This window comes from Agelaius phoeniceus, chromosome 3 (genome assembly GCF_051311805.1).
Source record: "Agelaius phoeniceus isolate bAgePho1 chromosome 3, bAgePho1.hap1, whole genome shotgun sequence".
Lineage (NCBI taxonomy): Eukaryota > Metazoa > Chordata > Aves > Passeriformes > Icteridae > Agelaius > Agelaius phoeniceus.
In genome coordinates, this window is record NC_135267.1 from 96,740,522 (window position 1) to 96,884,700 (window position 144,179).

Sequence of the window (144,179 nt, forward strand, 5' to 3'; positions counted from 1 at the left end):
TTTAAACTTTCAGAAAAAAAAAAAAGTTAACATATTTAAAATCTTAGGAAAAAAACCAGTTAGGACTGCAAATTCTTGCACCATTCTTTTTACACTTTTGGGTTGGATTTTTTCCTGATGTTGGCCGTGGTGCACACATAAATAAACGTTTTGTGCTCTGTTTCATTAGCCAAGGTTTAACTACAGACCCGTACACACAGAATGCCAGCTTGTGCCTCTGCTGCTCTTCAGCCACAGTTCCTCATGATAAAGTGGGATGTAACTGCTGCTTTGTCTGGTTTGGAAAGATTCTGTAGTCTGGTTACATCTCCAGCATTCCTCAGACCACAATTTCAACACAGAAAACATTCAGACCAGAGTGATGGGAGACAATGACAGTCATTTGAAATGAGGTTTGGCAACAGATTTTCTGACAAATGCTCTGGGATAATGCTTGCAGAGAGAATTGTGCTCCCGGAGATGTGACTTGTTAATTCAGTCTGAGGGAAGAAGATTCAGAGCCGTCATTTATTGGAACCTATTACAGGACTTAATCTGAAGATTTTGACATACTTCCAAGACAAATAGGCTACCAGGAGTGAGACATGTTCAATAAGGTGTGTATTGTAGGAAATGAGGGCTGTAATTGCCATGCTGAGAGAGCTTGTTGTCTATGCAGTTTAATGACCTTCCCCTGGCAGTGTCCCTTCCGACACAATGGGATTCAGAGATGAATCATGGAAAGGGTCTTTATCATCACACAGCAGACTGGACCGAGTGGTTACTGCTTATTACTGGTGGGCACCGTAGCATTTGAGCCCCACAGAGTAAAACATTAGGAATTACATCTCCTGTAATGCTTGGGCCTCTTCATTAAACATCATGGGGGTGTTTGTAGTTTCCTTGTTACTCTGCAGTGGCCCAAGATTTTCAGCACAAGTTTTCTCTGTGCTTGCAAGAGTGAGTTAGACTGAAATGTGTACCAGATAGCTCCACTCAGCAGCACAGATCATGACAGAAACAAGAAGTCCAATCCTGTTTGTCCTTAGCACTTAACCAAGACTTAACTCAGTCTTTTTAGTCTTTCCTTGTGCAACAGTTTCCCCAGTCATGTCAGAATATCTGTCACCATTTTTTGATCTCTCTCCAACTTCTAATTTTCCCACCTGATACTGAGGCAGAAAAAGAAATTTGCTATCTTAGCTGCAATCCACATTATTGAGGAAAAAAGGCAGAATGAGATGTGCAAAGACATAGGTCACTTAATGTGCAGGGCTGCAACAACAAAAGAAATACTTAAAAAAAATATAAGGTGTAGAAATTAAACAACATTTTTAAAACCTGAAAAATACTGAAGACTACCCTACATGTAACAATTTCCCCCTGTACTACCTATTTTCATAAATGTTCTTGTGGTTATTTCTATGGCACTACTTTGGGGCTTCAAGGAATGCTGGAGCTTCTATCCCCCAGCATATTTTATTGCTGCAAGAACAGCAGGTCTTGATAACTAATTTTCATTTCTTTAGTTTAGAGCGCTTTTATGTAAGAAGTTGCCTAAGATTTGCTTCTTTTACAGTTCTGACGTTCTAGGTGGTGCTGTTTTCAGGATGTGCTTCTTACAGATGCACCAAATTGAGTGATTGGATGGCTGGCAGAGTTACAATCTGGCCCTAAAATCTGAGTGGCCATTTAGTGCTTGTGAAGTGACAGAAAATTAGGGTTACTAAGATTTCTTTCACCTAACATGGAAGAAATTTTGTTTTCCTAGACGTGGCAGATGGTCTGCTTTTCCGACCAGCCAGTGCTAACAACAAATACCACCACTAGGAGAAAGCGATTTCAGTACATCAACCGGAGTTTGCCAGCATTTCCAGCCCCTCCTTTGGGGCCTCAAAGCAACGTTTGGAAGCGTGGCTAAGTTTTCACTGGTTTCTCTAAGTTTTTCTCGGTACACCAGCACTGCGGTAGTGCCTTCAAATTCCTCTTCGCACCAGGACACCTGTATGTGTATATATATATATAGACACACATATATATACATATATACACATATATAGAGCATTAATTTCGTTTTATCTTTGCCATGTCCCTCCACAGCAGCCCCCCAGGGAGGAAGCGAACAATGAGCCCGAGGTTTGCCGTGCTGGAGCGGTTCCCAGGGTACTTTCCATGCTCCAAGTGAGCGCAGCTTTCTCGGCGCAGGGAGCCCCGGGAGGGCCCGATCGGGGCCTGCCTGGGGCGGACCCCACAACCGGGGGCTCAGCGCAGGGCTGGCCGGAGCAGCGGGCAGGGCCTGGGGCGCAGGAGGGGCCCGGCCAGCCCCCTTCGCTCCATCCTCGGGCCCGTTTCTGCCCCCCCCGGCGCCCCCGGCCCGCCTCGCCCCGGCCCCGCCCCGGAAGCGCCTCTGGCCTGCCCGGAACCTCGGCAGCCGGAACGCAGCTTGGCGGCGCCGGGGCCGGGCCGGAGCGCGGCGCCAGCTGGGCCGTGAGGAAGATGGCGGCGGCCGTGGCGGGCCCACGTGGGCGCGGGGCCGCGGGCACGGAGATGGACACGGACAGCGGTAACGGCAGCAGGCACGGGGTTGGGGCCCTCTCTTCTTCTGAAGCATCGCCGGCCGCCGCTGTGGGCCGTTTCTGACCTTGGAGGCTTCTCCTCTCTGCCCCGTCCCAGCCCGCCGGTGGGTCCGTGCCCCTTCACCCCCCCGGCTCCGGACCCGGGCCGAGGCTGGTGCCGGTCGGCGTGGGGGGAACGGGAGCTCCGGCCCCGGCCCGGCCCCTGCTGAGGCCGCTTCTAGCGGCGTGGGCGGTGGCTGCCATTCGCGCGGGGCCTGCTGGCTGCTCCTGCGCTGGCCCTTGGGCTGTTCCCACTCAGCCCGGGAGTACCGCCCACAGCTCCTTAATTCCCTCGGCCCACCAAAACAGCTTTCGCTGCCCACTTTCCTGGGAGAGAGAGGAACGACTGCGGAGCTGCACGAGTTCCGTGTCTGTGCCAGCCGGGATCTGCTTCTCACCGAAGGAAAGCCCTGGGACCCTCTCGTTTCAGTGATTAACCCTTAGCGCACGGTTCTGCATCGTTCTCGACTCCTTGCGTGTTGTGAGAGTGTTGCTAACCAGTTGTGATCACTTCTTCGTTCTATCCTGTGACTGGACTTCTTTTTCTCTTTATTCTGGGAGGAGTCAGGGTTGTGGCCGTTTGGAGCTGTGGCTCCAGCATTGGCTCTGTTTGGTTTGAGCGCCAGAATTGAACCCAAAGGGAAGCGTTGTGTGGGAGCTTCTTTCAGAGCTCGTTGCTTAAAGTTCGCTGCGTTTTAATTGTGTCTACACCTTGATCACTGAGCGAGTCTGAAAGAGTGAGATAGAGAGATGTGTATGTGTATTTCACAGCAACACACACAGAAACAATTAAAACTTTTTATATTAAATCTATGCTAGATATCAGTCTTTCTTATTCAGAATAGGGCCCCAGGTCCTACTTCTGATTGAGTTAATCTGGTTTAAATTATTTTGAAATACCTCCTCTTTATCTCATGCTGTTGACTGATACTCTGATGTATTAAAGAATAAATTATGGCAGGTAGTGGAAACCTTGTTAATTTTTCTGTAATTGTTGAAAGCAAAATGTTGTTGGTATTCTCCAATTTTATTGGCAGAAGATGTTATGTAAAGGAAATGATACATGTTTTTGCAAATTTCCTTTTTATAAGTCTGATCTGTTTTTTATGGCTAACTGCAAAAGTTCACCCTAAGCAGTGTGGGGGAGTCAGATTTGGACTTTCTGTAGGTGTTTGCTTTTGTGTGTGTAAAAAAAGTCACAAACAGGGCTGATTCCTTGTTTAAAAGCTAAAGAGCAGCATGGACAAGGCCCAGGGGTGAAAACTTGGCGTTGTTTTATGTGTAGGAACCAGGATGTGGCTCCTACGTGTAAAACGTCATGTGGTGCTGCAATTACTTCTTTTCAGGCGATGGTTTGAATTTATTTTTTATTGGAAACTCAGAATATGGATGCAAATATCTAGAAGGATATTAAAGGATAAAAAGGATGCCTTTAAATAGTTACTGAATGTGTTGAGAAAATTTGCCACTTCTAAATTTCCAATTTAGTAGTAAGGACTGTTGGAAAACACTCCCATAATTTATTTTGAGTGGAGCATGATATACCACTTGGTAGTAGTAAAAGTCATACTGACAACGACCAAGTATTCAGTCATAATTTCTCTTCCACACTTGTTCTGTAACCACAGACTCTCACTTCTTTCCATCAGGATAACCAAATGCTCCCCAAACCTCTAAACATGCCTGGGCAGTAGAGGTTTTGTTTTAAATTCGTCAGTGCTACTGTTTTACTGCTATGTTGTTTGTTAGGTTTTTTCTGGTTGAAACAGGCACATGGAGAAGGCAGAATAATGAATTAGTGTGGCAGCAGAGAGTATGTTTATGGTTGATTAATAATTAAATAGACAGTTGATTAATGGGGAATATCATTAATAGCTGCCTGCATGGTTTCATGGAGAACAGATCTTGTGAAGCACTCCTGGCTTCATTCTCTTAATGGTTTGGTTGATAAAGGTACTTTATGGGATATAGTAGTGCTTACAAAGTAAAGCACTTGGCTCAGTAGTACTGTGGTTTAAAATTTAAATTTTCTTTTTTAAAGAGTTTGAGAGTGGTAAATGGATGAAAGTGAGTCACATGAGGAATCTGGGACTGGGTGGGATCAGAAACCAGCTTCCTTCTGTTCAGCATTTGGTTTTGCAGTCTTGAAAGTTGTATGTAAGATAATTAATTTAAAATTTAATGTGGCACAAATATTACTGGAATAGTAGTTAATGGTGGCAGGACTTGGTGTATGCTCTCCTCTTGATTACATGGTGAAGTGAAATAACTCAGCATATTTCAGCACACCCTAAACTTGCAGCCCATTTCATTCTAGTTAATCACCTGCAGGTGATTGAAGACTTCTATTTTTGCAGTTTGACCTACTGAACAGAGTAATGAGGACTAGCTCTTCATGTATTTCTTGTGCTATCAATTTGGCTGTTTTCAGCTGTCTTAATTCCAAACTTTGGTATTGTAACTTCAGTTCCTTCTTTTATTTTGAAGGGCTCATAGGGGTAAGGATTTTGACTTTGGGGGTGTTATATATGTGTAACTTGAGCAGTTACTTACCCAGAAAAGCACAGTGCCTCTGGTTTCTTTTGAGCTGCCTGTCTTGATGCTGTATTCCACAGAGCAGTCTCCCCTGGGTTCATTATGCTTAGGTAATTGTATTTTTGCTGGCAGCGTTGTCTCTGAGCAGGTTTTGCTGTCACATAAGAAATGCCCCCCAGCTTCAGTTTAATTCCTGTGGCTGTTTGCAGCCAAACACCAGATGTCACTGTTGCAGTTTCTCTGGGAGTGTGTACAGGCATATGTGCACATATTTGTGTGGATAGGCATTTATAAGTTACACTTTTAAAACTGGAAAATAGACAGGTTTTCCCACCACAATTACCAGCCTTAAATATAAAAATTTTCAATAATCTAATAATAAATGTCTATGGCTGCCCTCTCCCTTTTGCGCAGCCTCTTTCAATCACTTTTAATCATCACTGAGGTGAGCAAGTATTGCACTGGATAGTTTCTAATAAATTCAGTATAATGGTGTGTGTTTGCTTGAGGAATTAATTGTAACAGCACATTTACAGTAATACCTCGCTCTGAACTTGGATAACATTTACATGTGGAGCAAATGGCACTAGTGAAGGATTCTTGTTATAAACAATTCCTGATACTTTTTTTTGCTTAATTTGTTTCCTTTTTTTTTTTTTTTTTTATCCCTAGGTTCTGAGTTAAGCTCAGAACTTCCAGAAGACAGCTACTCTTCGGGAGATGAAGCCCTGGATGGTGATGATGAAGATGAAGCAGCACCCCCTGGCAATGTGGCTGAAGAGGCAACAAGCTCCAAAGATGGCCCAAGTTCAGGATGGGCAGATGCCATGGCAAAAGTGCTCAACAAAAAGATTCCGCAGAATAAGTCCACCATCTTGGCCAAGAATAAAAGCCTGGAGAAGGAAAGAGAGAAAAAAAAGCAAGAGAGGCAAGAAAAGAAGATGAGGGTGAGAAAAAGATGCAGTATTCCATGTGCAGTGACTGTGAGATGGGCTACATGCAAGATAGTCTCAGAGCACTGTCCCAAATCTCTGCTGAGTCTGTCTCAGCTTTGGAGTCTCTCCTTCACAGTGATCTTGAGCAGATTAATTTTTTTTTATTTTCCAGTCATGCTGTGTAAGGTTTTTTCTCTTACTGCTTCTTCTGGGTCATCAGGCAGGCTGAACGTTGGCAGCAGGAGTGTTCCAGTCTGTCAGCTTAAGATGTTTTCTTTTTTGAGGGCCTGAAAGCAGCTACTTTAAGCTTGATTTTCTACTTGGCATTGTTAATTTGGGGTGAAATTCACTTTGTTGGTGTTTCAAATTGAAATAGTTGTCTACCATAGAAAGTGAGAGGGAGAAAGAGAAGAAGACTGCTTCTATTTAAATTGTACTGTGACTTCCAAAATCAAGGCCTCTAGGTTGAGACTGCAGTAATCAATGATGTGGTTGTGCATTGTTGTTTGCTCCCCTCAGTCATGAATAGAAAATAGTTTTCTCAATAGAAAACTTCTGATCGGAGCTTTCTATTACCATGTCTGTGCCCTAAATTGCTTCTGGTTCTGAAACTGGTATGAAGAAACCAAACCATGTTGGCAAGTCATTTGTTTGTGCCTTTAGTGGAACTTTTAATTCCAGGCTCTGATTGATTTCCCTTCAGGCTAGAAATACATTAATAGTTTTAATGTCTCATCCTACCAGTTCTGTTTCTGTGGGATAACCAGGTTATTCACCTGACAGTTTGGGACATGCTGCAGTTGGGCCGTGGCTTGCCTTTAAATTCAGAGAGCTTCACTACAGCATCTGCACAGTTATGGTTGTCCTAAATACCTGCTCTCATCCAGTAAATATGTGAGAATACTGCAAAACAGAGATGGGCCACAGGTCCCCAAAGTGACTTGTTTGCTTTAGAAAAACTTGAAAGCAATTTGCCTTTCATTGATTTCTTGCTGATGAAAGGTAGGATAGGGCAGTTCTTTTGATCAAAGGCCAAAGCATGGTCATAAACTCAGAAATTCATAGTAGTCTGCCTGTAATTATAAAGATAAGGACTCTGAAATTCCATTAGAGACTTCTTGCATAAAACAGATTTAATGGAACATCACCAGGCCTAAAACACTGTTAAATTGTTCAGAGGGGAAGAAAAACTTACTCCTAAAGCAGAGGTCATGAAATACAGTGGTCTCCTATTGCAGCAGAAACAAAGCTGATGGTTTTGTGTCTGCTGGTAGGGAAAGGGGACCAATTTGGTTTTGAAATGGAGAGCCTCCAAAAAATAGACAAAAACCAACACTGTACACATGACTTGTTGTCTGGTGGACACTTGGTGCTCTTCCTGTGTTAGAGTTCTGCCTGTTGTACTCTTTGCTGAGTGTTGCTTTGGTCACAACGCCATACTGGGACCAGTTCTGTAGGGGGAAGTCAAATTCTCTCTGTTCAAAATATGACATGCCAGTCTTGATGGACCCAGGATTTTACTATGTATAAATTTCTCTGTGATCAGCTTGTGAAGTCTGGGATTTGAAGGCTGTCTTTGAATAATTTCCTTGCTCAAGGCAGTCGTGTGAAAGCATCTTTTCCTAGGCTTTTGCTGCTGGATGTTGATGACTCTGAGATCTGAGTGTAGCCCCTGTTGTGTCAATGCAAGAGACTTGTCCAGCCCTATATTGGAGTTCCTTTTACTTTCAACCAGACTGAACTTTGTAGATACTTTTTTTCCTCCTGCTACATACTCTGTCAGGTCATGCTGCATTCTCAAATGTCCATGTTGTTTCACATAACAATATTTATAATGCAGCTTGATAAAAAGCGGGAATGGGAAATGATGTGCCGAGTGAAGCCAGATGTTGTCAAAGACCGAGAGAAGGAAAGAAATCTTCAGAGAATTGCCACAAGGTAAAAGTTTTTCTGAATGCTTTCCTTAAATGTATGTATATCAAAAAGAGGAGGAAAAGGCCTGTGCAGGTAATCTGTTTCCAATCAGATTGAACTCTTAAGAAGTGACTAGCAGGAGCTGTGAGATTTATAGACAGGTCTGCATTGTACAGTATCAAGTTCAACAAAAGATTTCAGAAGCTTTATGAAAGAGTAAAAATTTAGATGGGAATCTAATGTTTGCTTAGCAGAAGTGCTTTGGATCCCCTCATTTTGTTAATTTAATGCCTTAAAATGCAGAACAGTTGTTACTACTGTTCTGGTTTTTTGCTTCTCCACAGAGGATTCACCAGATCCACAGTTCAGCTGCCTGTTCACATTGTGGTAGTTTGATGTCACAGAACTAGTTGAACATTTTGATGTGCTGCCTGTATGTCCTTACTCATTCCTCTGCCCTATCCCCCAGCTTCAACTGCCATTAAGAAACTTGCTTGAGTAATTTAATAACTGATTTTAGGACAAATAACATGCTCCCAAGGATGAAACATGCTCAAGGATGAAACTGATCTCAGTGCCATGTTGTCAGGCTTACTTCAGAGTCTGAATAGTAGATTTGTTTGTTACTGGTTCCTAGCAATAAGTATGAAGGAGGAGTAAAAGTTGAAAGTCCTTTATATTCTAGTAAATGTTACTTCTTAACCAAATCGAGGTTCCAGGTAACCATTTTGGGGAGTTAAAAGCCATCCAGCATCTGCACTGATTGGCTTTAGTCAGGGGTTCATTTCTGTGGAAGGAACTTGAGTTAAAAGATTTGCTTTGTTGTCTTTTTCCCTGTCCCAGAGGTGTTGTACAATTATTCAATGCTGTCAGGACACACCAGAAGAAAATGGAAGAGGAGGTGAAGAAAGCAGGGAGCTCTGAGAGGAAGCGTGCTAAACTGATGTCTTCTGTTTCAAAGAGAGATTTCATTGATGTTCTAAGAAACATGGAGGGGGCTAAAGGAGCCAAGAATCCTGCTGGAAAGGCCACTAAAAGTAAACAGGTAGGCTTCATCTGTGAGAAAAAAAATCTTACAAAATACCTTCTCAATATAATGACTCTCTGTTAATATGCTTGCTCTTCATAAACCTCTGACCCCAATGGCTGGGATGTTTTGAGACTTGTGGAAGGGAACAAGTAGCCTATTTTCCCTGTCTTTTGACTATCAAAGTACAAAACACTGGAAGCTCTTCTGATAAGACATGGAGCCTTTTATGCACTTAACTTGGTTTAGTTATGTTTAAAAAAGATTATGAAACACTAGATTTTGTCTAGGATTTTACACCAGGCATGGAACAAACTGCTAGATTCTGGTGGGTTGTGACATTTGGAATTTGGCCAGTAATAGTTATCTCCTTGAAATTGTTAAAGATCTGGGGGCTGTTCATCATACACAGTGTGTTAGACAGTACTTGTGTGTCCCCAGAGTTTGGTCATGTCAAACTCGCTTCCTCTGGGTGATTGGTGTCTGAAACTGAAGGTTTGCCATACGAAATGAATACCACAACAGAAGAAACACAGGCGTATTAAACCTTATATGTAGACTTTTCTTTCCCCGATTCTGTGTGCGTTGGGCTGGTGTGGCTTCCTTGCTCTTGAGATGTTTTGGAAAGAAATACATTCCACTTTTCCCAAATGTGTTTGAGACACAGTGTAGTTGGACTCATCCAACTCTTCATCAGTTCTTTCAGCTCACCAAGTAGCTCAGGGTTGAAAACAAGTTGCCCAGACAACTCTTTCTCGTATTTCAGAAGCTGCACGTTTTTGAAGCGTATTTGTGTTCAGGATTGAACTCTGTGCTTGGTGGTGGGTGGAATACTGTAGTTGGCACAGACACACTGCAGTTAACTAAGTGCTTTTCCGTGCCAGCAAGAAATACTGGGAGACAACACTTTGTCATATGTTTTTTGTTTGTGTGCACTTGGGGAACATGCTGAAACACTGCCTGGCATGGAGTGCTCATACAATTTTCATGCAAGTGCAATATTAAAGTATTTTTTAAATTCTTTGGATAATGAGAACAATTTAGCTTGGTGCTGACACTTTATTTCTCCTTAAATAATTCCAGCTTGCTTGTTTGGGTGGGGGGACATGTGTATGTGTGTGGTTCTCTTTTTTTGGTTCATTTGTTTGTTTCTCCTCCCTTGGAGTAGCAAAATATTGGAAGAATGGCAGTGCCAACTACTATTGTAGTCAGCATTAAATCAATATCTGAGCAAGAACTAGGACCTTTGTTTTGTGCCACATTGTAGCAGGGCCATTTTTTAATTGCTAGGTCAGAAAACACAGATTGCAAATGTTTCTATGCTAAAGAAAAGTTTTATTTTGGCAGCATCAGTAATAGCATATTTCTATTCAAGACCTCTGGAGATGCTATAGCTGCTGGCTGGTTAGTCTTGGGTTTGAGTATTAATGTAGGTGCTGCTTTCACATTGCTTGTGCACAAAAGCTGGGGTGGGGATCGGGATTTTTGGTTGGGTTTTTTAATTGTATGTCTGCCTAGACAGACCACCCCCCTTCCTCTCTCCCTTGTTTCAGTGATTCTTCAGCCTTTGCTTCAGTGACTCTCCATTCAGTTTAATACTGAACCAAACTCTTCAATAACTCCTTTTCAAGCTGTTCCTAATCTGCCTTATTTTCTCTTGAGAACATACCTTACTCATTTAGCAAGCTCCCCTCCTGGTAGTTGTTGAGGGTTGAGGTTGAGGCCAAAATCTGCTCTTCATTCTCTTTCTCAGAATTACACAAATATTTAGCCACTGAACACTTCTGCTGGCCTCCACTGCCATATCTCTGCTTCTTGGTCTTTGAGAGTGTTTCAGAGGGTAGGAAGCCTGGATGAGGTTTTTCGGTAGTAAATTCCTTGCAGCAGGGTTTCAGCAGATTGCTTGTGCCATCTGAAAGCTTTTGTTTGTTTGTTTTGTGGGTTTGTTTTTAGCAGTCAAGAGTATAGAGTGTATTCCTTTTTTAAAAAGGGGGGGAGATACATTTATTTATCTCAGCAAAAACAATGGAAGAGATGCCAATCCCAAAATCCAGGCACTCTGCCATCAATTAAAAGGCAGTCCAGAACAATAAAAACATTACCCCACCCACATAAAACAAGCAGTCAGCAGGAAAAATAGCAGAAAAAAGTTTTACCAGTGAAAGCAAACCTTTTTTGACTCAAGTCTTGTGCTGTGACAAGAGACTTGACTGTATTTTGAGAATGGGTGAAAGCATTTTCTTGCTCTGCAGGAGTTTTTAAATGCAAAATGTGCTTTGCATTTTTAAAAGTTTGGCAATTTCTTTCAAGTGTCAGGGGCTGTTGAAGAAACCCCTTATAAAGCTCTGTTGATTGACTGTTTAGCCAAGTATATTTATGTGTGAAAAAAAGAAATTAAATGCTCTGTAAAGGCCCATCTGCAGCAGTATAATTTCAAAGTAGCATGACCACTTTTTAAATTTTGTTCTCTGTTTCCATCAGCTTTATGCGTGCCTGGGAAGGGCAGGTAACGTGTGCCCCACTAGAACATTGTTCATAGTCTTGTTTACTTTTAGCCATTGGCCTAAATGTTACTTGGCATATACCTAACCAACTTAACTATGAAGGAAAGACTGTAAGGCTGTGTAAGTTTTCCTGTGCCCTTCATGTGAAATTGTAGCCCTTCTTGGAGTTCTGTGTGCCCAGCTGGGAGTAATTATTTTTCTGAGCTGGAGCCAAAAGCTTTGCCTTTCATATCATTTGCTGTTTATCAAAGTATTTCTTAATCCTTGCTGAGCCAGCTGACTTGTGTAATATTTTTTCCTGTTTTTTTTCCAAGTTACTATGCATGATGCTTGCCTCTGGGTAAGATCATCTAATTTCTCTCCCCTCACCACCTTGTCTGAAGCCTTGCAATGTGGGAGAAAAATGTAGTCATTAAAAAAAATAATAATAAAAATCCCATTTGTTTGTGTTCAGATGGGCTTTAAGTTTTGGGTTGGGCTTTTTCTATGAATCTTTTATTGGCAGATATGAGAGCTTTCAATTTGTTAAACAAAATCCTTACACACCAGCTTTTCATTTCATAATGTGTTGGTCATATCTTCTTGTAAGAGACTACAAGAAACTTTATGAAACTATAGGTTTAGAAAGGGTACGTGTCAAAAGCACTGTTTTTTCATGCCTGGAGACTGAAGTTATTTTATGTCTATAGAAAGAATACAGAAGTAGGTAGTGGCAGTAAAGGATTCCTTGTAGGAACCTTTTGTTTTCTTTAGGTCCTTAATACAGGGTGCTCTTAGGAAGTACCCTTGCTTCCAGGGTCGAGTGAAGTTTCTGTTCTCCTAGAGTTGCACAGATAGGTTGGCTAATGTACCAAACTACATGAAGTCTTGAAATCTTAATTGTAAGAAGACAAGCAAATTCAGAGGAAATTCAGAGTTATTCTCCACGCTTGCTGTGTATTAGTTACAATTTCATTGTGACTTTTGTAATTTGTGCTGGTCCCTGTTAAGCATTTTACTGTGTGGTAAAACATTTTTTAGTGACACATAAACAACTGGCATGAAAGTTACAGATGCTCTTTAAGACAAGCATAACCTGCGCTCATTGACCTTTCATTTTTTATTAGGACTTTGTAGAATGGTTTTGCTTCAACTTGTAAACTTTCTTAGACCAGATCTGTTGCAGAACATTTCAGTGGTGAAAGTAAGAGCAGGATTTCCTGGTCTACTTCAGTAACCATGATCCAAATTCTGCAAGGTAATCTTTCTGTAAGCTAGGCTCACTACATGACCCCAAGATACAATTTGCTTCCTGTGTTGGGATGACATCTGGAAAAAAATGGTGTGTTGGTCTCAAAATAGTACCTATTCTAAAATAATTTATTGATGGGAAGGAAGATGAGTGGAGAAGAATATAAGTGCTATTTCATAGCAGCGATTGCTCATATGGGACTTAAAGTGCTTTTCCAGAAAAGTTACTCCTACCTCAAGCAAATTTTATAAGTGCTCCAAGTATCTGGTAAGTAATTTGTAAGGATAGTGATTAGATTCAGACTTACTATAGATTTTTCTTCTGTTCATGAGACTTTATTTTAAGCCGTAGTGTGAAGATTATTCAAGGGCAGGAGGAATATTATGCTTCCAACTTTGACCACTGTTCTTGCTGGGGTACAAGGATTGTCATGGGGGCTTTCATTTTTTAAGCTAAATGGGGTATAAATTATGCTTTCCAGCTTAAAAGTCGCATCAGTTTAAAAACTGAGAGTGACTGCCTTCTTTTCCTTGCAGCTTCTTGAGTACTGGCCATCAACTTAAGTCTGTTTCTTTCCAATGCTTTTACAGTGTAGAAATGGGGAGGGTGAAAAAAAAACCAACTGCTTTCATTCATATACCTCTTTGGAGTGACAATAGTCTGAACAGTTACTTCAACCTGCATTGTGAAATTGTTTCTGAAGTGTGGATGAAGGCAGAGATGACTTCTGGAAATTTGGTAAGGTGTATCAACACCTCTTTCAATCTTATCAAGAAACTTCCTTAGGTGATAATGGCATTGCAGAGTAGCACAAGTTTATTGCTACAGCTGTTGTGTGCTGGTTTTACAGACCTAATTGAAGGAGTAACCAGGCATGCATGTATTCCAGCAGATTTGAGGGGGCAGCCAAGTATTAATTTAGTTCAGCTGTAGCCAGAGTAGATATATTCTCCCAGTTTTAATAAATGTCTTCCCATCACATGCACAAAAACTTTTAATTTGGATTCCTTTGGAATCCTGCATTTTTATCTGTTTTCCTAACTGTATGTACATTATCTTGAAGGTTACCCCATATATGTTTGGAGCTGATGCTTTTAATGAAGTTTTTTTGGTTTTGTACCAGAAAGTTGCTGACAACTAATTGTATGCTGTATTCTTAGGGATAAATGCAGTGCAACCTGCCACCAGTTTGCTATATCCTATATTCCTTATGTTCTTTAAGGTAAAGGGTTGTTGTGCAGTACTAAAGATTGTTTGATTATGACATTTTTCTTTTAAATTTGTTTAGAAGTTGTATTAACTTAGAGAGTTTGGGTCATCAACAGGATTGGGTTTTTAAGACGTGCAAGCTCAGTTCCCTGATTGTTGTCATAGCAGGTAATGAAAATCTGTGTTAACATGGGAATATAGACCCTTTTCAATCTTTAAATGTCAATTTAAATTTGTCAGTGTTTCAATATTTAAATGTGATTGATTCAGTGTCAATAAGTTGACACTGTAAATTCAACTCCACATAAGATAATTAAGGGTCATGTGAAGGGCAGTATTTTACTGGGTTTACCTTTTTTCCTGTGGTATTATACTCAGATATCCCTTTCTGTCCTATTTATCAGATATTTGATCAGAAATCAGGAACGGAAAAGGCTGTGATTTTGCACTTTGTTCCCATCTACCTCTTTTTTTATCTTCTTCCCATTCTGTGTTCCTGACAGGTTCTTTCCCCCTGCACCCGAGGGCCAAGCAAGTATCCTGTGCCTAATGCAGGAGCAGCCCTGACAGCTGTTTGCACAGAAAGGCCAGTCCCCTGTGTGTCATCATGAGTCACTCTCAGTTCAGTTGAATGCTGCCTGCTAAGATGCAGATAGTGTGTGATCAGTGAGGACAGATATCTTAAGAGAATTTGGATGCTAAATACTTATTGCATTTACTGAGGTGATGACCTGAGGTTTGGGGAGGGCAATCTTCCAGATGTTTATAACTTGTCCAGATCCAGGCAAATGTTCATGGAGATAGCAAAAGATATGTTGCCAGCTCCAAAACACATCCTTAACTGATTTTTAAGTTTAATAAGAATGAATGATGCAAGGTTCCTGTAGAAAATGTCTCTGTCTTCCTTACAGCTGAAGACAAAATACTTTAAGTTTGTCTTTCTGTGAAAAGGAATGAAGTGGTTATATTTGAAACATTGCAAAATCCTTCACCATGAAGCAGTTGAAGCTTGGCAAATTTTTAAGTGATTATAAACAGGGACTTGTGATTGAAATGTCAGGCAATGCTGAGACAGCTCCATCTGTCATATTTGAGAGTAACTTGCCTTGCTATTTGTTTATTAGTGCACAGGATAGTATGATGTGTTTTGTTTTCCCAGAAGATGTTGCAAGGCTTTTTTTTTTTTTTCAGTAAAACTATGTCAGAAACAACCACATTTGAAAAACTTGTGGCATATATCTTCTTTTGATCTTCCTGTGAGTATACAAAGCACAAAGAGTCAAATCCTATTAGACTTTTATCTGGTAAATCAAGTTGGAAGCCTTATAAAAGCAGCTCTCCACTCTTGGCTTTGTTCATAACTCTTATAGGCAGGGCAGTGTACTTAGAGAAAAATACATCTAAACATTTCATAAAGTTTTATAGAAAAATGTTCTCTGGAAGTAAGAAGGTTTGGGTGGAGCTTGTCTATCTGAATAAGTTTGTTTTCCCCATTTGAGCATTTGCTATTGGAAATTATCAAGGAAAGTGATTCCTTTACTTCGAAGTTTTATTAAGGTATAAAATGTTGTGATTTCCAGAGTGTGTGTGTTATAAATGACGTCTGTGAGTACCTGCTCATCTGTTTATCTTGGTCAATAGACTTCAGGAGTGGTGGATCATACTCCTTCCAGCCTGCAATTGTTAGAGGGTTGCTGAGTTCAGTAATTTTTTTTCAGTAGTGTGGGAAGTCCCAGCCAGTTTTTAATGAATGTTTCTGAAATTTACTGAAAGATTAGAAAATGTACTTTTTAAAACCTGGTTAGTATTAGAAATGATACTAAAACTACCTCTTGGAAAGGTCTGACCTCTTTTTGGTTTGCTGCTGAACTTTGGACAGTGGTCTGCAGGGGGTCTGTGTCATTTCTTCTCCACCTGCAGCTGTTGGGAAAGCCCATACAGAAACATAGAGATGCAAAGGTCAGAAATGCAGAGAAAGGGTAGCCTGATGTTTAAGATAAGGGATTGGGATCCTGGGCAGTTTACATCTTCCTTCATCAGGCTGCTTTTAGAAAGCAGCCTGGGAGTGTTGAGGGGTATGGTCTGTTCCTTAATGAGGTTGCCTCTCATACATGGCAATGTGAGGGGAAATTACAGAAATATAAGATCAGAGAAATTTGGATTTGGAGACCTCTAGGATGTGTCACATAACCATTGAAGTAAAACCAAGGGCAATGACTGTAGGGAGGTGAAAACAGACAAGCTGCTTAGCAGACAGGAAAACGTCATTGTTTCACATTTAATAATAAAATTGCATAAAGCTTAGTTCCTTGTAGACTCTGTTTTGGTGTTTTTTTATTCCTCACCCTCCTACCTCAAAGTTTTTTGGATCCTTACACTTCTTCTGGGATTCAAAAGTGGAAATCCTGAGTTAGGAAGAGGCTTTTTCCTTGCCCCACTTCCTTCTCATCAGCTGTTCTGTGAGATGATTTCTCAAGTGCTGGAAGGGACAGGCATGGTCATTACTGTAGCCCTTATTGTTTGCGACAGCCTTTTGGGACTCACTCCGTTATGCCTCTTGCTACATCATAATGAAAGACAGTGGATGATTTTAGCATCATTTGTTGGAAATAATTTGAGTGATATTCATATTATTTAAAAATTTGCAAACTGCTACTTTATTGTAAAGAAAAAAAAAAAATCAGAAGTACTCCAAACAGCTGCAGGTCTGCATGTTTCCTTACTGGGCCAGCAGGCAAGCTTTTATAACAACTTGCAGAAAATTTTAGGTACTCAGCTGAGATAATGTATAAGAGTCTTTCAGAAATGGGTGACATCTGAGAAAAATCTGTTGTGACTGGAAAATGTTTCTCTAAAGTAAACTGTTGAAAGGCATTAAGATGTGACTCCTGAGAGATAGCACAGTGGAGGCCTTAATCTTGACTGCATACTTTTTTACTAGGTACTCTTGCTATATCTGTGTATTTTCCAGGTAGAGCTTGGTCCAGGAACTGTGCAACTTGCTCCTGGTGTAGCATGCCCATGCTATACATCATGCTCATTAAAACATGGGGAGTCTTGATGCCAGTATGGCCAAACAGGTCATGCAGCAGCATGTGGTGGAATTCCTTGTGCAGCACAGGGGTTTCTGAGATGGCTGCTACGATGGCTGGAGTACAGCACAGGCTGAGGAGTTCCAGAGCGTCCTGTGTGCAGAAGGGGCCTGTGTTAAGCTTGAATTCTTAAACTATTTTTGCTTTTCCTGACAGAAATAATAATTTATGAGGTTTCTGGTGAACCAAGCCTGAGGAAATCTGTTCTTTCATAAGCTTTTTCTAAGATTCTTCTTTGCAACTGAGCATTTAATAACAACACTTCTGAATTTTCTTCGTTGCTTAGGCCCAGGTTTATGCTTGTTTTTAGAAATTCTGTAATTGAGTTCTGACCCCTCCAAAGCTGGGCCATGTTTAAGCCTCTGCGTGCCAACCCAAAGCATTCCTTCTCATTCACACATCCCCAGTTGTAGTAAACCCTAGAGGAGGATGTGAGGATGGGGAGATTCCTCATGCAGGTCGTTACGCTCTGGGTGGTCTTCTGGCTGTGCTCAAAAGGAAAACCACTATTTGTTGTGCTTGTAGTAATAATTCCAGTGTGTTACTTTCAGAGAAGTTTGAACAGGAACAGCAGGTCTCAAAACACACTGTAAAAAAATTTCATTCTTAGATTATTTACTAGAATTGCCAGAGCAGATCCTGGTGTATATGAGAAAGCTTGTGATGTGGGTAAATCCCCTGTCCCACTGTTGATACCCACAGTGCAGTGTCACTTCAAGTAAACCAGGGCAGTTTAGTTCAGTTGCTCTAATTTCTCATTCAGAGAGAGAATGCAGATGGGCATTGAATAACTCTCACCCTAAGGAATAAATGATTGTGCAGAATTAAACTGCAGCAGAATACATTTCTGTTGTGCAGCTCACATGTTCTGCAACCTGAAAATGCTTCCCAGAGTGAGTTGCTGTGAGAATTCAGCTCAGAAGTTCAAGATAATATCAGTGTAGGTTGTATTCTCAGTTTGCACATTTGTGGGGTTTTGGCTGTTTGGGATCAGGCTTACATAGGAGCCTTTCTTAGAGTCTTGCTGCAATTCAAATCAGATGAAGTTGCCTGCAGCACTAATGATCAAACCCAAGTATCATTTTCCTGTTAAAAATCATTACATTTTGTTTTCTGCTTACATTTCTGCTTTAGATACTTTGGCTGCAGTTTTTTTCATTTCTTCCCAGCCTGGAGGAAATTTATTTTCTTAGCCTGTGAGCTTGCATATTGCTGAAAACTAACTTAGGAGAAATTATTATGCTGGTGTTCTTTGCTTTTCATTCCCTCCCCCTCTTCTGCCAAGTGGGGATTTTATTATCATTATTATTGTTATTTTAAATTCAGATTTAACACAGCTCAGTTGTATGCCTGTGCTGCCTGATTGGGTTTTTTTGAGCTCAGTTTACATGGACTTGCTTGGGGATGAGAACCAGAATAGAAGCAGTCATTCAGAGCTAGATGCAGGCTGACAGGGAAGGTAATTGTCAGATGTATGTGAGAATGTGTTCTGGCAGTTACGCTTTTTAACTTCTTCCTCATGACAAAAGCTTCGCTGTGTCTCAAGGTCTTAAATGTTTGTACTGAGCAAAACAGGAACCTGGGGAGGCAGTTCAGATTAATTAGACACGTTAGAATTGTTTTCTCAGTGCTTAAATTTGTTGCTTGAGAGATATTTATGTTAGAAATTCCTTTCCTGACAGGTACAAATAAACATTTATTGTAGGTGATGGTAAAGAGAGATGCCCCTGCAAGCTCTGGCATTTCATCTTGTACACAGAGCAGAGGCGTGGGGTCCAGTGTGCTGATTGTAATCCCTAGGTCTGAAAAATGTTCCTTTTTGGAAAGCCTGGAATTCCTGTCTTCTTCTGGACACTGCTCTCGGGGAATCTCCACGGTGCTGTAGGTGTGTTTGTTGTGATGCAGAAGCTGGAGTTGCTCAAGTGACCCAAGCAGGTGGACAGTGGAGTGAAATGCTGTCTTTTGTCTGATTTCAAGGCATATCTTCTTTTAATGCCATTACTTACCAGTAAGCCCTGTGGACTTTGGTCTGCTTGAGTGTAAGGTTCTGAAGAGCTCAGGCAGGTATCGTCCTGCTTGAGACGGGGCAGAGAGGATTGATCCCACACCTTGGTGTCAGTGCTGTCTGCCACAGCTCCAGTGCTGAGTTTGGCAGGTCTCAGTTGAATATACTGTCTTGTCATTTACCAAGAGCAAATTTTGTAGCTCCAGTTTTTTGTGGTGGTAAACAAATGAACAAAAACATGGAGATTTCAAACTTGATCTTACAGCTGCTGTTGCTACCACAAGGCTTTCATAGACCAATTCCTTTAAAAGCATCCAGGAGGCAGTTCTAGCCTGGATCTTGGAAGGGTCAGCTGCTTGTTCTAAGTGACAGAACTAAGATTAGTTGGAGCTTAGTTTGGACGTCTGTTTGGTGGTTTTATTAGGACTTGGCCAAGAATTTCAGTTCCTCTTGTCCTGGTGCAGATTTTAGTAAGTGTGTCTTCAAAGCACAATTAGTTCAGGAAGTATGTCCCCACTACAGAGCCCTACTTGTGAGAGGCTTTAGCTAATGCTGTGATAGCCTAGCAAGTAGGCAAGCTTTTTTTGTTTTTTTTAAATTTATACTCTTTTTCAACTGGACTATGAGTCCATCAGAGCAAGTATCAGCACTAGTGTAACCACAGTGCATGCTTTGTTCTGCCTTATTTCAGCTCATGATAACAAGTTCATCACCAGCAATTAGTAAAACAACAGTGACTCTTGAGGTATTTTACTAATTGCTGCCTCTCAGAACTTTTGAAATAGGTTGCCAGACACTTCTGGCAAAGAAAACCCAGTTCCAATGTATAAAAGAGGAGAGGAAAGAAAGCAACACGAGAATTTTTCACTCCTTGCCTTACTGAAGGATTCACATTATGTAGCATTACACTCTGTTGTTTATATAGTCTGCTTTGTTTTCATTTGGGGATGTTCAAAGGGGACTTCAGTGTTGTAGTGAGATGTGCATGAACAGCTGACTGGGAGTTCAAAAGCATTTGTGTAGATTGAAAGTTGGTTTATTTTCCACGTGCCAAGAATCAGTTTTGTTTTATTTAGATGAAACTAGATTATGGCATTGAAAACCCAACTGTATTAACATTCTTACATAAAGCAAGTTGGGAAGTGATGTTACAGTTCAACTAATTGTTAATTATACAAATATTCTTGCTGCATATTTTCTTAAGACTTTGGGAATGTTTTGTGATGTAGTAGATTTGGAGAGTTTTTATTCTGAGGGGAAAAGAAGTAGTAAATGAGTTAGGAATGAAGATACTAAATAAGGCGTTTTCTTCACTTGGAGGCATGCTTAAAATTGATTAAATATTTGCTTTCAAGCATTTAATCTTCATCTTTGAGGCATGAACATGCTACCTCTGTCTTTCTCCTTTGGGCTTGTTGTAAAACTCTATTCAGGCCTTTGTGGTGCCTTACAGAATGGGTAATGCTATGGAGGATCAGCATCCCTCTTTTGTTCAAGTCCTGCTTTTGTCCTGTTGTTCACTTGACATAGCCAGAAAGAAGGGCTAATGGTTGCTGAATAGTAGCTTGGGATGAATTTGAGGATTGAGCTTTTCAAACCCTGAGCTTGCAACTGTCATTGCTGATAATAATCTACTCCTTCTGTGCTGTTAAAAACCAAAACAAAATAAGAAAAAAAAATTCCATGTTCTCCACATCTGGAAAAAAAAAAGAGTTCTGTTGGGTTAATTACTGAAAACAAAAAATGTAGATGTTTTGTAAGAAATGTGGGATATTTCCTTTTAAGTATTTCAGATTCAACTCTCCTAAATTTCACTGTTCAAATATTGATTTATCAAAGATCTGGGATTAAAAAAGAACTTGGTGATTTTTGTGATTTTTTTTTTTTAACTGGTCTTTACTCTGCAAAGGCAAACAGGTACAACTGCAATACAGTTTAAAAGGAGGAAAACAATAGTTATCCTCTCCTTGCATCCCAGAACAGACTACCTGTGTTTGCACTATCATAACAATACAGATGAATCTTGTGAAAAATTTAATGTCTGCCTAGGGACCTACCTTATCTGTAGCTCTTTAAATCCAGGTAATTGATTGCCCCTTCTGAGATGATGTTAGGTTTACTGGGTGTAACACTTGAAGTAAATTGCTGCAAGAGTGGTGAGTGGTTAGGAGGCACTACCCTTGGGAAAAGGGGAATTGTTGGATGGGAGAAGCCATTAATGAGAGCATCTGTGAAGGCACAAAAGCAAACCCTAAACTGAAACCCAGTGCAAACATCTCGATGAACAGCTGTAGAGTTTGTCTTTATTTGAGCTGGGCCCTGGGAAATTCCGTTTGGGAAGAAAAGGATAAGACTTCTTATCCTATTTTTGTGAGGGCAGTGTTTGATGAAGAACTGCAGAAGTCACATGTAGCATTTCTGCTTTGATTACCTATTAAAAACACATACCTTGTTTGGCAGGCATTTTGCACTCAGATAACTTCTGATGGGGTGATAGGACATGTTTTATTTACAGTAATGGACTTGCATTCTTCATTTCTCTTTTCTCCTGAAATCAAATTCTATATGCTGCTCTATCCCAAATCTTGATTCCCACAGGCTTCAGCTTAAATATGCAGTGGTATCACATTCCTAGATGCATGGCACAAAAGAGGCGTGGACAGATGTCTACAGTGATCATACATTTACTGCAGGTTTTGCATCCAGGAGGCAAATCTTGTCCGCTGAGGATGCTGAGGTCTCTTCTTTGGAGCAGGGGAGTGGGGAAAGCCTCCCTGGGGTGCCAGTGTTAAATCTATTTTCAAAGACCTTGCAGAATTAAATAAGTATTTTCAGTGTCCCTAATTCCACTTTGGTAGGACAGTTTTGTGCTTGCCTGCTGGACACTGAGCCATGTTTTTCCTCAGAAATGTTTTGCTGCTTAGGCATAAACACTGAAATAAATCCTTCCTCAGTACATCGAGCAGCTTTGAGTATTTTCCTCCGGAAAGGAGGCAGGCATAGCTTCCAGCTGTTGTGTGAAAGTGTTGCCACAGGATGGGGCTGTTGCACTGCCAAACGTCATCTGTCACCTCCGGGAACCGCGACCGAGCGCTGCTTCCAGCGCTAACCTGAAACTCCACTCCCGGCCCTTCTCTTTATTATTCACCAGCCCATGCAGTGGGCCTCGAGTTTATCCACTTCCAAGAGGTAGGAAATTTGAAGTAAGGTGTTGTTGGCTTGCTAAGAGTAGATCAACTTTGTTTCTTTTAGAGGCAGCTTTGTACCAATGACAAGCCCAGGTAGTGAGGTAATAATTCACATAAAGGGGATTTGGTTCACGTATCACCGAATATGTTAAATATTAAATTTGAGGGGGGTTAAGCCTTTATTAAATCCATATTTGTGTTTTAGAAATGTGCCAAGAAGTGTTCTAATGAAGCAGCACCTGGGGGTTAATAAATGATATCATGAATCCATTCTGATTGCCAAGAAAGATTTTAATAAAGGAAGCCATGCCCAGGGTTGACTGTTTCATCCGTGAGGAATAATTGTTGTGTTTCCATATTTCTTTTATTGGTTGGTTAAAACAAGTTTGCATTTTAGCATCAAGTAATTTTTCGTTGTTCTGCATGTTTCTGTACCATTTGCACCAAGACCTGGCCCCCGGTCTGCTGATTGTAGGAGGTGTTATTTTGATTGCATGGAGACCTTGCATCTTTTACTGCCTTTCATATTTATCTCGTTCCTCTGTTCTTTCTTCTCTTCCCCTCAACCATTCAGGGTGAAGTGAAGTCTGAAGAGGGGCCAGAATGGAATATATTGCGTGATGACTTCATGATGGGAGCATCTATGAAGGACTGGGACAAGGAAAGTGATGGAGAGGGCAACAGTGAAGAAGGAGGTGGTCTGAAACAAGAAGATGACAGTGACTGAATGAAAACAATTCAAGATAATGTTTTATCTTCTAAAGTTTGTTTGGATAAAAAGTCAGCATTCTATGAATGTACAACACTTGGAGGATACCTCTTTTAAAAGGAAAAAAAAAGACTTACACAACCTTGGAGTGTTTTCTCCTCCATGTCAAACTTTTATTTAATATAGCTCCGTTTGCTATACTGAAATCCTGAAATATTTTCCAAAACAAGTATAATTTTCAACATATTTCCAAAACATTTTGTACAGTCAAAATAGTGGCACTTGCCCAATGAAAGATAGATTTTGCCAAGGTCATTAAAAGTTTACACATTAGTCATGGCAATTGATGTATTAGTGTGCCTGCATTTCCAAATCACTGCTGCACTTTGAAAAGTTGTTGCAATTTGCAATAGAAATGGCTTACAATAAACACAGAAATGCTGTCACCTTGTAAAGTTATTGGACTCCTATACAGTCTTTACTACTTTGGCCAGAAAAGGTTCTGTAGATAATAAAGGAAAGTAACCATTCATGTGATAGTTCTGGTCTAGGAGCGTTAGTTTGATTGGAGACAACTCTGGAAACAGAATTGTAAAGACAGAGACTTGACCCTACTGATAGGGTTTAGTATTTATATGTGTATATATATGGTTTTTCCATTGCAAGTCTGAGATTGTATAAGCTAAGAGTCTGGTAGAAAAGGGCAGTCATTGCTATTTCACTGGGGAGGGAGAGCTTTTCTAACAATACCACAGAAAATGGTGTTCAGTGTTGCTTCATTTAGAGTTATGGTGTTCTGGCCTTTCTCAATGAGGAGCCAGAGCTCTGAGATTGATCCTGTGGGTTTAGTCAGCTCTAATGCTAATTCCTCAGGTGTGCAAAGGGTCAAACCAAAGCCCTTCCTCTTAGTGTGGGCCATAACAGTAACAAATTTAGAAGTCATCTGTCAGGATAACACAATTGCCTTTCTTTAAGCTACAGCATTTCTCTTCAGTAGTTGTTGGTTGCAGAGGTGCAGAAGTTAACACACATAAGAATATATTTTATGTAAGCATATGCAGAAGGAATTGTATGGTGCTAAGGGTGTTCTAAATGAGAGGCTGGGGTTGAATTCTGCTGCCTTTGCTGTTCCAGACTGACTGTCTGATGCTGTGTCATTTGTTTAACTTTGCTATCACATTTCCCCATTTGCTACATGAAGAGAAAGCCTTGGGGCCCATTACTTGATAGTTAAAATGCATGGTACTGTTCTGTCCATTTCAACAGATACCTTACAGACAAACCTTTCTTTGTACCTGCCTATAGGCAAGATATGATTAGGAGCAACTTTGAAATTTTCAGTCTTCAGTATGGAAATGTGCAGTAGGATTTAGATTTTCCTAACAAAGGCATTGTTTGAACTTTGTGTATACTGCAGGATAAAAACTATGGGTACAAAATGGCAGAGATCCCTATCCCAACAACTGGCAATCATTGTCTTGTCCCTAGCCTATTCATCTGGTATATATTGTAGCATAATTCTTCCAGGAGAACTCCAAGCTAACAGCAGAAATGTTTAGATTTTCAAGCTGTTTTGAGTGTTAAACATATTAGATATCTGAGGAGACATTAGTTTGTGGCCTGATATTTATTATCACAAATGAAGGCATACACCCAAAATACCAAGTGGCAAAACCACACAAGTTTTACATATGGTTATCCCAGCTTCTGAAGGCTTGACATCTGTACAGCTGTGCAGTGAGAGGCACCATCTCATGAGTGCAGTGCAGAAACTGCTGCAATGGGGCTTGAGTCCATGAAGCAGCATAACAGTCTAACCTGACACTGCTCTCTCTCTACAGAGTTCAGCTGCTTTCTGTGGAAAAATTACATCAGCACCCTGAAATCTACAGTTGCTCTCTAGTTTCATATCAGCAGTTTCTTTCCATAATCAAACTTCTGGAAAATAATCTTAAGTTTTCCTTAGGAACTGTGACATCCTGAGGTGATTATTAAAAATTTCAGAATGTTTTCCAAATACTTTTAGAATACTTGGGTGTTTATTTGTGTATTTTTGGAGTAATGTTTTGATTAAAGCACTGAAGTGAATCTTGTGTGTTTAAGAAAAATGTGGAATCTATCAATATTGCTGAAAGTATTTTGAGCTTCCATTTCATTTAGAGTGCATAGCCTATAAGAGGAGAGCATTTCTTGCCTTTTAAGAAGCATAGTAATTACATTTTTATGTACATTGAGTAGGTTTTTAAATTTTATACTGTACCTTGTCTTTGCCTTGTCCTTTTTTTGTGCCATATGCCGAGAAGCTCCGAGAGTTGCTAAAATTGCTAACTACATATTTTGATTTTGGACTGCTTTATTTCACAAGTTCTGTTTTTGTTGACTAGAAGTTCAAAAGATCTTCTTTGGCCCAGGCACCTTCCAGTCTCTTCTCTGGGCTGCCCTACCCCCTTTTTCAGTAATGTTCTTCCTCTTCAACAGCTACCAAGAACAACCTTCAGCAGCTTTTCCCAGCAGTCAGAGTGCTCACTCTGTTTTTTCTGCTCCCATGAATATCTCTGCTCAAGCAAAGTTGTGCTGCTGCCCTTCATTCCAGAGAGCATGAATCATCTCAACTTTGTATATTTCTGTACCTATCTATATAAAGCCAATAAGGATGGGGTGGTTCCAGTTTTGTTAGGCTTCAAGCCAGCTCCAGAGTATGTAAAGTTTAATATTCTATGGATTGCACGCAAAGTAGGAGTTTTGTTTAATAAGAGAAGGCACAGGGTCAGCTCTTCCCCATGTCTCTTGTCCCCTGGTCTAATTTCTCTTCACATTAATTGTGCTAACATTTTTTCAGCAAGGAAAGCATGAGTTGGCCTATGGAAAAAAATAACTGTCTTGTCCCTGCTTTTCTTCAGCCTCCTGTTAGGGAAACACTTTGGGAGTGGTGATGGAATATCCTTGTTGTGCCTGATGCCACTGTACCACAGCATCATCTCTGCTGAAACCTGGAGGGTAGAGCTCCCACTTCTGCAGCTGTGAGGCAGATTCTCCTGGGTTCACAAGCTGAGCAGGACAAAAGAGCTGGAAGCTGCTTCCTAGTGAGGATAGGGCTTTTTTGTCTGATTTGTTTTAAAGAGAGAAATTAATTGTTTGGAGGCCATACAAGTTTTTTGACTATCTGATGCTTCCAGAAGAAGGTGGTCTGTAGAGCTGCATCTGTTCAGAGCTGGCTCAGTAGCTGTCTCCAGGGAGGAAGGCAGAAGTCATCTGGCGCAAAACACTCTGCACAACTGAAAATGACAACCTTCTCATTCTTATGAAATGAGTCCTGGCACAGTTAATATACACACAGAGCAGTCATCAGTGTTGTTCACTTCCAATCCCTGCAAATTGCTCAATGATTTCTTCAAGACTTGCTGAGGTAAGGAGTGAGAGGGCCAGGAGAAGGCTTGAGGTAGTGGAGGCTTAGGATCATGTTACACAGATTGGGTCCTTGTGCTAAATAAGTTGTTAAACTCAGGAGTCTGAGACCTTAGGCACTGGAGACTGAAGAACTTCTTGATTAACAGATGGTGGAAGACTGTACTTCCAACCTCTTGCAGCGCGTAAACCTTCAATGTTTCACCTCTGTAAGTGATCTAGCAGATAAGGGTTTTTTCTTAACCATTCTTCTTCAGACTTTTAACAGTGGCTGATCCTTCTTAGACAAAGCATTTGTTTTCAAATGCATCTTTTTCAATTGCTTTTCTGTCTTAAGGGACATGTTAAAAATGAAACTCCAGTCAAACTGAATACCTTCAACACGAAAGGTCCTTGTGTTTGTGTAATACTCCATCCCTTGAAATTACTTACTTTTGCTTAAATCTGTGTGTTTAACCTGTTGGATACAAAATTGTTAAATTAATTAGGGTTCTTTCAAGCTTTTAGATGTGAACTCATGAGCACAAGCAGTTTCCAAGAGGCACTTTGGAGGGTTATTTTAGGAATACTCATAAAAAGCATTATTTCTTCACAATGCCATAGTTGGTTCAATAGCCCATTCTCTCATGCCAGTGCATGAACTTTTAGAGCATAATTTTACAACATTTTCCTTGTGTTTCTTCACTGTTTTCAGTAAATATGGTGGTCTTCATTGTGAACTGCTAACCAGGATCAGACTTGCACTGAGGTTTTCATACCACTAGGATTTCTTACTTAGATAGTGTTCTCAGAAGTAGCTGAATAAATTACTAGAAACTGTTCACCTACAAGATAAGCTAGTTACATTTCTTATCAGAAACTTCATGCCATAATTAAGAAATGGTTAAATATAAAACTTGCTGATGTTATGTTAATAGTTCTTTAAGTCATGTGTTGTAGGCATGTATGATCATAAGTAGAAGGTAACAGGGGGTTGTTTGCCATAATTTAAAAATCTGGAGTACTTAAAGATTCAACTAGCCACTTATGAGCCCATTATAAAGTGCATTAGGAACATAATCGTGGAGATTGTGACTTCAGGCTCATAGCTATTCAATCACTCTTATTTTGAACTTTGTTTTTCTATCCTGATAAAGGAGGACATTCTAATCTTGGTCAGAACAGAAAAGCTTAAAAGTTTTGCTTGATTCAAGCAACAAGATAGTGACAGGCTTTCCTGATTATGTAGATTTTGCATTGACTTTGAGGTTGAGTACAGTTTATCTCAAGAGGATTTTCTTTGGTTTTTAAGTGATCCATAAATTGCAAGTTTTGTGGGCAGTGAAGCAGCCTTAAACTTAGGGTAGCCTATGTCCAGGGACAAGAGCTGGCCTGTGTCCATTTCAGAAAGGGTGCCTGAGGTCAGGCAGCTGAATGAAAACTGTCACTGGAGAGCTGAGCCCCTGAGCTGTTGGGAATTGAGCCTCTGCCATACCTGCCCATGGCTCCTTCCCAGTCACACCTCACAGGGCTGCTTGGAGGAGAAGGGCAGTCAAACACACATTGTCAGTCTGCAGCACAGGCTACTCTGCATCCTCACTTACAACCCCAACGAGTTTCCAAAGAGGTTCACTTTGCACAGTAGTGCAATATTGCTGCGATGCTGTAGTTTTTTACAAAAGGTAACAACAGTGTGGTTTTGTATGTGGTGGATTTTTTAAAGGAGTGAAGTATTTGACGGTACCTACTGAAATTTGGTATATCCTTATGATTATCCTTAATTAAGAAAAGACTTCATAAAATTCTGAATTGTCTCTTCATGATTAATAGGAAAAGACTGGAGATTTTTCAGAACTTCAGACAAGATCCTCAATTTAAGGATGCATTACTCAGCCAAAACAATGTATTAGACCCAAGTACAAATATACTTCCAGTGTGAACATTGGCTGATTTGGGAGGATGATATATTGATACTCTTTCTTGTGGATTGTGTTAGAAAGGGTCTTGCAAGATGCTGAACATCTTTCTGATGTTGTAGCACTGCAACCAGCAGGTCAGACCAGGATTGCCAGTGCCACTGCTGTTCTCTCCATCTGCTATGTTTTGCCTTTTTTTTTTTTTTTAACTGCTGGACTTATTTTAAATTTTTGTGTCATTTCCTAGAATTAAAGAAGTGGAACATATCTTATGTGAAGAAGATAGACACACATTTCCCTTCTTACTTGAACTTTCTATGTCAATACTGTGCCTCCCAGACACAGGCTGTTGTCTTGATTTCTCATTCACTTCAGTTGTTGCTGAAGCACATTGCTGGACTATCTGTCTCATGGTGAATTAATTGCTTTTAATTTCACAGGACTTCAGGGATGAGCTTGTGGAGTCAGGTCCTTTATGTGAGACACTACTGGGTCTGATGCATATCTGCAGCCAGTTTGCAGGCATTTTTACATTCTGATTTAATTGTTGATAAGGTGGTTGTTCAAATGACACTGGAATTTGTGACAGGAGACATTTCAGCTGTCAGTCAATGTCCATGAGGGGGAGCTTAGAGTCTGGTCCTTAGAGCCCAGCTAAAACCAGGGGAGTAAGCTATTTAATTGCATTCCCATCTAAAAGATCGATTGAGGAGAAGAAAATATTGAACATCTTTGCCACTCCACAGAGGTGGCCTGTTCAAGATCCAGCTCTAAAATAATCTGGATATGGATCAAAAGAACTAATACAGAAATAGATCTTTCTGTTCTAATTCTAGATGGAGTCACCAAGCTCAAACCATCTGTCTGGGAGGATGTAGTTTGATCAGCCATTCAGGAATACTGCATTCATTGATTTCAGTAGCCAGGCATAGAAAATGGGTTTAAAAATTTGTAAGGCTGAGAGGCAAAGACCTCTGCACCAATCTGATGGGTGCAGCACAAAATCTTGGTACTGCATGAGGTCTGGTTTGGTTGTGGGTTTGGTTTTGTTTCATGAGGTACTAAGAAACAATGTATTGCTCTCTGTAAGCTTTCTAGGGTGTTCTTGAACACGTGTTGCTTAAAAACCATTAGGGAAAAAACATTTCTGAAGCTGTGTTAGCTTATTAGAGCTTTTCATCTGTGCAGACTGCATAGGCAGCTTGTGAAGAAGTCAGGATACCAGACCCAGAGCTATTTGATTTTGTAGCTGCAGAATATGATTTAAATATAGCATTACTACTGGCTGGCCCATTATTGAAGTTGCTGACAATTAATCTTGCTATACACATAACAACAGTGCAGTCTGGGTGCACATTCTAACTTGAGTTACATGGTTTTAATTTGTTAAATAAACTCCAGTGGATGCTCTGCTAGGAATCCAATATTTACAGATATCATTTGTGTGTTACTTAATGAGGTATAACCCAAATCATCACCATGCAGTTCAGAAATAGAACACAACAGCTGTAATTCTGAGAAGGAGATGCAGGTCACGAGTTCAAACCTTGAGATTAAAGGGATGACTTTTACCCTACTGTCTTTACTTTGTCATGTTTGCTATAAGTAGATGTCAAGGCCCTCTGGTTTATGAACCACTGAGCTTATATTTCTCTGTCTTATTTTAATTATTTTTATTTTTAGTTAGTGAATCTGATCATTTGCCTCTGCTGATATTTAAGTCTTACTGACTTAAGTGGAAACAGGATTTCCTGTGGTGATTAAAACCACAGGTGCTAGGATTAAGGAAGGCCTTTTCTTCAGTGGCATATGGACTAAAACTGGAATGATACATAGAAGATTAGTGTGGCATCCTCAAGGCTGACAAGCAGTTTTAGGAAAGCACGTGAGAGGATCAAGCTCTGGGAGGTGTAACCATGGGGAAATTTCTTTGGCAAAGTTTTTATGAAGACTTGAATCTGAACTTTTTCAACGCTGGAAATCAGCTGTTGGAAGCAGAAACCTCTTTGGATGCAGCAGTGATGTGTGCAGCCTTTATGGGAAATGTGTACGTTTTTAGGATATGAGGTTTAGGCTGTTGATGCTTCCCTAGACCCCTAATGTCTGGCTGTACTCTGTGGAGACAGGGCGCAACTTTTCTGGAGAGAAGCTATTTTAGGAGTTGAAAAATGTGAAGAATAACATAGCACTGAAATACAGACTAATGGTGATGTTCCTTTCTGTTCCCTTTTCTTCTTTTCCATAAGAATTTTTTCCCTTTTCCTTCAGATTTTAGTCATTCTGGCTTGAGGTCCCGTCTAAAGTTCCAGTGTTGTTGTTTTGGAGTTTTTTTGGTGGTCTTTGCTAACAAGTTTTTTTGGGGTTAATTGCATTCTAGATGTCTTTTATTAAGCTGCAGTTTTAAACACAGACTATTCACTGCTGTGTGGACATTACAGCTTTGTGTTCTTCCTTGATGGTGGAAGATGATGCCATTCCATAAGTTCTCAGAGATGACACCTGAATGGCTTTTTGGATCAGATCCTGTTGACTACTTGTGACTGTTTCCACTGAAATTATTAAATCTATTTGTAGGAATGAGAACTTCTTTTATGTATATAGATATTTATGTATGGATACATATATTTATAAATACACAAAAATGTATGTGTGTCTATAAATAAATATTAAAATAAAAGTTCTTATTCCTGTTTGATATTTGTTCTATATATATTTAAAAGGAGTTCTGGCTCACACAAATAAATTATCTCTTTATATATATATATATATCAGAAGCATACCTTTGATTTGCAAGTTGACAAGTAGTTGCATGTGTATATATGGGTAGCAGTCTTGCGTGCCAAACAGCATGTTCTATAAAATGGCCTTTATCTTCTGGAACATGAGTGCTGCAGGAATGGGCTGTGGTTGTGTGAAATGCAATCCTGGGCCAGTGGGGCTGCTTGTGTTAGTAAGGTCAGCAGGGTTTGCTCTCAAATTCATCCAGGCGTTACAGCGCACACTAATGAAATGTGCAGCACAGAGGTATGGACTTCTACTTCACTAAGGATAATAAACAGTAAAATCTAAGGTTTTATTATAGTATATATTACAATTTTCCATTATTTGTCATCTCCTCTTTGCCTCACCTTTATTAGGTGCCACCTTGGCTCTCCGAGTTGAACCTTTATACATATATTTTTATAAAAAGGAGAATTCAAAAGTTTTTTTCCCTAGCACCCTGCATCAGAATGACTGAGATTCTACACAACCACAGTTATGGCTGCAGATTTCTGTGCGTGCCACAAAGAATTAACTGTGCAATCATCCTACACTCGTCATCAGTGTGAGAATTTACAAAAGTCACCTCTTAACTTTTAAAAGTTATTCCTCTTCCAACAATGTTCTTTAGTTTATGAAATGTGACCAGCCACCTTACTTAATGGCCCGGTCGTCAGCAGTTTTAGAAAGATTATTGCCTTTGTATTTTGCACAGCGCATTTGCGTATAACCAAAACAATCTAAAAAGAAACCACAAATTGTAAAATCCCAACCACGTAATTTTTAACTTAATAGGAAACATGAAACCTTTACATTTAGTGAAGTAACTTTCCAGGTGTCCCTGTTTTTCTAATAAACAGTCAGTGTTTATTAAAAAAAATGAATATGTAAAAAAGACGGTATTGTATTGAATTAAAAGCACCAAAACAGATAAGTTCTGTTCTTTTCCCATAGGCACACTAAGGTCCCATTCCCACTTTCTGACTTACAAAGCTTCCACTGACAGCAGCCCCACAGGACAAGGCCATTTCATAGAGGCATAGGGAAGAGATAAATGTAAGCTGAGTTAACCTTCAGTGTTTGATAATCCCAGCAAGTTTTGAAACTAACAGGTAGTCATCAGTAAAAGCTGTTGTGGAATGAATAAAAACGAAAAAGCTTTGCAAGATAAAATACAAAGCCGTAATTGGGATAGTAGTCACGAAAATTAACAGTAGAATGTAGAAGCAGAATTACCTCTGTAAAAGGTCATGTTATAGTTGAATTCTGTGATATAAGACTTTATCCAGCTTTGTTGAGTGCCTGCAGTTTGGTTCTGCCATTTCTGACAATTTTTGATAGCCTCTTCCGTGTGTTCCTCATTTTAGCAAGGTAAGAAATGACACCTGTTTGAGTCTAGTTTGCAGGACTTCTGTGGCAAAAAAAGCCTCCTTAAATGTGCAAGGGGGAGGTTTTAGAACTAAGACCAGATCTATCATGATGTATATGTTCCAGGTATTTTCCATTTAGATTACATAATGGAAAGTCGATGTTTATGAATGTGGATGTGTATTTGAATGATTTGGCTAGCAGGTAGGTGTCCCTTCCTGAAGCAAACTGGAGCAGTTTAGGCATGTGTGGTGGGCTTCTGCAGCTGCTGGGGATTTAGCCCAAGTGGCCAAGGCCTTTGGAATGGAGTATGCATGCCCGGGAAGTTCTGCATGGCAAAAAACATCACCATGGTGACATTGGGAAGTTTTAGGGAATCCAGCTTTGCTGCAGTCGTAAGGCAAAATGGAGACATGCACCTGGGTAAGCCTGACGCCCTATGTCACACTAAAAGAAGAGAAGGAAAGAGTTTTTCTCAGATGAGAACAAACCCAAGATTTATCTTAATTATTTTATTTTTTTTCCCAGATGGTCTAAAAGACACTGAGGAATCATTGCTGAATCAGAAGGAATCCCAGCAACTTTTAAAATCTAGTCGGACTGGTTTGCTGTCAGCCTGGCTGGATCCCTGGCAGCTCACAAGGAGAGCTTCTCCGGAGCTGGGACCCCCTGCAGCTCTGTGGGCAGTGTGGCCAGCTGGGCACTGAATACATGGGGGTTGATGGCCTCCAGCAGGGCATCCCTGAGGCTTCAGGGTTTGTGAAAGACACTGCAAAGTTTGGGTTTGTTGGTTTTTTTTGTTTTTTTCCCTCAATAATAAACTTTCAAAGATCAAAACACTTTGTAATCTGGTGGGTTGTATCTGCAGAGGGATCCTGAGAGATGGGGTGAGTTCCCTCTCTGAGGAGGGTGTCCAGCACTGTCCCAATCACTGCTCTGAAGCCTTCAAGGTGAGTGGCACGCAAAGCCAAGTGTTACAGGGCTGCAGTTGCTGTATAAGGAATTCCTTCATGGTTTCAGCTGTAGCTTTTGGAGGAAATAATTTAATAACCCTTTTCTTTAGAAGTATTTGCGGTTGAGGTACCTCATGTAACAGAGCTGATTCCTCAGCTGGCTAGCAGTGGAGCTGTGAGATGTAACAGCTCGAGGAACTGTCCCCTTGGTTTTGTACAGGTGTGCTGCAGAAGTGAAACCAGCTGAGTCTACATGTTGAGCTTGCTTGTTTATTTGAGTAATTTTGGAAACGCTGCCATTCCTGACACTGCAGCTGTGTTTTTGAGGTCAGTAGGAGCAGGACATTGACATGTACGGCAGTAAAAGAGTGATGTTGTGGCAGAGAGGTTTAATCTGGCCTTGCAGGAATTCATGGATTTAAGCACTATTAACTCTTGCATCATGAGGATTGCAATCTTGGTTGCACGTAGGGCTGCACATACCCACGTGCTGGGAAAGAATGAAGTTTATTTTAGAGTCTCTTTGTGTACACATACCTGTCAAAAATATATTTTTGTAGCTCCTCCATCTCTCAGAGAATGCCATCGTCGCTGGTACCCACAGCAGTCCGAGGTTAGCTGGCCATGTTGGCACAAGATTCCCCTGCAGCAGAGCCCTGCCAAGGCAAATAGCATGTGGCAGCTCCGTGCTGCTGGGTGCCTCCATCACCCCAGCACACAGCCACAGCTGCTCACAGGAAGCACTTTTCCTCGCTGGGAAGGAAAAATTTGCATTTAATTTGGGGTCTGGCATTCTCCAGCTTTGGAAAACAGTTGAAAATTTTGCAGAAAGAAGATTGTTCCTGAGGTGTGGTCGGCTGGAGGAAGCCTTTGGTGGTGTTTGGCTGGTTTGTGTCTTGCATGATTCTCCGTGTGCTTCAGGTCCCAGTCATGCTACCTCCTTTCTCCTGTGTGTGTTCACTCGTAATACCAATGGGAATGGCTGAGCTGTTTTTGGAAACACCTATGGCTCTTTGAGTACCTTTTGTACATCTTTCTTCGTCTCTGAAAATAGAGGTTCTTCAAAAACAGCCTTGCCCCACTTAGGATGATGTTATTGGAAAGTTCTGGCAAAACCTGTGATAACTTAATTCAGAAGGGAATGTAAAGCTAAAATGGGTGAGAGCAAGGAGAAAGGCTACTTGATCACTTTTTAAAGTTAATGTACAGTGGTGATAAATGAACTGTAAAGGAAAAGCTTTATGGCATTAAGTTGAGGGATGCCTAGTAGACTGTGGAGTGATTTCCCTGGGGCAGAGTAGGGTATGGATGGAGGCTGTGATGTTTGTTGGCCAAAAGAGGCAGCGGAAAAATTGAATTACAGGCATAGCCAGAGCATTTGGGGCTTGAGAGTTTCTGTCAAGTGCAGATGAGGATGTATTTGCACACTTCTGACAGGAGAGGAGACCTCGGCGAAGAAGCAAATCCTCCTCATCTGTGGTCTCTCCCTCCTTGGCCGGTAGTACCGATTACCAAGTGATCCGGGGAACAGCGAGCATTGCCCAAAACACACTTGGAAGTGAAAGTGAGGGGCAGTGCCGAAGAGCGTTCTGTGACAGAGCAGCGGGCAGAGCTACCCCGCAACCTTGAACAGGAACGCGTCTGAGCGGTGTCCAAGAGGCGTGTTATTCTTCCTCTAACGCTAGAGTGCTATTTGGCCCAATTACTTTAATAATAGGTGCAAGAAGCACTAAAGCCCTTATTTTAAAAAGAAGTAAAATAAAAGCCTGGCAGGACTTGCTTTTTCTTCTCGGCTCCGGGCTGCCTCGCCTCTCCTTGCCCCAGGCTGAGGCACCTCGGCAGCGGCCGGGCTGCGGCGAGTCCCTCGCCGGTGGCGCGGAGGGGAATAAATAGCCGGGCGGCGGCGCGGAGCCCTCCGCTCCCGCAGCCCCTCCACGTCACTTCGCAGCGAGCCGAGCACGTGGGGCGGGGAGATCGTATAAATCTCCCTCTCCCTGCGCGGCCGTGATGTTATCTGCTGGCACCCGTCCCCTCCGCGCAGGGAGAGCCGAGGGGCCGGGGGCGGCAGGCGGGGGGCGCCGGGCGGAGCGCTAGAGCCGCCGGGGACGGGGCCAGCCCCAGCCCCGCGGGGGAGGCCGGCGGGCGGGGAGAGCGGCGCTGCGCTGCGGCCAGCCCCGGGCGGCCGGCTCCGCGCCTGCGACCCGCGGGAGGCTGCCGGGGCGCGGCGGCGCTGCCTCGCTGACTGCGGCGCGGGGTTGGCGTTTCGGAAGGAGGAGGAAGAGGAGGGAGCTGGGAAGAGCTGTGCGGCGCGCAGCGGCCCGGGCGGGGGTGGGTCGGTGCATGCGGCGCGGGGCGCACGCAGCAGCCTGCGGGACGCGGCCGGACCGGGGATCGCCGCTCGCCGCGGGCGCCGGGCGCCGCCGCGGGGCCGGAGCCGCCGCCTGCCGCTGCCGCTGCGCTGCGCGGGGGCCGGGGCTCGGCGCCGCCGGCCGGGCGCACACGTGCGCGGCTCTCGGTGCCCGCCCGCGCCGCCGCGGGGGCTGAGCGCCGCCGGGCGCGGGGCGGTGCCGCTGCCGCTGCCCTCCGGGAGCCGTCGGGCGCCGCGGGCGCACGGCGGGGCTCAGCGCCGCGCCGGCACCCTCTCTCTGCCGGCTGCGGCAGCGCCCTGTGATACCCATCACTGCGCCTTCTCGTCCTCCTTCTTTTTTTTTGGTTTTTTCCTCCCCCCTCTCTCCTCCCCCCCCCGCCCTTCAGATTTTTGTTTTACAGCGCGCTGAGAGCAGCCTCTCTGCCATTTACTTGTTTTGCAGGTTTGTTGTATCTGTTTGGGGACTTTTTTCCTCCTCCTTTTGTACTGTCCGGTTCATTCCGCTCCCGAATTTTTATCTAGTTGTAGCAACTTGCTTTTTCTTTTTCTCTTTTTTTTTTTTTTTCTTATTAGTGGTGTTTTTTTTCACTAGCGCCTCCCGTGCGTTTTCCGATTGCGAGCCGCTCTCGCAGCCGAGTTTTTAAGAGCATTTTGTCTGCAGATCTCCCCTTTGTTTGCACAGATCCCCTTTTTATTTTTTAAATTTTTTTTCTTGTTGTCGTTCGTTGTTAAAGTCACTTTTTTTTTTTTTTTTTGTTGGGGGGGGCGCTGTATTTAAACACTTAAAATGCACTGCTATCTCCTGAGCGTGCTCCTCACCGTGGATCTGGCCACCGTGGCTCTCAGCCTGTCTACCTGCAGCACCCTCGACATGGATCAGTTTATGCGCAAGAGGATCGAGGCAATCCGGGGGCAGATCTTGAGCAAACTGAAGCTCACCAGCCCCCCGGACGAGTACCCCGAGCCCGAGGAGGTGCCCCCGGAGGTCATCTCCATCTATAACAGCACCAGGGACCTGCTGCAGGAAAAAGCCAACCACAGAGCCGCCACTTGCGAGAGGGAGAGGAGCGACGAGGAGTATTATGCCAAAGAAGTTTACAAAATAGACATGCAGCCTTTTTACCCCGAAAGTAAGTCCTCTGTGTTTGTGCATGCGTGCGTAATTTCGCCCCCGAGGCTTAGCGGTGCTCAGCACCTTTAAATAGCACCCCCAAGCATCGTGCTCTGCCTTCTTTGCTCGGCTCGCTTGTCATCCTCAGCAGTCGCTTAGGTAGAGGCTTCTAGGGTTTAATTTAGGTGACGGGGTACCCATGACTGGGTGGGTATGTCGTGGGGGATCACCTGTTGCCCCAGACTCGCGAGGTTTCCTGACCCCTCTGAAGTCACCCAGGCATTCCTGAGGGTGCCTGTGCTGCCAGCCCCACGTACCTGAGCAGCGTTCCCCCTCCCGGGATCCCACTCCCTCCCCAGCGCCGGGTGTAGCTCCCCGGCAGCCCCGTGTACAGCCTCCAGAAAGAGCCAATATCTTTCCACTGCTCTTGTTTCCCTTGGAGTGTCTGGAACGGGCAGGTTTCCATCTCTCCATAACTGAAAAGAAAAGGAGGTCTTAAAAAAAAAAAAAAGTTGCCAGCTCGTCTTGTCTGTGTCCCTTTAGAACTCCGTCCCGCAGACTGCTGTTCGCATAGGTGCTCAGAGAGGACGGAGACGTCCTCCCTGCTCTTCCCACTTTAACTAACCTCCCCTTTCGGTTCGTGGGCACCTCTCATTTCAGGTACAGAAAAACTTTTCCCTTCTGGGTAGCTTCGGTTCTTGGAACCTGTCTCAGACGGTCTGCCTTTTGCTGTTTTTAACGACCTTCTGGTGATCCATGCCACGTTTTGCACAAAAAAAAAAAAAAAAAAAAAAAGAAAAAAATAAAGAAAAAAAAAAAGGAGTACAAATGCTCTGTGCTGACCAAATCCACTTAGAGTGATTAATAATCATAATGACGTGCCTTTTTGTTTTGGTAGTGAAGCTTAAGTGCATAGAAAAAAAAAAGAAAGAAAAAGCACCGTACTGCCTTAAAAGAATCTAAATCATCATCATACCGAGGAAAGTGAAATACCAGAAGCAGAAAATAACTTCACCGTTCACATAACCAAACCCTAGTCCCTAGTCATTTCATTTAGCTTGCTTCCCTCCCCCACCACTTGATGCCCTATATACTTGCTGTCTGATTCTCAAAAGCACATAGCTCTTGCTTAAATAGATAATTCAGCCATCTTGGTAACTTTATCCTAGAGTTTCTAATTGCATTTTCCCCTTATTTATTTTTAGTTTAGCAAGTTGTAGCTTTGGGGCTTGCTCTGTCTTGCATGGGATAGTCTAGGATGCCAGCCAAGGTATCTGAGCCCCACGCTCCGTGCAGCTGCCTCCCTTTCTTCCTTTAGTCTTAAATGACAACATCAGGTACAGGACATCCTGGCAGTCAGAGCCATTTTATTATTGTAATTATGGCACCATCCTTAATAGCCATGATAAATACACTCCACCCTTGTTTTACCCTTGGGGAAGAAATACTTTATTTTTTAAAAAAATCCCGCATGTTTGGAGCCAAGTGGGTATGAACAGAGCAGTTCAGTATAATTCATAGCCATAGCAAGAACACAGAAGTCATGCTTGTTTTCCACGTTGATGTACTGTGTTATTTTGCTGGTGGTTTTGGTAAAAGTCAGCACTTTGAGATCTATTAGATCATACCCAGGGCAGAGGAGCACCAATGGGCAAAGGTTGGGAAGACCTCTAGCAGTGCCTTGGTTTGGGGAGTTGGCCCTGTAGCAGAGAGTCTCTGAGAATTGTAAAGTGCATCTATCCTGACCACATCTGTCCTCCTTGCTTCAGCAGACTGCAGAGAACCAATAGTCCAAAATGCAGCTGCATACTTCCCAGAAAATTAAAATATCTGTGGTGTGTGACTTGGATGGTATTGGCAAAAGAGGATCTATTTTTAAAACGTTGTCAGGGGCCAGGTTTGGTCTGAAGTATCGATAGAGGCTTTGGAGGAGTGAAGGAGATTGCAGGTATCTACCAACAGAGTGCATCAGACGTTTGGGATCCGAGGGCCAGCTCGCAGCACATCCAGCACTACTGTGCGAGGCTGTCGCTAACATCAGAGTAAGTAGGTTAACTGTTTTTCCACTGCTCTCTAGTTATGCTGGATGGAGCGAACCTTTCCAAAAAAGACAGTAAGGAAGAAATCACTCCACCATATTTTAAAGGAAGAAATTGAAAGCGCAGCTCTGGCGGCCACAGGCACTTTCTCCTAGGCTTTTCAGAGTGGATTTTTTTAACTCTGCAGTGTCTGCTGTGTTGGAGAGTGGTAGGAGGGAAAAGGGGATCAGTGTGAATGCACTGGAGGTCAAAAGCTGCTGGAAGGCAGGCATGGGAAAGATCAGTGGTTCAGTTTTCACCACAAGTTGTTAATGTTCAGAAACTGACTACAACCCAAGTATTACAAATATGCTCTAATTATACTCATAGTCAGCAATATATCACTACAGATCACTGATAGGTCTTCATGGAGCATTCTGTAAAGTTCAGACTAAATATTTTTAGCAATGAGGAGATTTAAAAGGAAAACTATAAGAGATACTGTATATACCCTAAGGCATATTTTGTCTTAAATATTATCCTTGGCCAACTGTACTGTATAAATACAGTAAATATGAATAGAACTGGCAAGATGCCAATCTCCTGGGATGAATTTTAGTCAAGAAGGTATTTATGGGATATAAATAATACTGTGTCAACATTTAAAGAAGGGATCTGATTAGTTTTGAAATTATTCATATTAATCTTTTCACATGCTGTTAATTTAAGGCTCAAACTAAAGTTGTGCTAAGGTTTACTGATAGTGTGCACTGAGGAATTAAGGGGGCATCTGGCTTGAGAGTCCACTTGAGGTTAAGGACACATTGAGATATAGGTGAAATTCAGTGAGTCAGGGACTGCATGACCCAAAAGCAACAGATGCGAAAGAAGTGTCAGAAAAAATACTACAAAGACATTTGGAAGAAACAGAAAGCTTTTGTCTGTCAAACATGCCTTGTGCTCAGGACAGTATGCATCTGTGTGAGTCTGAATCTCTCCTAAGTCCAGAATCTGAGGTTTTTTAGAGGAATTTAAAGAGGAAGGCTGGTTATGGTGTTCTCTGAGCATGACATCACAGACTTCTTGGGAGTTTTGTGCCTAGACAAAGTTACCGGAGAAAATGCTTGAAACTGGTTACTGTGAATGCTGGATCACATTAGAAGCTTATTACTTACCAGTTGTTCCTTGGGCCTGGTATCTAGGGCCTGATACTTAAGCTAGATGATGACTGCCATTGCACTGAGACTAAACAGAAATTAAATGCCAACACAATTAAGGATTGTGAATTGTTATGCTAATGAACAACAGGCATACTTGAGAAAAACAGGCAACACTAGTATTTGGAGGCAGAGGCCCATTCTATCTATCTTCATTCAAAGCAATTTTTACTACAGTCAGTGAACTGGTTTCCAGTGATAGCTTAAGGCCAATGCAGGTAAATTTTTAAGTTTTCTGCGTTCTTGAAGATAGGTTTATAAGTACTCATTAGCCTAAGAAAACACAGTTCTGGGTTTGGGCCTGTTTTTTCATGAGTTTTAAGCTACCTTAGTGTGAAGGAGCCTCTATGGGTTCCATCCTGCCCTGGTGGTTAGGATTAGTCTTCTCAGGAGCTATGTCCCATGAATATTGCTTTACATAGGCCATCCTTCTGCTGAATATTTGCCCCATGAAAGACAACATTATAAGCTGACAGGGCACAATGACATGCTTCTGCTTTATCAACAAGGACTCAATTTACCAGCAGTTACACATATGTGGTTTCCTTGTCTTCAGGGTACCAGAACAGCTCCTGCAGACGGCTCCCAGCACCGACTGCATCATTACCACAATGTTAACAGCTCACCTGTGTTTGTGTTTAGCACAACACAGAGTCTAACCTGACAGGCTTTCCTGTGTTATTAATTATATTGAAACAGACTCAGAAGGAACAACTTATTTTAAAACTTTCTAGCTATGCTGGACCTATGGTTGTGCTCTGGAGCATCTCTTGGAGGAGGAGGTGTTTGCCAGGCAGAGTCTCTGCATTACAGACAGCACCTGAAGCAATGTGAAGGCTTTCCCAAGGAGGGACGTGAGGGGAAGAGTTCCTTATTCCATAAGGAATGACACTTAACGCAATCTTTGTAGGTGGAAAACCCCAGGAAATTGCAAATGGCTTTAGAAAGGCACGGGGTAATTTTCTAGACAGTAGTCCTCTACATACTGAGAGGGATAATAAAATAACATGCTCTGGTGCACTAATGAAGGGCAGCACCACATGTGCTTCCTGCCTGGCTTCTGAATCACCAGCCACTTTTACTGTAAGCAGGGTGCCAAGCTGGGAAGCAGGGGGGAAGGTCCAAGAGGCAGTCTGGAGTGATACATGGTCCTTGAGTTCCTTCCAGAGGATGAAGCCTACAGAAAAGCTGATAATATGAAATATAGTATATGAAAATACCCATGACCCTGCTCTTTAATACTGCATGGTCAGATGACCTACAAGACAGGGCTCTATTCCCAAGTCCTTTCCATAACCCTCCTGGCATTTGTCTCTTGTGTCTGTTTGAAAGAGGCATGCACGTTTCACTGTAGTTTGGTGAGCGAGAAGATTTGACAGAATCTTGGAATCATTTAGTTTGTAAAAGACATTTTATGTCATCTGAGTACAAGTGTTAACCTATCACTGTGAAGTTCACCACTCAGCTTTGTCCCTATGTGCCACAGCTATACTTTTAAATACCTCCAGGGATGGTGACTCAACCACTTTCTGGGCAGCCTGTTCCCATGCTTAAAAGCCCTTTTGGTGAATATGCAGCAGTGCCCCTGCTGCTCCCCACCCTCCAGCCATTGACAGCGTGAATGTTTTATAGTCCCAGAGACCTTTCTGGAAATGCACCCTTGCATCCTGGAAAAAGAGGTGCATTCTGGAAATGCACCTCTTCTTCTCATGGCTGGAGATGTGCAGGGAGTGCCCAGAGCTTGTGCTGCTCTTGCTGGCTGTATTTGCAGGACTAGTGTGAGTAGGTGATTGAGTGAGGAAAGCAGAGCATAATCTTCATTAGATACTGGTTTTAGCCTTGCTCCTCTTTTGTGCTCTGCATGAGATCTGTAGTGGCCATCGGGATGGCTGTGCTACTTTGAAGTTACTACTTCCAGCATTTTGCTGTCAGCTTGAGATTCCTGTCTGCACCAGCACTGAGGAAAAGGATGAATGTGAGAACTGGCTGTCATTCTCAGTGAGCTTCTTCAGCACAGCCCTGAAACACGCACGGAGCTTCACACACATGAACAGGCTCATTAGCATTAAGGCTCTGTGTATGCCTAATTAGCTCCTGAGTTGGGGCCCAATTTATGTTGCACTTGCAGGGATGAACAAAGCCAGACAGTTTAAATCCCTCTCACTGTGTTGAAATCTGCCATTGGGGCATGGGAGCCCTGTGAGAAGGAAATGCTTTACAGCATGTTTTAGAGAGGACAGAAGAAACTCTTCAGTGATCCTGAAGAAGGCTGGCCCTGTTGGGCAGCTGCTTCCTTTGCCTTTGCACTGATGTGCTAGACTGCTCCTGTATTATGGATAAAGAGAGGAACCCCAGGGTATGGTGACAAAACGAGTCATGAGTGAAGATACACAAACGTTTTTGTTCCTGTTGTGAAACCACATGCAGCAGGTTTTCAAGCAGGCAGCTTTTAGCTTGAGGACGATTCGCTCCCCAGGTATTATTTAATGTAATAATGTGTTACGGATGTTTCTGCTGGTTTGTTTAGATTAAAAGGATTGGCTTGGTCGTTTGTTTAGGGAAAGCTCGCACCCTGCCTTCCACCACAGGCTGTTGCTTGCTTTCCCTTCAGTCTGTGCTGTGGATAGTCAGTGCCTAGCTCCAGCATCACTCTCAGTTGGCTTCCTGTAGTAGTCAATCTGAAGCAGCAATGTTTCTTCTTAAAACATCTCCCCTGTGCTTGTCCTTGCTGTCTGTGCAGTGTTAAGTGATTGCAGCTGGGCACCCGACTGCACAGAACATACAGCTGCAAGGTATAGAGGAGAAACGGAAAAATTTGTCTGTAACAAGACAATAAAATGTTGGGGGAAAAAAGCCTTAGTGTCAAGAGTTGTATTTTATCTCCTTCCAGTGTGACCAGTGGTGTTTGGATTTATGAATTACTCATGAGGCTGTTCACTGCTGTGGTTCTCTTAGCTTGAATGGCACAGGACTGGCTTTGCAGAAATGAAGTGCTAGACCTGGCTTTGTTAGACCTGTCTGGTCTGAACAGTTTTTTACATGTTTTTGGTGCTATGCAAGTCGGTCCACAGTAGAAAAGTTGCTTCTTTGGATAAAAGAGCATTCTTTCAAACAACCAGGTTTTCCAAGGGGAACATGGCAGTTCATGCCACTGGGAAAGCTTCTGGCTCCTTGTGTTGGAGGTTCTGTTGAATAGGTTAAGGCAGCTGTGCAGAGAGACTTCTCACTCACTGTGAGCAGACAGGCTCTGCTGAAATTCATCTTGTGTTGTTTGGCCTCTCTGGCATCCATGTTTGGTTTCAGGAGATGCTGAACCTCACAGGCACCCCTGCAGCAGATTTGTGGCAGAGATTGTGGAGAGGATCTTCAGAACATCTCTCCCTTGTTCAGGCTTTAGTTTGGACAGTAACTGAGAAGTGCTTCTCATTTCAGGTGCAATGCTCATTGACATGTTCAGGTTCTTCATTGTAGAGCTGAGCTTTTCCCCTCTGAATCCCCCTTAGGGAGGGAGCCTCTTTTTGTTGTTATATAATACTTAGTACAGCGTGGTGCTGACTTCAGGTTATTAAAAATAACTGTATAAATTATAAAACATAAGTTGACCTCATAGCTGACCCTGCTTTGAGCTGGAGGTTGGACTTCCAACATGAATTAACCTGTAATCCTTGTAATACTACATTTTAATACAAGGAAAACAATATATTGTATTTCAGCTTCCACAGGGTGGTCTTGATTCAAGTGTCACCACATTTCTAAAGATATGCTGTTTTCTGCCAGTCTTGGATTTGTCCCTCTGCTGTAGCTTTCTCGCATCAAAATGTTCCTGTTCTTCTCTCCTTCTGAACACACTTTTATTTTGTTTTTCTTGCTTGAATGTTGCTTTTCAAATATGCATGGTAAATTGCATAAAAATAGACTACTGTATTGGACTTCAGCAAAAGCTGTGGCATAGTTTTAGGCAAACTGAGGAGGGGCGGGGAAGGAAAATGTTGTGATACTGACCTTTCACTTTGCTTGTTTGGCTCCTTCCCATCGTATCTAACCCACACTGCACTGACAAATACCGCATCTGTCTTGACAGGCAAGTTCACAAATAACCATTCATTCATAACTTGGAGCTGCTGTAAGACTCCTTATGGATTGCTTAATCTGACAGTTGTGCATTTGAGCAGAGACTTTGAAGCAGAGACTTTGCAGAATGCCCATGAGTTCAGTCTGACTTTGTGAGAGCTCGGAGGGAGGTCTCGCGTGAAAGAGGATACTGTGCTCGGGGTGCGTTGCGTGTGTGCATGCGTGCACACGCGCGCGTGCATACATTTTACAGTATTGAAACATCTGTTGTTGCCAAAGCCCAAATTGGAATGTTCTGGGAAAGATAATTTAATTTTTAGCTTCTGGATTCATTTCAGTGATGGTAATTTCAACACTTCCTGGGGAGAGTCTATCGGTGGTTATGTGCATCAAATGCAGCAGTAAATCTGTCATTCTTTCCATTTCAGTTTTTCAGGCTTACAACTTCGTTATTTTTCCCTGTTTGGCCGGTGTTAGTATCCAATGTTTTCCCTGGCTTCATCTCTTTTAAACCCCTGCTTTGAATTTTAAAAGGCAAGCTAAGCCTGTTGAAGTTCCTTCTCTTACTTGTTTTTGTTTACTTACAGCATTTGCAATTCAGCAGCTAACTCAGCTGAAACAGTGATGGTAATATATCTTTACCATAGTGATGATTGAAAGATAGGAATCAGAACATGTTGGTTTTCATTCCTTGGGGTGGAAAAAAAAAACAATCCACAAAATCCCCCAACCCTGTGGGTGAACTTCGTAATCACAAGGCTGAAAAACTAATAGGTGTAAGCAGCACCGACTCTTTTGAAGTGGTCAGAAAGCACCTCACAATCACTTATTTGATGAAGGCTTCTGCAAAATAATACTTATTAATCCTGAGCCCGCAGTTGTGTTTACAGCTGATCTCCAGTATCCCAGATTGAGAGAGCAGTCCTTGCTTATTTGTGTGGGCGTTGTCCAGTATGTATAAAATTATTTCTTTTGGGCTTTGGGCAAACAGTCATAAAGATCTCTAGGGCTGCCAAGATGCACACTTGAAAGAACACCTGCAAAACTTTACATCTTCCAAACAGCATTTAAAAACAATGCTGCAAATTCAGCCTCTTCTGATGCAGCAGTGGGTTGAAACAATGGCACAAGTGGTGATCAGAGCCTTGGGCAGGCTGGTGCTCCTTGTCCCGTCTCTGCTTGGTCTCATGGGTGGCCTGGACTAGCAAAGCTGAGAGACATCTCTGCTCCCCCTGACTATGGAAGGGCCGCTCTGCCCTTTGCATCATAGTTCCTGGCCTTTGTGCTTGGAGGCTTTGGTGCAGGAATTGATCCAGCTGACTGGAGAATAGTTAAGCAGAGCACTTAATGAATGCCTAGTAAGCAAGATTTATGGATGCCAAGGTTCAGGTCCACTGGCAGTTCATTTCTGCCTTCAAATGCCTGTAGGAGATATAACGGATATTTGCCTTCAGGGAAAGATAAATGATACATTGTACTCTCCAACATGATAGGACATTGTAAACAGTCTGGAGATGTGTTGGATCTATGCAGATCATTGATGTTCTCATTGTCGCCCAATCTCCAAGAGATCCAACCCAGTTTTCTTGGCTGTTGCAGTTGGCTCTGGGCCTCCCTGGCAAAGCGAGGGCTTGTATGTCTTGTGCCAATCACTGCTTTATGCTCAGATTTTTCTTGATGCACGTTTTGGAAGTGAAGTAGCCACATTTCAACACTGAGGTTTGCTGAAAGATGTCTGTAGGTTTTGCTTGTCGTGCTCATTGCGTGTTTATCCAGCCCACGATGGCAGGGTATTGCAGCAGACACACATCTCTAGGTCTGTGAGGGGGGAGCAAGTTCCAGCTTTCTTGAAAATCAATCTGCTGTTCTGATCTGGTGGTGTGATAGGAACTGAGAGCCTCCCTGCCAGGATATACAGTGTGCAAAGCAAGGGAGCTAAGTGAGCAGCTTTGGCCCAGTTTGGATGGGCTCAGAACAGATTGTTGGGGGCCTGACCTTTCTCTCCCTCTTTGAATCTGGATTCCCCCATTCCAGCTTGCATTTCTCCCTGATGCTAGGAGCCATGTATTTGGAACTTTAGCATTCCCCTTGCTAATCAGTGAAGAAAAGAGCCCCAAAAGAATCTAGTAAAAGAGGTACATATGAAGGTGGCCATAGTCTGAGTTACAACAATATCATGTGTCTGAAGGAACTTGCCGCCTTCCAAGCTGCAGTCCCATTATTTACCACACTGTATTGGGAAACGTAATTTTCTCTGGTTGGAAGTATATTTGTTGAGGTGGAGTCTGGAAAGGAATCTGCCTCATGCACACTTGGCACCACTGGGCCAACTATACATGATACAGTCAAACCTTTCCATTTCTCTGCTGTTTGAGAGTATGTTCCCCAGATTAAGGGCCCTGGTCCAAAGCCTGCTGGAAGTCTTTCCACTGGCTGCAGAAGTCTTTTGTCAGGTATTAAGTGTCATTCCTTTGTTTCAGGGAGTTGCCACATCTCCAATATATATTGGGGTGTCTAACTGTAATATGGTGCTTTGCCCTTTATTGAGCTTCCACTGGAGACGTTCTTCTGCATAAGGCCCTGAAAAACAAAGACCACGTTTGAAAATAAACACCTTAGTTAGCCTTATTGATGGACTACATTTGTTGGCAGATGTCATCTGGGATCAGCATATGGCGGCAATATGGCAAGATCTGCAGAATGCAGAGAAGGAGGAATGAGTTAAAGTCCTGTACTTCTTAGGTATTCCACATCTTCCCTGGTCTAAAATAAATGACCATCTGACTGCAAAGGTCTTGGCAAATAAACATGCCATAATATATCTTTATCATCCTCCCTACAGCGAGTTTTTGTCTAGAAGTTCATCACTCCACATCCAGAGGCTTCTTAGACACATGTGCAAAATCAGACCTCAGCGCCCAGAGCAGGGAAGAATCTAAAGGCTTTGACTAAGAATGTGGCAAATCTCTGTGCAGTGGACTGTAGAGAAAGGTCAGGGCTAAGCCAACAAGATGTTTTTATGTTATCAATAAAATCTTAGAAGTCAGTTCTGCATGGAGTGGGAGCCAGGAGGACCATTTCTGAAAGTCAGTTTGCTACATGATATATTCTGAGTTTACAAGCTGGAAAGCCACGAAGTTTGGGAACAGGAGCTGTGCTTAGAGCATGAAGGTGCATGTGGTTTTACATAAAGCCTCTCTGACTTGATGTGTCTCTAAGCTCACAAAATAATGAGTTAACTTCTGAGATACATTTTTTTGCATGGATGAAGAGCTGGAGCAATTTAATTTGAGTTAGTAAAGTCACTCCAGATTTTTTCCTGTGATGTTGAAACTGGATTCTGTGCAGCGATTGTTTAGGCAAGAAGAACAGTCATTGTGGCCAGGGCTTTAAGCAGCACCAAAAGGAGTGGTTTCTTTGTAGCCTTGGAGAATACAATACCAGTCTTTTGTTCAGATGAAGACTGAGGCAGTTAAATCTGCTTTGCTGATAAGAAATGTCCTGAATGCTGTTTTGTATCATATTTGTACTAGTACTGTACACTTCTCAAAGCCTGAAAGGACTCAACATCCAGGATAGGTTTTTGGGCTTTTGTGTGTTTCCTTTTTTGCAAAAAAGCAAAGCAAAAAGCTTGGTTTGTATTTTATCTATGTGGTACTTCCTGTGTCCTGGTGGGATGAGAATTCATTTGATTCAGGATATGAAACGAAGTGTTTTGGTTCTTGTTTAATATAAGGCAATATTTTAATTTTGCGGGATATAAAGTACCTTAATTTAACTACAGCCAGACCTGCATACAGCTTTCTAATTGAGCCTGTATGTTGTCTGCCAACTGAAGGAGATGCTCATCTCAGCAAGAATGAGATGTTCTTCTCAGGGTGTAATGCTTTCAGGTCTGTTCACACTCATTGCTAATCAACAGTTGGTATCGTACTTCAGAAAGGATGAGGTTAATACTGCTCTAGGAAGCTTTGAGTTAAGATAGAATAGACAGGTTAAAAAATCTGGAGGCCCTCATTATGGTCTTCTGATCTCTCTACCTGCATATTCCAGGCCAGTGAGTTTTGAATTAATTCATTTTTGAAAGAGAGTTCACAGCACACTTGTAAATTATTCTATTGATTAATTACAGGGACTAAAAATGGGTATCTTTGTGGTTTAAGTTGTTTAGCTTCAAGTTCTAGCATTTGAATCTGGTTTAAACCTTCACTTGCTATTTTGAAGACCCATTGTCAGATCTGTGAGCTTTCTATAGGTACCCACAAAAAATTGAAGTTTTGGAAAGGGGAACAGATCTGGCTGAGAGTAAGCAGGCATGGCTGCTGGAAGACCCTGCAATAAGCAGCCAGGAGCTTGGCACGGGCTGCTTTATCCAATTTCAGGTGTCTTTCAGATCTGTAGACTGTGATCAAGCCACATCTCTTTAAAGTTAACTGTGTTGTATGTAATCCATGAGATATTTCCTAGCCTTTTCAGTTATTCTCATGGCTCCCCTTTAAAACTCCTCTGCTTTGTTCTTGTTCTGCTGAGACTGTGGACAACAGTATTGGACACAGTATTTCAGGAGTGGCTGTGCCATTATCAAGTTACATGCATATTGCAAATTCCTTTAATTCAATACTACACAGTTCATGCAGCTAACTTTGGCAGTAACTTTACCGGGAGCTCTATAAGAAGAAGTTAAAATTCATGCATGGGCAATTATCCACCAGGGTCTCTCCCAAATTCTTTTCAGAGGTGCTGACTATCAGATGGAGTCTCCTACTTTGTAAGTATGGTCCACTTTCTCTGTCCTACAGCTGTATTCCCATACTGAAAAACATGGACATCTTGATAATTCAGGATTCAAGTCACTCTATTTTAGTGCATCTTCTTCATTATTTAACACATCCATATCATTGTTGAATCTGCAGTTGATTAGTAATGGTTTGGTTTCCTTCCTGATGATGGATAAAAATATTAGATAGTAGAGTACAGTAAAATGGGACCTTTGTAGATGCTTTCCTCTCAATAATGGTTTGCTGTCTACCATTGTATTTGAAGTCTCATAAAAACACAAGGCTTTGATTAATTTACTGCCTGGCCCTGTTTGTGTCCTGTTGTTCCTGTTTTCCTAATGAAGCCATTATGTAGCACCAGCTTAAATGTCTTGCAGCTGCCCAAGTACATTATATCAAAACAGTTGTTTTACCTACCCGTGTCACTCACTGTTGCAGCTTGAATTGCTGCTAGTAAAGTCCAGGGTAAAGACCAAAAAGGGCCTTTGCATAATACCCACAGATGTTTAATTCAGCCACACAGTGAGATGTTCGGGTCCCAGACACCCACACACCCAGAGGGTCCCGCTCTCTCCCTCGGGCCCCCCAGGGCTGACCTTGGTCTCCGGGCAGTACAAAGGTGAGGCCCAAGCAGGGAAAAGGGAGGCAGTGGCTCAGGAGCACCTGTGTTCAGGCATAGGAACAGGGGAAGGAGCCAGCGGGGTGTAACTTAAGAGAAGCCCCTCCAGGGCTTCCACAACTCACTAAGGTACAGACCAGTGGGATCTCTTTGCCTGAGCTGCTATGGATTATACTCCCTTAGTTCTTCTGAACTCATTCTCATTCCCACAATTCACATATTTTTTCTGGGATCAGTATAAGGCTGACTGTGTAAGTGTGATATCACAGGTTGCCTGTCTAGGATTGTGTATGAACAATTATGTTCTGACTCAAATCTTTAAGGTAGTTTTTGGTGTTTAGGATTTATTGAAAGCTAGTTTTAATAATTTCCATTCTTTCCTGGACAGCTCTTTAAAAAGTCCTTATGCAAGTTATCCAGTCTTACTTGTTTTACAATGTTGTTTTAAGACCTTCTAAGTTGCTGCTGGAATTAAAAAAAAAAATCTGTTCATCTTATACTTGCCTAGCTTTTGTATCTACAGAAGTATATTTCATATTTCTATGCTTCAATAGGTTTTATGTAATGGAAGAATATCACTGTTAAGCTTCCTTAGTACTAAGGTAAATTTCATGTCCAAGTTTCTTGGCCATGGAGCTGCTCTTCCCATTTGTTTTTTCATGTCATGCAGTTATCTGCAGTTCTTGTTTTCTGATGTTGTAGTAGTTCTCAGCAGCTATTAGTTTTAGTTTTAGGTTTTTTGATAATACATTGTTGCATTTTTTAATTTTATCTTCTTAGGGAGGTATTCTTATGGTTTTACTATGGTTCACAGACAGTTTTCTAGCCTGAGTAGTCTTAGTTGATTGTGTATCATTTCTACTTGTCCAGCAAGCTGTGTCAGTCCATTTTCCTGTCCTGCTTTCTCTTTAAACACTTCTGTCCACTTGATTCAGTTCATCATTGTATCATCTTTGTATGAGTGTCTCCTTCATAGTACTAAGCCCATATGTTCAGTTCTCCCAAAATCAGGGACTTCCTGATTTTGTGCAGAACACGAAGTACTGTCTTCTACCTGAGCTTTGAATCTTGCCTGTCAAGCACCAGTACTTATGTCTGGCTCTTTGAAGTTGCTCAGTTGTTGAAGTGCCAGTGATCTAAAATCAGGGTTCTGTAGAGACCAGCTCATCAGAAAGTCACCGTATTTCCTCAGGAGCCAGGTGTAAAGATGTGGTGTGGCAGAGTTTGGTGGCACAAGGACAGGTGCCACCCACCGCTCCAGACTGCAGGGTGGGTGGGGATGGGTTATCCGGGGCTTGTACCATTGGCAGCTCTTCCTCTGAGAAGCAAGGGGCCAGACATTCCAGCTGTGAGGTTAGTTCTCTTGCCAGAAACCATAATTTTGGAAGGCAAATAATATTTTTGGGTTTCTTTTTCATGTTCAATAGCACAAGACATGGGAGACCTCCAAGTCACTGACTCAGTTGGTGACTCCATGAGCAAAGTAGTTAGTGGATGTGTTCTTCCTACCCCACCCAGAGGTCTGAGCCCTTAACCTATAAAGAAATTTCACTTGTACTAAAAATAGTGTAGAGGGCATAATGGATCATAAGTCATCCTAGTAATTGCTACTTAGTAAATGACCTTGGCATTTGCTCCTTATCTGTACTTAAATAATAGGAGTTGATATGCTCATTAGCACTGAATTGGAGCTAACTCTAGCAAGTTTCTTCATGGAGTAATCCGGGTAGTTTCTTTTTTTTACAAGTTACTGTGCCAAAGAGAGTGACCAGTTCCTCTGCATTAATCCTCTCTGAGTTAGCCATGATTCCATGGTAGCAGGATTTGTGGCTAGCTGAACATGAAGCTCTGCAGATGGGTTTTTCCCGGTTTTGTTGTACTGTTCTGTCCTGTCTGTACTACAACTTCTAATCCTTCCACGTCCATCTCTATAGCTGTTTCTGGGCTCTGTGAGCAGACACATTTCCCATGGAGTAAATGATGCATTTTAGGGATCTTCAGAAGTGGCCTGGGAGCTTCCTGGGCCAGCTGCAGGGAAGAAGCAGAGGAAGGAGTTGAAAGCTGAGCACCTTTGCATGGACAGACAGGTGTGTGTTCCCTGCTTGCAGGCAGCCAGTGGCACTTCTAGTGGCTGCAGAGATTTCCTGAGAGAGGCTTAAAATCTCTGTGCTTTTCTGTTCCTGATTTGCACTGCAGAAGGGTGTAAATCATTTTAATTGTAATTACTGTTACAAAGCAGGAAGGATTGAACAATTTTAATGTGGTTTAAAACTTTCACTTCCCTCTGTCTCTAGCATTCATCTGTTGTCTGCTGTCTTTATCTTAATCATTTAAAGATGTGTTGCCTGTGCTTTGAGTCTGTGAATCTTGACTTCTCTGCAATGAAAAAAAACCCCAACGTAGTTTTTCTTTGCTTTTCCTTCTTCATGATACTTTTACTTCTTGTAAGTAAAAAAAATTCTTTTCTTTTTTTCTTTTTTTTTTCCTCCGCAGAGTAAAAGGGTTGGACAATCCAATCTGCTTTTCTTGAAAATAACTTGCTTTCATTTCCTCCTGCAGCCAGGGAATAGTTTGGAAAGGCTGTTCCCTGGACCCTTGGCCGAGCAGGAGAAGGCAGCCAGCTGTGCTGCTTGCCAGGGGAACAGGAGCGCTTCCTGGCAGAGGTGGGGTGAGAGGAATGGAGCCTGTGCCGTGGGACTTGCTTTCATCTCCTCCACTCTCTGCAAGGCACTCCTGAAGTTTCCTGACCACTCTTAAATCTTCCAGTTAGAATAGCTAACTAGTGAGGCCCACTTGTATAGAAAAAAAAGTTATAAAGGGAGAAAATGCAACTTGCTCTTAGAAACAGCAATAGATTAAAAATACTAATAAGGAAGATGGGTGCTCCCATTTGTCGGGTCACCATCACTGTTCACCTGGTGTGAGTGTCCTTTTTGTATAATCATCCACATACATTTCTTCTGTTAAAAACAAGTATGTTTTATCCTATTCCATTTTATTTAGCATAGATAGGTTTGGATGTGCTGGAATGCTCTGATTCCTATTTATTTTCTTTTCCAAATTTCTTGGTATGTTTGGATTTGTGGGTTTGCTTTTGGGGGCAATGAGTGTTGCAGAGTACCACAGCCCTGTTGCTGAGGTGAAGTCTTGTGCAGGAGGAGTGCATTGCATTCTGGCTTTGGACTCCTGCAGACAAGTTGCTGTCAGCAACACTGCAAATGCTTTACTTCTTAGAGTGTTCTCTGAAGTGAAATGTTGCAGGTTTCCTGGTAAAATCTAATTAAACTTAATTCTTCGGTCTTCATTGCTCGGGCCTTTATCAGAAATACACAAGCAAGAAGGCTTCTTTTTTAAGCCTCTGGGAAAAAGTTTGGAAGTATCTATCCCCTTTTATGGTTTCATCATAGACATGTTTCAGAAGAGGTCCCAGTGTGAAAATGACTCCCATGGAGCAGCCTTTCTTTTATTTGCCTCCAAGACTGACTTGCCTAAATCTGTAACTGTTTGCTTGCCTTCTTCCTAAGGCACTTCACTGTTACCTGGAGATGCCATGGACCCTCATGCCACCTTTTTAAGTGATACATTCCTCTATATCTGTACTAGTTCAGCTTTTACCATGAACCTTAAGTGAAGTCAGCAAACAGTGAGAGTTTTGTGGTTTTGCTTGAAGTCTCACCTACCAGTGGTGACAAAGCTCCTCACCTGAGGAGTTGATTCTGCACTTGCACCAAAAGTGATGGGAAATCTTTAAGGTGTATGAAACCTCAGTGTCATGGGGAAGCTTTGCTCATGCACCCACGTGTTTTCAAAGGTAGAAGAAACAATTTGTTTGAGGTTTTTTTTTTAATCTGCTTTTGTGAAAGTCTGGTAATGGTGAGGTGAGCTTTACAACTTCTAGTTCGGATTGTTGCAGTTTGTGATCCTGCAGTTGGATGCAGAAACTGCTGATGGCTGACTTGACAAAAAGCAGCCAGTGCCACCAAGAGCAAATATATCTTGTGTGCTGTGCAAATGGCATTTGCTCCACCAAAATCTTTCTGTTTAAAATTTGTGTCCCTGACTGGAATTTGGAAACCCCATGAGGTCTTGGGATCCTTCTGCCTTAGAGATTTTGTTACAAATACAAAAATACCATCTTACTTTTCAGCATTATGAAGCAGCAGTTGTGTTTTTGGGTATTGACAGCTAAGCAGGTGGGCATGAGCACTCTTAGTTCAGGGGCATTGGCAGATGCTCTATGTTGTTTGTAACCTTTTCATTGCTTTTGACGAGGAGCTTTAAACTTTTATTGATGCCACCAAAGGGAAGAAATCTACATGAAAGCAGTCTTGTTCTTCTATGCCGGAAAAAGTGAAAAATAGAGAAAGAAGTTCACTATGGATGTTACTTTTTTTTTCCCTTTGGTGTTATTGAGAGGTGCTAAGTAAAACATCTATGGGTAGGAAGGGTGCAGCTGGGGAGGCTGTAACTGCCCATGTTTAGTGAGTCAGGGCTCTCCACAGCTCCTGTAACAGAGATCCTTTTCTTTGCTCCCATTCTGGTCCTTCTAGTGCATCAGCCAACTTTCACCCCATATTGCAGCTGCTGACAGAGAGGTTTTCTGATGTGTGGAGCCAAGGGCCAACCACAATTTGTCCATGTATTTACAGGGATCATTTCACTCCTCTAGAAGCGCAGCCAAGTATTTCTTGATAGAAACATGCTGCATCCATCTAACAACACTATCCAATTGAGGCAAAGTGGAGAATGCTGTAATACTTGTATTACAGTAGTTCCTGAAGTCCCAGTGAGAGATCAGGGCCCTGGTGCGTGAGGCACTGTTGATCTCACAGTGCTTTTCCCAGCTCTACAGACCTTCCCATTTAAGCTGACAAGTCAGATAATGATGCTCTGCGGTATTATCAATTTCGCTGCAAAAGGCACGCGTGCTTGAAACCAGAGATTTTCATGTGATCTTAAATATTTCTTCATGTGAGAGTGTTCATCATCTCATCCAGATTGCTTATCTAGGAAATGATCGCACATGAGAAATGGAGAGACTTCATGTGTTCATTCACTGCTACTGGTCATTTTTTTGTTTTGGTTTGGAGTTGGCTTTTTTTTCAGAGCCAGACATTAATCTTGGCCTTACAGCCCCAATAACTATTATTTCTCATCAGCAGCATGGTGAGTCTGAAAAGAGAAATTAGAGTCATGAGGATATTTTCCCAGAAGATTACAGCAGTTATAATGGAGGTCAAACTTTTGGCTTCAGCTATTGGACTGTTTCACTTTAAACTTGAAATGCATATCAATGAAAGGAGCAAGTTCAAAGTTTAGCATGAAATAATGCCAAAGACTAAGGAGAAAAAAAAGCATGTCATAGTAATTTTACAAAAATTCTCCATCACTCTTTGCACTGAATATAACTTTTCAAGCAATATAACAAGGAATCGCAAGATAATGAATCACCAGTGGAGGAAAGTGTCATGCAGCATAGCGTCCTAGTTTGGGGAATTCACAATCAGGGAATAGAGTATCAGTTATAATTATTTACTGCCTTGTTTTAAGCACAAACTTGGTTTTAATACCAGAGAGAATTTACTCATTATACTTACATTATTATACATGTCAAGTATCCTGGTATAAATTCCTCTAACAGAAGGCTTATCTCTTTAACTTAAGGAGCTGCTATGATTTATTAGTTAGTTCTAGGATAGTTGCAGCAGGCTTCCAAGTGCATTACCCAGGAAACAGAATGCTTCGAAGAAACATTGTTAAATTTTTAAGTTAGTTGGTCTCTGTGTGTGTAATTGGTATCCTGTAAAAATCATTCCCACGGGAAGGGTTTTAGAAGCCTGCCACTCACTCTGGATGCAGTGGGAGCTTTCTGTGCAAGGCCCTTGTTGTCTAATGGTTTTCATGGTGCCTAGAGCTAACCTTCCGTGCCGCAGCTCAGACCTATTCAGGATTTGTCCCTCATGAACATGGAAAATGGATCATCCCCCTGCTTTCTGTGGCAGCTGTTTAGGTAGCTGGGGGCTGTGTTTATGTAACACCCTTAGTCGTCTCTTTTTGGCTGAGCAGCCCAACTCATTAGTCCGTGTTTGATAGCTCAGTAGTAATCTCATTCCTCTGCATCACCCAGGTGGGTAGAGCTTCTATTTTAACCAGGAACCACTGATAACTGCTGGCTCAGGGCAGTTTCCCAGTCCTACAGCCTACCTACGGTCTGTTTGTGTCTAGACCCCATTTCCCTCGTTTGCTAACAGGCTTGTCAGTGTCCAAACTTACTGAAGTCAAGATAAATGTCATCTGTGGTTTCTCCTCTAGTTGTAAAGTTTGTTATCCAGTCCTGAAGGCACTTCAGGTTGTTTGGACACTAATTGCTTCTGACAAGGCCATGTGAGCAGTTATTCAACTCCTTGTTTTCTTCCAGGTGCTAACAAATTGTTTGTTTGAATATTTTTCCACTCCCGTTCTGTCTTCAATTTCTCACTACCCCTTATTTCCCTCACCTCCCCTTTTATTTTATTTCTTTTATTAGATAGCATAGATTGCTCCATTCCAATCTTCTAGTTCTTGACGCTGTATTTAAAATTATCTTTTCCTAATTGTAAGAGTAGTGTGGCAGGTATTTGCAGAAGGTTAGGTAACTGTAGAAAAATGTGCAGGTGTCCGTAGTCCCTTGCACGCAAGGCTGTGCACTAGAGCTGCATTGCTTGTATAAGAAAGGTAGAAAAAAGAAGGATTGAATGTGTGTATCAGAGAGACCGTGCATGGATCTCTGCCTCTGATCATGGTATGGGGTTTTTTTGCCCTGTGCTGTGACCCTGGTTCATCAGCTGGTCTTTTAGTTGGTTTGTTGCCTGCCATGTACTTGGAGAAGCAAAAGAAAGTTTGGGAATCCTGTTGAAATATATTGTGAACAGTCAACTGAGTTGCTGGTTGTATGTTAAAGTGACTTGTCAAATTTGAACAGTGTCACGATCATACCTATTTTTGTTTTCCAAACCAACCTGAGAAATGATGAGTAGTATCTGTAGTATGTGCAGTAGTATTCTGTAGTATCTTTTACTCAAGTGCCTAAAGGAGGCTATCAGCTGAGAAGAATAGAGCTCAGCTGTGACTCTCCCCATCTCACATTATTATTAATTCCTTTTTTTAGATGGAATTAGGGTTTGATGCCCTTTCAAAAAAATGGAAGCTATGAAAAGAATGGAGAAAACAACTTCCAAGCATTTTTTCTTTGGCCTCTCTTTTAAAATAACTGAATGAATTAAGAAGTAACTTTTTCTTACTCTTTTCAAGAAATCAAAATAAGGCTGTATCATCTTTCTGACTCAGTGTACAATGTTGGCAAGGTTTGCTATCCCAGACATAAAATTGATATTTACGAGAAAAATAATTTTCTACATTCTTTGGGCTTTTGTTCTTTGGGTAGGGACTACTCAAGTTTCATGCTAGCACAGTACTCTGCCCTGGTCTCCAGGACAGTGGTATTTCATCTCTTCTAATTAACAGAGATTTTCAAGCATTATTTGTTTCCAGTGGCCTGTACTTGATGCCATGGATTATGTTACTTTGCACGAGTTTATCCTTTTTTACATTTCCTCTCTCCTTTTTTGCTTCAAGTCTCAGTGGCTCCCTTGCTGTATCCAGGTGCCCTTCCCTCCACCCTTGGGGTAGCTGGCAAGGAAGAAGGAGGCATTATGTATTTGCAGTGCTTTAGGCAAGTGGTGCCACAGATTAACTGGTGATGTGGTTTATCATATGTAGGTGCTATTCACCTAATCCTTAGATTAGCACTTTCATAACTTATTTCCAAAATGAACTATTCAGTCTTTGTTTCCTTTCATTACACCCTGGAGCCATTGGACCTCCTTGCTTAGCTCTGACTTCTCTCCATTTTGACTCTGTCCTACTGGAAAGAGATGTGCAGTACTAAAAGGAAATATTTTGTATGTGTGTGTGATCCCAGTTAATTTCTGTAGTAACAGACCTTACTTTTCCTTTCAGTCTGAGAGCACATTACTTTTGCTGCAGTGATGCCCTGAGAGCTTGTTTATCTGCAGTACACCATCAACCCTTGTCTTGCCATGTCCTTTCAGTTGAATAATTTTTAAATTTTTTTTGGCAGTGATTTTAATATTTATGATTATTTTGTGCATTCTAGTAATACTTTTGTTTATGTAAAATAACCTATTGTTGTGTAAATTTGAAAATGGCAAAAAACTGGTTATTGTTGCTTGATGTGATTGTTGGGTGGTTAGCTGGTGTCCCGTACTTCTCATTTGTATCTGTGATCCTCAAGTGCTGGTAGTACCTGTGTATCAAGAGTACAGAGCCAGGACAAAGGTGTCACCTCATTATTGATGTAATTTATGTGCATTTGGAAGACAAATTCCTTCTGAAGTTTCACCTCTGAAATGTGGAGCTTTTTCTTTTGATAGAGAGTCAGCCTTGGATTGAGGAGAGCTAGAATAGTCCTGAAGCATTCTATGTTTTGTATAGATAGGTGTGATATTTCACTGTCACCTGTTCTTTTGTATCAGTGTTGAGGACAACTCTGCCTCCAGAGTATGCAACCAGTACTTCAGACAAAACACCCAACTCAATAGCAAACTCTTCCGACAGTTCCCTGTTTCACAGCTATTTTCCAGGGCTTGTTCCCTCTGAATATGATCCTTAAACTTAAGTATCATATATAATTTGTGTCAGTGTCATGTGTCTGGAGCAGTAAAGACTTATTTCTGGAGCCCTGCTTCTGCACAGGTCAGCTGAGTAACCTGTGCAGTCCCACCAGTAGGAAGTATGACTAATAATGCATGTAGAGCAGAAAATTTAAAACTTGCATGGTTTTCATGCTCCTTTGAACTAAAGTGTTTTCAAATCGTTCTTTAGCTTATTCCAAGAAGCTGCTGAGGCATTCCTAGTCTGTTTTGATCCTTAAGAAATGCAGACGCTGACCCTGTAGTTGTTATCCATATTCATTATCGCAGTCATGGTGTTGTATGATGCAATTTGTGGAGCTCTTTCACTGAATGTGATCTCTGTCTGGAGTCTGCGTTAGTTTTGGATTCTTCTGAATCATAAATGGTCAGAACATCTTTTTCTAATATTTAGTTGGATGTCATTTTGTTAGTCTGAAACATATTCTTTTATATTTTTTGTTTCTTCGTGTGCATATAAGTGTGTCTGTTCGTATGCACGCCTCTTTCTCTAGAGAGTTTTGCCTCAAACATTTATGCGTGCCCAAAAGAGCAGAAACTAAAGTTGCTTGCCAATGTAAAGCAAATTTTGGGGGGTATTACCATAACAATTTAAAAGAAAATAGGTGCAACTTCAGGTGGAGGGAGAGAGTTGAATAAATTGAGCAAAACCTGTTGTCAAAATAGGAGGCAATAAGCAATCTGTTGTTGAGCTGGGGTGTAGTTCCGTTGTCTTGGTGGTACCTGCTGGAGGTGTGTGTCCCTGGCCCTGTCACTCTGGTACCTCAGGTGCCCAGCTCTCCTGCACCACAGTTCTGTTATCATGGGCTCTCCTCCAGGGTGTGAGAAAGCTCACCAAGGACAAAGGAATCAGGAACTCCTTCGTGGTGATGCCTGTCCAAAAGCCAGTTCTCTGCAGATGGATCTCAGGCAGGTGGCGGCACTCGGAATGATTGATATTTGTAGTATTTCGGGGAAAGACGTTTATCTTGCCCTTTGGAAAATCCAACTGGATCAATCTGGCTGTTTTATTTGGACACAGGAAAGCCAGTCTAGCCTTGTAACCCGAACACTCACAGACAAGAATAGCACAGACAAGAGCTGAGTGTCCACTATGATACGAACTTCTGCCATTTCCTTGTGTGTTAACCTGTCACAAGGAGGAGCCACGCTATAAAATGACATTTTCATGTCTGTAATGCCCTGCATTACCTTGTGCAATGCAAAAAGAGTCCATACCTGCAGCAGCCATTGCTGCAGGTTCACTTCCATACCCCTTCTCCTTATTCCCAACTGTCCCATTTTTCTTCCATCTCAGACATTAGAAGGTTAAAGTATAAAAACTGCATATATTGTAACAAAAAAAACCTTAATCCTTTTTCAATCTGTATGTGATTTTACTCCAGACAAGGCAACTTTCCAGATTTACATAAACTAACATTTGAAGTGGGATGGTTTTAAGACTTAGAAAACTGTCTAGGACACCTTACTATGTTAAATTGAAATTATTCGGGGAAAAAAAAAATATTTTTTTCATCTCTTTTTTTTTCCTTCTTTTTTGTTTCCTTTTTTTTCTTGCTTTTCTGGCAATACATATTTTAAATTTTTAAGATTTTTTTTAATTGTATCACTGTTCAGGAGTGATATGGGGGGGCTCTCATGTGCTCAGAAAGGCCATTGTTTACTCAGTCTTCCTGTGCTTGGACCAGTAGAAACTGGTGGCCACAGTTAAGATCAGACTGGAAAGAGGTGGGTTTCCTTAAAAAGTAGACTGTTGGAATAAAACATTTTTAGTCATAAGTACCTAGAATGTTTCCAGCACTGGATTAAAAAAAAGATCAAGTTGGAACAAGAGGGTCGGAGAACCTGTGGTCTTCCATTGTACACCTTGCTACTAGTCAGAAGTTCTTAATAAATATCTGTGATGAATATTGGTGTCTTTTCAGATTCATTTTGTTTGTTTCTGTTTCAAATTTTGAGAGGCATTTTGGCCCAAGGCTTCTGAGAATTAGGTTAGCAAGGCATAACCTTGTAAATTAGTCAAGTTATACCATTCAGAGCTTGTGCCTGTTGGGTTGGCGAGCCATTGCATTCCCATGGGAGAAAAGCTGGGAATGCTGTCTCTTTCTAACTTGTGCTGACACAAAGCATCTAATACATACAGTAAATTAGTAGAAGCAAATGTTAAATTCAGAAGAGCTCTTCCAGCCTTAGAGGGTCTTACAGTTCTGAACAGAGCACTTGGAAGTTAGCATTAGTTAAGACTGAGTCTGTATGGACACAGCCCTAGGTTAGAAGGTGAGAAATGCTTAGATTTTTTCCATGCCAATATGTGCTACATGGTGCCAATCAATAAGGCTTGATTATAAGGAGGATTGTGACTTAGTTGTTGCTTTGTGACTGTTCTTATACTTAAATAGCAACTGACTCTCAGTGCTATTCTGTAAACTCAGTTACAGAATGACAGAAGTTTGCCCATGTTGGTCCTTGCTGTTGTGCAGTTCATGTGACAGGCAAGGATCTTATAGGACAAAGCATGAGACCCCAGCCATTATCTTCTTTCTCTTTTCTGTAATTTGTGAAGGATGATAACAAAAATGTAAGTATATATTCCAGATGGAAAGGTCTCTTTGAGACGCTGCTTTTTTCAGGGACTCCAAAAAGCCATGTAGCATTCTTATCTTCTCTTAGTGGCGTTTCTTAGAGGGCATTTCTCTTAACTTGGTTTTGTTTTTTAAGAGGTTTGTACAGTCATGGGAAGCAATATCTTTATTTGAATTGAATAAGGCCAGTCAAATACTGTTTGGCACTAGGCAACAAGGTATGTATGAGACTCCAAGAAGAGACTCTGCTGAGTTCTAGATGCTTCACATTCCAGACCTGTTACCTTGCAAGTGTAATATTTACTGAGCTTCATTTCAGCTGGAGATGAAGAGCAGCAAGCCTGTGAAGGAGAATGGCCTTAGGGGGATTTTAGGCTTATAGAAGAAAAGCTTGACTGAACTGGTACAGCATGCTAAATTCTCCATAGGTAATTGACTTACGTGAAGATGTGTAAAGAGCAGTCACTCATGGGCAGTTTGTCCATGCTAAAATCAACATGTAAAAGGAAAACAAGAAAAAGAAGGAAGGAAGGAAGGAAGGAAAAAGGAAAGGCTTACTGTAGCTGTGAATGAAAGGCACCAAGCTTTTGTGTTTGCAAATATGAATGAATTCTTCAAAAGGCACAAGAGTGGTTCCAACACGTCCGCTCCTCTGCATGTTTTGATTGATTCCCAGATGACTTTATCAATTCAGATGACCTCTGTAGAGGGGGTCGTGGTCCATGGTTCAATTGGTGCTTGAAATCTTGTTTAGAAACAGAGTTAGTAAATGAGCAAAGCTGAAAAACTGGAAGTCATAGATGTTTTTAATGGGTGCAAATCATAAAATCCAAAGCCTGAGTATAAGTGAGGAAGCTTTGCAAAATCACTCTGATATTGCATGTTGCAGTCCCACAGGAGTGCTGCTGGAGAATTATTTCAGACTTTTGTCTACCAAGCTAAGTATCAAGGAGAAATTGGATCTAGTTCACTTGGACTTTATTGGATTATGCCTTCATGGTATTGTAGCTGAGAAAAAAAGGCTGTGATTCCAAATATGGTGTCTAACAATTGTACAAATTCCTTAATCCTGTTTTCCATTCATTTATGTAGTAATTAAAACCATAAACCTGGAAACTATTTTCACAGGCAACTTTCATTTGCAGAGACCTATTTGATTTCCTATGGTTTATGGCTGTATATTGAATTCTAGTCTCTTTCTCTTCCAGAAGAGGGTGAAACCTGATGGTGTTACCTTCATTATCAGTCTGTGCCTTGGATCTTATTTCTTACAAGTTATTCAGAACAGGACAGTGTAATTTTGGGGGGAAAGAGGTTTATTTTGTTTTGTTCTTCTTAGAGAGCACCACAAAATACACTAATGAAAGAATAATCATAAGCTTAAAGAGGAAGGAAAGTTTTAAGGGACTAATTGAAGAGGGAAAATGCCTGAGTGGTTTAAAGGAATGAAATGGTGGGAGAGCTCCAAGTGAGATGAGGCAGCAAAAGTAAAAGAGCTACCACCAACTGTGATGAATGACAGATGTGCACCTAAAAACTGTGGTTGTGGGGCTGCATAAATATACAGGTAAGAGGAGGAAAAGGAGAGTTCACAGTTTCAAAGGTACATTGCCTTACATGCAACCTGCAGCCACAGGTAACAGGACTTGGTGCTCCAGACCTTTGGCAAAGGGACACTGCTCTTTCTATGTCCATCATAAAAGGAAAAGTAGCTTAGGACGACTTGGTTTATGGTATACTCTTACTCAATAGTCATCTGTGACTGAGCAAAGACTGCTGTCCTGCTGGCTTCTGTGGGATGCACTGTTTAATTTCATCTCTGTGCAAGGGACCTGCCTTGACCAACTTCTGTCAGTTGAAACTATACTCTCTTCCCATGTTGAAACCAAAAAAAAATCTGGGGAGACTGGATGACTCTATCTAGCCTGGAATGTAATCCAGGCTGGGAGGCCTGGAGAGTGTTAGTAGGAGGTGACTGTCCACAGGCCAGCCTGAGAAGAGTGGAATGAGCAATCTCTGCAAAAGGTGGATGATCATTTTCACCTCTCTCATGAGGAGTGCAGACTGCCAAGGCTACCAACAGCAGAGGCAGGAAAGCTATTACCTGCTCCTGCTAGGGGAGGCCTTTCAAAACACAGGCTGGGTAGGTTGTGAAAGCAGTAACAAAAATCACATTACAAATGTGAGCTGCATGGAGGATTTGATCCTGTAGGCTCTCCTCAGTCTGAGGAGCATCACAAGGACTGGGTTCAACCTGTGCTCCCTCACTGCTACGGGCTCTGAGGCAGGAAATCCTTTAAGTACGTGGCTGCATAAAAAGCTCACAGGGTGAATTTGAGAAGATTCTGTTTAGAAGGAAGCCTATGCCTGTGCTCTTTCTCTGAAGCAGAGTGGTGGGCTTCTTACCCTGCTACTGTGCTAAATATTCAAACTGGTTTTACCACTTATATCACTTAGATTGAATTCCAGCTGATTGATTTGCCCTGCAGATGTATAAGAGGAGAAATAAAACATTGGACTTGATCAAGAGAAGTGATATTTGGATTATTCTGTGCTAAGGTAAAAAGGCACATAAACACAGCAGCTTAAACTGAATTGTGAAATAGCCTGAGAATGTCTTTTTGCTGCCATTTCCTTGATTTCAACACTACTGAGTTTGTCATGTATGACGGCTTTGTGGTTGTTGTGACACTGTTGGAGAAAATTGGATTTGGGAAAAGTTTTCTTAGTTCTTTAAATAATTCAGAATGTTTTCCAGTTCTGTTTTTTTCTCTCCAGTGCAGCTTTGTTCTGCAGCAGTACATTTTTGTAAAGTAGATTTTTGTATAGTTGCATTGCTCTGGCATAATAAAATCCTTAGGACATATCCAAGAGATTTCCTGCTATCCCCGTGGATTTCGTAACAAAGCTTGTGATTAGGAGCCATTCTACGCAGAGGATTAAAATGGAGATGGCATTCATGGGCTTAAAAGGCAGCTTAAGTCATCCAGCACTAAAGGCGCAGGTCGGAGCCTGTGAGGAGCGTGTTTGCTGTCAGAGCACAGCAGCCTGATTTTACACACAGACAGACAGATGGGTGACCACAGCTCGCCTTAAAGGAGGTACTGAGTCCATTTCCTTAGAGAGGTTAGCCCCAAAAGACCACCCTGGTCCCCAGCTCTGGGGGCACCTGCTCTGGCTGGCCCTGTAGGACCAATGTCCCATGGCTGTGGGCTGCTTGGCTTCTCTGCCTTGGGCACTGCTGAGGGAGTGCAGCTTTCTTACCTTACCATGGATGGCAGGTCCCCAGGGCAGCAGGATGCTGCTGCCTTTGGCCTCATGCCTGTGGAAACCCTGGAGCTGAGAGGAGGGAGAGATGCAGAGTGTGAAGAGCTGCGTGCAGGCATGCCAGGCTCTCCTCATATACTGACAGGGAAGATAGATTTATAACAGAAATAATTTTCTGTGTGAATTTGAGGGATTCAATAAAAGTATGTCTGAACAAAGCATATTTTTTAAATATAGTTCATTAGTAAAATGGAACAGTAGTAACATGGTGAAGCCAGTTTGAATCCTGCTGGATGGGCTGTGAGTGCAAGTGAAATTCATCAGAAGGGTGTCAGGAAGAGGAAGGATTTAAAAAAATAATAAACATATATAGACTTTCTCAAACACAGACACATAAATCTAACCTTACACCTAATCTGCTCTTGAGAAGGCAAAATGTTTTTCTGAGATAAAAACTATTCAAGGTGACTCGGGTTTGGGGGTGGAGGTTGGAGCACTGATGGCTGCTAGGGGGTTTCAGGCACTGCAGTCAGCATCCCAATGTGTGTGTAAAGCAGTGGGATACACAGCAGTGCAGCTGGACTTGTGATCATGTCTGCCTCTTCAGTCTGCCAGCAGAGAGGTCTCTTGTTACAGAAGGTACCACTTCAGTAGCATGCAAGCAGAAGGAGTTTGGGAAATGGAAGGGGAAAAAGGCCTCTGTTACAGGGAAGACTGCTGGTCAGTCCTGTGAGCAGCAGGTTGGTTTGCTCTGTTTTCACTTGCTGAGGTCATTGCAGCCATAAAACCTCAGCTGAACTGTGCCAGCAACTCAAGTCTTAGTCTGCTGTGAGAAAGGTTTGCGTTCCCTGGTGAGCTTTTAATTTTTGCCCCACCTTTTTTTTTTTTTTTTTAAGATGAGATAGGCAATTGTACTTGCAATTCTTCCTTATGATTGCTAGCTGAAAGAGGAGCAGCCTTTCATGGAGAGAGATGAAAGACACTAGGAGTATTTTTCTTACATTCCAGTGTAAGTAGAATAGCGAAGTACATACCTGAGACATTTCCAAACAAAACACACATCTATTTACATATTTGATTTCAGTGGTGATACATGATAACCTGGGATTTCATTCAAAGGATCTTGATGGGGATTTGAAAGGAGTTCTTCTTCCCTGAATGTTCACAAAATAACTGCTGAAAGCTGAAGGGCCTTTTGTTGGCAGATAAATTCACAGAGAGGCTGGAGACAGTTTCCTTGTGCTGAAAATGTTCTCTGTGCTTGCAGTTGCAGGGGTAAATTCCTGGCCCTTTTGAAAGTGTTGGGAATGTTTGGTCGGTGACTTCACTGGGACCAAAACTTTACTCAGGTTTTGGAGAGGCTTTGGCATCTTTGTAAGTTGTTCTAATGCCTGTTGACAGACACAGCAGCTTTCCTGTTAGCTTGTCGTGCACTTTGCCTGCAGAAAAGGATCTGCTTCTCCTGAGAATGGTCATGGGCTTGCTGTGCTGGCACCCAGCACAGGAGTGAGGGACACATCTGAAGATGTGTTTTTCTGTCTCACTACAAAAATTGCAGTGTTGCATACACAGCAGTGAGATTAGAGGGGGTTCATGTGTGAGAGAGAGAGTGGTTTTGCTGTACCTTTACCCTATATGTTTTAACCTGCCACAAGATTAAGACTTCTTTGTTGAGAAACAAAGATAGCAGTAGGGTTTGTGTTTACATTCCCTCTCTGGCTGCTTTGCCAGCTGACAGGTGATGTGTAAAGAGGACTTCAAGAAGAGGAGAATTGAGGTCAGACCTTTCAGACTTCCTAAAATGCCTGGAGGTTTATATATGTGAAAGATGGTCTGGAATGGAAAGCTCAGCATTTGCCACTCTCCAGAATAATCCCAAGTAAGTAAGTTGCCCCAATGAAGCATTGCTCAAATGGCTCAAACTTTAGACCTGAGAACAGTGCTCAAGTGATGTTTCAGAGTTGTTCGCATTACCCAGCCCCTGTGTTTCAGCATGGACGAGGGAAAATGGGCCGACAGCCTGGAAGGCTTTGAAGGCAGGCAGAGAGAGGAGGGTCTAGTGACTTCATATGGTGGAATTTCTCTTCAGGAAATTCACATTCAAGCAGTCATAAAGGCAGGGGCAGAAAGTGTCTGTTGAGCACTGTGCAGGTGCTGTCATGTGAGGTGCTGGTTTACCTGTTTCCATCTACTCTTGCTTTTGCAAATAGGGAAAAGAAATACCAGGCCTGGAGCCTGTGAGCTGCTTTGTGTCCAGAGGGTCTGTCCCCTAGGAGGTATTCCATGCTCCTTTTTAAGAAATAGGAGTATTTGGGAGTGGTCACATCAAATATGCCTGGGTTGGAGTTCTGGTTTTGTGTTCCTGAGAGGGACTAGACAGTTTCCTCTTTCATCTTAGCCAGAGTTTCAGTGATTTCAACAAGTTTTTGATTCTCCTCCAGCTTCAGAAGTTTGGATCCAGGCAGTTGATTCAAGAGGCTCAGTTTTTATTCAGATTCTTCTAGAAGTTAATGCTCAGAGAATTTTGTTTTATAGCAGAAGTGATCTTCTGGGCAGCCTTTCCTTTCTTCACAGTTGTGTAAGTAAAGTGAACTTTCCTAAAGGAATTCACACAACAGAACACACTGTCAGAATAGGAGACTGTAAAGGACCAGGATAGTGTCTTGTATTTGCCCCAGGACTGCTCTGGGGTGGTAAAGTAGTTGCAAGTTTTTTTGCAATCTCTGTACTGATTTACCTTACCATACTTCTGGAGATGTAAACTCTGTAAATGCAGTCTGTAGCCCTTAGTTCCAGGTGTCTTCCTGTGTATTCCACAGGTGTCACCTTTTTGCTCCAGACATCCCACACAAACAACTGATTTCCTCCAAAGTAAATTGTGTAGCTTGTCTGGAAGGACTATGTATGTTTAGTATTAAGTATTTTTCTCCCATTGCTGAAACACATTCAGATTTTCTAATCTTCCCTGCAATGAGCAGTGATGGGGGACAGTTTTCTTTTCTGTGGCAGGCTGCACCCACCTGAACTCTCCCTCCCCTTGCATCAGGAGTGTGTGAGGCAGCAGCTCCTCCCTGTAATTCCCAGGATCCTGGAGACTTTGTCTGACGCTTTTGGTCATCTCAGATACAGCAGAATGCTCCTGCAGCTTTTCTCTTTGGTATTAAATTTGACTCTCCTTTGCCTTTTGGGTGATGGAATAGCTGGGAATGTTTTCCAAAGGGATCCATTTGGGGCATCTGCTGTAGCCCAGACTCTTGGGGCTGCACTCATAGGAGGTAAACAAACGTGTGTGATGTTGGCCTGGGTTTTTATTTCCTTATGGAAGGAGAGGGAGGAGAGAAGAAGCCATCACTGATTGTTCAGGATAGACATTTTCTCTTCCTTCTTTCTAGCTGGTGTGAGTAGTATGGACTTTTTCATACTAAGTGCTGTTTTGGACTGAGTGTACAAAGAGTAGTAACTTGAAAATAATTGTGAAAGTGTGGCAGAGAGAGAAAGTCCAGTGGAAAAAAGGATCTCAATGAGGGCTTTCTGGCTGATAAGATTCACTTAAAGCAGACAATTCAGTGATGTAGCAAAATTACAGCTCCTCTTACGATGGTCTGCATACCCAAATAACATCCAAAGCATTCATTTTCAGCGGCAGCATTTAAGCACAGTTGAGGTTAAACTTGCAACACAATTTGACCCAGCCCAGGGAAAACAACTACAAAAAAAAAAAAAAATTAAATGTGTTGAATTGTTACTGCCTTAAAACAGCAAAACAGCAATAGTAGCTTTTCTAGGCAAGGTTTGTTGCCCACCGTAATGTAAGACTCACATCCAGCTCCAACGTGCTAATAGGGAAGAAGTGACAGAAATTAAGGGAGCATGTAATAAGATGCCCTTCTCTTTGCATCTTTATGGTGACCCACAAAGCCGGGACTTAAACCTGTTTTGTACAAGAATTCTGTGTAGCAGCTTTGCTACACCACTAACAATTACTGGAGTTTGTTTTACTTCTTGTCTTTGTGAGAACTTGAAACCTAAACTTAATCCTGTGATTCTTCAGGGGATAATTACAATGTCTCAGAATCCTTTCTGTGCCAGTTGCATTTTGACCCAAAGACAACTGCAGGATGTTTTTCACCATTACAGAATTTAAAAGTACAAAAGACAGTTGTGTAAAAGTGTCAGAGTCCATCAAACTCCAGAGCAGTAGGAGTACCTTGAGGGAATGAATTATTTGGGTAGCTGGAAACCTGGCTAGCAGATCTGTTTGCTGTTGAAGTCATTGCTTTGGCTAGTCATCTTTTGAGTCAGGCTTGGTGAAGCAATGAGGAAGTAGCAGCAGAACCAGAAGGCTCTTGTCAGATTTTAAGTAAGGAGCACATAATTTCATAAATGTATCCTCCAAAAATTCCCTCTTTGCCTCATTGTGCCTGTTTTTCAACCTGGTATGTCCTGGGGTTGTTTACTTTTCATATATTGTCATAGATATTAAATGTGTTTCAGAAAGGGAATAGCAAGTGGTTCAACAGTGAAAAATGTGTCCCAAAATCTGGTGATTAGGTAGTTACTCTTTCTCAACCTACTGTGTTCCCAGTGGGTTTGTTCCTGACTTTCAGTGCACAGTCCTTCCTCAGTAGCAAATGGTTGATGACAGATAAAGGTAATACCTCAGAGACAACTTGGTAGATAAAAACTGGAATACTGGAGTTAAGTCTCTTGCACTACTTCTGTACTGTCTGACTTGGAAGCCTTGCTGCAGGAGCCTGGAAGTGATGCCTGAGGAAGAGTGGCACAAGTGCTCCATCCAAGAGCACTGATCAGCTAATGGATGTGCTCATAGCTTAATGTCATAGTGGGACAGAGGTTCAGAGCTAATGGGAAGGTGATGTATGACTGATTTACCCTTGAGGACCAGTCCCAGTTCCTGGATATGACCTGTGGCTTCCATTATTTGGTCCCCTTTGATTGCAGAGGCAGTTTCCAGCAGGATTTTGCAGTCACATCAGGGTCAGGAGGGGTGAGCAGAGTGATTATTATGGGCTTTGGGAGCCCAGATGCATTAAACAAGCTTCTAATTTCTTGGAGAGACTTTCCCTGGAAAAGAGGAGAGGATTTGTGACTGAAGTGTGCCTGACAGGAAGGATGGGATCCTGCTGGAAAGATGTGCTGTCAGAGCTGACAAGATGTTCATCCTTCCAGCGCATGCTGCTTCACTTACCCTGTCTGCATGTCTTTGGAGGCAGCCTGACCCAGCTCCTGGCAGGGACCCCAAAGCTGAGCAGGGAGAGAAATTCACACAGAGGCAGAAACGATGTCACGTTATGCTGCTTGTTAGGAAAAAACCCATCGAATTTGCTATCAGTGAGCTGCAATCTAAACAGCCTAAATGGTCCTAATAGTTAGAGAGGTTAGGGAAGCTTGCCAGAGCATGGAAAGCATAACAACTGCATTTAATAACAATCAAGCTACTCTTATAAATATTTGCATGTGCTGCTTCAAAGCCTACTACACAGTCATTCATGTACTGCAGTTAGAAAGATGAGGAGGGGGAAAAAAAGGAGAGCGAGAAGAAAAGGGCACTCCGTGTTTTGTAGCTGCCATAATAAAGAATGGGCAAAGCACCAGAAAGAAAAGAAAAAGGAAAAGAAACCCTCCAAAGTTTAATAAACACAAAAGGGAATAAAAATAAATCTTTGGAGCATTTATTACAAGCCCTTGATGGAAGGATTAGATTGAAGCTCTCAGCCTTTCCAGTGTGGGTGTATGTGTGAAGGCGGCCTGTCTGGCCTCTTCCAACAAGAAAAGAAAAGTTGTTTACATTTCTTAACTTGGGCTGTGCATGTAATTGATTTCTTTTTATTTCAATAGCAGAAATGAAAATTCAGAGGGGAAAAAAAAGCCTCATTTGGATACAATTGAATTTAGGTCTTTTTCCTCGCCAGAACGAAAGCTCAACTCTCAGAAGAGCTGTGTCAAACAGAGTGTTTTGTTTCTCCTGAAATGTCAGTACATGCAGTACTTGTGAGGAAAGCTGTGGAAATGCAGGGCTCAGTTCATCAAACACAACTGCACAAGGCAGAAGTGTCATCCTTTTATGCAGGTTATTCCTGGTTTGGGGAATATCTTCAGCGTGAAACAAACTTCCTATCCCTGCTTTCAGTTTCAGGGTGCTTGACTGCACCTTGCTTTCCTCACAGGTGCTCCTGGGGGCCTGTATCCTGTTTTGGATGGTTGGTCAGAAAATGTGTCCAGTCTCTCCCATGGACAGTGTTCAGCCTGGAGCAATACTGCAGACTGTGTTGGGATGGGTCTCCTGCACCCTCCCATTGGTGTTTTTCTGCTTTGTCAGAGCAGGGCTGCTTTCTGTCCAGGCTGCTGGCACAGAAGCCTGGAGGATGCTGGATATTGAACAAAGTCTGTAAGAGGCACAGAAACCACAGTGTCCTTATGCACTTAATCACTCACATACCAGAGTACATTTCAACCTGGCAGTTCGGACTGTCCTGTGTAAAGCAGCTGATGAAGTTTCAGCTTGTTCAAGACAGGAAAAAAAAAAGACAGAAAGAAAAAGAGTAAACTTGTGATATTTGTGATGCTTGGTGTTTAGCAGCCTAAAGGGAGAAGGAGGATGGATGCTGCCTTCACCATCTCCAGCTATGTTGTGTAACTCGTCTCAGCTGTGGTGATTGTGATTGTTACAGCTGGAAGTCTTCAGGTTTTTTTGAGGGTTGATTTAATGACTAATTTAAAATTGATAAAAACGGAACCTTTCATTGCGTTTAATATTCTCTCTCCCACCAAAACAAAAGAAATCTATGTTTTCCTAGCTACAGGAAATATATTGATTTAATATATACACTCATTAATGATAATAGTTCAAAGAATACTTCAGGAGTCTAGTCTGTCTAGTCTGCAGCAGGGTAACTGTGACTGCAGACTAGGTTGGTCAGAGTCATCCTGGTGTCTGCTGAAGTCATGGGGCCAAAACCAGAGGGGAGTGCAGAGGTATCCAACTGAATCTGAATTGATAAAACTGTCAGGTTAAGGTGGAGTCACAAAGAGAGATAAATTGCAGCATCTGAGATCACTTAAAGGCCAATCCAAAAGCCTGTAGACTCCATGGGGTTCTTATCATTCCTTTAAAGAGAGTTGCAAGTCTCATTTCTCAGTCTTCATGTTGATTAATTTTCAAATAAACCCCAATTGTGCAGTCAGCCATTCCTTCTTTTTTTCATCTCTCCATGAATAATGCCTTTTCCTCAATTGACTTCCTGTGGATACTGTCATGAATGATAAACAAATCAAATTTCTTATGTGAGGTTTTATATATAAAGATGTAAAACTATCTTACAAGAGAGATGAAACTTCTGTAAGACAAGAATTCCTGCTTACTCATAGAGGGTTTCCCATGCCTGCCTTCCAGTGGAAGGTAAATACTTGTTTGCAATTTATACAAATGCACATATGCCACACAAAAACAGGCACACTAAAAGAGTATTCATTCTCTGTCTTCTTTATATATGAGGGAGAGAAAAAATGTATATGCAGGAATGGCTCAGGAATATCCACTCAGATACATATTCAGAGGTTTGTAATATACAGCATCTAAAACAAAGAAACTGGAAAGAAGGCCTACAAATATAGCACAAGAAGGTTCTAGGAATAAGAAGCTAAATATAAACCAAGCTGACAGTTAAATAGGGCTTTTCAATCTAAAATAAAGTCAAGATGGACAGGGTTTGTCTGTGCCAGGGCAAGTGAAGGGCTGCTAGTTTGGCTTGTCCACAGTGAACGAAATGGTAGGTTGATGCCTCAGACAAATGACAAGGAAGGACAACTTACAACTCATCCTGGAAGCATCAATCTTATATATACATATTATTATGCCAAATTATATTCCTAGTAGGATTAGGTTTGGCTGAAAAGCAAGTAGTAGTCTTGGAGTTTCCTACAGCAGGAAAAATAAACTGAAGATACTATTTCTCTCTTAAAGAAGGATGTAATCTCTGAACCAAGTAGCTTTTATAAGAATGTGCAAAATATATCAAGGTCATAGTGGCATACAGTTAAGTGTTTCTCACAATCCCTTCCTTTGGTGTTTTGAGAGACTCTGGCACTGATGTGTTGCTGATGGAAGAGAGGAGCAGCTTTGGTGTAGGAGTAATTTGCATCTGTTTGCCTTTGAGTTCTCACTGTAAGATTGTGGCAGTTTCCTGTCAATGAGCATGGTAGCCAAGAATAGTGATTATGATGCCTGGGGGATTATTTTCAAGCACTGCAGATGTGAAAATCTGAGAACCTTTTTTTTTTTTTTAATTAAGTGGAATCATAAGGAAGTCTGGAGTTTCTTCTTCATAGTTGTACCTGTTTGATCATACTGAGGGTCTGCTTTGGGAAGTACACTTTCAGAGGATTTTTTTGAAGTGCTTTGAGAACTTGTCATCTCTCACAATGCATCTACAGTTGAGGCTGAGATTATTTCTTATCATCAAAGATTTTCTCGTAGCTACATTTATTAAATAGTCAGTTTGAACTTCCTCAAAGAGCTACAACAGGTGGGTTATTAAACATGTACCTGTGAGAACACATGTGCTTCCTCAGCTGAAAATGCTTTCCCAGCCCCCAAATGTAATTTTCCTTTTTGTTTTCTAATTTATCCACTTCAGTTTTCACACTGTAAGAAAATAAGAAACTGTTCTCTTCATTTGAACTGAGATTTTTATAAGGCCTTACAGTAATTTCATCTCCCCTCTGGGGAGTGTGAGCTTGTCTCCTTCCACTGTCTTCCTGTCTCTGCAGCGAGTTTGGGTGTCAGGCAGGAGTGCTGCAGGCAAACTTCTCCTGGTGCTGTTGCTCTGGACAGTGTGAAAGGGCCTCAGATGATGACTGAATGCCTTAGGGTTACCTGGTTTTGTGCAAAACTGCCTTGCTGCTTACCTTTGGTCGGGGTTTACTACTGGGAAGCAGAAACACTGTTTTGAAACCTAAACTGAGATGTCTGACACTGCTGCTGAAGACTTGAACCCATTTTTCAGGTTTTTTTTTTTTCTGTTTTTACCAAATTTCTAGTAAGGGGTGTTATGTTTATGGCTTTTACTGCTTTCAAGGGGTCAAAATTCATGTAATCCTGTTCATAGTGTCTACTGTCTGCTTGCCTTTTCCCCTTGTTTTTCCTTCCTCTTTTCTTCCAGCCCTCATCACTATAATTAGAATGACTATTTTGTTCCAAAAGTATCCTTTAATAACTAGATATGGAATAAAATCTGAAGCTGGCTAATTCATACTCAATATTCTGAGGGGAAGTGGGTTTCAGGAAACATATAGATCAGATGAGCTGCTGTTATTTGTTGTCTTAGCAGATCCCTGTGAACTCTCTGTAAGCCTGAAGGCATTTACCATGTACCAACTGCTATGTTTTTTCCTCAGTTCAAAAGTATTCAGGATTTTCCACCCGTAGGTTGAAAAAGGGGAGGTTTAAATGCATGACCTGAAGTAGAGTTGAAAGTAGTTGTTAACCTCTGTTAATATGGCAGTCATATAAAAAACACGTGCAGTAGATTTTCTTAATTTTTATTAAATTGTTAATAGTATTAAATTGACCATTGGAAACTGAACTGCGCTTCAGGTATTTCCCTGTCTGAGGCTGTGTTGTATTAAAATGTTTGAAGGAACAGTGGTTTTTGTCACCAAGAAAAGGAATAAACCCCACTGCTTTCTTGCAGATGCCATCCCGCCGAGCTATTACAGCCTTTACTTCCGAATCGTCCGGTTTGACGTGTCGGCCATGGAGAAGAACGCCTCCAACCTGGTGAAGGCCGAGTTCAGGGTCTTCCGCCTGCAGAACACCAAGGCGCGCGTCTCGGAGCAGCGGATAGAGCTGTACCAGGTATGGAGGCACCTCCCATGCCTCAGCTCCCTGCCTTGCTGCTGCAAACCCATCCAGCAGGCAGAGCAAACCTGGGGACGAGCACTTGGGTCCCCTCTCTGCAAAGGAGCCTCTCACTGCAGTGCCTTCCCTAGAAAGGACTTCACTTGAAAGCATGTGAAGCTGAAATGTGCAAAGTTTTTCTAGCAGTAAAGCCTCAGGACTCCAGAGTTTTGAGCCAGCAGTGTGCCCAGGTGGCTCAGAGGGCCAGTGACCTCTTGGCTTGTATCAGCAATAGTGTGGCCAGCAGGACCAGCATAGTGATTTTCCCTTCTCTATTCAGCCCTGGTGGGCTTGCATCTCAAATCCTGTCCAGTTTTGGGCCCCTCACTGCAAGGAGGTGCTGGAACATGTCCTGAGAAGGGCAAAAAAGCTGGGCAAGGGTTTAGAGAGGGAGTCTTATGAAGAGTGGCTGGAGGATGTGGGGCTGTTTAGCCTGGAGAAAAGGAGGCTCCAGGGTGAGCTTATCACTCTACAACTCCCTGAAAGGAGGGTGTAGCCTGGTGGATATTGGCTTCTCCTGTGCAACCAGCAACAGGACAAGAGGAAATGGTCTTGAGCTGCAGCACGGAAGGTTTGGGTTGGACATCAGGAAGAATTCCTTCACTGAAAGAATGGTCAAGTATTGGAACAGGCTGCCCAGGGAGGTAGTGGAGTCACCATCCATGGAAGATTTCAAGAAATGACTGGACATGGCACTTAGTGCCATGGTCCAGTTGACATGGTGGTGTTTGGTCAGAGGTTGGACTCCATGATTTTGGAGGTCTTTTCCAACCTTTGTGATTCTGTGATTCTGTGTTTCACAGCATATAAAAAAAAGTGAGAGACCAAGACATCAAAAAAGTTATTCCCAAGATCTCTGTCTCCCAACACCTGACCTGAACTGTAGTTTACACAGAGGTCAAATTCCTCTCTCTGGCCCGTATTCAGGAGAAGCTTTTTAAGACTTCCTTGTAGAAATTGAATTAAAACTGAATTGCAAAGCTAAGGAGTTTCAAACCTGGCTTCTGTATAGTAGTCTGGGGGTTGAGGCGAGGGAGTGGACACTTCAGGGATTGTGGAGCGAGTAAGAAAATGCACCATGACTCACTCCTGAGTGTTGACAAGATTTATGTCATTTAATCTTTAAGGACTTCGGAGCCTTTAACCTCATTTAACACAGAGTCTGTGCATTTTTGCAAAAAGTGTCTAGAGCATATTTCATCTAAAGCATAGTTCTCCTCACTGGGAAACACAGCAACTAAAAGGGGCCCAGCTCCCAGAAGTTTTATACTGAGTAAAACTTGCAGTTGTTCCAGCAACCTGTGACATGTTTTGCTAAAAACCCTGATGGATAGAATACCACCTTGTAAAAGTGTATGGAGACCTTCTTTAGCTTTGTTCTTACTGCCTGCATTAGCTGTGTAGGTTGGATCCAGTGGGTGCAAATTTGAGTCTTCTCCCTCACTTTGAATGTTCAGCTTTTCCTGCCTGGTCTGGTCAAGTGGAAGACAAACTTGAAGCAGAGAGAGGGGGCACTTTGGGTTCACGGCCTCGCTGAAGTGATAGTAAAAGCCAGTCTTGGAGGCTGACAGCTGGAAAAGTGCATTGTTCTGTTTAGTTGTTTAAATGTAGGAAAAGTTAATTCCCATTTGAATGTGGTTCAGGTCCACAGGTGGTCACTGGCAGCTGCGACCTGACTGCCATCCTTTCCAAGAACAGGATGGCAGAAAAGTTGAGCAGATAATGTGTTATTTGTTAAAAGTTAAAGCTAAGAACCTCTATTGAGAATCACTGGTGTCGCCTGTATAGAACAACCATCCCAGAGAAATACTCTGTGAGTCCCAGTGAAGCTGCCACAGCAGCCTGCTGAAACAATTGTATATTCTGGCTTGATCTCACTGCTCAGACACCCTAAAAGGAGTTGATAGCATCTCTGGGCTTTCTGTTGTTCTACTTTTGAGAGCTGTTAGTCAGCCACCTGAAAAGAATACAGCTGTGGTTGCCTGAGCTCAGTTCATTGCCTTTCTGTGTTTGAGGAACATGGGACACAAAGAGTTCAGCAGAGGTATGGAAGAAAGGGCCTTTGCTTGGCTGGGATTTTGCCTTGTGATGAGAAACAGCTGGGGCTTACTTGAAAGAGCCTGACTCCAGCAAGCCTGTGCCCATGGAAATGACTGACACCTGCATCCAGGGCAGGTACTTGGGTCCCTGGATAAATATATGGCTGGTGAGTAAGGCAGTTTCTTTTTTAGGCTGGGTGGAGCAAACTAAGTGAAGTGTTAGGTGAGTAATGAGTGCAGGTTATTGTAGGATTAGATCTTTTCTCCACCAAGTAACAGGCAAGCCAAAGGCAGCATGCCCTGTGTGTTTGTGCCAGGCATATTTTAGGTATGTTACTTTGTTCCTTTGCTTGTAGAGAGGCAAGCTGTCTCTGGATCATTTCCTTTTGGTCATGTTTGTTTCTTGCAATCTTGTATGCAGCTCTCCTAAAACCTTGTATGGGGGTATTACAACTCTGTGGTGGGCAGTCTGAACTGCATGGGTTCCTTGGCAGGAGCTCTTCTGCCAGGAGCATGAGAGTCCCTAAATGTTGCTGCAACTCATGTCCATCACAGCACATGAGGTAAGGATGCAGTGTTTAGCAGGAAAAACAAAAGCAGGGAGAAAAAAATCAGAGACAAGGGACCCAAGATGCTTTTGGGTCCCTTCCAATTTGAGATATTCTGTGATTCTGTGGTGTATTATAGAACAGTGCTATAGAAAGCATTCTAAAAGTTACCGTATGAATCCTAGAGATTAGAAAGAAGAAAATATTTGCAGATGGAGGTGAAGAGGTACGGATAGGAGGCATTGGTGCCCCAGTGGTCATGGAGGAGCTTCAGGGCTGTGTATTAATGTATTGAGAATGCAGATAGAGTTGTCTAGTGGTGAACATGGTACAAGCATGGGAGGTAAAAGGGGACAGTCAGGAAGATCCTCATTTCAGTGGAAGTGGGAGAGGCAGCTATCTTCTGTAAGGGCTGAAGACTTAGTCAGATCTCTGACTCCAGCATGAAAAGCCTTGGAGAGTGAGCCTTGCAGAGGAGATTGCCGGTGGAGCTGGCATGAGCAGCTGCCGCTCCTCCTCTGTGCATGAGCTTTGCTTCCTGTCTTGTGACATACATGCTGGGCTTGCCAGGGCTGTTGTGCCCAGAAGGAACAGTGTGGTTTTTCATCTTGCATAAGCAACATTTAATTATTAAGGGTTTTTTTTTCTCCTCCAAACCAAGTTTCAGGTTGCCTAGTGTTTTGCTTTGTTGTGGAGCTCTTCTTGATGAGGGTTTTTGAAATTCCTCTCATACCTGCAGTTTCAAGGAATGGTTGTTCCTTTGTCCCCTTGTCTTTCTCAGAAGAGGGGCAGAAGGCAGAAGCCTTCTGGGGAGAGTCAGAGCTCTCTTGTGGTTCACTGAGATAGTCCTTGAACATGTGCACATCTTCTAATTGCCCTCTAAGAGCTTTCTGATTTAGTTCAGTGGCAGTTTAGTAGTAGCATATATCCCACTGATGCAGAAGGGACGTTATTCTAAAGGACTCTTTTAGGAACAGCTAGAGACAGATGTGCAGGGTAAATTGAAAAAATAAGCAAGCAGAATATAAATATTTTGTTTTTCTGCCTGATTCTTTCTTTGTGTGGTCCTCTGACCTTACAGATCTACCCCTTAAAATGAAAGAAGAAACGCAAAACTGCACCTTTTCAGCTAAGCTTTCCTCAGTCTGTACTTGGCTCCCTTTTCCAAACCACATCAGAAAGGGACTTTGTGTTTTCTTACAGCCCTTGTTTGCACTGACTCCAGGAAGGCAGTCTGGGGCTGCTTGGCATGGTGAGCCAGGGCTGTGGCCCCTTGTTCCAGGCCCCTGGCGCTGCAGCAGCAGCAGGACCCTGTTCCCACCTCAGAGCCTGAGCTGGAGCAGAGAGCACCCCATCGTATTTATGCTGGGAATGCGTGGTTATGAATCTGCTTGTCAAGTTTTCTGCCATCTGGATTTCTCCAGGCAGTGAATCCTAGAGATTAATTCTCATGGAGGTGCCCTGCATGCATCCACATAGCCAATGGGCAAGTAGCAATCCCTGTGTGCAGAAAATGTCTGTTTTCACCCAGAATACTTCTCTTGGTATTCAAGAATTAGTCAGTCACATCTGTGTGTTCCTGCACAGATGGGAAGTACAGTGCACATACTTAGAAGTCTTAGGATGGAAAATAATAAAACTCACAGAAGTAGGAATTAAGTTACTTTTAAAAGGCTGTTATGAAAGCTTCTGTCTCTTCTTGGCTCTGGTTAAGTGAATCTGCAGAGAATTAAATTCTTTAAAGGCACTACCCTTTCTGTTGTTTCTTCTGCCCAAAAGAGAGGCTTAATCTGGTGGTTATACTGCTGATCATCAGCAGAGCACGTTGGAGAGTGGGAAGGAAGCCGGAGGGAGGGAAGGAAGGAAGCGGCGTGACCTCAGACAAGGCGTGCTTCTCCTGTCCTTCCACCACGCCGTGCTCACTCAATGCGCTTCCCAGCGTGCACCAAGACTTCAGAAAATATTAAGAGGATAAAGTGCTTTTGGAGAAGGGAGGAGAAATAATATTAAATAAACAAGTTTTAGCATCCTGCAGTGGCCCTTGCTATGTTTTTAAAGATTTATGCCAAATGCAGGCTTTATTGGAATTTGATCAGATAAAGCTCAGTTGTTATGGGAATGTCTTTGTTCATCAGTTTTCTTCCCTGCTTTGAAGACTTTGTCACATCTTTCTTTTATTAAGGTGCTTCTGTATTTATGAATAAAGTCCCTGGACCCTTCAAAAAAAGCCTTGTCCTTTATGAATAAGCATTCCTAAAAACAAATAGGCACCACTGCAAAGCAGAACCAGTAGAAACCCTTACAGGGTAAAAAGACATCCTTCAGAGAGTGGTGTGGTATTGGGTTTAAGGTATTTTTATTATGTACAGGCAGTCAAACAATAGCAAATAATTACTTCCTGTGGAAGTGGTGCCATGTTTTGTTAACACATGATAAAGCATCACAAAAAGTGCAGCTGAAGCGTTGTGTTTTATTGTCATCGTTGTCTGAGGCTGCTGTGGATGGCATTACCTGAGAGGCTGTGGATGGGAGGGATGGATCCACAGGATGTATCAGAGCAAGGGTTGAGGCAAATGAACAGTGCCAGGTTAAAGCAGGGGATACACATCAGATTGCAGTGAAGAATCCAAAGCAAATGGGGAGACCTCTGGACTTTCCATTTTGGGGAGGGCCCAGTCCATATCAAGAGCTCCCATGGAGCTTGCTCAGGATCTAGGAAGAGCTGTCTGTCCTCTAGGCACTGGTAGCCCCCATTTCCTCCAGGGCCTCTCTCCCTGCTTGGAGGTATGAGGAGGAAGATGCTCTGGACCACACTACCCCATTATGAGTCAGATTTAAATTTAAACCACAGTCAGTTGCTCAAATACTTTCAATTCAGACGGTGTTTTCTGTTGTTTTTCAGTTGGGGAATACGTTTAGAGTGAGCTACCATAGATTTGGACCAAATCTCCGTGGTGCAAATCTGAGGCAATTTACACTGACTGCAACAGAGATCCTTCAGGCTGATCTCCATATAATCAGGAGCAGAGGGGCCTTGCTCTCTTTTCTTGCCAAAAAGTGCTGTCTCTAATGGCACGGAAGAAAATACCATGAAGCAGGATTTGTGGCTGTGAGCTGGGACAGGATGTCTGTATTACAGATATCACCTGGGGCACTTGGTTGTAACTGACTGCCTGCCATTGCTGTGACCCACATCTAAAGTAGTGCATTTGGATCTCACCATTTATGTATTGCTATCCTGAAACCAGACTCTTGCATTCTGAAGGGTTATGAGGTTATGTTGCATGGCAAATGTATGGTGTTCTTTGACGTGCCAAACCCAGTATAAGGCATGGATATGATAACTTTCCACTCTACCAAACTCCTTCACTTTTCCCCAGCAACAGCTCAGGAGCAGAGGAAGTTAATTTGCAGTATTTTTTAATTGAATTACTGTTTTCTTCTTTTTCCAGAATCCCCTTTTTCTGGTTCCAGATACTATATGCCCTATAAAAAGTTGTCAGTACATTAGAGATCATATCTAGAGTACCTTTGGCAAATACTCTGTGAGCATGAGGGCAAGTGTTTATGGCTCCATCATCTTCACTGTAATTTGGGAGCGTATCTTGGATGCACCTGCCTCTTGTCAGGAATAGAGCAATTACTAAAGACAACTTGAAGGAATATAATATATAATATTTCCATCAGCTCCTGGCAAGGGCCAGTGTGTACTTCCCAGCTGGACACTGCCATGTGTAGAAATGTGGGCCACAGGTGGCTGTATTGCCATTTGTGCTGCCTGTACATTATTGGAGGCATGGGAATGCACGCCATGGGTCTGAAAACAACAGCTAGCTTTGGGTTCCTGTTCTCTGGGCTGGGGTTTGTTGGGGTAGCCATGCCTACATTACGCTGGGACACGAGCAAGTTTGAAGCAAGCAGCTCAGCGTGGTGGTCACTGGGCTAAGGAACAATAGATTGGCTTGATGGCCATGTACTGTTGGAGGGGGAAAGGTGGTGCTCCTGTTCTGGGGAGCTTTAGGAAATAATGTGAAGCCTTGTTGGAGAGAAGGCTATGTGAAGAAGAATAGGTGATGGGAGAAAATGGAGGAGGATGGGAGTGATTTGTGTGGAAACCTGTAGGTGGTGGGAAGAGAAGACTACAAGGAGAACTGAGTTATAGGGAACAAGGCGGGCAAGAGGAAGGGAAGAAAGAGGAGGGACTTGTGGAAGAAGACAACATCTTGTAGAAAGTACTGTGTCCAAATACTCATTTAGCCAAGAAAGCCGCATGCCAAAATGTTGTAGTAAAATGCACATGAAGATAAGATGTGACTGTCAGGGACAGGACCAAGGAAGAGAAAAAGCCTTAGGAGACCTGTGCATAAAGGGGATATGATCACAGGAGTACCCTGCAGGATCTGGGAGATTTGGCTAGAAGACAGGAGAACCCACTCTGTTTCTGTTGACTTTGGCTCCTCTTTGTTGATACTTTAATAAAACATAATGTGCCTTTGGCAAGTTAAAGCTAAAGGCTAGATAAGTTTACGGGATTTTTTTTGTTTTGCTTCATTTTATATAAAATCTTTCTTTGGAGCTATCTTAAAATCTCCCAAATGGCAGGAAATTGCCCTCAATATTTCAGAATCTTGCAGGAGAAGGACCCCAGACCCTCCGTTCTTCTTTATTGCTTAAACAATGCAGAGTCTTCCTGCCTGCTTAAACATAAATCAGGCTGGACAGCCTCAGGGCTCTGTCCCCAACTTACACTGCAAATGTATCTTCAGTATCAGGAGGAAGGCCCTGCTTGGGGAACAAATGGAAAGGAAATCCCTTCCCAGGATCCATTCTCTTCCAGAGCTCATCCTGTCACCGCAGGGTGATGCAACGAGTCAGTCACAGTGATTCCATGACACACTTGACTTCCCCTCCCTTTCTGACCTGCTCAAGTGCTCATCTCTTTGCCTGCCTCACACTTCACCTTCTTTTACCTTTAAGTGAGCATCAGCCAGCACTGTAAGAGAATCCTTCTGCAGCTGTAGCCCATCCAGATATAAAAGCAGTTGGGTTATGTGTGCAATATGTTCTTTTTATTTGCAAGTTTGCATGAAGAACGTGTCTGGCAAGTTCTGAGCAGATGGATCAGAGACCTATGGGTTTTTTACAAACTTTGGCAAGTACTCCATACCTTTCTTTGTATTTTGGCAGGAACTCTGCATCTCATATAGTAGTCTCTAAAGATTCTGCCCTCAGTTTGAGCCTGATTCGGAGACCATTGCAAGTAATGGAAAGACTTCATTGATAAGCAGGGGGACTGTAAAGCCCTTTTAACTCCATAGCACTGAAGGCAGAGTCTGAATTACTCCTTTGCAGGAGTGGCTACAAGAAGAGCTTAAAAACTCACACTGACATTTTTTTAAAAAGCTCGTCTCTTGCACTTAGAAGCAGCTAAGATTTTGATAGCCAGTAGATTCCCAATTATCTGGCAAAAGGTACTGTATGGAAGCTTTGCACTTTATACCATATGTTTTCACATATAATGAGTAATAAACTGGAGAGGTTTGCAGCAGAATCAAGGATTTTGTTTTCCTTATGTCCAAAATAGGATCAAAGGCCTGAGATTTAACCGGGCAATGAGAAAGGATTGATTATTAGCATGGCCATTTTTTAACTGTAAGTTTTTAGAAAGAGCTGGCTGAAGTCCCTGAGAGCTGTCCGAGGAGACCTTTGAAATTTGGAACCAGGCAGTGAGTGAATCTTTCAATAGGTTGAATCGTATGTAAGAATTTGGAAACTCCCAGCAGCTGTGTATGCAGACCTTGGGAATCTGGTCATTCCAGTGTAAAGAGTTAGGCTGTAGTCCCCTGCAGTTTCTTCTGGTTCAGGAAAGGTCATCCTAAATGGCAGTTTTCAGCCATGGTGTGCATAGCTGAACTTATCTTTGCTCTCATGTTAACCAGCATAAGCACCTCATTTACCACTGGATCTCATTGTTTGGGCTTATTTACTTTAGGCTTACAAGCACATGTCAGGTTATTTCCATTATTTTTAAAAGGGCCATGAAGTTCCAATGGAAATCATGGATAATGACTGATAAGTCAGAGAAAGAGTAGTGAGCCTGCCAAGATGTTGTAATACAGGAACATCACAGGAGTCTGAAATGACAGAGAAGGGAAGGGAAGGAAGGAAGTTATCAGGGGGCCAACAGCATCTGGAGGGAGGAGATCAGACAGTCCAGAATGAATGGAGAGGAAAGACAGATTAATAGCAGGTTTTCACAAGATAATGCCATATTTACTTCTGTTCAGTGACTGCAGAACCCACACTGGCTGATAGCAGTGACCATTTCAAGTTCTAATGCAGTGCAGGAAATCGGATAGATATTTTTAAGTGGCCATATGATCTTATTACTATGTTTGGAAAGTTCATCAACTTGTTTTAAGAAGCTATAAGTCACCAAAAATATTTCCAAAGAGTTGGTGACCATAATTCCCAAACCCAGCCATAAAATGCTCTTGGTTTTCTTGGCTGTAGCAGATGTATGTCATTGATGCATCAGCCTGTGTATCATCACTGCTGAACCACATTCAGTTCTTTGTTTGTTTGCTTGCTGAGGAGGTGGTGAATTTATTAGCCAAAACTATTCCACTGTAAATTATACTTAATTGTAATTTTCCCATTCTTCTGCATCTGATTGTGGTGACAATAGAAGACTAGAAGTAGTTATTGGCCAGAATACCAAATCTGAAATGAACTAAACAAGTTGCTGTTCTGGGGCTCTAGTTATTTGAAAGAGCCAGTGTATCTTCATGTCAAATTTTTTCCTTTTAGCTGTGTAATGAGTCACAAAGACAGGCTGTTCTGGCGTCTGCTGTCAGTGGTTATTGTCTAGAATGCATACACTAATGTGTTGATTCAGTTATCCCCTGCTTTAGCTGCCTAAATATATGAGCGGGGGAGTAGGCAAAGGAAACTTTGAACAAAATAATGTTTGTTTGAACAGTCGTGGGCTTAGTAGTTTTTTCGAGTTTGTTTTTGAACCAGTCTAATTACACTGACACTGAGTGCTGCCGCTCTGCTCATATTAACTTCTGATATGCCCCATTCTTTAAAGAAGTCATGTTTCTGCTAATTTTGCAAGCATTCTGCTTTGTTTGTTATCATGAATTATGTAGTGTTCTCAGTGTACTTTGCAGTTTATAAAATACAGACTAAGATAATCCTTATCCTTACTTTTACTGTGTGATAGTTTCCTGAGGGTATAAATTTGTGTGCCTATAAATAAACAGTTTCATCCTCCAGTATTTGAATGAAGATTTCAGCTACTTGATACTTAAATTTTTAAAAAAATGTATCTGTTAATGCTTTCCAGTTAGTCTGAAAAATAAGCATAGCAAGTGACAGAAGTAATTTACAAATCCGTATTTTCTGGAAATTCCTCATGCTTCTGAAACCAGTTTGTGACAAAACTAAATTTTTTCACTGCTGAATGCCCTGGTCGTGGTGATTTGGGATGTGCTTTCAAGATAACATCATGGGTCAGCCTCCTCTAATGGATGAAGAGGAGCACAGACAAGTCCCTGCCTGTCAACCAGAAGACTGAGCAGAACTAAGAGTATATTTCAACAGGATTTGTAAAATGCCAGAAATCTGGCAGGCCTGATGAGGGTGGCATGTGAGTGCTGTCATCACCAAGATCCCCAGCTGGGCTTCCTAAACAATGTACAAAAAAGAGCAATGCTTTGTTTGCATCTGGCTTCTTCATGAGCCATTTCCTGCAATTAACTGCATTATTCATTTATTCATGTGTTTGTTTCACCTTGGCTGTGCTGGCAGTAGCTGCATGTATGTCGTATCTAGAGACTCCTCATGGGTATTTGTAAGATTGTTTTTTCACCAGATATTTTCAAGAAGCTTCAGAATTGAAAAAAAAATGTATGAGAGGTAGGTTAGCAGTGGGCATAGAAAACGGTAGGTAGAAGGCAGTGTGCAAGGCATTGGTCAAGAGAAGATTAAGAAGTGTTTTAGTTGGTGGTTTTCCTGTGAAAGGGAGGAATCACATTCAAAAATGGGGTAGAAAAAACCTGAAATTGTTCTAAGAATTTAGGGCATTGCTACTGAATGAAAATTACTCTGTATACTGGTCTAGAAGCCTGGTGGATCACCTTTTGGTAACACTTCTTCCAGTTCAGCTCATCCCCAGCATGTGATCTGTATATGTCCGTTCCCTGTGTAATCATTTGTTCTAACAGGCAGTGGAAGCAAGACCAAGAGAGCAGATATCCCTGGACAGACATGTCCATGTCCAGAACCCGTGTTTGCTGGCTTTGAGCTGTGTCTGAGGCGTGTGCAGGTGTGCATGCTCACAGCTGTTCCTGCGCAGCCATCGTGCATCACCGTGCTTGTACCTGGGGGTGTTGGGATGTGTCCCTCCCCAGTGGGGGAGGTGGGGCTGCTGTGTGGAAACTCTGTCTCCTGCTCATGCAAATGATGGGATCTGTGTCTCTGCATGCAGTGGGTGATGCACAGGATTCCCCCACCGGAAAACCTTTGCCTTCCCATCATGGCCTGTAGTCAGACCCAACTATTTCTACCTCTTCAAGAGGGAGTGTTTGGGTAAGGTGCCAAAAGGAAGTAAGAAAGGATTAAAGGCGAAGTTTGACTTTGTTGACTTTCTCTTCTGTGAATTTTCTTTTTTCCCCCTGCCTTCTGTTAATACTTTTAATGCACTGAAAACTTTTGCACAAAGGCTTTTGTTTAGCTCCTGCAGGTACAAGCTGTGCAGCAGCAGTTCTGATAACCGTTTTTGATGTGGTTGTGATGGGCTAAGCATGAAGGTGAGGTGGTGTTTATAGGTAAGGCAAGGCAATGTTTATAGGTGAAGGTAATACCTCTTCTAAGACCAATCAGTGTGGTTGGAAGAAGTAGACAAGCTTTCAAGCACAAAAGCTGCAAGGCTTTTATTCTTTTTTGAAACTAAATTGGTTGATCTAGTAGGAAGAAAGGATTGGAAATGGTGAAAGAGAAGTTTTTCATTGAGGATATATGCTTGAGGTGTATTGGAAGAAAAAGGCGTGTTGCTGCTGGGGAAGGTTAAAACCAGAATTGTAGGGCAAAGTAAAAAGAAGCAAACCAAAGTGGGGAAATGGCACAGAGAACCTAAAATGCTTATTTAATGTAGTGATTTCTGGAAGACTCATTTGAAGAATATATTGCAGCTGTAAAAATTTCTGAGAGATTCCTACAAAAAGGCCCCTTTGTTTACCCCCATATAGAGTGTAATTACTTCAGTGTGAATGGAAATAAAAAACAAGGTAGGAAAAGAAACTTAATCAGAATTATTTGTGGGAGAAAATAGACTCTGAGGATCCAGTCTCAGATTTTATCTTCCGTTAGCTTTCCACACTTCCAACAATGTAAGAGAAAAAGAAGAGATAATTGAAATGGTGAGACTAGAAGATCATTCTTGCATAAAAGTACTCAGATTGTTAAGATCATGCATCACCCTAACACTTTAAAGATACTTAACCCAGAGAAGGACATTTAAATTAATTTCACTAAGTGTAACCTCTTCTCACTTAACAGGCTTTTGCTTAAGAACTGCCAGTGCCTGTTTAACCCATGGTGTCAATTGTGGAAATTATCTCATACTTTGTGACTTTTTACCTCGTTCTTTATAATTTTCTTCCTGAACATGCTGTGTAAACAACATGGAGAGAAACTTTACTCTCAGATGTTGTAGGTACCATAGGGTGGATAATATCCAGCTCTTTTAATCCATGGTATCCATCCTGTCCCACAGTGCCATACAGCTCAGAAGCATTTTCTTGCCATTTAGCTCAACAGTGGGGTTGGATTTTCCTTGGAGCATTGGATACGTACAGTGATGATTTCTTGTACTTTTACAAATGCCTTTTATTCCAGGTACACACTGACAGCCCTTAACTCTGTCTTTTGGTAGCAATTGGGATAAAGACTGGAATAAATACATTTATTTTTGATACCAAGGCACAGTTGTGTCTTCAGAATATGTCTAAGACCAATTATAGTTAACATCAGGAGATTGCTTTTGGCACATTACTTACTTTTAGTCCTTACATCACTGCCAAAACTGAGGTATGCAGTTTCTGGAGTCTTTGGAAAGATATGACTGTGCAGAAAGGAAGAGAAATGAGCCAAGTTCTTGTGTCCCATTTGCTTCACACCCCCCACCCCCCAGCCCCAACACATCCTTGCAGAATGACAGCTGCATTACATCCTCAGAAACACTTGACCTGATAAAGACCAAAGGGAAGGCAAAGTTATATTTGTACTTCTCTGGGACTTTCCCAGCATTGATTACTGGTTCTCTCATCCCTCTGGCACTTCTGAGCAGTGGTAGTCCCCTTGCTGCTGCCAGACTCTCTGTAAACAATTGTTCAGACACTTTGTTTGAAGGTTACCTCATAAAAAGGAGTCCCAATGTTCACTGTTGGAGTGCCCTTGTTCCTACTGGGGAACTCAGCATTGCCTACCAGGGGCCCTTAGTAATCTTCTGGACTTGAACCAACATCTTCTCATGGCTTTTTGCTAAATGTGTTGATCAGAAAGAAGACAAAGAGCCTGTCATGTTGCTGTTCTTTTCATAAGACAAATGTTACTGTAGGAGCCACGGTGTTGGCCTGTGAGAGATCCAGCACTGCCTTGCAATAAACAGGGAGACTCTGCATGCTGACTCCACATGCTGGACAGAATCTGAGCTTTTCAAGCCTGTTTAATTACGAAAAGCCTGATTTTATCACGATGACATAGTTTCACACCTCTTTTGAAATATTTTTCTTTACATGTATTATGTGGTTTCACCATGATTTTATTACAGCACTGCTTGCTAGATGTCAGGTTGTTCTGGGCTGAGAAAATAGGAGGAAACAATGAGATGTTGTCAGTTACTCATTTGGAGATGGATTTGGGTGCTTAAAGAAAGGAAAAACCAGAAACAAAATATGAAGTCGCACAGCTGGCATGCCAAAAGTTACAAAGTGAGGTTATCGTGTGCTATCTTGATTGGAGTTGACTAAATGTTGCATGGCATTCCAGCTCCCTGCATCACAAGACTATCAACAGAGTAATAACCAGAAAACCAGAAACCAGCTGTTAACAGCCAGAAGTCCAATTGTTTTTGTCTTAGGGTAAATAATAACAGTCTATGCTTGTATATGGGAAGGCACTCACTGAATTGTTTGCCTGGGATGAGGAGGACTGTGGACACTTGAAATTCTGGTCATGCAGGGCCTGGGTTTCTTTTGTTCAAGTATTTTTTATTGCTTGATCAGTGGAAGCTTTGCTGAAACATTTGACAAAAATACAAATACAGCCTGTATCAAAGTTTGGATGGAAGCAGCCTCACCTGTTGGCACAAATCTGTGCATGGCTATCTGTTCAATGTATGATTAGTACCCAAAATCAGAGGGAAGGCTAAAAAGCATGAATAAGGCAATACCATAGGTTAGTTATAGGGGAGCAATGTAATATCTTCAGTGTACAGACTACATGTACAGCCTGGACTTTGGCATCTTGTGCTCTAGCCAGTATAAGTATTACTGAAGAAGGTGAAGTAGCTTCTTTTGATGATTACTGTGATCTCTTCAGAAGACCAATTGTATTACGGGATAGGTTTTCCGGGCAGTTCTTTCTGTGTGATTTCTCTCACTAAGGAATATGTGATGGTGTGTTTTGCTTGGGAGCCTAAGCTGATTTCATTAGGGTGTTTTTATATTTTTCTTCTCCTTACGCACCCCAAGAAGATTCTTCCTGAGAATGTGCACAAATGTTCATCTGCTGCATAGAGGTTTCAACTCTAATAGTTTCTTGTGCTATTTTCTAATGTTAGTGTCCATTTTAAAAGCAACCAGGTAAATGTTAACCTGTAGGAAATCTTATTTGTTGTTTCTTTCAGGTTTTAAAATCTAAAGAATTATCATCACCAGGACAGCGCTATATTGACAGCAAAGTAGTTAAAACAAGAGCTGAAGGAGAATGGTTGTCTTTTGATGTCACTGAGGCTGTACATGAATGGCTCCATCACAGAGGTGACAAAAAGTGCTCTTTGCCTTCACTCCTGCCTCAGCTGCTCCTCCATTAACTCAGGAGTATTTCAGAGTCATTCCACATGTAAAAACCAACTCCACTCACTTTTATGTTTTGCAGACAGGAATCTTGGATTTAAGATAAGCTTACATTGTCCATGCTGTACCTTTGTGCCTTCCAATAATTACATCATCCCAAATAAAAGTGAGGAGCTTGAAGCAAGATTTGCAGGTAATTAAAGAAAAAACCTCCAACTTTTTAAAATGTTGTGGTATGTACTAATTGAGGAGAGAAATAAAAACTGTTTCTGCCTTCTAAATGGCATTCAGCTGATTGAAAACTTGCTCATTTGAGAATTGTGATTCTCAGCTGGTAGGAAATTATACTAAAGTCACAAGGGTAAAACTGTATCACCTGAACAATTCTAAAATCACAAGGCATGAAAAAGCTGTCTCATTCCATGCATGCACCTTTGATGTCCTTAAAAATCTGTGTTACAGTTTGCAGCATGCTCACCAGATACACGTACATTTTTGGATTTAGTGAAGACTCTTGCACAGTTTGCCATCCACTATTAGATAGTTATGAGAAAATAGCTCAATATTTTCAAAATTATCCTTTTGCTCTCCATCCTAGTACTGTAATGAGTCAGACTTAGTTTGAAAAAGATTGGAATAAGTGGGCATTAAAGAATAAAAAACTGTGTAGTGAGGGTTATGACTATATGTGTTCTTTATGGACAGCAGGCAAAGTGATACGGAGTAAATATATGAAGTTTGTATAAGCTCTCTTGTATTTTTAAGCCATTAAACTTTCAGTTTCACAAAAGAGAAATTATATTTAATTGACTGTCCTACAGTTACCATCCACCAGCACACATGAATCTATAGCTATATTAGAACTAATTTTTACCTAAATTCTGTTCCTGAAGTTCTCATTTATTGAACTGTATCATGATTAGGTTCACTTGTGATCCAAGTATTTGGCTATATTCCTTGTCAAGTATTAAGTTTTTCTAACTGTTGTTTCACTGCATTGGAATTTTTTCCTGTACGTAAATACATGTACTGTACATATGATTAAAGCCATTGTGTGCATTTAAAAAATGATTAGTATGGTGTTTGGTCACTAGAATTGCATATGTTAAGAAAAGAATAGTGTATCTCTTTCTATTTAGATGGTAGTATCTGGTTGGGGGGATTAATTTTCTAAAGGATGTTAACAAAAGGCATAATGTGACTCCTGTGAAAGGCCAACACCTTGAGTCTCTTGTCTGTGCTATTGCCATGGTAAGAAGCTAGTAAGGCAGTTAGTGTTAAAAGAGAATACAGAATGCGAGGCCATAGATTGCCATTTCAAGAAGAAATACTTTAATCAATGTCTTTTCCATGCCCATATAAAGGAAGAGACTAGAATAACTGACTTTCTGGGGAAAATTAGCAGATTTAAATAAACTGGCAATGAAAGACAGGGAATTTACAAGTATCATAAAGGAGTGAATGTGATGTTGGAAACTAATGGGATTAGTTAGAAGTAAGAGTGGGAAATGAAGATGCAGTATCCAGAGCATCTTTAAGTGCGTTAAAAGGTTTTAAAAGGTACATACCTGTTAAAAGTTGGGAGTACTGGTCTGACTGAAGCAACAAGAGAATCACTGCTTGGGGTGTTTGAAGCTAAGATGCACAAAATGCAGTGACTGAAGTTACCTTCTCTGTTACTCACTTAAACGTTTCTAGTAAATGTACTGAAATGGCATTAAACAGATGTGAATGTGGGAGGGTTGATACAATAGCTAACATGAGAACTGTGAGTATCTTAGGCATCTTGGGTTGAAATTTTCCCCCACTTCCCCAGTAAACATGCCCAGATGACACCATCATGGCCCAGTTTCTGAGATTTTTTTTAAGAGATGGTTTATTTAATTTGTGAAGAAAAAGCAACACAATGTTTATCACCAAAATGTATTTTTTGAAGGTATTGATGACTACACATATTCCAGTGGTGATGTGAAAGCTTTAAAGTCCAATAGGAAAAAATACAGTGGGAAGACCCCACATCTTCTGCTAATGTTGTTACCCTCCTACAGACTTGAGTCGCAACAGCCCAGTCGGCGGAAGAAGCGTGCTCTAGATGCTGCCTATTGTTTTAGGTAACTATGCCTGCACATCCAATATTCTTACACAGTGGTGGGAGACTGGAGGTGTATGCAGTTGTTTATCATGTTTCTTTACAGTTAGCCTTTATACAGAATGCAGACCCTCAGGCATCTGTGTGCAGCAGGTCTCTGCCCAGTGGTCTCCAGTCCCATGGAGACAGGTGCAGATTGCTGTGACCTTAGACAGTAGAAGCTCAGTTCCATGTGGGATGATTCCCAGATGCATTGCCCCATAGTTAGAGCAAAATTATCACCTTCACTTCGTTCACCTACTTAGAGTCTCCTCTGTAGAATCTGGAGAAAAACACTTGAGTAGTCCTCCAGGGAAGCCATTAGCTTGGTCTGTATGAGCAAGTCCTGCCATGTCCAAGCATCCTGCAATAACTAATTTCAGTTACAGCATAAGCTACTATTGATCTGATTTAGTTGAGAATTTTTGTGACTCAGACCTGCCTTTCTGTAAAGGTTGATTTCCAGGGAGCGAGCAACTGGATTGTTTCTATTCCCAGCCTTGTCTTTGTTATGACCGATGTGTTTGTATTTTATTTCCCAGGAATGTGCAGGATAATTGCTGTCTTCGTCCACTTTATATTGACTTCAAGAGGGATCTTGGCTGGAAATGGATTCATGAACCTAAAGGATACCATGCTAATTTCTGTGCAGGAGCCTGCCCATATTTATGGAGCTCAGATACTCAGCACAGCAGAGTGAGTTAATCGATTTGCTAATTTTCAGCTTCTGTTTTATAACTGCAGGTTGAGCTATGTTTCTGGGACTGACATCAGCACAAGTATCCAGTTAGTCTCAGTAACTAAGGATGATGAAATTTGGCCCTATAGAGGAATTCACTAATGGCCTCAAGCTAGTGTTGAAGCAGGAGAAATGTACTGGCCCAGAGATTTACTTTCTTTTATGTGTTCATTGATATGAACACATGGTTGGATTGAATACTTCTTCTGAGTATGTAGCCTTTGGAGGTGGCTTGGAAAAGGCCTTTCACTATAGACATGAGTGGAAATGGCACAATGAGTTTGGTCAGCAAAGACACCGAGGGAGGCACTTTCAGAGTAACAAAAGAGCCGAGCTGTACCACCTGGTCATCACCTACTTTTATGACCTGCCATACTGATGGCTGTCCTCCTTTTACTTCAAAAGACATATTCTTTCGTACACTTTGAAAATTTATATGGGAAGGAGGGACTTTTTGTATGGGATGTTGATAAACCCAATCATAGTTGCCTGAGATGGGACTTTTTATTTTAGGGATTGGATGTGGTATTTTAGCCACCTGCCTTAGGATGAGTAGTATTCTGCTGTGAAGTGCTAATTTCCTCTCAGCTGTCACTAAGGATGTCTAGACAGTAAATGCAAGAGACAGACATTTGCATCATAGTTGTCATAAAGTAAGAATTTCACCCTCGGGTCCATACTAAGAATGATGTCTCCCCTTTTTCAAGCCTCCCTTAAAATGACAGATCAGTGTCAGCCAGCAGGGACAACTTGCCATGCCCAAGGGACAGCTTGAGTTTCTTTCGGTTGGTAAAACCATGATACCATGTTCTTCCTGAGCTTACAGACCCCTTTGTGGCTGTCACTGTCTGTGACATTGTCCTGTTAGCAATGTCAGCAGGCAGAGGTATAAATAAGGTGAGTATGTTTCCATGCTGGTGTGGAGTAATGGTGCACACATTTTGGAACTGCACTTGTTTTTAAAGGAAAGAGGAAGAGTAACTGTCATGGTCACAAATATGTGGTTTGGATAATTGCCCCAGGAGCCAGAAGTTGCCTAATAAAGTAGTTAGTGTTGCTGTCCTGAACAGATCTTCTGTCTCTCTAAGCTGCAAATGTTGTGTGGAAGTTCTAGGAAAAGGTCACTTGGTGTTTGGCTAAGGCATTAATGGCATCCTCAGGAGCACCTATGCATCATCAGTGGCTAACCCTACATACTTCCCTTGCAGAGAACCATGCATAGGAATCCAGGGTGACATAGGAGGTAACTCCATGCATCTGGCTCTCAGCAGGAATAACTGCACCTTGAGTCCTGGTGCTTGCAGGGTGGCATTAATAGACTTAATTAGCATAGCAGAGGGTAAAAGAAGAGGGATGCCTATACTCTGAAGAGGTCTGTCTTCTCTTTGGTCACTTGTAATTCCAAAATCTGTAAACAGCAAATGGCAACCTGAAGAAACAGATAAAAACCTTTCAATTTCCTCTGTATTCATAAATATGGTGTGCCTGTTGACCCAAAGGGCATCATTCTAGAGGCAGAATCCAGGTATGTGCCTGCTTTGAGGATTAAGACTGTATGGACAAAACCTTAGGAAATTCGGGCATATTGTGATCACTAGATTGAAGTGGAAAAGCATAAAAACCCCTAAATTCCAGGAATCTTTATACCATTTTCAGTGGGCATTCTCTCAGGTGCTGGGGGAGGAGGTGATGCAGAAAACAGTTTGCTCATTAGAGGCAGCTGCCTTAATCTCTCTTTTTTGGTTTCTCCTTCTAGGTACTCAGCTTGTATAACACCATAAATCCAGAAGCTTCAGCCTCCCCATGCTGTGTGTCCCAGGATTTGGAACCCCTCACCATCCTCTACTACATTGGAAAAACACCCAAAATCGAACAGCTTTCCAACATGATTGTCAAGTCTTGCAAGTGCAGCTAAAGGATATCCCTGAAACAGCATGACGTGTTTATAAAAAATAAAGATAACCAAGGAAAAAAAAGAAAGAGAGAGTGAGAAGGAAAGAAAGAAAAATAAAAACCCGGGTTCATCAGTGTTAAAAGGAAAAAAAAGAAGAAAAAAAAAGCGGTACTAGTCTGAACTGTTTGAAAGTTTGTTTTGTTGTTTTTTTTTAAACTGGCATCTGAAGCAAAACATTGAAGGCTTTTTCCTACATTTCACCTACACATAGTGTGAGATAGACAAGAAGCAAAGTTAAAGAAAAAAAGAAACCTTTTAAAAAATAAACACTGGAAGAAATTTGTTAGTGTTACTATGTGAAAGGAAAAAAACAGGAAAATCCCATGAAGTGGAGTTGCTGTATCTGTCCCGTGCCTTACTTGATCTCTCTGTATTGTTACGCAATAGGCATCCTACCCATTCCTCTTAGCTATAGAGTTAACAGTGCATTATTTATTTGTGTATAAAAACTATCAAATGAACATTTCTGTATCACCATTGGGAAAATGAATGAACACCAGCCAGTGTGGACAAGGTGGAGACCAAATAAGCTGCCAGAAATACATATAAAGCCTAAAGGAACACAAGCTCAAAAGAATCAGAAAAGTAATGGTTAGTTTAGTTCGATTAAAATAGAAATCAGTTATTACATTACTGACAAACTCTGCCTTTAAAATACCTTATTTTTCATGCCAGCTGCCTAGAGAGACTTCTTGTAAGGTCTCAAACCCTTGTTTTAAATACTGAATAATTTACTAATAAAGGACACTCTGTTTCAGTCTCAAAGACAAGTCTATAAGATTTTTTTTTACTGTAAATGATTTAAAATGTCAGTTTAGTAAACCAGTGAAATATTTAACATTTACTGGTCTAATCTTCAGACCTTAATATGTTGCTGTATAGCTATGCTATGGGAATTTTTTTTTGTTCTTTTGGTATATGTAACCATACCTAGAGTATTACAATAGGTGGGTAGTAAAAGCCAGCTTAATTGGAAACATATCTGTAGATCTCTATTTGTAAACTATTAAAAAATTACATACTTTATGTGTAATGTGTAAATTTTCACCATATTTTTGTACTCTGTAATACTGTCAGCTCTCATGACTTTGAATTTGAATTTGGGGCTCTTTTTGATCACTCAGAATCATGTGTTTCCCTCTAGCTGGCCAGTATGAGTAGAGTCCCTGTATTTTGACTTGCACTACAAATACATGTTTTATAATAATTGCTATCATGTGCTTTGTATATTGTTCATCATTATGACATAAGCTACCTGACTCCATTTGTTTTTCTGTTTTATAAAAAAGGATGGATTAAAGTAATCTCCCCCCCCTGCTCCTCCCCTCCTCCTCCAGCTATCTCCGTTCATAACACTTACATCGCGATGCTGTTCAGATCTCTGGGCCTTCCTATTTTCCCATTTCCTTTCGGCTGTAGACATTCAAGCAGGTGGGCAGGGAGCGAGGTGAGGAGAGAAGAGGTGTCCCAGCCTGGCTGAGGCGAGGCCAAGCCCTGCAGAGGATGACATCCAGCGCTGTGCAGGAGGCCGTAGGCAGCGGCTGCCGCGGCGATGCCCGTGTGCGCACGGCGGGAGCACAGCACACCCGGATGCGCCCGCCTGGCACGGGGAACTCGCTCCTGCAGCTCCTCTGTGGGGCTGCTCCTGCTGCAGGTAACAGAGGTTTGCCTTTGACTTCTGCAGTGGCACAGCAGGGCCCTTCAGGCTGTTGGGGTATGTGTAAGGATTGGCAGGATCAGACCCTTGATTTTGGCAAGTTTACCAATTTTTTTCTCAATTGAGTTGATGCTAAAGCTTCTTTTGAAAAAAAGAGAAAGGAACATGGGGATTCCTGGGGTTTTGTTGTTTTCATATTGTAGAGGGAGTAAAAAGAAACAAACCACATTGCATACTTCATTTTGAGAAAAAAAACCTAACCTAAATAAGAATGAAAATACTGAAGAAGGCACAATCATTTCATTTCATGTGATGGATGCTACTGCAGAGCAAAGCTGGAAACCTGCAGTGCAAGCATTCTGCTTGGATGGGAGGGGACATTTTCTGCCATTGTCCTGAACAGTGTTGGGAGGACACTCCTAAGCTTGGTGTTGTCAGTTCCAGTTTTAAGAAGTGCAGTTTCTTTGGCCTCATCAGAATACTGGTGCAAAACTGAGGTGCCGTGGTGGCTTGCACAGGCAGCTCCTCAGGACTTCTGTGGTGCCTGTGTTTATTGCCTAGGTGGGAACATAGCCCCAGAGATTATCTAATCCCACCCACTGGCCCAGGAGGAGAAGGTGTGTTAGACTTCTGATTCATTTAGTGAGCTGAGGTGAACAGGTGAAGAATCTGTCCTGCTAACACTTGCTTGAGCCAGACTAACTCCAGTGAGAAGATGCACTGAACTCAGTGAAACTCCTCAGGGTAATACATACTCTGGATTTTGCTGTATAACAACAGCAAAATTAGTTTTATCAGGTTCAGTATGAGAACTGTATTTTTGTTGGACAGGAGAGAAGACAAGGGTGAGCACATTTCACAAAACTTAAAAATGTTTTTGCAGTTCTCTGATACAGGAATGCAGCTTTCAAACCAGTTTTGGAGAAGTGAGATGGGAGATAGCATAGTTGTCCAACTATACTTACTGTGTGCTGGATGCAGCTGAAAATTTGAACTTGGATTTGAAGTTTTTCTCTAAGCATAGAACACTTTCTGTAAGTCATTGCCCCAAAATCGATTTTTAAAAAAATTTCTAGTGTTCCTCAAAATGCACTGATAATATTTGAAATTCTCTATTTTAAAGCTCCTACAATTTATTTTTTCTTGTTCATTAGGCATGTATTTCCCTTTAATTACCAAGGGTGTTAGGCCTGATCCTACAATATGCAGAACTCATGGGTGGAATTCCCCTCTGCAGAGTGGAGTAATGTGAGTCCTTAGCACCTCTCAGGTCTGGTGTAAATACCCCTCAAATGATCTTCAGATGGGTCTGCAACAGCTCAAGGACTTTGTGCTACGGGGCCTTATTTTGGCAAGGTGATTACAGCTTCCTGAACAAAGTCCCTGAGATCTGATGGGAAATGTTCAGCATCTGGAAAGATCAGACCCAAGGGGCTGACTGGGGCTGAGGGGGAATCGTAGCACTTAGCTGGGTGGGGTAGGGCAGCACTTCTGATGTGTTTAGCATCAATACAACTGTATGGTTGGCATGGTTTAAAGGCAAAAAAGAAGGAACTTAAAGGACAGCTGTGTTGTACTTTGGTGATTGATTACTCTGTATTTTAACACATTGTATGTCTGTTTTTGTGGTGCTCTAGTGGTAAATAAATTATTTCAATTATATGCTGGTGTTGCTTTCGTATGGCAGTATTCTTCTGGCACAGGCAGTCCCTCAGCCCTGGAATGTTAAATCCCTGCAAAGCCTGATTTGGTGTGGGATTTAGGCACGTGTGACCTTGATGTGGTCCACTGCAGGCTAAGGTGAAGAACATCCATCCAGGGTGAGGGTGGATCATATCTGCTCTGGGGGTTGCTCTCCCCTCAGCCACTGTAGTGGATGTCTTGGTCTGTAGACAGCTGCCTCAGTTATATCAGTTTACCAGGAGCAGCTATGTGGCACATGGAAGTGTATTTTGACATAAAATAGGATTCCCTAGTTTGTTTTCTATTTCCATCCACTCTGCAATATGCAATTGCATTATCTAAGCAAATAAGAATTAAGGAGCCTGGAATTGCAGCTTTTCTTTATCAGGCACTAGTCACTTGAATAAATAAAACTGATGGCAGGAAGGACTTCAGAATTGAATCACTGCTTTAAAGTTGATGAAATTATATGTGAAAATTCTTCCAGACCAGGCATTGCTGAGGAGACCAGGGACTGCTCTCCCTGGTGCCTTCTCTGGCATCTAAGGAGTGCATAGCATTTCTTGGCTTGCATGAAAGAGCATGTTTATGCCAGATTGTTTACGGTTATTGTGATAAATTATAACAAATGGACTCTGTGGTCTGTCAATATGTTTAAGAATGTAACTTGGGATGAGCATTAAAAACAATCTTAGGGGCGATTCCACCATGGTTACACTCCAACCTTAATTGATTGCAGTGAGTTTATGCAGGCATAAAACTGTAGTCCTTCAAAATTTTCCAGATGCCAATTTTTATTCTGTCTATTTTTAGCTACCCAGCTATGTGCTTTGACATGAATGTAATCTGCCAGCCTTATTCTTACCCAAAGAAGCCCTCACACTGAGATGAGAATACCTTGCAGCCCTGTCTCCTGTATTTGTGAAGTCAGTGAAGAACAGGAGGATTTGAGGAGGAATGCTGATTGGAAATTGTAGGTGAGAAACTGGTCATGGTGCCTGTAACTAAGGAGGAACAAAGTGGAGGGAACACTGTGTGCTGAAAGAAATTTTATAGCATGGGACTAAAAAGATGGAAGATTTGCCATGATAATGAGATTTATGCAGAGTATTTTGATGCTGGGCTTGTCTTCATTTTGTTAACACAGCCTCTCCAGACTGTATCAGTGAAGCCCTTACTGTGCTTGAATCAAATTGTGGTTAATAAATGTGGAATATTCAATATAGGAAAAAAACCCAAACCATGTAAATGTCTTGAAAACTGTTTTTTAGGCCAAAATCTGCCTCTTAGTTCAGACAGAACAGATTCTATGAGGAGCCATGAGTTCTGGAAGAAAATAAACCAAGAGGTTATGTAATTATATGTGGTTATAAAGTAGATGTGAAGTAATGTAGTTGGCTTGTCAGTGGGTATGGGTGTAACAGTAATTTCTTCATCTGTATAAAAATAAAATTAAATGGAACAGAAAGCTGATGAGAACTTCCAATCAAATTTGATATGCTCATTTAATGAAGTAACCTGCTGGAATCTAATACAGAACCCCTGGGGTATAAACCTTTCTTCAACCAAATGGTGGTCCAAGAAACAAGTATTTCCTATAAATGGGGTGTTTGAGTGCCAAGCCAAGATGATGGCAGTGATCATTGATCTTTGGGTCTCAGCACTGTTTGCACATACTATACGCAATCCTGATTTAATAATTCACAAACTCATTGCAAAAATATTTGCTATGAGAAAGGGAACAAAAGATAAAAATGGCAAAGGGGACCAGAGTCTCTTGCTGTTCAATGAAGGACACCATGAGCTCTCACATACTGTTTGGTCAAGCTAATTAGAGATGGATGCAACGAAAATGTTAACATGTGAGTTCACATTTGATCAAAAGTCAGGTGGCTGGGGCTCTGAAGAAGGGTTCAAACCTGAATCACTTTAATGAAATCCCGTTAGGTCCAATCTCTGCTACTGGTTTGTAACCAAACTTTAATCCCCAAAGTTGTTGCTGGGGTGTGTGAGGCTTTGAGCTCAATATGTCGGAAGTTCTTGTGCTTGAGCTGCTCTAAGTGTGCCAGATGCAAGTCCTACACAGCTCAGTCTTCTGTTTTTTCTCCCAAGAGCAAAGGCACATCAATATAATTGCCACTCATATGAATGGCAGTTGGAAAGAGTCAAATTGTCCCTATCCATCAAGGTGTTTCCCAGAGAGCCAGGAGTGTTACAGGTCACCTCATTCTTCAGTGATTTAAAGAGCAGCATTGTGGGACTATGAGATGGGGTTTTGCCATCTGATGGAACCCACATGAAATGAATTGATGGCTTCATTCCAGTTCCTAGTGTAAACTTGTTGGTAGTCTCCAAGGACATGCAGACTGATTTCATCCATCAAAAGCAGAAAATATCTTTATCCAGAAAAAAAATGTCCTTTTTTCTCCCCCCCTTTGGAAAAATGTAAATACAAGACAAAATATCCAGCAGTTCATGGGCAAGTTATGCATTCCTCTGCAGTGTGTGACCTGTTCTCAAAGAGGTGGTCTGGATCAATTTGTGAACAGTTGGGAGGGAAAGCTGCATTTGGAGATACTCTGAAATATATTATTTCCTCTGCTCCTTCTATGAAACCCTCAGTTACCATAAGACACACAAAAGGAAAAAAAAATCAAACCAGAAGACTGTAAATAAGCAAATGAACTGACATTTTTCACCTTGACACCCAGCTATGATGTATAACACCAAGGTAAGTCACTGCAGATCCTGAGTGTCAGATACAGCCAACTGATGTACACAAGCTTGGGTCACAGAGGAGCAGGAAAGATGAACAAAACAGAAGGTTTTTGTCAGCATAAGTATAGGCCCTACATCACACCACAGGAAAACTGGACTAGTTTTGGTTGTACTTTTTGCTTTGGACTGCTTCCATAGCACAACAGGCCATTCCCATTTCTCATGCTTTAAGAAAAGGGGTATCTTTAGGGAGGTAGGAATTTACCTAGGAGTAACTGAAAGTCACTGATACATTTTGAGATCATTAGTAGTCAGGAGACAATTTAAATGAGCTGTTAACAAAACCTTAATTAACTTTTCCTGTAGCTAAGCTCCCCTTGTGCTGTTCTCCAGGCCTCTGTCTCTTATTTTAGTGTTAAAAGTTCCTCCACTGCTTTGCGGTAACAGATGGTGTCTATCAAACAGTCAAAATCTCAGCAAGAATCCCAAGGACTGAGGAGGAGATCTCAAGCATTAAATCCCCAGGTTTCTCTAGTTCCTGATCCCTTAAAGCAGTGCTGTAAAACACCAGATGATCTGCAGGCTGTGCACAAAGCAGGACCTCAAATGCACTCTCAACAGTGGGCTACCCATGTAAATGCAAAAATACTGTTTTGATCTTGACAAGATACTCATGGACTCATTCAAACAACTTTCTCACTGATCAGACCTCCTCTCCCACTGTAAGCACTGTGAGCAATGTAGGAAGAATCCATGACTCTCACCCATGCCAGGGGAAATTTATCCTCAGATAAATCTGTATATGCAAAAATATGTGTCATGGCTTGCAGAGAGGAAAACCCCATTGCCATGGTTTTTAGCTCAAGTAAATTTCTTCTCAGTAGCTGTTAAAGTGCTGTGTTTTGGGTTCAGAATAAGAATGGTGTTGATAACTCACTGATGCTCTGGGCTGTTTGCTAAGTCGTGTTTATCCTAGGATAAGGACTATTTTTTTCCCTTGTTTCAAGCTCTGCCAGTGAGGAGGTGAGCAAAAGAAACTAGGAGGGATCACAGCTTGGACAGGTGACCTGAACTGACCAAAGGGATATTCCACACCACAGAACATCATTCCCAGTGTATAACCTGGGGGAGTTACCTGGAGGGACAGCCAGTCTGGGTTCAGGAAGGGGGTCTGGCATTGGTCAGTGGGGTGGTAAACAACTGTATTGTGCATTACTTGTTTTTTTGCTTTTATTGCCAGTATTATTATTTGCCATTATTATTCTATTTTAATTTATTTTCAACCATTAAAATGTTCTTATCTCAAGATTCAAGTGTCACTTGGATTCTCCTCCCTATTCCACTGGGGTGAGGGGCGTTGAGTGAGCAGCTTTGCAATGCCTCATCTCAGCTGGGTTTAAACCCATGATACATTTGCAAGCGAGAATATATATAGTGAAAAAGGAAAGAATCAAGTAATGTTTGATCCATGTCTGTGGATACATAAATTAAAGCAGTGTATATAAATTTAAAGACCTCTTTAAAATTTATATTGGGTTGAAATGTTGGTTTTTGTTGTTTTTTTTTTTTTTTGTAATCATAAGCCACTCCCTCTATTTGCTAAGTAACTTTCTACTTTCTGGACAGCTTCACTACATGTATTCTTAGCAGTCTTGCTGTATGGCCCAAGGGAGGAAAAAAAAAAGGAAATTTCAGAGACTGATTCTCTTCTGGGTTACTCCACAATAGCAGTTTGGGTTTGTAACTTGCGTTGCTGGATGCAGGAAATTACTTTTGGAGGCAACAGGGTTGAACTGACTGGTCTTATTCCCAGCTCTCTTACTTCAGCTTTACTACAGCACAACTATTTCAACAGGGGACAAACCAGGTTTTAAAGTCATTTGTCTAAGAATAGTCAGGCTCAGTTTGCTATTTTACTAGAGCCTTCACACAAAGCATATGTGTTTGTGAAGTGTTTGAACACTGATTGTCACAGCAGCCTGCAAGAAGGCATTTCTATTGCACATTTGAGCTTATATTTGAAATCTAGAAGGATGATGAACATGGCAGTATTCTGGAGAAGGAAATTGATCTTCTTATCATTTAGATTGGTATATTTTGCAAGGTGTTGCTGCCATTTTTCTCTCATCCAGCAGCATTGGAAATAAAATTCTCTAACGCTGGAATCAATTCTTGTGCTGTATTTATTGCATGGGTGTAATATATAACTATAACCTGGGGAAAACTATCCTTTTCAGTGTTCACTATGCTTATGGTACTCTCAGATAATTTTCAGTCTGACCTTTTGATATTGGAATCCAGCCCAGAGATAAATTTGTCTACACAGTTTTATCAGGCTTTGCTGAGATATCTTTGACTTCAGAGAGTAACAGGTAAGGATATTTGCCTTACACTTTTCAATCACACACAGCTCAGCTTGAGAGCAGAATTCAGTCATTTGTGCTCTAGTTTGTTGGGGTCACAGTCAGATGAGTATATCAACTTTCATTTCAAACATGAAAGCAGATTTTCAATGTTCCTGACTGTAAAGAAAATCATGAAACCATGACCTGTGTTGAATTAACACAGCAGCATCTACTTGAGTCTGCAGAATTACCAAAGCAGACCATGTAGTGAAGCTTTGTTCTTTGTAGCTTTTCAATGGAGAATATGCTCTTTTCCTTTTCAGAGGAAAGGTTTTTCCCCCTGCCTCTGGCATACAGCAGCAACGTCTTACGAGTGAAAAAACTGTCACCTTTTTTCTTTGGAATTTAAGAATGAAAACATCAGGATTTTAAGTTCTTGTTTTGGGAAAAAAAAAAAAAGGAAAAAGAAATAGCTAATCATCTAAACTCTTTTCAGCCTCGACAATATTCTTCCAAAAAAAAAAAAAAAGCCGCATGAACTGGTCCTCCTGTGTAAATGTCCTAGTGAGAATCCTCTCCGGAAAGAGCCCTGCCCCTTCCTATCTGTATTAAGGGGGCAAACACCTCAGTGCCAATACTCTTCACCAGCTAATGGAAAGGGATGACAGACACCACTTAAAACTGATTTTAGCTGCACTTCTCTTTGGCTGTCAGGGCTTTATTCACTGCTGAGCAGTGGCAACATGACAAGAGAATAAGGCTGTAATGGCCCTTTGAAAAAAGGTAGATGCAGAAGACAAGCTATGTTCAGACACGTCTTGGTGTTCAACCACTGTCTGACCTAAGAGAAAATGTAAGCGTGAAGGAATCTCATTCAGCAAAAAAGTGACCACAAAGAACAGGAATTGTACTCTGCATCTCCAGAGACAAACAGGCAGAAGGAGAAGGTTTTTTACCAAAGACCTGCTTAGGAAAGTGAAAGAGCAGTGACTCTCAGGCACTACAAAATATGATGACACATCCCTAGGCTGGCCAGGCACTGCGTGGGAGTAGCTTCATCACAGTCTAGTTTCAGCTTCCTCATGCACTTGGGTTGTTTGGTGGTATGTGTCTGTCTCTGAATCTTGATTTATTCCTTTGAAATCTTTTCAAGGGTAATCTGCCACAGAATGTGTTTGTATAAAGGGATGAAAGCAGCAAATGTCCACATGAAAAATAAAGGTCAATCAGACACTTCTCATGTGAATCATCATTACACCCATACTTCCTGCTGGAATAATTAGGAGATTTGTTTAGAACACTGTGCTTCTTTTGATTTATTCCAAATCTGTTGTAAATTACTGACTAGAGATTACATGCTGAGCATCTTTGTACTAAAATAACTCTTAATCCATACCAAAAATTTTCAATTTGCTTTAAGGGAACTGCTTCCAAAGGCTAAAGGACAAATCTGTCTCTTTTATCTCTTCATTCTGCAGCCTGTCTCCTGACTTTCTCTGTATCAATCCCATGAGTTCATGGCATTGATTTGCTTGTATCTTATGTTGACATTTCTTGAAAAAGTGTATGGCATTGAAATTTGTCCATCAGTTTGCCACATTGACCATTGATAGCTGGGAGACACATGTGACTTTGAGTAAAATGTTGGCTTGAAGCTGAGTTTCTAAAAGTCAAAGAAACATCCCAAATTTCTAATCTTGGAGTCCATAGTCCAAGGTGTTTTTTGGGTTCCCAGTCACAGTCATCCCTCTTCAAGTCTGCTTCCAGAAACTAAACAGGAGGTACCTTTCATGATTGAAACAGAACAGGAAGGCCAGAAAGCTCTTTAGATCTGTTTATAGGCTTGGAAACCTAAATATATTCCTAGCTAAGGAATATTTACATGAATACAACTAACCATATGCAATGATCAAGTACAGACAAATTCTTCTTGTCCCAAAAAAGCAAAGGAGACTTCTCTGCAGAACACATAGTGAAAAGGGCTGGTTAAAATGGGGATGCTCCTAGAGGCGTCCAAGGCCAGGCTGGATGGGCCCAGGGCAACCTGATCTAGTGAGTGGTATCTCTGCCCGTGGCAGGGAGGCTGGAACTCCAAAATCTTGAAGGTTCCTGCCAAACCAAACCATTTTGTGATTCCATGGTTAGCTCCAAATAAATCATTAAATTGATGCTGCCGAATAGCCACTGGATTTCCAGCATTCAATTAACATTTTATTTGTTTGATTGGTGTATTTTTAGAAGGTTTAAGATAAAATTTGGTACATTCACTCAGCCTTCAAATCCAGCATTATTTAACTGCTTAAATGAGAAATATTATGCTTTTATGTTACTAGTTTAATGCAGCAAGCAAACAGAGATCAAAGTATCTTGAGAACTACATTTAATTATAATCGCCACCATAAATGCCAGAGCAAGATGTGGCTCTGTCATAAAAGAAAACACAGTAAAACAATATTATGCAGTCTACAAATTCCATCAAACCACTGTACAAATAAACAATGCTACTGAATCACACAACAAATCATCTTACAATTAGGCCACACAAGACCATCTGGTTTGCAAACCAGCCTACAAGCCAAAGAGGAAAACTTTGAAGATAAATATTGCCATATGTGGAAGCCCAGGAAAAAATATTGCTTACTAGCACGGAGCATCATTTTGAAATGTAATTCTCCGTGGGAATTGAAGATTTCTTACAGAGGCTAATATGTTTTGCAAGAAACCTCACAAAATGGAAGCAAAAGGTATTACAGATAGGCCCAAAGACTGCAAAGGAATGAAAACCCTTTTAAAGCAGTTGGATTTAGCCTGTCTGCTGCTTGAGTACCTAAGTTTAATTGGAAGTTGTAACATTTTCTCTGTCCAGGACATTTGTCTAATTGTATAAGGGAAACATCCTGTTCTTTCTCAGTCAAAGTGTACTGATAATGGAAAAAAGTAGAATTTGGTCTACATGAGCTTTAAATGGCTGAAGTATTATTATTTTACCACTCCTTATTATACTGATAATCAGAGATTCTTAGCATTCTGGTGGAACAGTTTTGCAAAACTCAAGGTCTTCTAAGGATCAAGACTTACCAAAGCAAACAGATATTTGGAAAGTCTGTTTTCAAGACATATAATGGTTGTGCAGTTCAGGAGACTGGAATTCAGCATTCTTTAAAAACCAAGGCACTGAAAGACACCTAAAAACAGACACCAGCAATCAGTAAGGATGTCTAAAATCTTCTCTCCAAGATGTTGGCAAAGGAACATGTTTTTTCTAAAGTCAGAGATATATTCTTCCTTATTGTTGGTGATTCAGGGTCAGGTCCTGAAGCATAAGGGTCAGTAAAGGAGAATATTAAAGAAAGAAGCAAATCACAAAAACCACAAAATCAACATCAGCCACTTATCCATCTGAACAAATTTTGATGAAAATAAAATATGCAGAAGTGTTTCATTTGTTTGAAATTTACAATCTCTGTGCTGTTCTGCTGGTTTGTTCCTAATTTGTTTTGCCTTATACCATGAAAGACCATGAACATTTGAAAAGGGTTTATCTTTCATGCCTTGAAACAAATAAATGGAAAAAAAAGTTGAAATATTAAAAGGGATAGTTTAGAACATTTATAGAATGATAAAATACACTTTAAACTGTATTGGTTAATATGCGTTATATAAGGTATAAAATTGCTTGAAAGCTTGTAATTGACATCTCTGGCTCATTAAATGTTTTCTTTCTGTCACAGGTATTTCTCATAAAGTTGATCAAAGGTTTGGATTCTCCAGAAAATGGCTCATATGTTAAAAATAACTCAGAAGTGCTGAAGTCACATTTTCATTCTTGCAGGGTTACTAATGAAATCTGTACTCTTGGTGCAGAGGTTTTAGAGAGATGGGTTTAAGCAAAGTTTTTACAAACTAAGAAAATATCTTTAAAAAGGCAGCCCCCACTCCCAGTTTTCAGCTTCACAGCAAATATAACATCCCAACAGTTGTCATGATTTAAAATTTTTCCTGCCTGTGGTGTCCAGTGTATCATCCTTTCAAGAGATGTTATCAAACTAATTGGGGTTGTAGAGCTTTTTTTTTCACTAGGACTTGAAGTTACACACAACTGTGCCACATCTCAAGCTGTCCTGATGCACCCTGAGCTGGGTCGAATTTGCTGCATCAGTTCAGTCCAGTAATTTTGTGAGAGGTCTGATTTATGTCAGCACATGCCTCGATAAAACAGAAAGAGAAGCAAAAGTGTTGTTGGCCTGACTTTGGGTGGGTGTAGGTTGGGGGACACCACAGTATTTTATCATGTATTCAATGGGTGCTGCATGTCACAGGGAACACTATGTGCTTTATGTATATTACCAGCTCATGAGAGTATTTTGCTCTCTGAAGCTTCCTCTAAAGCTCCTTAGGAGCTTTAGGGTGGAAAAAACATGGTCTGCTCTAATCCAGCTATAACAATTGTGCCTTTTCTCAGGCTTGCTGGCTGGTGTCTTACATGGTTTGAGGTGCAGTCCCTGCATTTTCAGGCTGTTGGGACTACATGGCCAATGCAGAGTGGAAGATCTCTCCTTTTGGCACCACAGGGCAGCAGTTTTCACGGAGATTTAGAAGGTGATATGCAAAGGTCTGTCAGTTTCACCCCAATTTTGTCAGGCAAGCAAGCAGGCTCTGCTTGCTCACAATTTATGATCTTTGCATTACTTGCTGCTTTTTTATTTCAGACAGCAGCAGTTGTTTTGCCATCATTCACAGCAGGTCTGGACTTACACGGAGCAAGAGGAATACCAGATTTTTGCCCTTTCACTGAGGCATAGGTAGCTCAGGCTGTGGAGAAAACCAAGACAAGTCCTACCACTTAAAAGGATTTTCTCCCCAAATGACTATGGTCTTAGGCTTTGACAGAGCAGCTCCAACTTCTCCTGCTGGATGTGTCATGGCCAGGCATCAGCAGAGATGGTTTAAAACAAGTGTGAGTCACAGAAAGCAGAGTTTTGGATGGCAAATATGGAAAGGATTTGCTGGGTAGGGCAGGGAAAGGCAAGAAGGGTGCCCATGGCTGGGGAAAAAGGGCACTTATGTTCACTACATCTCTGTGTTTCTTGCTCTGTTGTCTGCCTGTCTCCTGGTATTTCCACCAGGGCTGCAGCCCTTAGCATGCAAACAAACAGTCAGAAAGAAAGTGCCTGGATTTTGTCTGAAATGTGAGCAGGAGATGCAGGAGATGAAATCTCCCTCATCCTTGCTGGGGCCTGTCTCCGCAGCTGATTTCGAACAGCACTGAGTCACGGCAAAAGACATCATGTTGAAGCCAAAGAAACCCTTGCCAGCATCCCAAAGGGGATTCCCAGCCACCTCACTCATGTGCAGTGCCTCTGGCATCCAGTGGCTTGCCCAGATTTATTTATTTATTTGTTTTATTCACCTCTGTTTTGTCTGGAAAAGACTTATCTGTTTCTCCTCCCGAGGCTAAGGTCTTTCTTTCAGCTCCTGCCAAATTCAACGGCCACTGGTTTTGCTAGGTTCTTTGGAGGAGGAGCCATCCCTCTCCCTTGTCAGGCTGGCCAGCAGCCAGCTCCTGGGAGGTGACCAGGACCTTCGAGGGGAAGGATGCCGTGCCACAGCTGGAGGGAGAGACATCAGGTAGGAGATGTGTTGTTTGGCACCTGCAAAGGCTGTGGGGCTGAAGTATCACCCTGGGACGTGGCTTTAGCCCTGGGCTGATCTTCCAGCAGGGACACAGCCCCTTCTCACACAGGGGTTATGGGAAAGGCAAATTGGATGGAGGGAGGAGGAAAAGCGATGCTCAGTGGCACCAGGAAATTTTGCCAGGCTATGAATGTGGCCCTTAGCACCTAGCATGTGTAGGCTTAGCACTGCCACAGAAAGCTTCTTTCCCCCTTGCCAGCAGTGCCATTTTGGCTGGGACAAAACTCTCAGCTGCTGCCGCAGCCAGGCCACTGTCATCCATGGAAACACACCAGCTTGATTCATCTTGGTATTTTCATCTGCGCCTCACTTGGAGAGCTGCCCAACCATCACCTCCAAGGAGAGGGACTGCTGGGTAGCTCACCCCTGGCAGTCACACAGCACCAGGGGGAAAGAGTGGACCCTTCCTCAATTTTTGGGGTGTCTCAGGTTGGCAGAGGCCCAGTTGTGCTCCCAGCACAAGCTCAGAGCCAGCGGGTGCGGGGGAGAGCATCGTCAGCACCGCCGAGATCCAACGCCCTTCACGGCGGCTGCACACACAGCACTGTCCTGACACTAAATAAATAGTAAAAAAAGAGATGGAGAGAGAGAGTGAAACATACACCCTCCATTTCACACAGTGTCCAGAAAGCCTGGCTGTCAGCATCCCGCTGGACTCCCTCCAGACAGGTATTCATTACATAGATTTGACTTTTTAAATACGATAGAAATGAGAACTGCAAATTTAATATGTTTTTCTTCTTGGGAGATGAGGGGGCAGGAGGGAGGGGAATAGCATTTACCTCATAATTTCCCTTTCTCTTCCCCCCTCTGTGTAAGCCACATTATTCTTTCTGCAAAGGTACTTGGGGAAACTTGCTAAAATTTTCCCTCATGCTTGAAATTTACTTACCCTGGGTAACAGGAAATGTGGTGTCTTGTGATGTAGATTGTTATACCAGATGGTAATCTTAGCACATGCTATTTGTGTAGATCTGCGGTGCAAGTGAGTCATCATTCGTAGCTGACCTTCACTGCTGTGAAAATACTTCTTTCAATAATAACAACAACAATGACAATAACAATAACAAACAACCTTTCGACAGGGCTCGCCTCTGCCTGGCACGGGGACAAGGGCCTGCTGTGCAGCCAGTGAAGGTGGGTCCTGGGCTCTCTGCAGAGCACAGTTACAATCCCTCTGGAGCAGGATCCAGGACTCGTTACGAGTCTTTCCATTGGCTCTGTGGAGCTCTGGATCAGGCCCAGGTCGTGTTGCATCACATTTCTTTACAGCCTCCTTACATTCCCCTCTCTGCACTCCTTTGTTGACAGAAAGCACTTGCCCTTTTTCTGCCATAGAGGAAGAGGCTCAGCCCCATAATCAGACCCAAATAATGTGACCAGCTTGTTGCTCTTTCCAAAGTCCTTGCAGCATGCTGAATTTAGCAGAAGGAGAAGACTGTGAGATGCATTACACCTGAAACAAAATTTTGTTTGCAATTTCCTCAGCTTAAAAAGGAGTATTTTTTACCTGAGACAGGTAACAAAGCCCATTGATATTTCAATGGTTTTGCTGGAGCCTCCCACAACACCTGCGGCAGCTCAGCCTTTCTTGTCCCTTTTTGTTGTCTGCCCTGATAATTCTGAACACAGGTTCCTGCCTCAGCAAACCTGCAGATCTAAGCCCAAATCCTGCAAGGACTCTATTGGTGCAGGATTGAGCTCATAAATTGAAATTACAGTTGTTATTAGTAGTGCCACTGCAGTCCTGTAGAAATCCAGACATAGTATTTGACTCCAGCGTTTCCTGCAGCAATGAATTCCACTCTGGGAAGAAGCATTTCCTTTCATTTTCCTGAAGTTGTCCTTCTACTGTGGGATTTAAGACAAAGATTCATTTTTCTTTCCATTAAAATTAAAATACTGGATGCTAGCAGAAAGTGGTTTCTGGCTCTTTGTAAATATCAAAACCTCAGACCTTACTAGCTCTGATAGCTTTCCAGAGCTATTCTTCCAGGCATTTCAGCATCTACTTCACTGCGTCCTAGGAAGAGGGTGAGAGTTTCAGACCAGGGTACATATTCTGCTTAGAAAGTTGTTTGATAAAACAAATAAAGCATTTAAGTAAGGAGAGCCCAGAAGCCTATCGTATGTCAAACTTTTCAAAACCAATTACAACTCACATCTGATAGAGTGAAAATCACACTGGCAATTAGATCAAGAATGGCTGATTAAATTCCTCAGGCTCCCCAAATCACAACGCCAGTATTTGTTTCAAAGACCTTATAATTACTGTATTTAAAAGGCTGTTATTCAATACTCTCCTCTTACTCTAAATTGCTCCTGATGTCAGCTTGAGGTACATGAAATTCTGCCTATGGCATATGCTGTGGCTGATCAGTGCACATGACCTTCATGGCAGCGTGCATATCTTTTGCTTTGTACTAATCTTCTCTAAGATCAGAGGAGATGGATACTGTAGAAGAGGCAGTAGGTCTGACTAAAAGTCTACTAAACCAGTGGAAAAACTGGATGTTAATGGACTTTAGATCAGGTCCTTTGTGATTGATTTTGCTGGATCACTGTTGCAATAAAAATGCCTCTTTTCTCATGCTGAACTGTACTTATCTCCCAACCAGGGGAGTACAAGTGGCACATACATTCATCTTAACCTACTCCACATTTTTCAGCTGCTTTTATGAGTGGATTGACCAAGCAGGAACTAGTTGCAAAAGAAAATTTTAAAAATTACTTTTGAGTGCTGTGAAATAATTTATTTTTTCTACAATCTGTCTTGTTCAGAAGAATGTCATATTTGTTACCCTGTCCTGCTGGTAGCATTGGTAAAGTGTTCTAAAACTGAGGTCCATTTTCTTGCTCTCACATGCAGTATATGCAGCTCTTGCAAAAGACAGAAAAATTCCTGATGTTTGAAAAAGTTGCTTCTGGTGCCAAAGCAGACAGAAAACGTCTATGCTCCTGTAGAAATGCAAGGGGAATAAAGCTGTTTCTAAGGGGATAAATGTCTCTCCTATTTCCTATTCCCTGTTACTTTGGTTACTGTTACTTTTAAACATTCCTAGCATTTTGCACATAATAAAAAATGGCAAAATCCCTGTTCATTTCTAGACACTTTGTTCAAACCAAAGCTGTTTGTGTCAAAGAAAAGTGTAAAGACCAAACTCCATCCCACTCCAGTATATATATAGCCACCCATCCTAGGCGAAGCTCTTGATACTCTGCTTTTTGAAGGAAGGAGATACAAAAAGAAAAAGAAAATAAAAATGAGAATAAAAATTGCACAAGAAGGAGGACTTGAAAAACATAATCATAAGACCCAGTGTTCTGCCCATTATCTTTGGTCTTATGATCACCATCAACTGCATTTCTTCCTTCTGTGGTTTGGTCCAGAATGCAGGTCCTATGTATGGCCATGCTATGACATGAGAGTGTGCTCAGCTGTGGATAAATGTGACTGTCATAGCAGTTATTCCTTGCATCCAGCCATGATCATCTCTTGCCCTCTACTGCCACTCTTTCCCCCAAAACTGTTCTTCAGAGGAAGGAAACCAGCAGGCAGCCCCTGTCCCCATCCCATTACCAGAGCCACAAGCCAGTGTGGTCCACATCAGGACAAAGAGCTCACCACTAGGAACATTTCCTGCTGGAAGCCTTCATAGCTGTACTGCAGCCTGTGTTTCTTTTATTTATTTAGGGATCTATTTTCAGCTTGGTATCTATTCGTGCTCTACCTAGGGCAGAAACAAGAGTTTGCTGGCCATCTGAAATATTTTTTTTTTCCATAAGCATTACCCATCACTGCCCCTGGGTTTGTGTTTTGCAGGATAGACTGCACGGGATTCATTTGTACTTTAATAACCTAGTAAAATGACTGAGTGCTGCCACTATAGGTTTACTTCTCCTGAAAGTATTTTAGCTTTCATTAAACAGTAGCATCTGTGGCTTTTTTTTTTTTTTATTATTAAAAGTGTAAAAAACTCACTATTTATTTTCCCCAAGTGTTACATAGAAAATACCTCTGGCTGAAGTATCTTCAAATATGGCATTCTCTGATGTTCCTCATTTGTCTGTCATTAGTAATATCCTTTAGTAACCTCTGGCTAAGGCATTTTTCAGATATGCAGTTCTTCTGGTAACTTATTTACTCAGGACAGTTTAATTCAGAGGCAACATCTGGATTTCCATGGAAGCCAGCCTTACAGCTTAGCTGACTGAGGTACCACAGAGGTCAAGAGAACTGCCTGTGGTGATACTTTAGCTGCCATTGAACTTAGGACCTTCCTGCCTCCAAAACACTGTGTTGTAACTGTCAGACTCTCTCATCAAAAATCATATTCCCGGGGATGATCTTCTTTCCTTGGGCCCTGATTACATCCTTCCTTTTTCATGGTCATTTTTAGGCCAAATTTATCTGTTCACTCTATCAGCCCTGCAGCACTGTCTTAAGAAATACTGCTTTGCTTTGCATTTGCTTCCAAATCACATTTCAGTGTTTTCTTCAGATGACAAACAAGGTTTGAAAGAGTTCTTTTGGCTCTTGAAAAATGATTTTCTGTTCCTTGCATATTTCAAAGATGTAAAGGTATTTCTTCATCTGTGATCATCTTGTGAAATCATTACTTGTTCAGAGTGTTTTGAAGCCATAAAAATCAAAAAAAAACCAGAACTGTATTGTCTTCAGCTATTGTTTGTGTGTTAATTAGACATCTCTTTGGACAAACGGTGTGAACTCTTTAATAAACTTGTAATGAAAGAAATATTCAAAACCTCAGTGATTAATGAGCAGATGTTAACAGGCAGTGCAAGCTTATGGGAAACCATTTCTAATAGTGATGTCAACAGAGAACAATTCACAGACATAATTACGAAAAAATTATCAGAGACTTCCTTGTCAAGTATTTTGTATGTTTATAAAGCTGTTGGTGACTCATTTTAAGCAGTCTGGGAGACTTATTTGATTTGGAATGGGGGTTTTATTATAGCTTAGCTGTTATGTAATAGTTTACTCAGACAGAATGGTCAGCTATTCTTCCATCTCAGCACAGTCCTTATGTGTGCACCGAGATTCCTTGTAATTCTTTCAGCAAATCATATCTAAATGCTTTTCCATACTTTGGAAATACAGTTCTCGTTAAAGCTGAGTAGTAGAACAGCCTTTTGCTTAATTACCCATTAGATTGTCTGCCATCCACTATAAAGTTCAAATGCTGCACTATTAGCCACCCTGTGCTGCTCAATTCCCTGTTCCATGTGCATGAGCTCTCTCTGACATGCAAGCAGCCTCAGTAAATTTTGCCTGTGTTTGTTTTAGAGGTAATCTCATAGCAGGCATAGTGCTGAGGCACTCTGGCACGTGTAATCACTAATTTCTTGAGTTACAGCACAAACTGCAATTAATGTTGCCTGTCTCTCCAGTGTCATTAATGTTGAAGTGAAATAATCTGGATGTAATTTTCGCACTGGCACTAAAATGACATTTCAGTGAATCCACAAGTTTCTTTTTCCAAGACATTCCAGTACAATCAGCTATAGAATTACCTGTTTCTTTGATTGGTTACTATCATTCCTTCAGATGAACTCCAAAACCCAAACTTGGAATGTTGAAAAAGGCAAGCACAGCTGTCCTCCATTCCTGGCTCTTCTCCAGGAGACTTGAAGATTTTATATAGTTGAGATGTAGCTGGTATTTGTAGAAAACACTGAGATTTTTGGATGTTAATATAGAGTTGTTGTTTTGATTTCTTTTTATCATGGTAGTGACAAGCTGTGGCAGATGAAAAATGCCCATAAACATCATGTTTAGATTTGCACTACCAAACCGTGCTTGGTGTTGCCAACAAACCAAGATAGTTTTGGGCCACTGCTCTGTGAACTCTCTGTAGCAGACTATTGATACTTCTTTGCATACTTTCATGTTTTCTGATCTGCAAATACTATTTAAATGAGATTAAAATAATCAGCTGCAGTCAAACCTGACACAATTTCCTGGAGAATTATTTTGCTACACAAACACAGAAGCTTACCAGTACAAACAGGTTTTGTAAGCAACTCAGATCATAATTGTTTTGGGGCAGAAATAGCCTATATTTTTAATATGCATAGCCAGCCAGCTGCTTTTGGTGCAGATAAGGCCCTAGTGCACATTCTCAACCTGCAAGGAGCTTCAGAAAGATCTGTCAGAAAAAACACCTTCCTAGAGATGGCACTGGTGGTTTGGTACTCCAGATGTCAGAATGCTCATCAGCAGTCGGGAAGGGATTATTGCAACAGGGAGCAGAGATGTCAGAGTTTGGCCCACTCCTACTCCATATAGAAACTTTTCTGTGTCTTAGATAAGAAATGCCTCAAGGAGTTTGGCTTCCAAGGGTCCCTAGAAGCCAGTTGGAGCTGGGTGCCTAAAACCCACTTCACAAATGCTCTAGGAGCAAGAATGAACAATGGACTTTTGTGGCTGGAACTTTTAAGGGAACTGCAGCTTTCTAGGAGATGATGAAAGTATTTTTAATCAGCAAGCCAGTGCTTGAAATGTTGTTCTCAGATGTATGGGTAGACCTGAAATTACTCCTCTGATACTGGGACATCTGATCTTGTATTTCTCTCTTGCTTTTTTCTACCTTTACTACAGCCTATATGGCTTTGGTCCTGGGAAGATCCCCTCTCCTGGAGGAATTTTTTGACAGCAGATGAAAAAATAGGGGGTTTCTAATCACCTTAGTGACTTCTGATAAAGTTTTATGTGGGGTGGTTCAAAAACTGAGAACTGGAAAGAGCCTTTTGCATCCCTCTCTTTCAAATTCTTTAGTTAGAACAGACAATGTGACACCCTGGACCACCTCATCCCTAGGTTTCCCTGGCTCTGGACTACACACAGTTCCCTTGTGCCAAGGTTTGTGCCAAAACCATGCTGTGCAGGTCCTGGCTCCCTTTTACCTGCAGCTAATTCATTCCAACCTGGTAACACACCTACACCCCTTTGGGCTTGTGTCTAACACCATCCTTCTGCAAATATATCAGTGTCAAATAGAGATAGGACAGCAGAGATATATTGCAGCTTTTTCTCTTTGCCACTGTTTCTGTGGCATTACTGGGGAGATGTTTATCTGAACAACATCTGTCCTGGAAAGCAGCATAAGTGCCAGGATATTGAACTGGAAAAACAATTCAGTACAGAGAAACTGTAATATTTTTTCAGGATTCCTGTCAGCCTGGAAGACTTGTGAGGCCTTATGGGGGCATCTAGAAGTGTGTGCTACCTAAAGAAGTACCTTCAAAATTTGGATAAATGATGCAAAAATAAGACCAAGAGACCTCCTGCCTTTACAGGCCGGGAGACCTCCTTCCTTTCCCACTGTGTTCAGCTGTGGAGCTCCCTTTCCCAGGCTTCAAGACCACATGGGATGGCAAGATGGCCCTTGCAGCAGCCATGGCAAAACAGAAGCACTTGGTGGATCAAAGCAGAGATCCCTCCTTACCAGCCCTGAAATCTCCCAGAGCACAGATGAGTGGAAATTTAGCAGTGTGAAAATCTCCCTCAGCAAGAGCGAGCCCTGGGCATGTGCCATGGTGGGACGGGCACATTGGCTGGTTTGAGGTGAGTTACTGCAGGAGCTGAAGTGACCCAGCTGGGCAGCCCCAGGGACAGAACGTTCTCAACTCTGTGTCCTTCAATGGCAATACTGTCTGGGATGGAAAATTTGAAAATGGACAAGAACATTTAAAGGGTAAAACGTTATTTTAAGCACACAATGTTTTCTAAACTATTTACGTATCTAAGCTATACTAGTTTATGGCATGATCAAGCAAGGTATCAAAGCCTATATTTAAACATGCAAGAGCTCCAATCAACTTCCTATTAGATGGTCAGCATTGAGTGTCATCATGAAATGCATTCCTCAATCCGTGCTTTTAACTGGCTTTGGAAAGCCCATCTCTGCACCACTGAATCTCATGTGAGCCATTCAATACAGCTCAAGAAAGCTGAAGGCTGTCATGTTCATGTGAATAGTATTTATCACCTTTGATAGATCTTTTAACTATAAAAATATTCTGCTTTTTTATGAAAAAGTGTAAACAGCATGAAGTTTGGTGAATGGTAACAGCAGAAATATTTAGGGGTATAAAAGAGATGGAGGGAATGACTCATGTATGTATAGCTCTGAACACCGTAATTTTTGCAGTGACTTCTGGATAGGAAAGTTTAAATTGTTACCAAAACAATAAAATTCAGGTCTGGTTTTATTCTGAAAACCTTTGAGATAACTCCCTTTTATGTATTTTAATGTTTTTTAAATCTTCAGCAAGACCTTTTGTAAAGTTATTGTCAATTGTTTTTTTGTCAGAAAAAAATGTGGTGAGCTATAAGCACGTGTATGTAAAATGAGCAGTAATAAAATAACATTGTAAAATGCAAAACAACCTGAACAGCAGGTACTTTCCAGAAGTGTTTTAGTTACTTTTTGCAAGATATGCTTGGAGGAAAAATGAGTGTTGCAGTGTCCAAATGGCTAAAAAAGCAGACCCAGTAAATAAACCCTGTTTTGGACTGTTTGTATCTAGCTGGAGACTAAAGAGCAGAGAAGGGAGGTGCTCTGCACAGGGACTGCTTGAACTTTGTAAAAGGGAAAAGAAGCTTTGGGGGTATCCTGTGCCACAGAAAGAAATGTGTGTCAGAACTGTATGTGTCTGTATATTTATGTGGTGTGTGTGGGTGAGAGATAGGGTCCTGGAAGCAGAAACTAAATGAAGGATGTGGTCCTGGAAAGAGAAAACTAGGGAAAGGCCAAAGAGCATTGCTGAGCTGGATCCAGCCCTGGGACATCACTTCAGCCAAGGAAGCTGTGAGTTAGATTTTTTTTTTCTTTTTGCATGTACATTTTTTATTACATTCTGAGTAATTTCCCACAACATTCCACATTTTTGAGCCTTTTCAGAAGGGGAATGGGAGGGAGGCTTGAGAAACATCAGAACATTTTTTTCTTTCTTTTTTGAGAAATTCCAGATCTCTTGAGAGCATAAAGCATTTTTAAGGTTCCTTACCCGTATTTAAAAAGCTAATGATGACATAACCAAACAGACTATAAAGGAGCAGCAGCTGCTCAGTGAGAAGAAAACCGTAGGGGGCAGATCCTCTGCTGGCGATCGCTGGTGAAATTAGAGGCAGCCTGACAGATGTCAGCAGCTGAATGTTCCCAACGATCAATAGAGGCTCTGAACGATCGTTCCGCGCCGCTGCGGGGCGACAGGAGCGGGGCAGAGGGAGCGGGGCAGAGGGAGAGGGAGCGGGGCAGAGGGAGCGGGGCAGAGGGAGCGGGGCAGGGCAGAGGGAGCGGGGCAGAGGGAGCGGAGCAGGGCAGAGGGAGCGGGGCAGAGGGAGCGGGGCAGAGGGAGCGGGGCAGAGTGAGCGGGGCAGGGCAGAGGGAGCGGGGCAGGGCAGAGGGAGCGGGGCAGAGTGAGCGGAGCAGGGCAGAGGGAGAGGAGCAGGGCAGAGTGAGCGGGGCAGGGCACCGGGAGCGGGGCGCAGTCTCCTGGCGCGGAGAGGAGCCCGGGGCCAGCTGACTCACTGCGATCGCACCGCCAGCGTGCGGGGCAGGCAGGGGTAAAACACATTTCAAATACATTTCAAGCACATTTCAAGCACATTTCAAACACGGCCCCCCTCCTGCGGGAAGCACGGGGCAGCCTCCCCTCCGCCCTGCCGGCTGGCACACACAGAGCGCGGGGGGATCCCGCTGTGCCCCCGTGGGTGAGGCCGAGTCGTTCACCAAGCACACAGAAGCGATGCCCCTTTCTGGGCTATGCTTAGGTCGTTTTTGCTGCCTGTGAGAATTATTTCTATTATTTGTCGTTGTTATGGTCTGTTTTTTTAAAGTTTATTCTTACAGTTTTCACTTTTCAGAAGAGCTGGGGAAGGGTTACAACCTGGGGGTGATGATGGTAAAACTCACTACATAATTTCTGAGTACTGTGGGAGATACATCCTCCCATCATAACATTTTTATGGCAAGTTTAATGTTCAGCTCATCTGGAATAAGCTGTGAGAGCCACACTACAGGAAGCTGTCAGGGTTACTGCCGATTTTTTATTCTCTTTGGAGAAGAGGAAAACACAGGCTTCTGTCCTCAGTGGATTCTGTGATTTGTGAAGCACTGAAAGAGATCAGATTTCTGCAGAAAAGGAATATCCAATGGGTAATTATTTGTGCCAATTCCAGTTCAAACATAAGCCTTTCTTATACAAATAGTTCATGGCAGTGCAAGAGGTATTAAGAGGGATGTGAGCTGTAACCAGAGTGGAGGGAATGCTAATATTTTGTCCGGACTGGGGTTTGGGAGGTGGGTTTATTGCTGTTTAGAATAAGAATCGAGAAATTCTGGAACAGCAATGTGCTTTATTTTTGTTCTGTTGTGAAATTCCATCCTTACAGCCCTGTCTTTATGTCCACACAGGAAACCCATTTTTTTTTCCAAATGGGCTAGACTCTGCATTTTATATGCTACCCCACATTGTGGGCACTGCAAAATGGCATCAACCTGAGAAGGCTGTGCTGCCCAACCCTTTGCAAGCAAACTACTGGCGGGGGGGAAAAAGGTAGGGAGGAATTTATTACTTCTTTTTAAGTGTTGCAGCCACTCTCTTCTGCCACATGGAGCACAGGAGGGGGCAGAGACATACTTCTGAGCCCCCCCCTTTGTCCCTCCCCTTCCCTGCCTCCTCTCTGAAGACTTGCTCCTGTGTTCCCTGGAGCAAAGAGGCTGTGATTCTTGGCAGACTGCATGTCAGCTACTCAGGTCAGGGGGAAGTCATTACTTCCTCCTCCCACACTGCTCAGTCGTGTTAGGTTAGGACAAGACTTTGCAAGACATTGCCCAATGTTTGCAATGTGTCTTTCCCATAAAGGAAGAAACTGAAATGCATCATAAACCTTAAAATTCCAGAAAATGAATCTGCTTCATTGATAGGTGAAAATGTACCAAAATATAACAACTGAGGAATTTGAATATAGTTGTGGTTACAGCTCTCATCTGGGAATGGGGAGAAATTGAATGCTCTTCTTGACCACACCTCAGACTTACTTGGATTTTTGATAAAGCTGAGATGCTGTCTGTCTTTGTTGTTGTTACTGCCTTTATATTTCAATAATTTTGAGGTAGCTCCCTTTTGTCTTAGATTCAAAAACTTTTGATGATAAAAGGGCCTATATTTTCCTAACTGAAAGGAGATTACCCAGCTGGGAAGGAGAAATGGGAGGCTTTCCTGAGTACTGAGTGCCTTTGTCATAAAGCAGCCTGTGACAGTGAATACACCCTCATTATTGTTGTAAAGCTTAATTTATTAAATACAGTTAGCAGTAGGACTACAATGACAGCAGTAAAACTATAATGAGGATCTTTTGTCACCGAAATAACATTGGGATCTCAGCTGACATGTTTAAAGGAAAAGAGAAAAAATGGGCAGGCTGGTGGAAACATTACTGAGCCTTCTATCCCTAACCTATTTCTCTTAGGTAATTGCATTCCCCATTAGTTCTAATTATTATTATCTACTATCTATTAGTAGAACTTAGTAATGTTTCTTTTATTTCTTTTTGCTATTATGCCTTTTATTTCTTATCGCTACTATGGGTAATTCAAGCCCCACAAAGAAGGACAACCACAAGAAGAGCACACAGACCTCAGCTAAGGAAACACAGGTTCCCTGCTATGGGAAGGGAGCTCTGCACCAGCATCATGATCACTGTGGACTCCTTCCCCTCAAAAAGAGAGCCCCCATCTGATCAGTTAATAAGATTTTATAAACTTGGTAATTTCACCACCTACCCCTACTACCCTTAGAAAGAAGTGGAAGCTGAACAGGCTTTACAGTATGGTGACCTAAATCCCTTCTCCCAAAATTCCCCTCTCCTTCCCCACCATCTTACAGGAAAATTCTGGGTCGTGGTACAATATCAGACAGCAGACAGCTAAGCAAACACCCAGATGCTGCAGAGCATCACTAGTGGTCATACCTGCTGCAAAGGAATTAACACCAAAATCTGGGGCTCTCATTTTTTCCAAGACCAAGGTGCTCCAAATCCAGCTCATGCCTGCTGCTAATACTGCCATGCCTTTCCAAAGCCTTGACCTAGAAGCAATTTCAAGTGGGGACATTTTTGCATGTGGCCCACACCTTCCCATTGGGGATACTCTGTCCTTTACAGGTTATGAAGATCTGTGTGTACTGATGTTGTTCTGAACTTCCTGGCAGAGCTGGCTGCCATATCTGATGGTATGTTCTTGCACTGGCACTGCAGCAGACTGGACTAAGCTTCCAATAATAAGCACTGACACTAACATAAATATTTGTGGTTATGCTTCCCATTTTTTCCTTATAGGAAGCGAGCTAAAATTTTTAAATACTTCAGTGATGTGATCAGTGGACAGTAGTGGGAAAAATTTTCTTCAGAATTTGATTTGTGATCAAAATAAGGAAGGAAGATCTGAAAGACCAGAAGATATTTTTGTTAATCCGTATATGGCACTTTATAACATCTGGATGTCAAAGAAAGTGTTTTGAATTCAATACTATTAACATGTGTCACTTAAATGAATTTTTCTCCTTCAGAGATGATTGGATGGTTACAATTTTTGGCAATGGTCTTGCAGTCTGTTGCTTACATTACCTGACCTGTGGTCTGTTTGTCTTATGATGTCTGTGGGAAAACAAAACAAAACAAAACAAAACAAAACAAAAACCCGTTCACCCCCTCCTTCCCTCTCCCCACTCCTGAAAATAGCTCAGGACCCAGAAAAAAGCTCTAGGATTGAGTCTCATCCTCTCAGTGAACCGTTCTGACCGGAGGGTAACCTCTTGGGATTAATGCTGCTTTTGTCTATGACATCATGTAACACCAAACAAAAAAAGTATCTGATTCTTATGAAAATCAAAGAGACATGATTAAACAGAATATAACAGCCTGGGAATGTAGAAAAGAAAGTTTGAATAAAAGGTCAGAGAAAGATCAGGCATCAGCTCTCGCTCTCTGCAAAATGATAAAACTAACAGGGAGTAGTGACTCAGCTTCCCCTGATCAAAAAGCTCCTTTCTTTGCAGTGTAAACAACTGTAGTCGGCGTTCTTGAAATCCCAGACTGAAACATCAACCAACGCTGGAAAATAAGATTCCCCAGAATGCCTTCCCTATCCTAGGCATAACCTGTGGCTGATGTTTCAGGGGATTTTATTCCCTGTGGCTGGGATTCACTGTCTAAAAGTGGCTGCTGCATGAGTAGAAGGGAAAAAAGTTTTGTGTGTGGATTGTGACCTCAAGAGTGTGAAACAAATATTTTGTTTCAAATCATCCCTTAACCCATTTCAGCAGTAAATTGTGTGACCAGTATTATAAACCAAGAAAAAAGTGGGGAAGTGTGGCTTTGGAGGAATGAATAAAAAATGAAGCTAACAAAAAATAACTCTTCCAAGCTAAAGCTTGGTGTCTAATTTTTTGCTGAATAACTTGTTTTGAAGAGTAAGAGACTCCTGCTCTTGCCAGGTCCCTGCAGCTAGATTTTATAGCTACAATGAACAAGTATGCATCTGTGTAAATGCTCTTTAATTTTCTTTTTACATCATATTTACACTGCTCAGACAGTAAAACTGCCGAATGTTTTAATTAGCACTCCTATGGCTATGAAGTTGTTTGAAACTTTCAGGCGACGTGAAAAGGCTGGCACACCAATAAAGGCTGCAGTCGCTCGATGCTGACAAAGGGGGCGAGGTGTTTGAAGTGCACCAATTGTATTTGTTTTGGGCTGGGGACCGGCCGGATTCCTCAGCCCTGACACAGAGAGCGCAGCCCCGACCCGCAGCGCGGGCAGCGCTCCTGGGACCGCAGCATCCCTCGGGAACGGGGAGCGCCTCCCAGGAGCCTCGCTCTGCCCTGCGTCAGCTCAGGCTTGGAAAGTCAGGCTCAGGGAGGGCAGGAGACTGTTCCTGCTCCTGGGTGGTTTCGCCAGCATTTGTCACCAGTGGAAGCAGAGGTGGGGAAAGTTTTGCTCTCAGCGTTTTCAGAAATTCCCCAGTGAGGTTATTAAGAAGAAATCAAGTAGTTTGAATGACATGAAAGCTTTCTAGGGAATCCTTGTTCTTATTGATGCAATTTTAATGTAATTTTCATAGACTTATAGAATAAATGAGGCTGGAAAACACCTCGGGAGGTCATACAGTCCAACCTCATTAAGAACAGTATTTCGCATGTAAATGTAGAGCTGGCAAAACCTGCTGGCTGCAGAGTGTCTCCTGTCTTTGTTTATTGTAGAACACATACAACTGTGCAAAGTGTCTAACACTGGCCTGTCGGTCCATTTCAGCCCCAGTCTAACCTGTGGGGTGGAGAGCAGCTCCTCAGTGGTGTTGGGCTCTGCCAGCACAGCTGCTAATCACTGGGGACCGACTGTTCCACTGGAAGAGGGCTGCACGAGATGCGCTGATGCAACTGCTCTGCTGAGGCAGGAACAAGAATCTCAAATCTGTGTGGGCTTGCTGTGTTTGCAGTGCACACATTTGTCCCAAAGACCTAAACTGAAACCATGGATGGTGCTGTGGCTGTTTACAATGTCCCCTGGAACTTTCATAGCTCTGATATCAATCTGAGAAGTGATTGCTCTAGCTTAGACTCAGCATCCCCCTAAAGACCAAAGGAGCAGTCTTTCACTTGATGTTGGAGAGAAAAAGGAAAATATTGAGACAGAGCAAGTCAATAAGTCCAGGGACTTGAGAAGGCTGTTAAAAAAGATGAGAATTTATTAAATTTGTAGTTCAGGTGAGTGCTAGAAAAAGTATGACAAGAAAAAAAAAAAAAAAACCAACCAAAAACAAACAAAGAAGAAAATTGTAGGTAAAAGGAAACTAAGATGATAAGTAGTGGCAAAACCCCCAATTTTCCTCAAGTTTCCTCAAACAAAAAAGAGATGCTCAGGAGGTCACATTGTTCTGCAGAAGGTATTTGTCACTTCTGTGTATGAGGTGTCCTAAGGCTGAGATTTGGTGTGAAGAACCACAGGCCAAAGAGCAAAGAAAAACCTGAAACACTCATTTTCTGTAACAACCCCAAGTTTCATTAACATTACATTTTTGGTAGTTTGGATTCTCAAGTTTTAATGTAATTACATTGTTCTCTCTGGATTCTGGTTTGAGGTCAGCTTCTGATTCTTGCCATCTTGTGGTGTGGTGCTGCACTGCGACCATCCCTCAGCTCCTCTGCCGATAACAGCAGCTGAAAACAATGTGCTTTCATAAAGGTCTCACAAAAAAAAAAAAGAAAAAAAAAAAAAAAAGACCCTTTCTTTGATGGTTCCTTGTGTCTGGAGTCCAAACTATTCCCAGTCTGGAACGTGAGACTGACAGAAATGACCTCTCTCCAAATCTCTTTCTAGCCTGAACTCTTGGGCCATTTCCTTCTTGCAAAGCCACAGAGTCTCCACACTCTTCTTGAAGCTGTTCTTGGATTTGAAATTCTCCACTTCATCATAGTCTGCACTGTATCTCAGACATTCATTTGCCAGAGCAAAGAGCATTTTTTTTTTTAAATAGTGCTTTAAGAGGGAGCTGTACAGTTCAAGCTCCTGTCCTCCTACCTCTTTTATCCTACCCTTCCATCCTTCCCAGCACTCTACACTTTTAAACAGGACACAGTCAGAGGAGAGGTGGCAGACCTCTGGAATCCACAGGCTTTCAAGGGAACCCCTATGCTCTTGCAATGTTCTTTATTGCAGCAGTCCACATCCAGGAGCTAAGCCCCACAGAGTTACCGCAGGTGTTTCCTATTTTTAATATCCCACAGATCAGGCATGTGCTATTAGTGACGTGCTTTTGTGCTTCAAGGTGCTGGAAAATGATTAATGTATAAGGGTGTCTGCTGCCAGCATCTGATCCAAGTTCACTGACTCTCAGTTAACTGGTTAGGAAAAGTCATGTCTCGTGCAGTAGTTCTGTCTCAGCAATCTTCCTCACTGAGAGGTCTCCACGGAAGACATCTGAGGCTTTGCTGACTCTCAGTTTATCTCAGGCTTTTCCAATCACAGTAAGAGTTGAGTGATTTTGACACTGGGGTCCTCTCTCTCCCAGTTTGCCAGAATGATGACTTCATTCTGGGCTTGAAGAACTTGGAGGTCAGTCAAAAAGATGTCTTGCTAACTGGCTTACCTAAGGCTGGCCAGCTGGGGCTGTCCTCGCTATCTGATAAGCCTGGGACCCAGTGAGAAAGAGCCTGTGTGTAACAAGTCTGCAGGGGCAATAGTCCTGTTTAACAGAGTTCCAATAATGACTTTAGACTTTATTTTCCCAGTTATATTATGAGGAGAAAAAAATATCCTCAGGTGTCTTTGTTTGTAGACCTGGTTGCCAAAAGGTGTAACAGAGGGAATAATGAAATGGATGAGTTAAAATTAAAACAAAAAAGAAATAAATTCCAACTCAAAATTCATGTCAAAGTTTCATTTGTGTGCTTGCTTAAAAAAAACCCCAAAACAACAACAACAAAAATAACAACAACAAAAACCCAGAACTGAGAGCCAAGTGAAAGCACGAATAAAGGCTTCTTTGCTCTAGGATTTTGATCAGAATCCACAAGTTTTATCCAGATACATGAATTTTGCACCTCTTTGTGTATCTTTAAGAGGATTTAAGATAGCTTGTGCTGTTCATTGTTGGAGGTAAAATGTAGAATCAGAGAATGAATCACAGAATGCTTTATATTGAAAGAGACCTTCACGACCATCTGGTTCCCTGCTGTGGACAGGTACGCTTTCCACTAGACCAAGTTTCTTAATGCCCAGTCCAGACTGGCCTTGAACACTGCCAGGGGGGATGGGGAACCCACAGCTTCTCTGGGCAACCTGTTCCAGTGCCTCAAAATATACCATATACCATGCCTTGCATTGTCTGATATGTAAAAAACATCTTGAGTGCCCCTAGATGAACTGAGGAGAATTTGAACAGGTTTCAGCAATATTTTTCTTTTCAGGAAATGCTATTTTACTTGCAGCTGGTATGAATTTCAGCTTTGGTGAGTTTTTTCATCCTTTTTGAGGAAAAAGTTTGTGGGTAACACCACCATTTCTAAGTTAAAAGGTGCAGTGCAAAAGCAAAGCACAGAGACAGCAGCTCTGTCTCTCCTGCCAGGGGCAGTGAGCTCTGCAGAGCCATGGTCAGAGCCATGCAGACAGCAGGAGCTGCACAGGACTGCAAGGAAAATGAAGAGCTGAGACTTTGTGCCTGCCAAAGGAAAAGCCTGAAAAACAAAAGGCCTGTGGGTTGCCTTCCCATCACATCCGGGACTGCCCTTGATATCCACAAGGACTAAGAGTGCCCTGCTCTCTCTGCCTGCCTCCATACAGATACAGGATGTTCAGTACTGCCCATCTTCTTCTTACTTCTACCTCCTTGTTGTTTTCTGGGTGTTTTAATTACATCCGTAAATATTTTCTCCTAGAGAATGCTACTCAGTTTAGGGGAAGGCAGGGGTAGAGTACAGGAAATGGTTAAATAAAACCCCTCCCTCACTCAAATTTCCCACAGACTACCTACAAAGCAGGGCTGCTTGATAATACATGCTAGAAGTCTGAATCATAACACACACCATGAAAAAAACCCAAAAAACAACCCCCCTCCAAGAAGAGTGGCACATACCAAAGTGTGAAAGAGTCAGAGATAGAAAAAAGGCTAAGAAAAAGGAAAACAGAAACCATGTTAAACACTGGTTTCCTCTCAGAGTTTTGACTAATATCAGGAGGCCAACAACGAGTATACCACATCAGAGACCCTTTTCACCTTGCCCAAAGTAATGAGCTCATGTTTGCAGATTGCCTAACACTTTGTTTTCAAGCCAAGAGTATCAGATTTACACTTAAGTAACAAATTGTTACAATGTGGGAAGAGGTTATGGACAAAGTACAGATCTGTGGGATGCTTTAACCATCTATGATTTTATTTGTTAGACCATGTAATAGAAAAGAGACAGTCTTGAGCACCATAACCCCTAAAGGGGGAAGATGGAATGGTGCAGTGCCATTCACTCCCTGACACTTCAGGATATTTCATTAATGCAAAACAACTATAGGTGTATTTAAGAATGCCTTCAGTTAGCTCATTTGCTTTGGGGTGTTTCTCATTTTAATCCTAAGTAAGCATAGTTTTGAGTGTTTTGGGGAAAAATACACTGGTACCTTCTTCCGAAATGCATATTTGCTTTTTCTGCTCCTTGGTTAGATGAAGCACTGAAAACAAGCTCCAGCTCTTGCTTTCTTTGCAGGCAGGAACCTATGGATGCAACTGATGAGTGTATGTGTATTTTCCCTGCTGGTCTCACTTGTCTACTCTTATCTACCTGCTTTCTTCTTCAGTTCTCTGCTAAATCTTGTCAAAGTTAAAGTAAAGGAGAAGTTGGACTTAAGTGAAGACTATAAAATTGTTTCATGATTGACCAGTAGATGCTATTTGATAATTCAGCATTCATTGCCTCTATATATCCTCAGTAATTTTTAAGGAGCAAGAGTGACTATTGGGTCTCCAAGGAACACTTTGAAAATTTTAAGAATGTATTTTAGGTATGAAGTGTGGCATGATAAACTCTCTCCTTGTTTTCTGCCTTGGCAAGCATGATAAGTATTTTGAAGTATATTGAATTAATTGACTTAGCATCTGTTTCTGCGATCCTTTTTGCTATGCAGTTGAATGTTTTTAGGGACACTGCTTCCCTGTGTACTGAAACTTCTTTCTTACCTGGTTTTATTTTAATTACTCATTGGAGATAATTGCTGTAAAAGCACAAAAACCTGAGTCACTTTCTTCATTGTTTAGTTTGAAAAATCCATCTCTAATCCTGGATCAGAAAATCTTAAAAGATAATTATTTTGTTTTGTGTCTTTAGATACTGGAATGTGTTTAAATCAATGTTCCATCCTCTCTCTCTCTGTCTCCTCTTCCACCCCTCTTGCACTCTTTCTCTCTTGATGTTTTATTGAACAGGCAAAGAGAGGGGGGAAAATGCAGGGCTTGAAGGAAAGTCTCAAAGTCATGAGGTACAAATCCTCTTTCCATATTCTTTCCCTGCTTCCATTCCCCCAGGGCCCTTGAAAGCAAAGATAAAAGTATCTCAGATGGCCAACAAAGTGTCTCTGCTTGATTTTACTGAAAGGGAGAACATGAGACAAAACAGACTCCATTGTGATTGCCATTTAAATTAGCTATAGAAAACTGTGATGACAGTCTGAATTAATTAATAAGTCATTATTATAATTTCATATATTAATATTCTGACTACAATAAAAAGTCTACATGTCTTTGAGAATACTGCACAAGCCAAATACTGCTTTGTTACAAGGCATTTAACAGATTATTTCTTTCTGTGAGCAATATTATTCAGAGACAATTTAATGCCTCAAGGGAGAAAATGCATATTTCTACAGTCATGCCATAAAGGACAGATTTTGGGAAGATTTCCTGAGTTTAGCTCCTTTGCTGCAGGTTCAGCAGGCTTTTTTCATTTCTCATCTGAACTGACCCAGTGACTCTTTGGGGGCCTTGAAGAGAGCAGTGTCTATTGTTATTTGTCATGTTCAGCAGGCAGCACCTGCCTTAAGGAATTGCTGAGAGCAGCAGGATACTCCTCATTTCCACCTGGTGAAACACCCTCCTTGTCCTGCTTTTCCCCACCTTCCCCTTCCAAAACCTCTACCCTCTGCTGTCCCACACGTTTCCCTCCCACACTCCCAAAAATCCCTCTGTGTCTTTCTTTGCCTTCAAAGATCTGCTGGAGGTGAGAGAGGCTTTGGATTGAGCTGGGTGGCTCCACCATAGCAGCTCAGTGCTACTGATGATGTATTTTGATGATGTGTGAATCACACACAAAAATAAGACAAAGAAGTGCATTTTTTGGTCCACTGGAAATACTTTATGTAGCTTGAAATTCAGTGTTCCAGTGAGTGATCAGATACATAAATTTTAAATAAATAAATAAGTAATAAAACTCAGTAAAACCAGAATTAAGTACTTTTGATTCTTCAAAATTTTGTTTACCAAGAGGCACATGAAGGGAATTTTCAATTCTGAAACAGAATGTTTATTACCTTTCTGTTTTGCACTCTGCTGCCTTGAGATAAGCTGCTGAAAGCTGGAACACATTTTCAAGGTTCTAAGTGAGCAAAATGTTTATTATAATCTTAAACTGCTACATTTAATTTGAATTGCAAAATGTTCCACAGTGTTAGATACAAAATACTAAAGAAAAGTGAATAACTTTAGCTTCTTGCAAGTATATATTAGCCTGTATTGTACTGCATGCTGTTTTGGCTAGATTGCTTCTGGTATCTGAGATAATTCATTGAAAGCAGCCTTGAGTATCTCCCTAATCCATCAAGAAAAATTATTTGAGGAACAGTCTGAGACCTAATCCTCTTCTCTTACTCCTGGAACAATTGGAGATTCTTCCATGGAATTACAGTAAAACTGGTGTGAAGTATCTTCTCTGAGATAAAAAAAAAACTAACTTGGCCCAAGGTTTCTGAAATATTTGGGTAAAGTCTCAAAGTGAAGGGCACCATATGTATCTAATATTATTTGGTGAAATGCAAATATATCACTGCTGCAGCACTCAGCACTTTGGTCACAGCTCCCTATTATAATGTGCCAGGAGGCAGTGGAGGTAGGCAGCCCTTTCAAGAAAACATATTACCCCTAATCCTGACTCTCCCTGCCTTCCCTCTTCATTGCCTCAGCTATTTGAGTGAGTTGTAGCCTTGACAAAGAACATGTTTGGATCATTGTTAGCTGAATGCTTTCGAATAGTTTTGTACTACCAGGCTAATAAAGTTAACACCGCTAAGAGATTTTCCAAATCAACTTTTCTCAGGATGATATAAAAGTCTTAAGGATGAGTGACAAAATAGCTTTATTTTCTAATGAAGCAAAAAGAAAAATTATGCCAGAAATTTCTTGTTTGTGGAAAAAAATTTAAGATTTCAGGTAAACTTCTGCCCCATGCAGAGCAAATTGAAATGCAAAGTTGTTTCATGGCCAAACAAGGCCTGCATCATAAAGCCACGAGAAATACTGACCTAGCAAAGAGAAATTATTCTCATTTTGATCTGTCAATAGTAAAATAGCATCACATGAGTTATTATCAACATGTAACTTCACCCACATGATGCCTCTGGTTTTGCTCTTGCATGGCCTCTGACTGGATATACTTCACTGCTCCACTGGGAAAAAAATGAGGGGGGGAAAAGTGCTTTGTACTTTCTCAGATATTAGAAAATAAAATACTTGACTTTTTTTTCTTTTCCACTCAGTGAGACCATGACTGACTTCTGTTTCTAGCCCTGCAGAAGAACTCCAGGGATACCCACACTTTCCCTTCTTGCCTGGAAAAAAAGACTCTATTTTCAACCACAAGAAGTTCACACAGGATGATTTCATATGAAAATAACCCAAACCATAGCACCTTCCTCATTCTAAGGTGTTATGTGTGCAAATTGGTTGTATGCAATGATTTCTTTACTGAGAAGAAAACTTTAGATCATCTGTCTCCAAGAGAGAATACTGCAGATTGACAATATTAAATTTCTTTAAGAGGTGAAACAAAATACATGGGCTTACAGAAGGATTAGAAAATTATATCCCAGCTGGAAAATTTTATGGCTACAGAAAAAATTGTGTGAGTGAAATACCAGTATCATAAAATAAATAACAGGAAATATGGTAATTTATGTGATAGAGAAAATTGTCACTTTCAGAATTGCCAGAAAGTCAACAGCATTTCACCCATTTGACTTCAGAAATGAACTTAGACCTCAGAGGCTTAAAAATATATGAAGAGAAGTGAAATTAAATAAAAGCTCATGAATCCAATAGGGATTTACAAAGAAGAAAGCAATCTGTGCTAAAGGAGTTTTATAGAAGTTGGGAATGCATGTAATCAGAATTTAACTTATTCCTGGAAAGTGATTTAGAATATGCCAAATAAATTAAATTCCATTCTGCAAGATGAGCAATTAATGAGGCTCCTAATTTAGAAAGCATCACAATTCAGAAATGGCCTTTAAGCCTGTTTAACCTTAAGCATATGTTGAAAACCCACTGTATTCAGCTGGAAATTAAACACAGAAAACAAGAGGAGGTCAAGCATGTCTACTCAGTAGTTTGCATTACTAATGCTTTGTATTTCTGGAGATCCTTGCACCTCATGAGGAGAAGAAGGCATTTCACAAATATTGGTGACCAGCCGGTGCAGTTCCCATCTGACAGGTCTCGGAGCTGGATGGGAGAAGCAGCAAATCTCTGAGAGAGCCCGAGAGCAGCCATGTGGGACACGGGACAGAGGAGCCATATCCCATCCAACGACCTTGCAATGGCCAGCGATTGTTACCCCCCCTCAGGCCATAGGAATGACCCCACCGCTGCTGGTTTCTATTTTCAGTGCGGTGGAATGCTGCGGTCACGCTGATACCGGCGCTGCTGGCCAGCCCAGCACAGCACTCAATGACAGGGACTGCATGCTTAGCAGCGATAGCGGCCACTGGGAAGCAGTTGCTGCAGGAATGCTGCTCCTGCCCTGGCGGTTGCTCTAAAGCCTATTAGAAACTGCGTTTTTCCCATTTCTATCCTGACATTCGTGTAATTTTAGCTTCTACATTTTGGCAAATACCGCCGTGTATTTTTGGCTCACCCCTGAGATATCTGAAGCAGAGCAGTGTGATTCCAGGCAGAAGAAGGCAGAATTGTCTCAGAATAACAAGCAGATTTTTTTTTTTTAATGGAGTGCAAATGGTTCATACATTATTTTTGCATGAATCAGACATATATTTTCTAAAGGAAGACAGGGTCGGGGGAGGAGGGCAAAATCTTTTACTTAAATCCTCTCATAGTTCATTGCTGAATATCAGCTTCTAAAGACAAGGCAATGTATGCTAGGCTTCTTGGTTATTGTGCTTTTGGAGATTAGCTGGTTTGAGTCATGAGGGTGTGTTACCTCACCCCAATTACAGAACTCCAGTAGAAATGGTAAAAACAGGCAGCGTGAAAGGGGACTTTTCCAGCATTCATGGGACATTCACATGAGCTGCATGGGCAGGATGAAATCATGCAACTGCCAAGGAACAAAAGCAAGTAGTAGAAAATGAACAATTATGAAATAAAAGGAGTCCTACAAATGCTAGAAGATGGAGACTGACTTGCTTTTTTGCTGTGACCTTTCTTTGTGTTGTACTTGCCACAGTAGTACTCTACAGACAAGATGGCACCAACTAAACCTAAAAAATGACTGACTGCCAAGATAATTCAAAGAATAATGAGGTTGCAACAACTGCAAAGATGCAAAGAAAACTGATGTCAGTTATTTCTCCACAGAGCTCAGCGAGAAGGAATCAAATGCTTAGTCTTTAAAATGAGTGGGTTTAAAACTTGAGATCACAGCTTAGCTTATCAGGACATGCTGATGTACAGGATTATGCAGAAGTCACATGGCTGAGTCTTTGCTTATGTTTAATTTTGTGAAATTTGTTCTGAAGCACATTATATCATTTTTGCACTGGAAGGAGAAAACTTACCTTTTGTAGACGACTGTATGAATTAAACTTTTGAAGTGGAAAGAATGAGAATAATAAGTTCAGCTAATATCATAACTATCAGGACTCAGTTGTGACTTGAATTGAAAGACTGCAGGAGTAAGAAAAATTAGAAAATTTCCTTATTATACTGTATGTGTTAAACAGTCCCTGGACCCTGATTGCTGGGAGAGGATTTCTCCTTATAGCAGATGTGCAAGGTCAGGGAACAGGGGTAGGCTTCGCCCCCTCCCAACCTCTGGCCATCGTGGCCAAACCTAGAAAGGTCAAGAACTACCAGTATATGTTAATTTTAAAGGGCTACTTTTTTTTAGAGAGAAGGAAAATAACAGCACATTACTACTGTGTCATGTACACCCCAGAAAAATATCCTCAGAAAACACCCCAGAAAAATATCCTCTTTGCATGAATCCCTAGGGAGTGTAGAACATTATTGCTGCAGTCCAAGATGTCACAGTGTAGTCCTAAAGGATTTTTTCTGTCCCTGGCTGAATATTGATGAAGATCAATCTCCACCTGTATTGCTTTTTTTCCTACTCTGAGTTTTATTTGGAATCTCATGATTTTCATTCCAGGTGCTAGAATCATGGTATTTATTGCCTGAGGACCTTTGATTTCATTTCAAGCACTCTACTATATTAGTTTGCATAACCCTTAGGCTGTACCAAGTACTGTGCCATTGAATAAGGGTGTGCATCACAAACATGAAGTATCTCAAGGGCAGACTTTTAGAATCATCTCTTGTGACATAAACATTTGTGGAATAATTTTCTCAGATTCTCTCATCTTCTTTGGGAGCTCTTCTAAACACCTGTCCAGCTGCTGAAGAAGACAGGAATCTGTCTTTTCATCCATGCTTTGAAATCCCACTTCGCAGCATTATAGCAAAGTCAGTACCTGACAGGGAGAACTGTGTGTAATGAGTGTCTGATCTCCAACAATGGTGCTGCAGAAACTGTGGATGGGAAGCAGAGGCTTCTGTGGTGGAGTCCATGCTGTGGGAGCCTGCTTGGTTTAAGATTTACTATAAGAATAGCCTTTTTCCCTTACCAACTTGTTGTTTGGAGCTTTGCTTCATGCTTGCAATAATGCAGAAAAACATGTTGAGCTGAGCATTTGTGGCAGGCACGGGGGGAGGAATTGTCTGAAAGAGTAATTTTAAAATGTCAAAAATAAGGTATCACATGCAATGAACACAAACATATTATTAACATACTGACAAAAGCCCACGTAATTTCCACACCGATCTCATGATTTTTCGGGCTTAACTCATAATTTTCAGGTTTTTTAAAGCTGACAGTATATATTCCTTCATTATGTACCCTGACATTTTCTCCACTGGGTGCTTGTACAAGAACAAATCCAATACACTGAATAGACTACTAAGCTTTCAAATATGGACTAGAAAAGAGAGAAAGAAGAGCTACTGAAAGTATGAACTCCTCATTAACAATTTGACCATGACTGGCCTTACATATGAGCTGATGGTTAGAAGTAGCAATAACAAGAACCACAAAAAAATGGACTGGTCTATCTGTAGTGTCTGTCAGCAGTTTAGGAACACCATACTTTGCCTCAAACTTTTTACCCCTTATTGTATTACTGCTTCACCCCAGTGGCTTTGTATGTCCAATAACCTAAGGAAAATAAAAAGAAGCAATCACAAAAAAATAACACTATTTAATGAGTTACAGCCTGAGCCACATGATCCATGGATAGCCATATGTCTGGGGAGATGACAGGTCTAAGTGATGAGCCTTGTTGCATGTGCACACCATTCCTTGGGAACCTATTGCTTTGATTTAAGAGGTACGGTGTGCTTGGCTTGCTCCTCCCAACATGTGCTAATGCTCTGGGTTTTTTTGCTGTAATAGATTACTTAGCAGTTCATACTAATGTTTTGGAGGCAAATTGCTTGCCCATGTTTTATATTATGGACACTTGCTTGGGTCTGGCTCTGTGAGGAGCTGTGTGCTTTCAACTGGCAATTAAAACCATGCTAATGGGAGGCACGCTATGCTTCCCAGATGTGCAGAGCAGGTCCCCTGGTGCAGACAGTGGGGATACTCTCCAAATGTGGGACTAATCCCAGTGACTCATTAGAGGCACTGCACCAGATTGTCCGAGCACATAGGAGGAGCAATTCATTTATTCAGGAACAAGAGTGAAAGGATATTTATTTAGTTATTTATTTGGCTGCGTGCAGCCTAATTCCCATCTCTTAGTAACAACAAGGAAAATGTTTAGGTCTCAGCTTTTCTAGTGCTCATATGATATGTATTTAAAATTCTGGAAGCTACTCATAAAATATCTCCTGCTTTGTTCTCTACTTATTTTCACCTGCCCATATTGATGGGATAGTGTATTTTACTATTCATTGATGTGTAATCTTTTGGTAATGTATAAGCAAATTTTGAACTCCCTATCATTGCTGTGTGCAAGTTAACTCAGACCCAAGAAAAGTACAATTCCATGCTGCTTTATGTATTGGTGGCTTTTTTCCCAGGCTGCTCTGGATCCAGTAATTAAGAAATAAGTACTCAGAAAGGAAAGCACTGTGCAGTTACTTAGTTAAGTAATTTGGAAATAGCTCCATGCTGGCTTCCACTTCCTCTGGGGTAGCATTTGGAAAGCCCACACACCAAAAGAAATAGGGTTTTTTAGGTTCGTGGAACATAACTTATCATAGAATCACAGAATAAGCTGAGTTGGAAGGGCCCACAAGGATCACTGAGTTCAACTTCCAGTCCTGCACAGCACTCAAGAATCACAGCATGTGCCTGAGAGTGTTGTCCAAATGCTTCTTGAACTCTGTCACGCTGCCTGGTACTGAAGCCTGTTCCAGTGCCCAGCCATCCTTTAGGTGAACAACCTTTTCTGGATATCCAACATAAACCTCCCCTCTGAGCTTCAGGCCATTCCCTCAGGTCCTGTCACTGGCCATGAGAGTGAAGAGATCCGTACCTGCCCCTCAGCTTCCTCTCATCAGGATGTGGAAGACTGCAATGAGGTCTCTGCTCAGCCTCCTCCTCTTGTTTAGACCTTGTGTGTCTCCAAAACAAAAGCTGGAATGCTGTTTTTGTTTCATCATGCCTTGTATAAAATCATAGAATCATTAGGTCTGAGTCCATCAATCAGCCCAACAATGCCATGTTCACACTAAACCATATCAGCAAGTGTTGCTTCCACATATGCTTTTTGAATGCTTCCAGGGATAGTGACTCCACCACTTCCATGGGCATCCTGTTCCAATGCCCGACCTCTCTTCTAGTGAAGAAATTTTTCCCTAATATCTAATTTAACTCCCCTGGCACAACTTGCGACCATTTCCTCTCAATCTGTCACTTGTTACCTGTGAGAAGAGACTGACCCCACCTGGCTACACCCTCCTTTCAGGCTGGTCACACTATTGCTGATACAGGCCATGACACCATTGGCCTCCTGGGCTACCAGGGTACTCTGCTGGCTCATGTTCAGCTGCTGTCAAGCAGTACCCCCAGGTCCTTTCCAGATGAGCAACTTTTAGGCACCCCAATTCTGTATGCTCTAGCTCTCATCTCCATGAAAAAATGAGGCTTCATTGTGCTCTTATTACCCGTGAAGAAACCTAGGAGGTATATAGGGAACAGCTGACTCTGTTGAAAATAAATTAAAATAATTATTTGAACAGTTTATTGCTGGATCATGCTTTTTGCCCAAGAGCTATAAGATAAGTGGGAAAAAAGACCAGAACAATACCTGGCAGGAACAGTGACTTGGTTGTGGTACAAACTTTTGCAAGAGTAATAGATAAAAAGATGGTACTTCACAAGAAAGAGATTGAAGATTATTTTTTTCCTGCTTGATAAGTAAAAGCTTGTCAAAAAATCAAGCAAGTAGTAAATACAATGCTTAGAAGAGGATTGAAATTTATCCTCTATGCACTAAATATCCTCGTACTTTACTTTTTGCATGAAAGCTATTTTGAGTGTGGTGTAGGTAAATAGATATGCACAGAAATGATGTTGGCCATGCAGTGCCACAATGCAGCCCCTGAGCAGACTCTTGCACTGATTTTTGGTGCACAGATATTCTGGAAGAACATACAGATCATTCTTATCCTGTATTAATATGTCCCACCTTTATCTTCGAAGAAATTTAAAGCACGATCGAACACTTTTCCCTGGAACCATTTGTCATTCTATTCTGAAGAATCTAACTCTGTTTCTAGCTAGAGTTAACAGTAATATTGAACAAATTACTGAAATTTCATAAGAAAAGGTAGCCTGGAAATATTTCCTTACTGTTCCTAAGAAAATTCACCTTAATTTTGCAAGTCCAAGAAATATTGGGGGTTCATCTATGTTAGGAATTATTGAAGGGTTTTAGGAAAGTTTTTAAAGAAAAGATTCAAATTACTGGAAAAGTTTTTCCTCCAGTTTTGGCAAGTGCTGCCAAAAAAAAAAAAAAAAAATCAGTGAATTCTGAGTTGTAGGTGAATCATCTTATACTTGTGCCAATTCCAGAAGGAATATATATATATGTTAAATATACACAGGCTCCCTGCTGCCATCACACATCATGTGGTTTATCCAAATCTAAAACTGACAAGCAGTAGTATGCACCTTCATATTGCATTCCATCTGATGGGCGCCAGTGAACTGGACACTGTTGTGTCTGTGTCTGCTGTGGCTTTAGCTCCCACAGATAGAAGTAAACAATACCCAAGGCAAAGTCTGCAGAGACTGAGCTTCCACCCAGCCTTCTTTAATCTTCAGCCAGTTGGACAGCTTGGGAGCACTTCAAGAATCCATACTGTATGTGAAAGGGAATCCCATCTCCTCGGGTTGTTTTTTTTCTCTTTTCCCAGCCATCCTGCTCCAGTCTTTGGGACATCAACCCCTTTTGCTTTTGGTGTTTGTGTATCTATAGGTTTCATCAATCATTGGCACTTACATGTTTCCACACTGGAAGAATATGTGGTAAGAATTCAACATTCAGTACAAATGCATTTCAACTAATTTGTGAATTACATAGAAGGCTAAGTTTTATCCCCCTCTAATTATTACAGGGCTGCATAGCAAGCTGCCATCCCATCTTAATTTCCAGCTCAGTTGCGTCCCACTTGTTGAATGTGGGATCTGCTCATACACTCAAAACTTGCCAGAGGCGAAATCTCTCCCAGCACAGGGACTCTTTTGTCCTGCATGTTCAAGTTCATGCAATGTCCTGCCCTGAGCAATGAACAGAACTCAGCATCAATACTCATTGCCGTCAAGCATTTTTAGCTTTTTATTTTTTAAGGTTTCATCAACAAAATTTCCTATCTAACTGATGTTAGACACCTACAAAATATGGACAGCACATATGTGAGTAAATGTCTTCTCAGACCATAATATAGGTTAATATTTAGGCTTGCCAAAGTGTGTGAGTGTATCTTTGATCTGTGGGTGGCATTCTGTATCCAAATGTGCAGTACAAATATTATTTATCCTTTCAGTCAAGTCATTTATGACTATCTGACTTTAAAGAAAAGCCAACAAAATTCCAGTTGAAAAACATAATATTAATAACTTCCCACTTCCCCCCTCCAATCTTATTTCATGCTGCCAGACTCTCATTCAAACAGATTGTTTTGCAAGTTCTAAACACCTAACAGTTAATTTGTAATACAAAACAATATATACAAGGAACTCTGTCTGGCCAGGCAACTGAAGAATTTGAATTCTTGATGAAGTTGAAGAGAAAAAATTTGCAAATGCCTCATTCTATTAACCCTTTATCCATTGGTTATTTTAACAATGTAGGATAATGGTTCATATACATTCCTCTACAAGGTAATGTAAGCATCTTTTGTCATAAAATTTGGTGTCCCCAAATTTTTTTGCATGTTATACCATGTTTAAGGTATTAAAGAAACTATTTAAAGTCTTGAAGTGACTGACAGCTGTGTACCTCCTGTAAAACAAACTTGCATTTTGTAGGGCAGGGGGTGGCAAGCAGCCAGAGCAGCTGGGGAGCTGGGGTGGAGCAGCTGGGTCAGGGCAGGGCTGGGAGGCTGCAGGGAAGGTAGTGGAGGAAGCCCTGTCTGCTGGTGACTCAGCCTTGGCATTCACCCCTAGAGAACCACTGCCAGAGTGGCATTAGGGCACCCAGTTCAGGGTTAGGGACTCATGCTCATGCTGTGGAAAACTGGATCCTCATCAGTAACCAGTCATACATACCCCTTGCTTTTTTTCAGGAAAATAGGTGGCCTGGCTGTGCTACATTTCATGTGTTTACATTGGTCCATCTAAAATTAGCCTGTCCAAAACCACTTCTTTGGGCTGTGAAACAACATTCAGGCATAGAGGTGTTTAAAGAGCCGTTGGAATGACGCATTTTGCTTGACCTCTTTGTCTAGACCTTTCCTGAGACCTAACAGACCTGAGCTCAGTGCTGCAGGGACACAGCCACACTTGCTTTTGCAAACCAATTTTTTACACTACTATGGTAGTGGTAATGTACTCACACATGTATGTAGATTAGATATAGATAGAGATGATAAAGCTAGATAGATAGATAGATAGATAGATGCACAGACACAGAGACATATAAAATTGATAGAGGAAGAAGTAGATGGATGTACTGGTACAGTAGCATAGCCACAATTCAGAGCTGGGTGCCAAGGTCATTTCCCCTGGCTCTGTAGCAGGTACACAGACATGTCTTGTGTCTGCTTAATACCAGAGCTGTTACAGCAATAAGAATCAGACCTTCAGGTTTATTAAAAACATTTGCAAAACTGTACAAATAAAATCTAAAAGTCTGCAGCCAATTAATAAAGCTGTGGCTCTGCAGGGGCTGATACTACTGCACTGTACACAAGAAACATTTCACACTAATACAAGCAACAAAATTAGAATTCTTCTGCTCCAAAAATGACAGGACTAAGTGGGAACTTTCAGGAACCTCTGACAAAATGGGCCTCATAGCAGCCTCTGGAGCTTTCCTGGCTGTCTCCTGCAGAGTGAAGCTGGTGCACAATATATCCCTTCCTGCAATGCTATAATTTGCTCTTTGGACATTTATTTTTATTGAGTTATAAAAGTTTTCAAATTAAATTATTTTTAGCACAGATTTGTCAACATAAACACATCAGGTACATTTCTCCACTTAAGAATGTCTGAAAGAGTTGTGTTAATGTGACCTCTCCTTGGTAGAAATAGACTTTGGCCCAGCATTGGTAGCAGCCAGGGAAATCCATTTTCCTCAGCCCAGAAGGATTTCCAGTGGGAATAGGTGTACTTTTGAAACTTTTCCAAGTGAGGAATTTCCATCACAATACGGAGTTTTCACAATTTGTGATTTTTTTGTTTTTAGAGAAAGCAACAGAAGTGGGGTTTAACCTTTCTTGGGACAATGCACAGTAGCTTACCATACATAATTTTATGTGTTCATCTACTTGGTCAAGTCAGTAAACCTAAGACAGCAGATAAACAGTGGTTAAGAAAGAAGATTTTGTGGATATAAATTAAAGTTGTCATTGTATCTTAACAATTAAATTGTCTAATTGATGCCAAATATAGTTGTTAATGGGTATCTAATTTTAACTGATTTGTGTATGTATGATTTACTGCTTCACAAAATTATCTTTTGTTACTTAAATATCCTGCTCTATCTGATTATCTGGCAGCACTAATAATTTATTTCCTGAGGTATTGGAACGTGGCATAGGCTGTTTTGTATTGAATTAATGTGTAAAATACTCCCCCCAATCAATTCTGCTTGGAAAATGCAGCCATGAGCGAAATCCCTGTTATCTCAGTGACTGACTAATTCTTACCTACATCTCCTAAACCTCCTACCTCCTAATCTCCAGCTGACAGACCCCAGTTCTGACTGGTGACAAGGAGGGGTCGGCCACACCTACATGCTATGTCTGTGTTTTATTCAGGCTCTGAAATGCCTTTTTCTTCCCATGCTGCCCAAGCCTGAACCAGCTGACACACAGTCCCTGACTCAGAAGCACAGCAGTCTGAATAGACTTGGCAGAAGAAAACCAAGACAGGAAACAAAAGATTGGAGGTACTTGCCCAGCAGACAAGCTACAGCTTATATCCATGCATCTTAACAAACAAAGGAACACGATTTTTGGATTGTTATTCTTTGGATACAGGATGGTGCAACACTCCTGAAGCAAGACTCCAGACAGCAAGAAACTCACCAGGCAATGTTGTTCTGTACCACAGAAGGAGGTGGCTGCCAAGAGTGGCACGATGATGCAGCCTGTCCGAGAAGACATGGTTATGCTGAAACAATGTGTCTGTGTGTGTGTTTCCCTCAAATTCTGCTGCTTCTGCACACAAGGAGGGGCATGGACAGGAATGGGGGACAGCAGGAGCTGCTGCAATAGGACAGGGAGGGTGACTTGGCACTCCTACCCACATGAGTTGGTGCTACTGACTCCTCTTTCCCTTTTCTTGTTTTCTCTGTACACACAATCCTTCCACTTCTCCTCCATTCAAAGGGTGTTCAGTCATCAGGACCATATGACACCTTTCTCCTTTGCCCTGTGGGCTGGATAGCAGCCCAGGCAGAAGGAAACATGCAGGAAGGGACAGTATGGCAGGGATGGTGGTAGGCCACAAGATAAGGAAGGGCACAGGCACAGTAGAAGGCTGAGGCTGAAAGGCCTGCGAAGACTGTGCTCCAGATTTGTGAAGAAAAAAGAGGTAACATGAGAAAAAGACAGCTCTCTCACATCCCCATTCCTATGTGCCTCTGTGAACAACAGGCCTCACAGTGTTCTCACTCCCTTCCATCCCCCAAAGTGGGCCACCAGCAGAAATTTTAATGTCTGAATGCACTGAGAGGCCTCCAGTCATCCTTACTGTTCTCAAAATTTGTCTTTGATAGACATACATTTATAAAAATATTATGAAAAGGACTTCATAGTTTCCATCTTGTTCCTTGACCCTCTGAGCTAATTTCATTTGCTATGACTTGTGGCCATGAGGTTTATATTTTACCCATAGTCCCAGAGTAGAAGTTACCCAGAAGTCTTGTAGTAGCTCTAAAACTAACTCTAAAATATGAACTGCATATTAGCCTTGAAATGGCCTGTAAGTCCTCTAGTTAGCCTTGTCTCTGCTGACAATTAAGAAGTTTCCAGAATAATTCCAGGGAACTAGTTTAGTGAAGTATTACATATTGCCTCTGTTGAGAGTAGAGTTGTTCCATCTTTTTATGGTGTCATTGTGCAGAGAGTAAGTAACACAATGTGCTCACAGAAATTACCGCTGATGCCTTCCTGGACTTGGTAGACTTGCAAAGACATTTGGTTTCAGCATTATTTCAGAAAATTCACTATAGTTTTGTATGTAACATTTCTGAAACACATGCAACCTCAATTTTCTTCACCCGGAGTCAGCAAGAAATGCAATCCCTTGTCCCACCTGGAAGTGATCTCTTTCTGGTCCAACAATTGTAGTATGTCCAGCTAAGCTGGTAATTATGATTGTTAATGTTGTCACGATTTCTTAAGATCTTATTTTAATAGAAGGCAATCACAAAACAATATTAAACATGCCATTGTTAATTAAGCTTATTCTTTAGACAATTGTGCTGTCACTGAACTGATGTGTTAGAAAAAAATTGAGGACCTTTGACAAGCACAGTGTCATACTCAAACATATGTGGGCACTCAGTACTGAAAGAAATAATGCCAGATGTGTGCTTGCACAATAGTGTGATTCATGATTACTGAAATCTGTGTGATGGAAAAAATTTAGTGCTTTTTTAACCATTTTGCTATTATTTTCCATTGAAACACTGCCCTTCTTTTATGACTTTGACAGAGAGAACCTTTCTATTTCCCCTTTAGTATTTCTTTCTTTTCTTTCAGGTAAAAAGCATCATGTCATGGATGCCACCTCTCCAGCTGGAAGATGTTCTTTAGACATAACGGGATCCTGGCATTCTGCTTAAATGTCAACCACCAGGCTGTACAATTTAAAAGTCAATAATTTTATTGAATTTAATCAATAAGAGTATTTAGGTATTTAGTCAGCTCACAATTTTACAGTCAAATGTCACAAGCTATTCACCCACATGACTCAGGATCTGTGCTTGTAACAATTTGTGTGTCCTCATGCAGACTTCACTCTCAAAATAATTGCTTCCATGAAGCTATTTGTAACATTAGATTGTATTTCTGCAGAAATGTGAAATCATGTACTTTTAGATGATTTCTATTCTAGTAAAATACAAGACAAATTTTGTCCTAAGAAAATGCCCTTCACAAAGAATTACTGCTAAAAGACCTTTACATTCAGATTACAAAAATAAAACCCAAAACACTCAAATACAATTGCTCCTGTTTGAAGGACCTGTTCAGGGTACAGTGGGATTTCTGTGATTGCTGCTTGCTAGGGGCATTGCAAGGATACTCATTTCCAGAGCTACACAGCCAAATCCTCATGCAGACAGCAATGGACAATGTTCCAGCCTCGAGCTGCGGTGCAGACCTTGCAGACATTGCTGACACCACCCTCTCTTCTGCTCAGCTGCTGCCCCCTCCTCTGCCCACTGCCCTGCTCTGTGTTTGTGAGAGGCCCATGCTGTTGGCCTAAGATAAGTGAAAGGAAACTTCTTCTGGGAGAGAGCAGACATGGCACGAGAGCTCTTGAGAGCAACGTGCCATCCTAATGGGAAACACTGATGAGAACATTCCTGCCTTCTCTAGGATCTTGGGCATGTCCAGGCTTTCTGTCAGGGGCTTACATTCAAGTGCCATACTTCATTCCATGAGGGTCTCAAGAGCACCTCAGAGATGAAGAATATTTCTCTGGCAGATTTTCCATAGAGAAACAGATGCTGCTCTCAGGCACTTGCTTGCCCTTGTCCTTACAGACAACAATAGGATTTGTGTTTTTTCTGTGCACAGTAGTTTTCCCTCTTTTGTTAGTCCACCCTATTTCCTGCCAGATGTCCTACTTTCCACTGGTCTAGGCTTGTTTTACTTTATGGCTGAGCCTATTTAAATGACTACCTCCATGGAGATACTCAAAACCTGTGTGGACATGTGCCTGGGCCACCTGTTCCAGCTGACCCTGCTGGAGCCGGGGATGAGTTAGATGACTCCAAGGTTTCTTCCAACCCCAGTAATTCTGTGGCTCTGTGAAACAGAAGCCAATACAAATTTTCCTACCATACGTAAATGAGATTTATATTTCCCACACTTTGGAGAATACTTATAACTGACTTAGAGGAAAATAGAAAACAGCATTTAGCACTTGCCTGAAGATTTGCAATCTCCCATAAGCACTTAATGACACAGATGATGGTGACGTATTTCAGATCATATACGTTGAAGAGTATTAAAGTTTTTTTTGGCGTACAGCTCTGCTTCTTCATTTTCCCCTTCATTTCTACTCTATGACTGTGTAAAACAGAACTTGTCTCACCAACATGCTTAACACCACAGAACGGCATGAGCAACATTTCTTGCAGTTGCTAGACAGTTTCCTCATGTTTTCATCTTGGCGTATGAATAAGTGACCTGATTCAAAATCAGTGCAGTTCTTAGATAAAACAACCTTTTCCTGAGCTGAGGAGATCCAATACCTGATAAATATTGACACTGTAAGGCCAGCCTAACTGTGTTATCAAGGAACAAAGTATTTCTGTGTAAGGTTTGGTGCATACACCCAGTAAAACAGCCATCATAAAGTAAGCCTAGTAAAGCAGCCCAGGCACTCTCTGCTTTGAGTTTGAGGAGGTGTATCACCTCTTTTACAGGGACATCTCAATTAAGTGTTTTGCAACCTATTTGGTAAAAGTAAAAGATAGCTTGTGCCCACCTCAAAATCTCCTGTCCCAAGCTACCACCTGAACAGAAAGAAAATCCTAAAATTCTGCATGAGCCACTACAACAAACAGCAGCAAGGAAGCTGAGCAGATATGAGCACAGTTAGTGTTTTCCAGGGGTCATGATTTTTCCTGCTCAGAATGGGTTTATTGTACTGGGTAGCCTATCCAGTCACCTGCCATTTCTCACCTCTGCACCACTGGCATGAACACCTGAGTATTAATACTTACTTTGGCTTTTAGAAAAGGGGATCCTGGGGTTGTATATCATTCTGCCTGGCATTCAAGCTGTGTGTAATGCATCCCTTGGAATGTTTTGCTTAAATGCACGCAACTATCTGGAGACTTGAAGCCTAGGGCCCTATTGTCCAATCATATGTAGAGTGGAATTAAATACCTCTTTGTTTAGCTATTAATTTCTATTAGTTTCTTAGCTGCTGCAAGAACATCTGTTACAGTGTGCAAGCCACTCCAGCACACAGATATAGCCTTCCACCTCCCTGTCTTCCCAACTCGCCTTTTCACCTACTTCTGGAAAAAAATGAAGTATTAATGCTTTACCTTACAGGAGTGAAAAAAGAAATGCCATATGTGCTTTCCAAACGCAGTAAAACACAGTGCTGCAGAGAATACACTGTCCAAGAAAGAAACAGAGCTATGAGAAGAAAGGGTGTAACAGAGGTGTAAGGGTAAGCACATGCCTTAATAATTAGAATATTAACTGGGGTTAATTGAAGAGATGTCATTAAGCTCCTTGCCTGTTATGAACAAACTTAGGGGGTTCTGGTTAGCTGTGTTGTGGAAAAGAGATTGAAAAGGTGGCCTTCCAAAAATTTGCTCAACTCTACTGTCCCCAAAAGAGCAGAGGTGAGGGACAAGAAATCAGAGAACAAAACAAAAGAACTAGACAATTTCATTTAAGTAATTTGCTTAAAAAAAAAGCAGCAAAACAAAAACCAACAAAACAGGAAAAAAACAACAAAAAATAGGTTTAAAGCAGAATTTTGAGAAATAGTGTCCAATTATATTAGGCAATTGGATACTAGAAACTTTAGGATCATGGCAGATGACAGTTTCTGAGACAAAAATGTAACCAATAAAGTAATCGTCAAACAAAAAGAACAGTTACACTGCAGGTGTAGGCCTCACTCAGGAAGATACAGCACTTCTGACCAGACTGG

General features: G+C 41.7%; 2 protein-coding genes across 2 annotated transcripts; both read left to right on the forward strand.

Moving 5' to 3' along the window:
• Positions 1–2,460: 2,460 nt before the first annotated feature.
• On the forward strand, positions 2,461–23,473 carry RRP15 (ribosomal RNA processing 15 homolog). The gene is made up of 5 exons (XM_054629299.2): positions 2,461–2,542; positions 5,802–6,076; positions 7,905–8,002; positions 8,822–9,023; positions 22,809–23,473. Exons 1-5 carry the CDS (start codon positions 2,476–2,478, stop codon positions 22,959–22,961), a joined length of 795 nt encoding a protein of 264 aa, XP_054485274.2. The 5' UTR covers positions 2,461–2,475; the 3' UTR covers positions 22,962–23,473.
• Positions 23,474–36,085: 12,612 nt separating this feature from the next.
• On the forward strand, positions 36,086–96,795 carry TGFB2 (transforming growth factor beta 2). The gene is made up of 7 exons (XM_054629439.2): positions 36,086–36,822; positions 73,780–73,943; positions 88,487–88,619; positions 88,738–88,848; positions 90,592–90,766; positions 91,326–91,479; positions 93,279–96,795. Exons 1-7 carry the CDS (start codon positions 36,480–36,482, stop codon positions 93,435–93,437), a joined length of 1,239 nt encoding a protein of 412 aa, XP_054485414.1. The 5' UTR covers positions 36,086–36,479; the 3' UTR covers positions 93,438–96,795.
• The last annotated feature ends 47,384 nt before the right edge of the window (positions 96,796–144,179 follow it).

Bases quoted from the DNA above. Each gene is read 5' to 3' on its own strand.
- TGFB2 (XM_054629439.2), top strand. From the start codon at position 36,480: ATGCACTGCTATCTCCTGAGCGTGCTCCTCACCGTGGATCTGGCCACC. The intron at 73,944-88,486 runs GTATGGAGGCAC...TGTTTCTTTCAG, and splicing joins AGCGGATAGAGCTGTACCAG to GTTTTAAAATCTAAAGAATT. The intron at 90,767-91,325 runs GTAACTATGCCT...TTTATTTCCCAG, and splicing joins GATGCTGCCTATTGTTTTAG to GAATGTGCAGGATAATTGCT.
- RRP15 (XM_054629299.2), top strand. From the start codon at position 2,476: ATGGCGGCGGCCGTGGCGGGCCCACGTGGGCGCGGGGCCGCGGGCACG. The intron at 2,543-5,801 runs GTAACGGCAGCA...TTTTATCCCTAG, and splicing joins GGAGATGGACACGGACAGCG to GTTCTGAGTTAAGCTCAGAA. The intron at 8,003-8,821 runs GTAAAAGTTTTT...TCCCTGTCCCAG, and splicing joins CTTCAGAGAATTGCCACAAG to AGGTGTTGTACAATTATTCA.